General features: G+C 44.7%; 1 protein-coding gene across 4 annotated transcripts; it reads right to left on the minus strand.

Annotated features, from left to right (window-relative positions):
- Positions 1–18,433: 18,433 nt before the first annotated feature.
- Positions 18,434–87,342, minus strand: NFATC3 (nuclear factor of activated T cells 3). 4 transcript variants are annotated; one of them, XM_080351646.1, is made up of 12 exons: positions 86,997–87,342; positions 68,847–69,978; positions 60,126–60,288; positions 45,949–46,148; positions 44,495–44,667; positions 43,664–43,804; positions 41,338–41,393; positions 40,516–40,642; positions 39,258–39,460; positions 38,408–39,164; positions 31,699–31,800; positions 18,434–21,833 (listed from the first exon to the last, which is right to left on the minus strand). In XM_080351646.1, exons 1-12 carry the CDS (start codon positions 87,094–87,096, stop codon positions 21,709–21,711), a joined length of 3,279 nt encoding a protein of 1,092 aa, XP_080207772.1. In that variant the 5' UTR covers positions 87,097–87,342; the 3' UTR covers positions 18,434–21,708. The 4 variants fall into 4 exon arrangements, with proteins under 4 accessions (XP_080207772.1, XP_080207771.1, XP_080207773.1 ...); XM_080351645.1 differs by having other exon boundaries at positions 38,408–39,460; XM_080351648.1 differs by having other exon boundaries at positions 21,696–21,833; positions 31,699–31,796; positions 38,408–39,460.
- Positions 87,343–114,304: the final 26,962 nt, after the last annotated feature.

Below are 114,304 nucleotides of genomic sequence, written 5' to 3' on the forward strand. Positions count from 1 at the left end.
TGGGTTTTTCTTTTGTCTTCCTGTACCATTGCAGCTCCACGCAGATTCCATCCTCGTGCTTTACAACTTCAGTGGCCAGCCCAGCGGAGAGGCCTTGGTGACTTTTCCAAGCCTGGATCTAGCTAAGAAAGCAGTGGCTGAGAAAAACGGGCAGCTCCTGGGAAGCCGCTACGTACAACTGTACCTGGTCTAGCTAAACACTCTTTGGGGGACGGGGAAAGAGCGTCGCACTAAGCACCGTGCCTTGGCAAAATAAGGAGTCTTCCCTTGCCACCCAGGCAGCAACAAATGTGCCTTTGCAGCATAATATGTTGGAATGTAGAGTGGTCCTGTATTTAATTTGAAATATGGCGTATCCTATGCTGAAGATAAAGTGAACCCCAAAGTTATGCAGTTAATTTACATAATTTCTAATAGTTTGAAAATAAGCAACCCCCCTCCTAGCATTGAGTTAATTCTGAAGACAATCTAATAGCACTTCAGCTGTCACAGCTGGGGGAGAAACCTGTTCAGTAGCATTTGAAGTGGAAAGCGAAGCTTGAGTCATTCAGATTCTTTTGTCCTTAGTTTTTAAGAGTTTACACTTGACGAAGTGTCTGTTTTTTGTAGAGTTTAAATGTCTTTAGAAAGGTCTTTTGGAATGCATAGATTTCCCTGTTCAAAGCGTAGATCGTATTGATTTTTGTTTTGTTCCTGCCTGGAAAATAGCAGGATGCTGGACCCCCAAAGCAATTGAGCTTGCTCATGTTTTCATTATACATTGTTTTGCAAAAGCCATATTTGTCTGTTTTGTTTCCAATGTACTGCTGCCAACGTGTAAAGCAAAAAACCAGAAACAGCAGCAAAACCGGAGCAATCCTCCTGACCCCAGCCCCAAGCTTTTAATCTCTACAGGACAAAAATGGCACATAAACCTGAGTACTAATAAGTTATATTTTTTTATTTAAGCATAATAGCTTTCAGATACTGTATTAAAGATTTTGCTCTAGTTTATGTGCATGCAATTTGTTTACATCTTTGAACTACTTTATTTGTATATTATGAAACAACAAGATATGTTGAAATCTAAATCCTCTAGTGCATGCTTTTTCTTTTTCCCTGTGTGTATATACATAAGCTAGAAGTACTTTACGTCATGTAGCATGTGTTTTAAAAAGACATCTGCTGTAGAAGCACTAAATGACTTTGTTTTTACTGTGCCTTACTTCAAAACCATTCCAAGTGCAATACCAGCAGAGCAAAATGTAATGAATCCTGTTGTGACGTGTTCACGGATGTCTGAATTGATTTTTTTGTTAGTGTACCATTTGAGTTGTACCTAAAAGAACTGAATGATGTATGCTTCTTTATATACAACAAATAAAAGAGAATCTTACGATGTGTATTGGCTTTTGAAAGTAACTTCTGCTTTGTTTTAATGTGTTTTCATGAGGCATCATTCTCTGATAAATAATCTTTTACGCATGTTTCCCTTTCTCCTAGATGCGGGTAAGCATTTGTACCTGCTGAGTGTGTGTGTGCTTGCTTGTGGGCTGGTTTTTCCTTTTTGCATGTGCTGGTAAGCCAGAACTATGCAGGATACATCTCTTGTAGGGGAGCAATTTTAGGCAGTGTGGTGTAACTGTTTACCTAATGAAATAACCTAATGAAATTTAACAAGGAAAAGTGTAGAGTCCTGCATCTGGGCAGGAACAACCCCAGGTTCCAGTATCGGTTGGGAAATTACATATTAGAGAGCAGTGTAGGGGAAAGGGACCTGGGGATCCTGGTGGACAACAGGATGACCATGAGCCAGCACTGTGCCCTTGTGGCCAGGAAGGCCAATGGCATCCTGGGATGTATTAGAAGGGGGGTGGTTAGTAGATCAAGAGAGGTCCTCCTTCCCCTCTACTCTGCCCTGGTGAGACCCCATCTGGAATATTGTGTCCAGTTCTGGGCCCCTCAGTTCAAGAAGGACAAGGAACTGCTGGAGAGGGTCCAGCGTAGGGCAACCAAGATGATTAAGGGAGTGGAGCACCTCCCTTATGAGGAAAGGCTGAGGGAGCTGGGTCTCTTTAGTTTGGAGAAGAGGAGACTGAGGGGTGACCTTATTAATGTTTATAAATATATAAAGGGTGAGTGCCATGAGGATGGAGCCAGGCTCTTCTCGTTGGCAAACAATGATAGGACAAGAGGCAATGGGATCAAGCTGGAACACAAGAGGTTCCACTTAAATTTGAGAAAACACTTCTTCTCAGTAAGGGTGACAGAGCACTGGAACAGGCTGCCCAGGGGGGTTGTGGAGTCTCCTTCTCTGGAGACACTCAAGACCCACCTGGACATGTTCCTGTGCAACCTCACTTAGGCGTTCCTGCTCCAGCAGGGGGATTGGACTAGATGATCTTTTGAGGTCCCTTCCAATCCAGAACATACTGTGATACTGTGATACTGTGATACCTCCTTTACATCCTTTCTCATGCTGCTGCCAGAGGAAGTACTGAACTTGAAATTGTGGTCATGTTTGGATGTAATTGATCTAAGTGGTCACTTGCTTTTCTGTGCAACACAAGATGTTACATTTATGTCATGGAGTCAAACTTTCTGTAGTAAAAATGGGGGTGGGGGGCATCATATTAAGGTAATAATGTTTGTTTCTCTGGTCAGAAGCATCCCATGCCAGCTGCCATTTCATCATTAAAGCCTCCCAGCTGAGGTTTTGTAACAATCAGGTGCAATGGGATGGAAAGCTCTTTAATTCTCTTAAGGTGGGACCCTTCGCAATCATCTGTTTCCAAGATTTGTTCTGGTGAGGTCTACCAAAACTCTTACTTTTAAAGTAATTTGAATACGAGAGGACCTGCACCATTATAGTTAACGTTTTCATTGTGCCTTTGATGAGAATGCTTCTCCCTTTTAAAAACCTGGGGAGTCTCTCCTGAGCAATACAGTACCATGCCATGTAGCTACCAGTCCATTTATTACACTGGTAATAAGTAGCCACCTCATCAGTTCTTGGTTATGGCTTTACCATCATTTGAAATACCTTATTTTTCTCTTAAGAGCCTGTATTGCTACTTGTGGTTTTGTTAGCTACAATGATACTTAATCTATTAAAGGCATCTAGTCTTTTTACAGCTCCTGCTGTTTGTCCATGCTCCGCTCCCCTGGCAGGCTGGGCAGAGCCGGGCTGGAACGGGCGCTCGGTGCCGTGCCAGCCGCGCTGGAGACGGGCACCTTCCCCTGCTCCGTTAACACCTCCATGGCGTAGCCAACGACCACCGGTTTACCTTCCCAGTGCCGTCCCGTGTTTCATGGACCGAGAGCAGTGACAGGCGGCCGTGCGCGAGGTCTGCGCCCGTTAGCACAGAGGTACCCACCACCAACTGCTCTTCTCCCTGTGCACGATGCGATGGTGGAAACGTTGTAGAAACTGAACTTGGGATGTTTTGGGCTGTGTTTGTGTGTGTACAAAACCTAAGACGTGGGACTTTCGAGTAGCATGCTTACTGCTTACCTGTGCAGCATGAGTGCAAGAGCAGCGACAGCATTTTGGTAAGAGCGGAGCCCCCAGTGCAGGTCCAACAACAGGCCAGGCCCGGAAACACCCTGACCCTTCTTGCTTGTTGAAAACTCTGTGGTCTCACCTGGAATAAGCATGAGAGAGAATAACGGTGACCCCACGGCCCGTGGACTGCCCGCTCACCCGCGCCGTGCTTCGCTGATGAAAGACGCCCGTGCGGCCGCTGCCCCCTCGGGCCGGGCGGCTCGCGCTGCCCCCTCGGGCCGGGCGGCTCGCGCTGCCCCCTCGGGCCGGGCGGCTCGCGCTGCCCCCTCGGGCCGGGCGGCTCGCGCTGCCCCCTCGGGCCGGGCGGCTCGCGCTGCCCGAGCTGGCCCGCGCTGCCCGCTCAGGGCCGCGGCCTCCCCGGCTGAGGAGCGCAGCCGCGCTGCACCTGCCGCCTGCTGTTTCACGCTTTCCCGCGGTGAACACGAGGCGGGCCCGCGCCGGAGCGGTGTCCCTGAGGGCTCCGGGGCTGGGAGGGGCTCGCAGCCCGGGGGAGGCTCCGCGGGCCGCTGTGGCACCGGAGGGCCGCGTCCCCCCGTGTCAGAGGACACGCCGCCTCCCTCCACCGCGTCCCGGGATGTGGCACCTGGTTGCAAACCCTTCTTTCCTCAGCCACCTGCCCAACCAGACCGCGGCTGCAGCCCCAGGTGCGCGGGCCGGGCTGCGCTGGGAGGCGGCGGCCGTGGCGGGGCAGGGGCACCTGGAGCGCCGGAGGCCGCTGGCGGAGCAGGTGGCTCCTGGAGTTCAGGTGTGCGTGTGTCTGCGCCCGAGCCGCGCGTGTGCGAGCCGCGTGCACCACACGCGCTGCCGGTTTGGAGCTGCTCGCCTGCGGTTTGGTAGTGGAGACCGTCTCTCGTGAGCTGAGTCCAAACCCCAGAGCGCTGCACGGACACACGGCTGCACGGACAGAGCGCTGCACGGACAGACAGAGCGCTGCACGGACAAACAGAGCGCTGCACGGACACACGGCTGCACGGACAGACAGAGCGCTGCACGGACACACGGCTGCACGGACAGAGCGCTGCACGGACAGACAGAGCGCTGCACGGACAGAGCGCGGGCACGTGCGCGCCGGAGGGGCCGGCAGGGCGGTAAGGCCTGAGTGTTTTTCATTCTCTTTGATGTGTGCATTTATTTCTTGCAGTTGAGTCTTTCAGACCACACCGTGTTGTGAAAGACTCACCAAAGAGATTGCTGTCTTTATGTGCATGTGGTTTAATGGAATAAGAAAAATAAACGCAGAAAGTGTTAAGCTCTAAGTGTTTCACCAAAGAAGAACTGAAGTTTGGGAAAGAACTCTGATTTTATTGTTACTGCTGTTAAAGAGTCCTCACACTTCGTTGTCAGCCACAAAACTTGTTTTTCACAGCAAAAAGGAACTTACTCTGCACTCACAATCAGCAAGATACCTCACCTGAGCTTGTATTGCAATATTATAGAATTGAAGAACAGAATGAGCATTGCTTGCGTTTTGTCTCTTAGTTTTGTGCTTCTGATGGCGCTGGTTTGCACGTTACCTGTACTTACATACTTCTGCTCCCATTCTCTTGATACTGATCGTTTTACCTATAAACTATTTATATGTTGGTCCATCCCGTGTTGTGTTCCTCCCCAGTTTAGAGAGAAGATAGCTTGTTGTTATTACTTTTGTTTGAGTCTGCAATGGCCATTCTCTATTTCAGTAGTTTCAGCTGTGCCTCTAGATCAGCTGTTTCACGTTGGAATTTCTTCTACTGCAGAGCAGACCTGCACCAGACAGATTGAAAGTTTCGCTTGTTTCTGTGAACTAAGATATTGTCAACAAACTTTTATTAGTGAAACTCAGTTCCTGATTTTTAAAAAAGAAATAAAGCCTTTCAACATCTTCCTTTTTAACATGGGATTTGTTTCATTTCGGTCAGTTAAAATGAATCACACGGTTGCTGTTTAACCAGTTGCGTTCTGGTTTGTATAATTCTGTATTTGACAAAGTCTGCGGCAGTGAATTGGGGTGTACCGCTCCGGGTGCTCTCGGAAAGCTGTGTCCCAGGCAGCTCGAAAGCACTGGAGCAGCAGACGCTCCTGATATGTGCCAAGATTTGCCTGTAGTCAATGTGAAATTTTGCCTTTTTGGATCTACTTGTTATCCGGATTTTTAAAAGCAAAATAAACCAGAGGCCTGATTTTTTTTTTCTTTTTATATAAATGGGTGAGGGCCACTACATTATTTAGCTGGATATGCACTTGGAAGTGTATATATTGAAATAAAGGTGATGGCATGTTGATCTAGACTTGCCAATTGCTGTTTCTTATATTAGTGTGTTATTTCTTTTTCGTTTTACTTTATATGCTTGATGATTTTTTGAAAAAATCTAGCAGTTTGATGTTGCTTTCCGTGTATCTGCTGGTGATAAAAAGTCGAGTTTAAACAAAATGCCTTCCCTTCTGTAAATATTACCAGAGTACTGTTATGATTTTGTCTATTTAATGTTAATTGTGTCTTTGAGACAATCTATTTGGAATCATAGCATCACAGGATTTTGCTGTGCTGTGGGGTTTTATTTTGGTGGTTTTGTTGGTTTTTCCTCTCACTCAGTGGCGGGAGCGGGAGGTTTTAGATGTCTTGCGCAGCAGTGGATTTTTCATTTGGTATTGTGATTTTGTTAAACTGTTGGTTTGGTGTTCAGTGCCTACACTGATCTTTGGTACCAGCAGATGTCCCTTTGCGATCAGGATTTGCAGTCAGTGTACTTGAGATGCAAATGCCTGAGGGCCTGTGGGTTTAGTTGTTAGCGACTGCAGTGGAAGCTTCTGCGCACAAATGTCAGTAAATAATCTGGTGTCCATTAGCCGTAAGCTCAGAGGCATTATGTTTCCCATGAAACAATTGTGGGCTTTTGTTTCTTTTTTCTTGTTTTACTGTTCTAGAACTTTTCCATGTGGAACGGTGTGTTCATTGATATTTGATAGTGTTACTTTGAAATATACACATTTATTTTAAATGGGGAAAATTACAGCAGTATCTGGCTCTAGTTAGGAAAATAAACTTTTAAAAATCGCTCCGCAAAAAGAAATAATGAAAATAATAGAAACGCAGTGGTACAGGTTGGACAAAAGGAGTGCTTTAAGTGTGACCCAAATGTGAACATACTGTGCTAGACCATGAGAAACTAAGGGACCAAGAAATGAGAGCAAGATGACTCTTAAGTCTTCTGGCTTTAAGAAAGAAAAGAGAAGAAAAGAGAACAAATGAATAGCATAAAGTTAAGGGTTTATGACCAATTAAATTAGGTGGCAGAAGCCGTGGCTGCAGCCGAAGTTGGACAAGCGTTTGGTCGCGACGTCTGTGTGCTCGCAGCTGGTGGATCTGGCCGTGGTGTTTGCGCTTCGCTGAGCGCGTTACCTGCCCCGGCCCCGCGCCTGGTTCTCCGTGCCCTCGTGCGGTGCGATGGCCTCCGTACGGGCAGGGTCTGTCTGGGAGAGCTGCTGGCCTGCTGAAGCTGCTTGCTCAGCTTCTCGTTGCTGTTGGCAGAGAGCACATCTGCTGTTGTCGTTGTTTCGAATGCCGTTTCTGCCTCCCCGGAGCCGCGGCTGCCGGATGTGCTGGCGCAGCGGCACGCGGGCAGGGCCGGCCCTGGCTCCTCCGGGCGCTGCCTGTGCGGAGCAGGCCGTGCCCTTGGCTGAGGGAGCACCACCACACTTGACATTTGCTTTGCTCCTCCACCTTAAGGCCTGTGTCTGATGTTCTGGATCGCCCGGTGTGTGTTAATTTCCCCTTGTAAAGAAAAACCAGATCAGTGCTGTCGGCTTGTTTTCATTTTTGTCTCTCAGGTCACATCCTTTGGTTGTGTTGAGCACTATGAGCTGACACCGTTCAGAAATTCTTCATAGAGGATCTCGTGCATATTGATCATTCAGACTATAGCGTGTTCATAGTATACATTCTATATATAGATCTCTATACTACAGAAAGAGGTAACATAAAAATGGGAAGGGTTTTTTAAGTGTTCGGTATTACATCTTGTGTTGTTCTGCACTTGGCACATTTTGCGACTACCTCATTTGTTCAAGAGAGAATCCTGTGAAATTCGGGATGAGGAAGGTGGGGGAAGAGGAGTTAGATATCAATAGTTCCAGTATTTAAAAAAATTAACCAAACAAAAACTCCCATAACCCTTAACCTTCCAACACAGGAGTTGTCTTTGTAGGCTTTTGTTGCTTTGAAGCATTCCCTGTATTGAGTGTCGTGATGTTTCCCACACAGTTCAAGAATAAGTGAGGTATTTTTAACTCATTTAAAATGTGAATGTAGCAATAGAACTCTAAGGAAAAATATCATCAACTCTTGAAGTGAAAAGTTTCTAAAAGAAACTTGTGTTTCATTAAACAAAATACAATAGGCTCATTTGCAGGTTGTGTTTTTAGGTGAAAGCATATACATCCCTATTTTTTGACAACAGAAATTCTAGTTTTAAAATGTTGGGTTTTTTTCCTTTCTTTCTTTCCCTTCTTCCTGTAAGTGCAGTGAGTATTTATTTTACTCAGACTCCTGCGCTAGGAATGTTGAGGTAGCAGAAAGTACAAAGGAATGGTTAGAAACAAGGGCGAGTTTGGAGAAAAGTTAGCAAGGTTGAGCCAACACCAATAGAGTGAACCCCCTAGGCTTAGGAGAAGGCAGCCCACCTTGTGTGGAAGGCCTGCAATACAGAATGCCCTCTACTGCTCGTAGATCTTCCAGGACATTCTTCCCACATTGAGCAATAAGGAAAAATGTGAACAGCATGTTGTGTTGCTTTTGTTTTGGGAGAACAGCTTTTATAATAGACCCGATGAATGCGCAGTTGTCTGGTTTGTATCCATTTATTGTACGGGTCCCTACCTTCTGCCGTAGCTGTTAGAGCACTGTAACTTTTGAAAGTTGTTTTGTTGTTGTTGTTTGTTTGAATCATCACCTGTTATTAGCACTTAATTTTCTGCTTGCTCTAGGTGGGGCAAAAGCTAATGTGCTCCTGCCGTGTGTCACTTGTTTGTGTATATTCCCTTTTAAAGTAACTTAAGATACTTGAAATTCATGCAAAGGACGCTTTTAAAATACGTATTTATATGCAAAAGGCTTCAAAGTCTTTACTCGGGGTGCTTTTAGAAGAATAATATTAAAAAGTATGCAAGAGTGAAACAAAGGAACCATTGTTGCATTTCTTCTTACCACTATTCACAAGAACAGGACTAGAGGTGTAAGGAAAGAACATCAGAACAAGCGAGGAGATGAAGAGTGAAATGTACGACGGTATTTTGTGAGGGGATCAACTCACGGGAATTTTTTCCAGAAGCTGTGAAAAGCTGTTGTGGGTGTGTTGGAGGAATCCCTGACGTGCGCCCTGGAGCAGCAGCAGGACTGCGTTCTCTGCGGCACTGAGAGCTGTTGCTTGCGGGCTTGGCAGAAGAGTAGCATCTTCCCCGGTATTTTCTGTACTGTTTTGCTGTTAGTGGTCTGGCTTCCTAGTACCACAAACTACACGGAATATAACTTGTAATAATAATTAATTAATTAATTTAAAAGGTGCTTGAAAGGTCAGGACTACCTTTTTTGAAAAGCAACGCAAAAACGTAAAAATACAAATAAGTTTGCTGATTTTTAACTGACGCTGAGGTAAGCTGTGCCTGATGAAGAGAAGTTATAAGATCGCTTACAATGTTGTATGTTTGTGTGTGGTATTTACCTCTTAACTCTTAAAATGACTAATTGGATGTCAAGTGCGTCGTATTCCTGGTGGGATCTGGAGCACGGGTTAGATGATGCTCTGCAGGCCATATGTAGATGCATCCTAAACAAGCAGTAAAAAGTTGGAATGATACCTGTTAGTGTTGCTGTGAAAAATAGACCATTTCTCTTGCTCCTGAGGAGCAAAAGGCTTATGAGGATGGCAGCTTCCATGTTTTCAATGGAGTGTGACTTCTGCTTATCTCTACATTTAATCTTTTTGCTCAGCTAAAAGATATTGGCATCTGAGAGATAACAGCACGTCAGTGGTTTTATTAGAATAACCTGATCTTACTTTGTAAGAAGCACGCCCCAGAAAACAAAGAATTCTGAATTTTCAGGTTGCGGGAACAGTTGGTTTGGAAAAGAAAGTGAATTATAATGGCATGGCTTGGACACGGATGGTGGCCTCGCAGGGAGCCAGCGTGCCCGCAGCAGTGCCCAGGGCCGGGGTGTCTGCTTTGCGTTCGCTGTCCTGTTCGCTGGCACCAGGAGAGCACCCAGTTGTTCTTTGTAAAACGTGGCCACTCTGAGGAGACAGAGCTTAGTAACTCAGCTGAAGTGAGCCTGAACGCCTTCCAAACACAGGGCAAGTTCAGTTTTGGATATTGTGGCTTTTAGCGGGTTTGTGATTGCTATAGTATTTTGGCTGGTGGCATAGAGATTAACATCGTGCTTCTAAGAAGGTGGTATGATTTTCTGACTTGTTCTGAACAGGAAAAGCAGGTTGGAAATACGCTGAGGAGGCAGTTGCGGTATTAGCCAGTGCTAGGGGTGGGCTGGGATGCGCTGGAGACAAAGGACATTGCTGCTGGCAGACAGTTCTTGAGGTAATTCTGGATAAGCCAGAAATGAAGCAGTGAAGGTGAGGAGAAGAAGCAAAGCGCTTTGCGGATCTGACTAACCAGCTTTGAGCCGTGCGGCTCCGAACTGCCAGCAGCAGAGCCGCAGCAGCGCTGCGTGCGGTTACGGCAAAGAGCTGGGCCAGCAGGACGCCTGGGAGCCCAGGGGCCGTTCTGCTCGTGTTGCTGGTCTCGTGAGCTGCAGGCACAGCTGGTTATCGAATGATGGGCTCTAGATTTGTTGAGACAACTGAGATAAACCAAAGTGGGGGAAAGGCTGCTGGATGCAAATGCAGTTTGCTTGTTGCACATCTGTCATTCAGCATAAATGAAGTTTTAGCCTCTAGATGTAGAGTAGGAAATTGGACTTGAAATCCAAGGAACAGCTTTTCTTATGCCAGCACCTCAGTTTTAACCATGTAAATAGGAACATATAATATTTGTATTGATTTCATTGTAAAAAACATATAACTTTGTGTAAGGTATAATTATGGAGCTGATAATGAAGCAGACACCCCTGGATCATGGAATCCTTGCATTTGTAATTCTGGCATTTGAGTCAGAAATTGATCAGAAAAGCTATTACTGAATGAATGAGTAACTTTTGAATTCTATTTAGTAAGCACAGCACACCCCTTCAGAAATCTCTTCAGAAATCGTTCTCATTCCTATGTATTGTTACTGACTTCAGAAACACTCAGTTTCATATTAGCTAGAGATGTAAAATCTGTGAAGCATACTGGAAAAATATGATTGCTGTTCAACAGATTAGGCCACTAAAAACTGAACTCCACAAACTCCTGGTGTAAGAGGACTCACATTTTTTCCCAAATGCTCAAAACCACTGCCTTCCCTGCCCCCACTTGAATGTTTTTCTCTATTGTTCAGTGTACCCAGGAAAAATGAGACTCTGTGGTTTATCATTCATTTTTATTTTTTTACCCACATACACCATGGGGTGTTTTTTGAATTATCTTATTAAAACCACTCCACCCTTAGTCCCCCAAATCAACAGTGGAACACTGATACCTAAGAGATGAGTTTTTCAGTGCCTTTCCCGATGCAAGGAGCACACCGTGCTTTGCAGATCCAGCTGTTCAGGCAGTACTGCACAGCTGTGCTGTGCTGAGTGGGGACCAGTATGGTCGGCTTCACGGGAAAATACAGTGTTGACGGAGAGTACCATTTACCGCCTCTTCTCTCTCACATGATTCTGCTGGTGTGCTTTAGAAATGATATGAATAATGTGGAAAATAATCCAAAATACTCCCTGTCACTGTGGTGGTTTGCAGTGCTAGCAGCTGTAGAGCATGTTAGGTGGGGCTTTGGATTGTTTGGGTTTCGTGTGTGTTTGTGTGTTGTTCTTTGGTGGTATTTTGTTTTTATTTTGAAATGACAATGGAAGTGGCCGTTTATATCAGGGATGATATAATAAAATCAGTGTGAAAGGAAAGCTTCTGTCCTACCCTTTGATGCTCATGATGAGTAGCTCCCCAGATTGTGTTTCCGGAACACCTTTGTGGCATAGGTTTCAGGCCTAAAGGTCTCGCATTTCTCCGGCCTGTTCTTGGTGTGTTCCCTCTTGAGAATATGCTCTGCTTCTGTACGGCAGACACTGTGTAACTTCTGCATTGCAGAGATTTTATATCAGGTTATCTACGGTGTGATTTTCTTGAAGAGCAATCTGCCCAAAGCAACAGCCATCGCTGCCCAGGTTTCCTCTGGTACTCCTTAAATCAAGACTTGGTTTGTGCGAGGAGCTCATCTAGTTTTGGCTACATTTGGGTATATTTGAAGCATGATGTTAACATTTAGTTTAAAATTCTTTGGTTAGATGTTCTAGTTTCACATGTTATCTCAACGCTGAGGAAGATCGGTAACTTGTGATTTTTTTTTAGTCTCCTTCCCCTCACAATCAATTGTTCAGACTTTCATTTAGAAGCACGAAGTAATAACTTTTTTTAAAAAAGTTATTTTTCTAGGTGAATACAGTAAATGCAGTCCATTTCCGACCAGTGGTCATACCGCACATATAGCCTTTTGACTGGAATGTATTAAAGTATTGAATTTAGTGTTCTCCTGATAATGCTTCATGATGGGAAAGCATTCCTCCCTTTCAAAAAGTGCCTTTGCATCTATCTACTGCAGCGTTCCCTGAAAGATCGCTAATGTGGAGCTTTATAAATAATCCTTTATGCACTGCTGTAAGAGTAATTTAATGGATGTTCTGGGAGGGCGTGCTGATGGGAAGGTGTTTGTAGGCGGTATTGAGGGGTGTCTGCCGAACTGAGGTGCGTGGTTTGGCTGTGCAGCCAGAGCGGGCCGGCGCGGTGCCGGTGCCGGTGGATGCGCAGTGGGCGCTGGGCGCTGTGCCTGCTGTTCCCAGCCCACCCGCCGCGTTCTGCGGAGAGCTCAGCCCCCCAGCGGCTGTGAACTCGGCTCCGGCTGCGTGAAGCCACTGCAGCGGCTGCAGGAGTTGCTGGAACGCCAGCCAAGGCCAGTCCTAATTATGCAGACTTTCTGGAGAAAATAATTTAAATGTTCCCAACGTTGAGCAAAGATTTCCCCCTAACCCTGCTATAGCAGGAAGCCGTTTTCCTGAAGAGCGGGATTTTTCATGTCAGAATGGCCTCTCTCACTGAAAGCCCTCGCTGAATCATCAGTACTACCTGTCTGTGCCTCTGACCCAGCCCTTTGGTCAAGTATCTCCCTTCTTACAACGGGAGATTTTTTCCATGGACAATTCCACACTACTTTTTAGACAAATAGGCCTGTGGAGGGTTTGTTTGTTTTCTTTTTTTTGTTTATTTCTTTCTTCTCAATTTTTTTGAGACATATACCACAGTGTATGGTAAATTTTAGGATACCAGGAATCTGCTCTGTAAGATTTAATGCTGCCTTTCATAAATACACTGTCACGTGTCCTTTTCTTCAGCTGCGCAGTTGTTTTGTGGACACAGCCAGCTGTGCAATAGTGCCTTTCAGGTAGTGCCTTTTGCGGCAAGGGGAGACCGAAGACTTCCTGAGCAGCGGTTTAGCATGGCTGGTGTTTGCAGCAATTGTTTCATGTGGCTGGGATGGTTCTGTACTGCTGCAGGAACAAGAGAGGGACACTGAATTAATTGTTTATGTATAAATAATTGATTACTTTTAAATTAATGAAACTGAGAAGAGAAGCACATGTTAAAAATTTCTAGAGTTCATCAACCACCATCTGTTACTTAGGTGAATTTGATGTTGGGGCATAAATAAGGCATTAGGTGAATCTGAGTATCTTTCAGTAACAGGAGAATTTTGGAGCTAGAAAGGGGACCGCAAATATGAAATAATAGTGACAGAATGGAGTGAGATGATGCTCTCTAACCAAAGAGCTGACAGGAGGCATTGCTGCCATTGCAGATGTACGTTGCAGGTAATACAAGCACTGGACCAGCGCTGTCCTGCTCCCTCCCCACACGCTGCCGCTCAGCCAGAGCTGGGGACCCGCTGTCAGTGCCCCAGCTGAGCCCGCCTAGTCCTGGCTTTGAGTCAGGGGTGCTCCCATCTTTTGTGGGAGTCATACTGAGAATGAAGGGACTCCAAATATACAAATGGGCAGAAATAATTCAAGCTGTATGCGATCCTAAACCTCCCTCTCAGTTGCAAAGAGAAAGCTAACGCTGGTGTGCCATCCACTTCTCATTTTATGCCCAATGTCTGTGCCTTTGTCAAGACCATAAGCTGGATTCAGGTATGTGTTTTGTGAGCATTTGCACCTCATTTGCTAGACAGAGACTTCAGAGAAGTGTCCTAAAAAATCAGTGAAAAGATGCCTGACTTATCTTGGGGGGTTAGAACAGGAGGCATAAAGATGAGATCTGTAAGTTGGTTAAATGCGGTAGGAACACGGCCCTCATTCCCCAAGCTGCACTATGCCTTCTCTAGAAAACGTCTGTATGCTGTTGAGTAGAAAACCTGATAGTATCTGTTCCAAAGAGCTTAACAAGGTCAACAGGCACCCTCCACATATCTCAATAATGTGATTTCTTTTTTTCAACATCACCGCTGAGCATTTCTGTGTTGCATGGTATCCAGTTCTGACTCTGCTTGCTTGGGCCCATTGGCAGCAGATCTCTACTGTCCGCAAAGTGGCCTTCAGTGACACATAAGCTACCTGTGTGTATTTTGGATGAAAGAAACACAGTGTGGCTTAGGAACTGTTGCACAAACTGAATGGAAAGATAGAATTTAATTGCCTTTTTCATTTTCGCTTTGTTTATGAAAGAGTCACTGTAAATACCTAATGTCACTTAGTGTTGTACTGTAATTAGGCGGTGTCCTTCCAACCAAATGGGATTTTTTGTTACAATTGATAGAATTCTGTTTTACTCAGATAGTCCAAATGTTGTTTGAACTACTAAGAGTTTGTGTACTATTGGAACAAATCTTGAGCATAGTGTAATGTATATGCAAGTGATGGATGGCAATGAAAGCACCGTCCCTCCAGGGGGACCCAGCAAGGAGGGCGGGAATGGCCCAGAAAAATGGAACAATGCACAGTGGAACATGTCCTGTGTAGCCAGTGATGGGTTTAACTGCTGCTCATCTACGGGTGTTCTAGGCAGCTTAACTGCTCTCTGAAAAGTGTTGCTAAGAACTGTGTGAGGGATTTTTCTGCTGGCCGCTCTGCCGCAGGAGTTGGGGTTACGGGTCTGCAGGAGCGCAGGGCTGCCCTGCAGACGGACCTTCTCAGGAAGCAAAACTTCTTCTTCTTAATCTTTTTCTTCTGTGTGTTTTATATTCTTGCTAGCTAAGGAAACCTCATTTGTCTGCAGCGCCATTTAAGCAGCTGGATTCGTTCCAAAGGGTTTAGGCTCAGACAATCAGCATTTCAGACTCTGAGAGAAACTCTGCTGACAACCACAAAATGTACGTCTCCCTGTCTCTCCAAACCACGATGTCACTCAGCACGATACTTGGCCAGTGTTGGATTGCTTGTTTCCTTCATTGTTTGTGCAACTTTTCCATTATGACTTCTGTCAGTGGTGAGGTCAGATGGCAACCATGACATTCTTGGCATAGCTCCTTTTTTTTTCATATCCTTAGAAAAAATAATCCCATAGTAGCACTTAATTCAGTTTCAGTATTGCCTTATTTGTCCTACTGGCTTGACGACTTGTACTTCTCATCTAGCTGCTGTGACTACAGCCAGGCAAATGTCACGGGGTGGTATTTGCTGTTACTTGAATAAAGTTCTCCTTGACCTCTCATATTTGCTTTCCGTTGAAGATTTTTACAAGCAAATTTTTATTCCTGGTAAGGGAAGAAGTGGTGGGAAGATGGAATTGCACAAATGCATGTATCAGCAAAGCAGTAAGTGTGCCAGTGAGTGCAGCCAGGGACAGAAACATCTCTCTGATCAGAACCGCTTTATTATTTCCAGCCCTTTCAGCCCTTCGGCCCGTGCTCCCCCCTCTTACCTACAGAGTCAGCCTGTCCAGCCCTCAGGGGTCTTCTGTGCTGCGTATCCTTTTGTTTCTTCCAGACCCAACTTCTACTGTGCTCCTTGGTTCCCTTTTACCTTTATGGATAACACAGCTCCTACATGCAGAAGTGTTCATCATCGATGTATTTGTGTTTTAATTTGCTTTGGCACAGTGAATCTTTCTGTAAGAAAACTTGAATGGCAAGATTGTATTTTGAAATAAATAGGCAATGGCTGAGGCCCTTAGGCATCGAATTGCTGTTATAAGAACTACTTTCAGCAAGATTGAGTTGTTTAATTAATGACCTTGCACCAAAATATGGCCTTCCTGAAAAAACAGCGACTCTCGAAGAGTTTGTTCTTCTTTGCTTATTTGCCTATCCAGTTTTATTATTGTCCTCTTAAATGTTTGCATTTCATTATCACCATACGTATGTGATTTGGTTTCCGAGAGATGTTCCAAGTGTTTCCTTAGGGAAGGTTTAACTCATTCTGCAGTGTATTAAGAGGCCGGGACTAAATCACTGAACATGCGGAGAAGCGACGCACAGGTAGCTTGACGAGACTTCTGTTGGGCTGGTTTAGGCATGAGCTATTGAAGTTTCTTGTAGCTACAGCTGTGTGCCGTTCCCTGTGATATACGCGACTGCACCAGCACAGCGCGGTGTTCTTGTGAGTTACGTGTCACACCACAAGCGCCACGAGCGGGCGTTTCGGAGGGAGAGCCCTGCAGAGCCCTGCAGAGGGAGCACGCGCCGCCCGCAAACCTCTTCCAGCTCGTACCAGCAGGTGTCACAACGATGACAGCACGGAACAGGTGACTGTGTCAAGTGTGTCAACATAATCATAATAAAGCAACAAAATCTTCACTGTTAAGTTTGCGGAAACAGCTCGGAGGGCTTGTATAGCCTGACTTCTCTAGCAGATCAGCCTTTCCTAAAAAAACTTCACGGTACAGACGAGCCTTTGGAAAACAAGTGTCGTATTCTTATTGCTTCTTTATCTTAAAGTCTCGTTACCTTTTTCCTTCTGTTGTCTTTTACGTGTAGCTGATGTTTCTGGTAACAAAGGCAACAGTAGGTTATTGTAAAATGTTTCTTCGAGAATCCCTGCAAACAGCAATGCTTTTTGTGTGTTAAGAACGATGGATAAACATCACCCTTTTTAGTAGGCAGAATAAAGTTCAGTGAGAACTGCCATTACTAGAGAAATCTGTATGCAGAACCACACGTGGTTTAAATACATTAGAAATCCTTCTTGTTTTCCATGTTGGACTGAGTACGCTCCTAACGGCCTTTCACATACTTTAATACTCTAGTCACTACAGTAGCGTGGCTTGCTCCTGAGTGTTATTCTTGCCAATTAATTAAGGCAAGAGGGAAAAAAATAAGCGGGGGGACCATTTGGAAAAGATCTCCATCCTCAGCTGGTTCACTACAGCGGAGTGTGTGTTGGCTTCAAAACATACAGCGGTATTTTGAGTTAGACTTGGAGAGATGGCAGGAGAGGAGCCTGGGAGCAAGCGGAGGGAAGCAGGCAGCACAAATAACGCTGTGGGATCTTGTAAGGAATTACTGGCTACAGTGAGAGAATGAGAAGGCCTTGATTTCTGCCAGCACTTCCTGTGGGTTTGGGTCCTAAATGAAGAGGAACTTCCGATTACTCTTCTAAAGGAACTGACCTTAACAAGGCATTCCTTCTCTCTGATTGCCTAAAATGACAAAACGGGTGCTTTCACAATGCCTGGAGCACAGTCTCCTCCTGCAGCACCCCCGACACGGCTGGCTGCGTGAGCGCTCAGGGTCGGCTTCGCACACCCTTCAGCGGCCTCGAGTGATCTATCAGTACTGGTGAATCGGCCTTCAACCCATCTGCATCTGACGAAGGCTCAAACTGGCAGTCAGGTATATGCATGGATTGTTACTGCTGCTGGTATATGCTAATTATATACTGGGTAATCGTACTAGAAAGCACGTGGAACAGCTTTCAAACCGCTTGTGCTATTTTTAGTAAGAGATATAAATACTGTGCGTTCAGTGAGTGGCACTGCTGTTAGCCCTTTCTGCTGTATTTATAGATAAAAACAGTGGTGAAGGTAATTGGTCAGGACATGCCGTCTAAGTAAGAGCTGATCCCAAACCTGCCGAGCAGGAGCTGACTGCGGGATCGCCGTCCCTGGTCTCTCTCGGCAGGTGTGCGTTGCCAACCAGAGGCCAGAGCCGTTGCTTCAGTGCTGACTTTGGAACGTCTGCATACCTTGATGTGCCCAGGGATCCCACGGAGCAGTGAGAGACCCTGCAGCCAAACTGGGGAGATGAACTCCTCTCAGTAGCCCTGATACCACTGAGATGAAATACAGATTTGAATCCCTGAATCTACTGTACCATTCCTAAAGGAATTTTACGTCTATTTCTTAAACTGTTTAACTGTGTCTTGCCTACGGTAATATCCTTTTAGGAATAGAAATTACGGTTTATGACGCGCTCCCTGAATAATAATTTCTGGAATAATTTATCAAAATAATCTTGTGAGCATCTAATTGAAACAATGATACTTGCCAATAGGAAAGCCCTAGTTAGTGTGCAGACGCCCTGCCGGCGCTGCCGCTCGCCCGCCGGCAGGTACCGGCTCACCGGCGCTGCCGTGAACGTGCACCAGACTCGCACGGTGCTGCTGCGCCGTCTGCCACTCTCGCAGGGGAATGCTGAGTGTCATTTCATGTGACAACGCACACCTGTTCGCAAACGGAGCTTCTCCCACTCTGCGCTGGAGCCTGCGTTTTAAACAAATGACAACGTATTTGCATTCTTTTTATTTATTTGAACACTATGATTTAAGAGCCTAAATGCAAGTTTTTTCCCTTTATTTCTGCAAGTAGCACTGCAATCATAACTTACAAAAATGTTTAAAATACAAAATGTACATGAAATTACAATACAAGGCTCTGTAAACATCTAGAACTTAATCTTTATTGTCCCACATTTTTAAATATAAAACTTCAATTTGAACATTTTCCGAACCTCAAGGAATGACATCCATTATGAGTATCAAAAATAGAGTTTCAAAGCTTTGTATCAGGACAAAACCATCACGTTATTTTTAATTCTTTGGTTTAAAAAGGATGGCAGTTCCCCTGATAACATGAGAGAAATTCAGATCACTAGTTTATGGGAATTTCAGAAATCCCCCCCCCTCCTGCCCAGATTCATATACTACCCCTTAATAGCTTGTCTGAACATTGATCTCTGACCCTCCTCAAGCGGAGCGACCTCGTCGTTAGGGCGTTCCTTCAGGACAGTTACATCACTAAGAATGCTGGAGAGGTACTGGGGGAGAAGAAGGGACTTAAGGGCAAGGAAGTGGATGCCAACAAAACATCAACAGTTGCCGGGTTCTGCTGTTGTAATTAAATTTGCATAGTCCAATAGAGATTGTGTGCTTTTTATGTCACTAAAATTACATAAGATTAACAGTCTTTACCTACGTTATCACACAAGCTAAAATAAAATTAAGACCCTTGTATTGAAGCTTTTACAAGGCAAATACAAAACTGCTTTAGTATCCAAAGCTATACTTTTAAATTTGATTTTTAAATAGGAAAGCATCTCTATGTCTACAGGCATCAAGGTATTTAAAGGCATCAGAAAATTTAGTGCATAGCAACTCTGGATTGTTTGGGCTCCCATATTTTAGGTACAGTGTGAATTCCAGCTACTTGGAGAATTGCAAGGAGAGTCTGTACCAGCAGGATAAAGGAGCATAAATCCCGTACAGTATGAAAAGCTTTAGAGTTAGAATTCTCCTACAAACAATGGTTAATGCAAAAGACCCAATACATGAATGAAAACTGGAGCGTGCCACCAGCGCGGTCTGCAGTGACGTACTTTACAGTGTTGTGGGGGTTTCTTTTGTTAAGGTGTTACAGACGTAAGTAGATGTATTTCTGAGCATGTGAATCCTTTTCTAGCATCTTTATCGTAAATGAGTAGAGGACAGAGTAAAGCACCATTGCTGAGGGACAAATACAATATCACACTTTTCAGATTACAGTCCTGCCAATTTTTTTTCTGCAAATTTAGAAATTTGCACCTTTGAACAATACATTCACAAAAAGGATGCTAAAGATTCCCAGTACGCACACAGTGGCCTTGCATTAAGTTGTCTGAAATAACTATGAAACATCACGATAGTAGCCTTAGGCTTAAAAGGAAGTACGTGATAAGGAGTTACAGCTCCACCTGCCGAATGAGCGGTCTGCTAGGGGTTCCTGACGGAGCTGTCTCCAGGGTGCGGTTAGCGCTACCGCAGTGGTGTTGCCTGGCTGCTGTCTCAGGTCTACGTGTGATGTTCTGCCTGCAACGGGCTCGATGGAAAGTTTCCCCGTGACTGTCTGCTGACACGCAACATCAGTACAATCTCTGTTTACTCTTACAGGTATTATAATGTAGTAATCTTATCCACTTTAAGACCATTTTACTGTAATTTTGAGAGTCTAGAGTAATTTTCTACTGAAAGAGGCATGGGCTCCATGTTAAACCAATAAAACGGTCACAACTGTCTGAAGTAGTTGATACCCAAGTACACCTGTATGTTTCAAACATTTTGAGTGTACTTGCTGTCATTTCTCCCTGGAGCATCATGGCTCACCTGAATGAGGAACCGAAATGTTTTGAAGTTCCGCGTGTTTCTGACCGTACTTTGCTGTGACTGCTGTACCCTGCATGTTCCTATCAGAACGCTGCGTGAACAACAGTGTCTTCTGGGGGGAAATGTCTGTGGCCTAAGCAGGCAGTTTCAGATCCTCTCCTAGGTTTCTGATCATAGAGGCCTGATATTTTCAATAGCTATGTAAACAGATTGTTTCAAAGGTGTCAGGTATCGTGGGCAAGGGAAATGCATCCTTTGAGCACAGCACAAAGTTTGCTGCTGCTACAAATCTTGTGTATTTCTTTGGTAGCTTCTGCTTCACACATTTACAGTTAAACATGGGCAAATTATACTACCTAATCCCTAATTCACAGGAAATGACTATTTAGCAAACTGACGTTTATAAACAGCTTAAATTTAAGGAACTGTAACTGTCATCTCGTTAGGACTTCCAAGTGGCATGGTCAGGCATACAACATTCTTTCATATGCAGATGTGATCTACTGATTTATTGCATGGAAAACTTGAATGCCACTGAATTGGTGATCTCAAACCCATATTTTGTAGGGATAACAGGAACACTTAGATCCTCAGCAAGTATTAACATTTCTCCCATATCTAACATGGCTATGATGTTGCTGTTCTTTAATCTAAAATCCTACTGCTCAAATTTGATTACAAATGTAACTTTCTAAGAAAAGGCTATTTCAAGAAGGAGCCTGTGCTAATAAAGTACAGGAAGATTATCCACAAAGTTATAAAAGTTAAATTTTGGAATGTCATTTCTATCCCAACACTTCCATGATGGAATGGTCTTTTTGCAGCCTATCAAGTAACATTTTCAGTTTATAAACAAGTGCAGATCTACATTTGGCTTTGCTTCCTACGAGTCTAAGAAAGAGAACACTACAGTATCTGTATACACAGCGGCTTCCGTGGCACTGGCTTCAGATGGCAGGTGTGACTTGCCACTGGAAGACTGTATTAAAAAATAAGATTAACGATAGAAGCTTTAAAGGCTTTCCAAAAGGACCAAAAGGTGTCACAGACTCTACTGCCTCTAAGGGAAAGCAGCACACTGAAGATGTGTATTAAATATTTTTCCACATTCAGTACTGTGAATATTATAAGAGCAAACTAACATCTCCACACATCTGAAGCACTTACAATATAAAAGTATTCTACTTAAATGCAAAAAGCAAAGCTTGTTTGTAACTTTAAAACAGTTAAAGTATCTGGTGTGGATTCTGTGTGTCCATTTTAAGAAGTCTCTTTACAGCATCTGAGGAACTATAATTAAAATGCTCTGTCTCTACATCACAAATGTAACCCGCTAAAAGGGCTTCGCAAGGATCCACTGTTCCAGTTCATAAAGGCCACAGAGTTGGAAGCACAGTAAGTCTAAAGAGGAAGAGGACGAAGAAATATTCAGAGAAACCATGATTTCATGGATGTTTAGTTGTAAGCTTCTCCGTTACTGGATGCCATCAGATATTCTTGTCTCCAGAGATCCAGGACATGTACCTGCAGACTGGCTGGCCGCTGGCGTTCCATGCGACACTGAGATCTGTGACATGTCTCTTCCTATGATCTCATTCACTGAGGAAGAAAAAAGGTGACTGTTTGAATGCTTTCCAAAATGCAGAACTCATCAGCGTATCACTTTTAAAATGAAATGTTTAAGTGCTAAGCCTTGATGCAGTTACGTACCAGAGGATGAACGAGGAACGTAAACTTCAGTAACAGTTGAGCAAGGCGGAGGGGGGAAGGTTCTAGTTTTGTTACTGTTACACCACGTACTCACCGTAATTCATGGAGGAGAATTCCTAAGCACTTGATGAAAACGAGCACGTACGTGCTTAAGGCAAGCAGGTACAAAAAGGCACAGGGCAGTTTAGCGCAATTTCCAAACAGAGCTCGTTCTGGTCAAGGGGGTTACAGGCACAACAATTAACTCTAGTAACGCTCAGCTCTTCCAGGCTACTTACAGAACTTCCTCAGAACTTGGATTTGCGTTCGTACAATATTAATATTCTTTTTAATACTATAATGCCTATTTAATTGGCCAGTTTTCTGAATACTTGCATTTCTGAAACTGCAATAATAAAAACTTCCTTAGTGCTCAGTCAGCTTTTCTATAGTGACGACTGCAGACTGCCTGCACAGGTCACAGCACTTTGTGTGACGACTGCAGACTGCCTGCACAGGTCACAGCACTTTGTGTGACGACTGCAGCCTGCCTGCACAGGTCACAGCAGTTTGTGTGACGACTGCAGCCTGCCTGCACAGGTCACAGCACTTTGTGTGACGACTGCAGCCTGCCTGCACAGGTCACAGCACTTTGTGTGACGACTGCAGACTGCCTGCACAGGTCACAGCACTTTGTGTGACGACTGCAGACTGCCTGCACAGGTCACAGCACTTTGTGTGACGACTGCAGACTGCCTGCACAGGTCACAGCACTTTGTGTGACGACTGCAGACTGCCTGCACAGGTCACAGCAGTTTGTGTGACGACTGCAGACTGCCTGCACAGGTCACAGCAGTTTGTGTGTGTCAGATGCAGCCAAGGTCCCTCAGCCATCACTATACGGAGTGAGGGACACCGCTGGGAATGCGACAAAAAACCACGATAATTGACTGCAATGCAATTGAGTTGGGAAGGTGATAGAGAAAATGTATTTTAATTGATAAGTGTAAATGCAGTGATATGAATGTCCATTTTCCAAAATGGGCAATGGTAGGTTTAACTAAAAAACCTGAAAAAAAATCTTCTAAGTGGTGATGAAAAGTATCACATTAAATAGTAACAACAAATTTAGATAAGCATGAGATGATAACCAAAACGTAAATCATCACGTAATAGTCGGAGAGGCAGTCACCGCGCTGTCTTCCAGGGCTGAGTGGCAGCGGGTGCTCAGCATCTCTTACTCAGCAAGGCTTTGAACATGTAGAACTATAGTCATATAGGAAAAGCCTCTGACGTGGATTTGTTTGGACAGTCTCTAAACATGAATTGAATGGGATCCTTTTGTTGCGTAAGGACCATTCCTAGGAAAAATAACAACTTTTTGTTTTGCTAGTGAGCTGCTCCTATTGAAAATCACATCTGATCTGCTCTTTTGTTCTCTGTTATTGGGTAACTACAGAATGGTACTGGTGTACTTCAGCACCCTCTTAATGCTTCCTACCAGCCCTTCCTGCCTGGTAGCCCAGAACCGATCCGCAGGCAGTGGGAGCTGCTCCCCCGCTCGGCGCCCGGCGGCCCCAGCGCTGCCTTCCGCTGCCGCAGGGACACGCGTCGGTCTGAGAGAGAACGCAGTAAGCTCTCTGAAGTACGCATGTGTACGTGGAATCCAGCTCTGAAAGCAAGTTTTGTCTATATTCTTTGCATTTACTTAGGAAAGCTTTAAAATAACCTTATGGCACCTACCCAGCTGTAACCATGGAGGAGGTATTTGTTACCTAAAAGTTAATGGCAGCCCAAATGTTAAAGCAGTTCTGGTGAGCTACATAATAACCAATTCCCTCAAGCATTACCAGACTTGCAATTTATTTGGCTTCAAAAAAGTCTTTCATTCAATGAACTCAGCTATGACACTGAAAATTGTGTGACTGCAGGTAGGACACTTTCTCAAGCATTTTTATTATGCCAACACAATGCATGTTTAAATAACTGTTAAAAACCAAGATGTTTTTAAACAAAACGTAGGTGTTCGCTTGTAAGAACCACGCTCCCTCGGCTCCTGTCAGGCAGTCATCAGCTGCTCTAACCACACGCCCCTACCGTCTGTTATCCGCGTTGTGCTACTGACAGTTGCTTTGTGCAGATCAAACATTGCAGCTGTTCTGTACTACTAAAACTTTGATGAGCAGTACAATAACAAGCAACATAGCTAAATACCTTTTATATTTTGAAATTATTAGACGGTTACTTCCTTTGATATGTATCTGTACCAGCAACATTGGAACAAGCTGGTCTGTACTTTGCGAGGTTCTGTAGTTCCCCAGGCAAAGGCGTGTAACTGAACTGCATGTGGCCGCGTGGTATTGAATGTTCCTTAAATCGCATTGCACTGTGAATACAATAGCTGGTCAGGCGGTATTTTATTTGCCAAAGTTCTGCATAACTCATTATGTAGAATATTAAATTAAAGTTACAGGTTAGTTTGTGTTTTGCCTTTTTAAGAAAACAACAGCTTTGTTTACAAGAAGCTGGTTTAGAGCACAGTGGGAGAGCCCTGCTATGCTTTTCATTTTGCTGTTTGAGAACATCTTTGGCACCATTTTTATTAATAACATAGCTAGATTTATCTGGTTGATATGGATTTACATTAGAAACATCTGCTGTTTCCAAGGGAAAGGCAGCACCTTGTCTTCTTCCCAACAGAAAATTCTAGAAAATGTTACTTGCCGCAGTGATTCTGTTAGGATTGCTGGTTTTTAAGCCCAACTGGTATTCAAGTGTGCCCTTTTTTTGTGTTGGCTTTTGGATTTTTAGGAGGGAGCATCTAGACTGGCGTGTGGTCAGTGCCGCGCAGGCCGCGGGGAAGGGCAGCGCTCTCCCTGCGCTGTCCGGCAGAGGTGCCCTTCCAGGCGCAGCCCCCTGCCCAGCGCGGCCTCCTGCGCGCTCTGCGAGCGCCTGCGGCCGTCCGCACATCTGTGAGCAACGCACGGCTGGGGGCAGCCTGCAGGCTCCAGAGGGCCATGCAGTGATTCACGCTACGTACAGACGGTGGTGAAAGCTCTTCAAAGCAAGCCCAGGCTGCAGGAGCCCCGTGCGGCGCCACAGTCTGGCCGTGGCGCGGTGGGAGCGGTGCTGCGCGGCACGGTGGGAGCGGTGCTGCGTGGTGCTGCGCAGTGGTGGGAGCGGTGCTGCGCAGTGGTGGGAGCGGTGCTGCGCAGTGGTGGGAGCGGTGCTGCGCGGTGCGCTGGGAGCGGTGCTGCGCAGCGGTGGGAGCGGTGCTGTGCAGCAGTGGGAGCGGTGCTGCGCGGTGCGGTGGGAGCGGTGCTGCGCGGTGCGGTGGGAGCGGTGCTGCGCAGCGGTGGGAGCGGTGCTGCTCGGTGCGGTGGGAGCGGTGCTGTGCAGCGCGCACGGCGGCAGGAGCAGCGCCCGGCCGCGGAGCAGCGGCGCCAGGCCGGGACAGCAGCTTTGCTAGGGAAGGCTGCCCTTGCAGCTGGAAAACGCTGCACAGAGCCAGGCTGAATGGCTACCAGGATCGGGCAGCCTGGGGTCCTGTGGAACAGCTGGCTGGAGAGAGGTGCACCTCGGCTTTAAGGCAGCAAACAATGAGATGCCTGCGTGTATCTAACTCAGGAAGCTTTTGGCTTTATTTGAAGGACACTCTGTGTTTACCAGCATTCTCACAATTCACTGATGTTTCTGATGGTGTAGTGGTATGAATTACAGAAATTTAAAATGTAAATCATGTAGTCAGTACAAAGAGTCAAAATCCTACATAGAAATGTACAAGACTGAAGGTGAAATCCTGGCATTTGCCTTTTTGTATTAATTTGTGATGGAGAAAATCATGTTATTTCAAAGACTAGAATAGCAATCAAAGGGTTAGTATTTGAAGGTGTGACACATTACCTTCTCCAGCACAGGGTCTGTCACAGAACATTTAGTGGTCTGTGATAAAACTGAAAACTTAATTAATGAGCAGAAACATTGGTTTTCTGTAATGTTGTCTAGCAGAATCTAAGTTCTAGCTCGGGCTAAACTGATGGTGCTTTACGAACTAAAGAAAACTGATTTTCTGTGCTTCCAGAAGAACACTTTCCTGGTTTTGACTATGGGCTGCATGGGCTATGCTGTCCTAGAAATGTAGCTAGAAGGACTTCAGATGCCCTTCTGCTTAACCTTAAAAGCCATCCAGTTAGCAACTAGATCCTGAGAAGTGTATGTATTAAAAAAAGCCATGCACCTTGGTATTTTTTTAATACATATACTTATTTTTTATAACCTTTCCTTTCTTGAGCACAAGTTTCTAGGGGAAGGCTGCAGAGCTTTTTCAGGATTCAGTAATACAGATCTTGAACATGTTATTAAGGTCCTCTGGCCTGTCTGCCAGGTTCATTTGTGTTGTGGAGTTTATACCTGTTGCCTCTTTGAAAAGAGCAAATCTCATGAGACTTAAGATGGAGGTGAACAGTTATGTGAGTGGGACCTTGACTCTTCTGTCTAATACCTGCCCCCGGTTCAACCACTGCGTGTTTGTTGCCAGCTCTTCTGGCTGCTAATTCGATATCCTGGACCTCCACTGCCAAGAAATGAGGAGCCAGAAATACTTTACACACTAAATAATTACAGATGTCTAGTTAATATGTGGTACTCATTTAGTACCTACTGACCACCTGGAATTGTTCTGGATGGCCAATGTCAACTGAGTGGACAACATCAGAAGTGTTCCCACGTGTTTTCTGCACTACCCATCCAGGCTGCTGATCTCAAAACACCGTCCGAACGGGATCGAAGGCGAGAGGGGTGCCACACGCTGCCTGTGCAGAAATGCAGGAGCTTCTTCCAGCACACAAGCGATAACTGCATTTGGAAAACCTGTTTGTCAGCTCTGGCATGGGCTACATGCAACACAGCTTTTTTTGTTTTTAAATAAGGCTATGAAATGGAAATGATGTTAACAACTTTCTTGTATCTATTTAATTGAGCTCTTTGGCAATTATCCCAGATTTCAGAATTTCAGCCATTACTTTATTTGCAAGCGTTTCACCTTTTACTTCCCGGGTATTTATACACAGTGTAAGCTGGCTGGTAGATTTACACTAATAGTTAAAAATAGGTTGTGCAGAACAGAATTTAACGTGGTGGGGAGAATCTGCTGCAAACAGATTAGGCTTGACTTGTCAGTAGTTGTGCTACTGTACTATTGTATTGCAAAGCTGTTGGTGTGGCTTTTGTTTTGTTCTTCCTGCTCTGCTGCATCAAAAAGGCATAAACATGCTGCACTGAAAAAGCACGAACGTCACCCAGAGGCTCAAGCCCCTTTCAAAAACAGTGAGCAGCATACTGACATCAATACCAGCGGAACAGAGTAGAACACAGCTAGCTCTGACCTTTGGATCTGCTGTCAAGCCGGTAAAATGAGAGCAACCACATACTCGGTTTTACTGGGTTGTTCCCCCCGGTTTGATTTCAGTGCTCTGCTGCTCAGCCCCTGGGGCTGGCACAAAACGGGGCCGCAGCTCCTGGGAGCTCTTCCCCCTTCCCCTGCCCTTGTCTTTGAGCTGAGGGCTTTGGCTCTTGGTCACTGAAGACCTGCACGGGGACAGCTGGTACAGTTGCTGCTCCAGCTGTTCACTGCATGAGCCACCAGACTGTCGGTGAAGATCTCTTAAAACTGTTGCAGTTTGCAATCCAGAGTTTTAAGATGAACTAAAATTAGGTTGAACAGCTCAGCCATTTGTGCAGTGAGTGACACACAGAGCTGGGCAGTAACCTCAGCAGCTGTTCCGCTCGCGGTGCAGCCTGTGGTCAGTACTGACCAACCTCTCGGGAGAAACTCACCTACCAGGAGCTGTCCGTGTTAGCTGATCTGAACAAAGCTCCTGCATTATGAAGCATGACAGCATCATGAAAGCTGCTGCTTTTAATAGTAAGATGCTGAGTGGTTTGGTGTAAAAAAAATTACAAACTTAGAGAAACAAGTTCTTAAAAGAGGAACTGGTGCTTTGATAGAGATATATATATATATATATGTGTATGTTTGTAAGATCTGTGCCTTTTTCCCACTGGTTTGTTTAATCAGTTCTACAATGTCACCATAATTTATTCTCTCAGTGTGAGACCAGTCCCTAATTTGTTAGTCAACTTGTATACCTGTACCACTTTACTGAATATTTTATGTTACAGTAAAAACACATTTAGATGTAGCATGAGCTCCAAGACAAGTGTTTGAATTTCTAACGTGAGAAGTAAAGGCATTACCTCTTTAAAACAAATGCCAACCAAGTACTAACATGCTTCTAAATTGCTCTGTACTTAATTCTCCATATCTCTGAATGCTAAGAGACAAATATTTTGTACTGGAACATAAAGGAATGTATAAGCAATTCCTGAACATACAGGTCTTTTTGGGAATAGTGCAAGTGACCTCTTGTCTTGCAGGAAGCTGGTGATCTATAATCAGCATCTATACATTCTACAGGTCGAGAGAATCCCTCTAACAGGCACTTATCAAGCATTTTACGTATTTGTAGGTCGAAAATAGTGACTGAAAACCACCATGGAGAACCACAAACAAACTGGTCCAGATTACAAACCATTAGGCTTGTAATGGGCAGTACTAGGGACCTGGGGGAAACACATCGTAATGCTTCTCCAGGATGTGCCAGCAGCCTCCGCATGCTGTTTGCCCCAGGGGATCTCGGAGCCCGATGCTGCATCTTTTGTGCTGAATCGTCCCATTTGGGGTCTTGAAGGTCTTTGCAAAATCCTGTCATCTGCAACATTCTGAAACGGTAATTTCTAACAGTTCACTACAGCAGCTGTAGCAGTGCTTATGTCTTGAACTTGCTGTATCATTACTTGGTGGACGCTTTTATTCTTTTCTCTCCCGACAAGTATTTTCAATTACCTTTTCTGTGCCACCCATTCATCTTATTATACTTTGCATGTTCTCCTAATTAATTTAGGCTGGTGAGTCCTAGCTGATTCAGCATAACTTCTGTTCCTAATCTTTGGTCATGCTAGTTGTCCTTAACCAAAACACCCCACAAAACGACATGTGTGCATCCAGTTCTTTTGTGACCTCGGGGACACGATGTGGGCACATAACAGATCTATAGAAGTAGCGTTTGTTCATTCTCTGCTGGTTTCCTAGATATTCCTAGTATTTATTCACACTGTTATTTAACACTACTGAGCAAGTTTGCATGGAATTGTCCATTTTTAATTCAAAATAGCTTTAAATGAGCATAGTTTGGAGAGCTTGTCTTCATAGGTGTGGCATTAAGCCAGGTGTTTTGTCCTTCCCTTACCCTAGTTTCCACTCCTTTCACTGATTTGCTTTGATCACCAGGTCTTCCTGCAGAGCTTTCTGAACAGTTTTTGGTTTCTCACTGTTCTGAACAGCTGAGCAGCAGTGTCACATTTACCAGCTTCCAGTCCCCTGGCTGCAACCAGATGGAAGCAAGAGGTTATACATCACAGTTACTGCTGCAGCTGTTGCGTGCTGTGCCAGAGCTGTTGTCTGGCCTGTCACCTAGTTGAGGTGAATTGTCAATGTCTGCTTATCTGTTTGTTCTAAAACCTTTTTACTGATGCTTCAACTTGGGACAGGTCATGAGACATGTCCCTTTCTCAAAGGACTTTGGCATGAGAATCTCTAGTTCAACTGTGAACATCAGTCAAAAAACTTTCTAAGTTAATTTATCTGCTTTTTACCTGAATCTGTGATTTGTCATCTTGTGGCCAGGTCTCACATTTAACCTACTGGTTTTCTGTTTTCTGCATTTGAAAGCAGCTTGTCGTCTCTCACACCAGAGCAGCTGTACGCTTCATCGGAGCCTTTGCAAGCAGTTCGCAGATGGCCTGCAACTCTTTTACTCTTTTGACTACCTGTTTTTTCTGAAGTGAGTTTTATTGCTTACCTCTTCCCTCTCGAAGTTCGTCACAGCCCGCAGTGCTGAGACTGCCACGAAACAAGGAAAGGTTTTAAAATGTTTTTTAAGTAGTTCCTGTACGCTCCTTTGGACCAAATAAAGAGATGTTTACCCTTGTGGGTTCCTCTCATGATCTAGTGCTCCATGAAGCAGTTATCGCACTACCCATTTGATAAAGGATGACTCAAGTATTCCATTAGTGTGTTTCCTGCCTTTGCAGATTGTCTGTCCCTGCAGCAGCCTATAGCTATGGCTGCTCTTCTGCTCAGCAGTATAATTAAGCAGCTGTGCTCTTCCTAACTTAAGCCTGAAAGCTAAATCTGTAAGCATTCTGTATTACTAGCTGATCAAGTTAGTGGATTTGACACTAAGCATTCTTCAAGGTACAGAACTATTCCACTAACTTTCCTGTGTAAACATATCTCTTGCATGAGTACCATGTGGACTATCTTACACCAAATACCTAAAATACTCGTTACTTTAATTTTCAAAAATGACATGTTTCTCAGATGCCAGCATTTGTGTGTAAGCCTATTTCTCTCTGGGTTTGGTTTCCTGTGTGTGCCCTTTATAAAAGGGACCTGTCAACAGATGCTTCAGAATTCCAACTCTGGGGCTTGCCAATGCGTGTCTCTCTTTAGTTGATGTTACTGGTATTTGGGGTTATTTTATTATTCAGTTGATTTTTCATTTATCAAGAACTGCTTTTTGACAATTACTCTGTACCTACCAGATTGTGAGTTGCACAGGATACAGTCTAGAACACAGAGGTAATGTAAGCCCTAACTGGTATTTTACTAACCCATTTACTGTTTCGAGATATAGAAATGTCAATGTAGTGTACAGTCCTTTTTCTAGATTTCCTGTTCTGAATAGCAGCTACTTACCTTACCAATAACATTTTGATATGTAAGGAAAGCAGAACTAAGTCAGTTTTTTGAAAGATGGTAAAAGACCAACATTGTGATTTATTTTAGTTTCATGGGCAAACAAGATCAGTCTACACACTAATTGTGTGCGAGCTTTATTAAATGCTATACACAGAGCCTGGTTACTTTAGTGTTAACAATCCCAAATCTACTGTATGCTTACTGGTATTCCCCTTTAAAAAAATATATGGGTAAAATGTGCTATATGTGGTTCTATATAGAGAGAGAAGAGAGGAAAAAAGGGGCAGTGTAGTTCTTTGACTTTGTAGGCATGTTTGTGAAAAACACTTCAGAGCAATGAGTATAAACACAAACACGACCAAGGTACCATGCATCAATTGCTAATATTGTTACTATTTAAAAGTCATAGTGCATAATCATCTTGTTTCTATGTGAAATAAAGAAGCCAAAAGCATCTTGAAATAAATCCAGATGATCCTTCCCGATTACAGTGCACATTCAACTGGAAATCTATTTATGAACCTGTATTTCTCGTACTTAGATGGGTACTGCACGCCACTGTATTGCATCTATTTAAATTGACATCGTTTCATCTTTTTTCAAAAGGAGAAACACTGTACGCTTCTGATAGTTAACTGGTCTGGCCGCTCTACAGCCCTGCTCATACTTAGGATTGTCACGTCCTCTCGTGCCGTTTTACCAGATCCTGCAGCACTCAGGAAGTTCTGTGGCAGCTACATATACTTTACGTGGTGGCTTTTACTGAACGACTGTACACCTGGTTCCCATTTTCTGAATTTCCAACTAGTTCAGAATACACAGGTGTCCAGTTAGAGCAATACTTAAGTACTACATAGCGCTTTTCACCTGTAGATGTTACGACTATTACAACACTTTCCCCTTTCCTTCGTGCTCCAATTTCAAACATTGAAGCATGTCAGTAAGCAGACTCACCCTCTAGATTTTCCACATAGGAGTTGGACATGAGTGCTGAATGTTGAGTCCATTTCTCTGTTGAACCTGCTGGCTGGTATTCCAGGTCAGAGAGAAAACTGTCTGTGTCAGAGAAGAAGACAGACGTAACTACTGACTGCACTCGACCAAGACGTTACCGTTCGCTCAACCAGGAAGTGACTTTCCGTGTTCTCTTAACAGCACTGACTGTAAGTACCCAGTTTCATTCACAACTACTACATATGTTGACAGAAGTAACTGTTTATAAATTATCAGAGTGCCTACTGAAACAATATCACTTATCTTGTAGATTTAGTTATTTTCAGTCAGCAGCCAGTGCCATGAAGTGTGTAACAGTTAATATGTTTGGATGTCTGCCCACTTGTATCATAATGAATGTTATACTACATACATTTCATAGTATTTGTGTTAGTTTAGAACATTCCTCCTGCAATCTTCTCAATCCGCTTTGCTTACTGTGGTCAAATTAAAAGTGTTTCTGCCCCTTGACAGCACCTGCACTGAACAAGGTAGGCAAAAGAGCGCTAGGAAAGAAAGCCTTTAGTTCAGTTTTTCCCATCCTTTAGAGGAAACGGCCGCTGTGGCAGCGGATCGCTGCCCGCTCGCTGCCCGCGCTCAGGCCGCTCGCAGGTTGAGGTGCCGGGAAATGGACTATTATCTCACATCTGGCAATGTGAGAAACCAAGGCGGAAGTGGAGAACTGTGTTCCACTGAACTGTCTTCCCTGGGGGAAAACTGTAAGCAGAATAGTGTATTTGTTACTTCAACCAACAGGTGTGTTGATTCGATTGCGATCAGTGACCCCGCAGAGCTTACAGCAGTATACTGGGGTTTGTGTTGGTTCTCTTCCTTTTTTTTTTCTGCCCGAGCCAGAGCTGCCAGTTTAATAAATGAGGCTTTAATACAATTAACAAATGTACTCTGGAGCTGGCTGATTTGCGCCTTCTGGATAGAGCCACACGTTTGCTTTGCCAGTGTGATTTCTGAGCCCGGCTTAGAGATGACTCCCGGGAGAATGAGAGAGTCTGTTCTTATTTCCTCCTGGAATTCAAGCACTTCTTATGCTTAATTGTTTAAAGCATGAAGTTATATGTATTTAAACAGGAAGTGGAAAGCATTATCTGGGTTTCAATGAATTCTTGTCAAATAATAGGAGATTAAGAAAACAACATTTTCCCCACCAACTACGGTAGAACCAGCAAGAAGGTAACATTTAAATAAAGATCTAATGAACCCAGGGAGATGGGCAGAAAACTACTGTGGGATGAAACGTTTACTGATAATCTTCTTTAAAGCTCAGGCTTTTGAAGGGGCAGACAACGGGCACACTGACAAAAGGCCTCCTGAGAACAGTGGAGTTAATTAGCTCTTTTAAGCAACAGTTTCCACACCATAACGTCTGCATAGCTTATGCAGTAAGGATTATCTGTCACTTTAGCAGTGAAATACGATTCCGAGCAGTTTTTCTAACTAATTTTATGCACAGAGGGGTTCTCTAACCAAGCCGCGGACAGCCTGCCCTGACGGCCCGTGTCCGCGCCGCACGTGCTGCTGGTGGAGCAAACGTGGTAAGGGAAGCGACGGCCTTTAACGTGTGTCATATAGCTCAAGGATCTGTTCAACGGACACTGGAGTTAGATAGAACTTGTGCTACTAGCTAGATATACATTAAAAATACCTTTCTACCTCATCATTTCTTAAACATTTGAGAAAGATTTTTACTTCCTTAAGCAATACTAAACTCTGTTTTGTACCCAAAGAATGTAATGCTAAAATTAAAACTATTAAATTGAAACAGAAAGCAAGAAAACTGATATCCTGTACATCCTATCTATTTAACTGATCAAAAATTCATACTTTTACGAACCACCTCTTTGTCATGGCTCTTCCCTCAAGTAAAGACAAGTTAAGAAAACCTTTAAACCATCAATTATCTGCACCAGATTTGGTGGGCTGGACAGATGTATAGATGAGGCTCTTAGGGACACGGGGTAGTGCTAGAGTTAGGTTCTGGTTGGACTTGATCTTAAGGGTTTCTTCCAACTGAAATGATTCTGATTGTTTGCAGTATCACTGGAGTACCACGGGGTGAGGGAGAGGGGCTAAATATGCATTGCAAAAAGAAGTTTGACATAATTGTGGGCAGGTTTTATCAGCTGTCTAGGTTTGGTCGTACTGCTGCATCCACCAGAGAATTAATGTGTTTTAGAGGACAGATGAGTGAGTTGCTCTATTTACAGAGGAAATGAGGTCAGTAAGCTTCAAAGACCATGATGGATAGACTGCAGCACGCACTTCTTCAGATACAGGCCTTCCCTTGTCAACTCCAGATAGACCTCCATCAGCTGCATTTCTGTGCAGAGCCCCCGCGGCTGTGTCACACTGCTTAGTGCAGTATATTTAGCGCGGGTTTGACTCCATGTGACCAGCAAGCAGCACAGTGTCAGCTTTCCCTGAAAAAAACCAAACACCCGGCCTGCCGGGCTATAATTAACCTCAGTCTGGGCCGTGGAGCGGCCAGCTGATGCTGTTGTCTGTGATCAAGTCCAGCCATGCAGCAGGCCGTGTTCGCAACGGCAAACTACCAAGGACATGGGGGGTTGCCTTGCAAGTTACCATTTCAAGCAATAAGACAGGCTTACTTTTAGTACTTTCAGGTTTAATGCCAACTTTACTAAGTACTTTTTTTTTTTTTAAATTAACTGGTAAAATGAGGCTGTATGACATGTTAGGACTCGTATAGTTCTCCTGTGCGCGTTACGTTTATAGCTATGTAGATAGAGTGAATGTGCTCTGCAGTTACTTGGTACAATAACAAATATCCCCGCTCATGTCATGGTTACCGTCGCACTCTGCATGTAGGTATCACAGTGAAACCAGCTCCTGTGAATCAGATGTTTACCCCCTTCTCTCAGGCGAGACGGACGAGTCTAACACCGTACGTAAGCGTGAGCCTCAGCGCTAGAGGATACGTGCTGCCCAGTGAAAGCGGCGTGGAAGTGTCTAAGCGTGTTTTTGCAGGGTCACAAGGCATGCCTGACTCCGTCCCGTTCTACTGGGCCAGCACCTGCACCACGACATAGACCTGTCGCTTGTGTTTCTAACCTCTTCTAATTCTTAAATGGGAATATTTTCTGGTGGTTCAAGTAGCTGAGCTTACTTTGAATTAGTTACAAGGTGTTCTGTGGCTCTCAGAGGCGAATAGGAAGTTTCATACATTAGCTGGTTATAGACACCTGAGGTCTCTTTGCACACAGCCCCCTGTCACGGCTCTTCTCAGCAGGTGCCTTGCTGGCACGGATTTTATGAACACCTTCTTATTAGTTACTTCTGTGATTCTGCAGAAGTTAAGCTGAAGCTCCACTAAAAAGCTACCTGTAAAGATGTATGTATTTCCAGCAAAGAGCAGAATAATCTCTGAGCTTTCCAGCAAGAGAATTGATCAACTAGGGAGTTATCACAGAACTATTAAAATGAATGAGTGTAAATGGCTTAGAATTCTACACGGAATGTGTCTGTCAAAGCAAACTTATTGCTTTATGTACACAAGACAGAGGATTTCTAGTTGTGATTTATAGGAAATCCACATACTGGGTTTTCTAATCTCCAGCTTTACGTAATGGAGATGCAACGAGTAACGAAATGTAAGAGGATTAGTGGAAGGTCATCTTGATTTGCTGAATACAGCCCATCATATTACCTTAAAAATGGTTAACTACAGTTGTACATTAGAAATCTCACCACTGTAGAAAGCCATGAAATACAAAGTAAACTTGTTCCTAAACTGCAAACCACAAAATTTTAGATCAAGAGTATTAGAATAGATTTAAATCTGAAACTCAACAGGAGGAAAGGTAAACCACCACACTAGGAACGCTAAGAGTGGGGAAAAATTAATGAGGCCTCATTAAGACTAGTCCGAGTCTGACTCTGACTAGCGTTTTTCAAGTGGGAAAGCCACGGGGCCTTTGTTGTCTGAGTGTACAATGGAGCGCAGTACGGATGAGGGATACGCAACAGGACAGAAATTACCAGCCGCCTGTTTCCTGTCATTTCAGCTGCCCTGTTGACACCTCTTTGCAGCTCTAAATATTCTGCTGTCTGCACAGGGCAACGTTAACCCTGACGCGGGTGTCCTGGCCTGAGCGCGGGCTGGAGCAGCTCTGCGGGGCTGTTCGGTGCCGTGGATTTGGGATTCGGGTGCTGTTCTGCAGACGAAGCTGACTGTTGGCTGAAGAGGCAGTGAGGCTGGCTCTTCAGAACGAGTGTCCCTGCTGCCACTGCTGTAGGCCAGGCAGGGTTTGGGTGGTCTGGGGGGGTTTGTGTGTGGTTTTTATTTTTCGTTGTTGTGGTTTTTGCTTGTGTTTGTTTGTTTGTTAAGAATCTTAAATCATACTCTGTCATGATAAACAGTTTAGGAATTCCAGGGCTAATCTGGTTATGAGGCAGCACTCCCATACTACAGTCAAATCCTGGTAAGATTTCTTAAAATATTTCATATTCTTGGCAAAGAAAATTTCTGCTGTGCTACTTTTAAAGCACCACGTGTTGCTTGACAACTGCTGATGCAGTCAGGGGTCTGAGTTGGTTCCTTCTCTGAAGACCGCTGTCTCACACTGGAGGTCAGTGATCCAGACACCGTTTATAACGTTTTTAGTTGGCTTTGCCTCAGTGTTTTATTTTGAGTGGTTTATTCGCCTTAGCTGGTAACCCTTAAAAACCTATTTTCCCACTAAATATAGCTCTCAGCTTTGATATATTAGCGAGGAGATCACATGGTAGCAACATTCGTTATTTAGGCTTGGATTTTTTTTTCCTTAATTGTTATAACATTAATGTATAATAGCCAATTTGCTATTTGTGGTTAGCTCTATTTGTATGGAAACTAAAATTAAATTGTACAGAAAAAAAATGAAGGAATATTTTAAATCACAGTTATATGTTGGATACATTATATTAAAAAAGTGTTCTTGTCTGAACTGTTTTTTTAACGTAAAGCTGACTGAGCAGAGGCCGCGGGGAGGGACGCGTGTCCTGTCCCCGTGCCGGCCGGGACGGTGGAACAGCAGGTCCGGCCACCGTCTCACCTGCAGCTGCGGGTTGGGACCGAGGACACAAACCCCACCGAGCTGGACGGGGCTCTGCGCTTGCAAACGTGGGCTGCTGCCAAGCGCTGGTTCAGCGTTTCGAACCGTGCACCTTCACTGTGCTAAGCAATGGAAACAGGTTCTAAAAGCAACTAATATTTGTGATGTGGGGAAAAAAATATGGCTTTCTTTTTGCTGTGCATTCATTTTAATTTCTGAACAAGTATAAACAAACTGGCAAGATGCTCACAAGTGCTAAGCACTTCTGCTTATATTGTGAAAAGTTTAACTGCAGTATTTAGTTGTATTTTATTTATGTCTACATTTTTTTGTGGGTGTGGAGGCAAGATAAAAGTAAAGTTGTATCATGACACTTCTTGAAACATCAGATTTCTTTCTCACTCATCTAGTACAGATCCTTGTTGCATTCTGTTCATAAAGCCTTGCCCTGTTCCCCTCAGCACATCCTTGACAGAATCAGCTCCCTTCCTTTCTAAATAAATTAGATTGATAAACAGTGTTTCTAAAAAGAGAGCTTTGTTTAAATAAGGTGGCTATTTAACCAAAATCCTAACTGCATAATCAATTGCTCTCGTTTTCTTCCTGGTATGCTGTCTTTCCAGGCATTTCTTACTGCATTTCTCCCTGCTGACTGGAGGTGCCAATAGCAGAGCTGCAAGGAACTGGGACTGACGATACTTAGCAGGTGGCCCACACTTAAGTCTTTACGTTACTGCTGATGCAATTAAGTCATTATTAGGGACAGTCAAAAAAACCCCTAACATAACAATTAAGGCTATTGTAGAGAAAAGATACCAGTAAGACTCTCCTCCTCAGTACCAAGCACCTTTTATACAACTTTCAAGGCCAGGATTTGTGTTCTTCCAGTTTTATTAACATGACATGTTCTTTAAATTGCTCTGCATCTATGCCTCAGGTTGTCTGATGTTTAGGATCTGACATCCCTTTTCACTGGGTTGGACAACTTTTGCAATCCACCACTCTGCAGGTATTTAAAATACAGAACTCTAGAGCCTGGCCTTTTGCATTAGAATGTCCCTGGTTACGTTAAACAAGGTGGTACGGAGAAAGCAAACAAACAGCCCCTGTGAGCGGAGGTGCTGGACGATGACAGCGTACAGACAGAACGGCCGCGAGTGCCACAATGCATGGGATATATTTTGAAAACTCTAGCCTGCCCTTTAAACCTGGGATGACTCCAAGAAACAAGACTCTGAACTACATTTATACTTACATTATTGACTTAATACTGAAAATGTACCAAAAAGAAATTTGAAAAGGCTTCAAATACCTTGTCTTTAAGGTGTCAAGATGTAGGAGTTAATCCTCAAGCTCCATTTTATGACAAAGTTCATGTGCAAATTAGACTAAAGTACATGACCTGTGTAACTACAGATTTACAGCTGGTATCATTACTTTTAAGTAATTGCTTTGGACACAAAAATATTATTTCATTTTGATGATACAAATTTGCTTCTGTGAAGAGGAGTGTGTTCTAAACAAAAAAAGCAACCCTCCCACACCCACTTTGTAGCTTAATGTAGATTATATCCCAATATTAAAATATTGTAACCACTTACCATCATCTAGTGTGATGTCCTGTAGCCCTATTGTTTGAAAATTCAATTCTCGATCTTCAGGTTCTGGTTTAATGGTAATAGCTGCCCCGTCTGGTGAAAATGGAGATGAATCGCATACGGGATGGTGTACGAGGGATGCTGCTGCGTTGAGGCCTCCCAGCGCCGGGCTGTGTGCTTGCGGGGAGTGCTGTCCCGAGTGACTTACAGTGCTCGGTGGGGGAGACGAGGCAGGTCCTGAGCTAGGAGACTGATAAGGCATAGGCTGTAGCTGGGGTGAAGAAGGTCCAGACAGCGGTGAATGGACCAAAGGGTGGGAAGCTGTTGGGGAGGAGGATGAAGCAGATGCTGCATTTGTAGAATGGTACGGGACTTGCTGCAGCTGGGGAGAAGACTGCCCAAGGGACCGGCTCATTGCAGAGGGGATGGAGCCCTGCCCAGCGCTTGGGCAGTGGTATCCCATCGACGGGAGGTGAGAGGATGACTGTCCTGAATGAGCTGGGTGTGCTAGCGGGTGCCCTGCTGTACTTGATGTTGACACGGAACCTGGATTTGAAGAGTGAAACTGCATTGGTGGTAGAGCTTGGCAGCCAAGACTTATCAAATGAGGTACAGCCGTGTCCTGCTGAAATGCCAGAGCATCAAATCCTTGGCTGGAGGCAGAGTTCATAGGAAGACCAGACTGTCCATTGTATACATCGCTGGACTGCATAGGCTGGTAAGAAGGCCTCACAGGAGGTGCTGATGTTACCTGAAAAGACTGAACCACAGCAGGCGGCAAAACGTGACACTCTTCACTTGGACTAAGGTTTCTACCTTGCATATGTGGCAGGTGGGATACTGCTGAGGTCACCATTGCTGTGTACGGTGCTTGGACTGGACACACAAGGCTCCTGGGTGATGTGGACAGTAAACTGTCATGTGGATTCCCTTGCTCTGGTGAAGGCAATTGAGTTCGGATGGAATGCAGGCCCTGGACATTGCTTGTGTGAGGCAGGGCCAAGGACGGAACAGCAGACAAATCCACCTCATCTCTGTGCTCTTGCTTCATAATAACTAGAAAAAGTAAAACACTGTATTACAATTCCAACCCGTTGGTCTCCTGTGATAAACACCCAGTAACTGCTGTTTAACAGCCACAACAGTATTGTTTGTGTCCTTGCTCTAACTCTAATTTCACTTCTTCTGCTCTATTTTTTTGGTTTTTTTTAAACTTTATGCCTTCTTTATTAACCCCTAAAAGCAGGAAGAACTCTCCTAGCACTTTTTCCCTTCTGAAGTACCCTCCTACGCAATGTGTGTTTTTAAAGACAGTTACGTTTGCAAGGCAGGCAGAGCAGGCCCAGCACACTGAGGACAGAGCTGCTGCTGGCCCTCCGACCCCAGCTGGACAGGAGCTCGGTACCGGCCACCAGGACAAGGGCAATGAAACACTTAGCTGGCTTCAAGCTTTCCTTGGTAGAAAGATGCTAACACTTTTAACTGCTCAATTACTACTTTATACAATACACTCTTAAACTGTTATTTATTAGTAAAATGGATTTTAAAACTTTTGTGCAATAACAGCTGTAGTTATAATTAAACTTGCTTGTATACTTAATGTACCAAATGCCGAGGTAACATTACTGAAGTGTCTCGTGAAGGTTTTGCTGCGTGTACAATTAGCATGCACAGTTTCTGCTTCTGGCTCAGGGACAAACTGTTTCTTCTCAACATGCTGCAGTGTGTCCAGAGCAGGGACAGATCCTTGATCCTCCTTGTATCCAAACCTGGCCGGGGGCTGACAGCTGAAGGGGGGAAAATGCGTAAAACCTGTTCTTCCGCGCTCCTGCTACCCTCCGTGTCATCACTGGGCTTAGTTAGAAGTGCAGCTTCTGGGATTCACTAACAAATTATTCTGTACAAAGTGTAATGAAATACCTTGCTGTAATCACAGCACAGGAGCTGCTTACTCTAAATTGCAGCTTTTTGATTAGACGAACTTAAGTAAGTTGTTTTACCAACGATTCAAAGCTAGTCTTGTCTCCCTGTCCATGGCAGAAGAATGTCTCAATTACTTTCCAATGTCTACTTTACAAAACAAAATCAAATTCAGCTTTTTTATTTCATACCTGGTGTATAAGTAAAACGTTGGGACTGGCTTTTCTTCCTCTTGCCATTGCAGAGATAAAACTGCACCTGAACTGCAGCTGTGATGGCTTTGTTATGGTATGGAGGAACTTCAAGTACGATGTTTGCCTATGTGAAAGTTGAAACAAAATGTCTGACATATCAAATGCAAATGAACCTGCTCTTAATTACACAGCAGTTAAAACACTTACTGCAAAACTAAGCAAACTGATATTTTGAAACTGGCAAACTTCAGGTTTATGCATGTTACACAGTAAAAGAGTACGATAAGCAAACTTTTACTTGGAGACACTGCTTGTAGACACAAGCGTTCCGAAGGTGCCGCTTTTAGTGAACGCGGCACGCGCTCTCAGGATGCTCTGCCAGAGCACTGGAAACCTCCAGCAGGCAAAGCATTGCATTTTGCATCACTGCGCTTTAATGAAAAATTTTAATGCACTGGAAACTATTTGTCATCTTAGCAAAATTATCTCCAGGTTTTCTTTCTCTATTTTTTTTTTCATTGCTTTCACAAGCAGCACACTGCTTCAGTTCCTTCAAAGCACCGCCTTAATGGCTGCTTTATAGTATTAAGCCAATTCGGAAGTCTCCAGTTGTCTGTCTGAATCACCAATGATCTGCTTTACTAAATGAATCTGAATTTCACAGCAATAATCATAGAATCATAGAATGCTAGGGACTGGAAGGGACCTCGAAAGATCAGCTAGTCCAGTCCCCCTGCCGGAGCAGGAACAATAATGAAGATGGCTAGTTTCTTGTGTTAAGACAGAAAGCTTTCTAAAGTAAGAAAAATGGTTTCTCACCCCTTGACACTTTTCCCTAATTATTTTCCCTTCTACCTCCCACTGAGGTCGTCCATCTGTTGAGAGAAATTTACAAATAATTCAAGCAAAAAGCATGTTCTAAAACACTTAAATACATGATCTTAAAAATACTTCAATACTTCATATAAAACTGCATTTTTTCAGTCATAAAGAGGTCATCCAACTGCCAGAGACATATTATGAACAAAGCATAAACAGAGAGACGCTTCAGGAGTTTAACACCGCAGACGTTGACCGTAAGTTCCCTGCTGTGCAGGATTCCTGCTGATTACATACACCTGGATTCAGCTCCAAGGGAGGCAGCACGTGCTATAAGTGTACAGAGGGATTCCCCCCCCTTTAATAAAAGCTTTTTTGAAAGGTAATTAAATTACTACTAACAATTGTGACTATTTAAACAAACATGCTGATGACTGAACCTGTAGGTCACCAAGCGAGAGATAACATACGCCGTACCGTCACACACATACCCACAGGTTATGTGTGTAAAACACACGCAGTCCCTGCAGCGAAAGACCCTGCAGCTGCAGCGCCAGGTCCGCTGTTGGTGTGGGAAGGGAAGCGGGTCCCCTGGGCGAACTGCGCTCTGCTCTGACCCCGTGACACAGCGTCCTTCAGCTCGCGCTGGGCTCTATTGGTTCTGTACAGTTCTCTAACAGCAGCACTTCTTTACAAGGCCTTCAAGTTCTGTGTCAAAATACACTATTTTCCATGCATTTTTGTCTAAGAAAGAAATATTAAGATCAAGGTGTGCATGCAGAAGAACTACAGAACCAGGAAGCAATGCTGAGTAACTGCACATCTTTGAGTAGTATGTAGGTATGTACCTGAGTGTGTACCTGCACACCTGTGTATGATACAAAACAAAAAGCAAACTTGCAAAACATTAATTATATCCGGTTGTAGTAAACTACAGATGGAAAGTATTTGACGGGGTTCTTCGGGTGTTAGATTCTCTAGTTCATGGAGTTGCATTGTTACGAAAGTGATAGAAGAGAGGAAGAACATCATAGGTTTAGAGAAAACAAAAGCTTTGAAACCTGTGCTTACACAAAGACAGATGTTTTCAACATATTTATCCAAAATCTGCAAGTTTCTTGCTTTGAGGTTGTATTTCCTACATATTAGACTGAAAAATTTAGTCTACTACCCTATCAAAGAACAATTTATTTAATGTCATGAGATCAGTAGAACGCAGTAAAATTTTTCTCCAGATGACACAGCATGACGGAAATGCTGTATCTCTAGTGTGGCCTCGCTGTCTCTAGCACACCTTAATGGAAGTGCATCCCTGCACTCTCGTTTTGAACTCTGCTTTCCTAAGACACAAGGGTATGCCCGCTGCAGCTCTCACCCATGACTACGTGCTGCTTAGAAGGCTGACCGTGGATTCTAGAGAATGAGAATTATGTAATACAGCTGACTATAACGTTTCTGATCTCTCGGCAGTGAAATCTCGGCTGGCTCGTCAAGCACGCGGATATTTAATGGGCGTGGGGCGGGCAGCGGTGGCTGCTGCTCACAGCGCTCCGGCAGGACCGCTCCCCGGCACAGCCCGCGGCGCCTGCTGCTCACAGCGCTCCGGCAGGACCGCTCCCCGGCAGGACCGCTCCCCGGCACAGCCCGCGGCGCCTGCTGCTCACAGCGCTCCGGCAGGACCGCTCCCCGGCAGGACCGCTCCCCGGCACAGCCCGCGGCGCCTGCTGCTCACAGCGCTCCGGCAGGACCGCTCCCCGGCAGGACCGCTCCCCGGCACAGCCCGCGGCGCCTGCTGCTCACAGCGCTCCGGCAGGACCGCTCCCCGGCACGGCCCGCGGCGCAGCTGCCGCCGACACGCAGCCAGAGCTGCGGCACACCTGGGAAACGCGTCCCTTCAGGGGAGCTGCTCTAGGAAACCTTACGCAAACATATGGAAAGAAAGCAGTAGCGTTTTCTAATTAATATTTATGTCACAATAAGTCAGTTCCTATGCAATGATAAATCATACTAACATGACATGAATGTGAAATCGTAATTTCCGTTAGTTCCCATTTTCTTTTTTTTTATTCTAGTTATTATTTTATTTTCTAATAATAAGGAACAAATACATGGTATGATCTGTCAACAGCATCTTCCAAAACCCACACAATTCAGAGTGAGTTAGCCTGGAATTCTCTACCTGAACCAGAAGTGCTCTCGTGCTCATAGATGAGGAGTGCCCGAGTGAAAACTACAGATTACACTTGTGACATCCTTACTTCCTAAAATCAAGCTCATGGAGTGGTTTTAGTTTTGTTTTCAAGGAGAAAAGTAGGATAGTATTTACCTTGTCCCTTTTCAAAAAATATAATCTTGGATTCTGGAAGGAAATTGGATCCTGTCAGCACCATCTCCTGCCCGCCACTCACCGCGCAGCTGCTGATGCTGTACTTCTCAATCTGAGGGAGCTCCTGAGCAGATCGCTGAGCTTCAAAACAAATAAAGGCAGGAGTTATCATTCGCAGTTTTAACCGGAGTGACATTTCTTGTATGATCCTAACGTGAAGAATCGGGCACGAAACTAGAATGACCATATGTTCACACAGATAAATTATATCTGTGTATGATTTATCTTTGTTTATAAAATTATATTGAAATGATGTAATTATAGAAAAGAAACCTCAAGAAGCCATGAATTCCAGCAGTCTGTACTGTTACAGCAAATTACATTTTTAGCTTAGGAATAGTGTTTTAAAAATGACTTTACTAATTTTTCATGGCAAAATGAATTCCAGGAGACATTCAGATTGCTGATCTCTCCAGCAGCTCGGCGGTTCACCAGGTAACACTGCACAAAGCCGGCAATGGCACGGGCTCCCCGAGGGCCACGGCCTTGCTGCTCCCTGCGGTGAGTGTCTCAGGAGCCGAGGCCGCTCGCTGTGTGACTGCGGTGTCAGCGCTGCAGCCCAACACAGCGTGCCTCCTCCGGACCTTCACTTGGCAGGTAACATCTTCAAATAAAGATACATTAACTTTCGGTAATGTAGCGCTTTCCACACAATGCTTTTACACACACTTGTTATATATAATTCTGACACTAAATATTGTTAGAATGACAGTACTACTGACACATACAGAAAACATAAGTATAAATGACATGTAGTTAAAGCAATCTTACAGCATTCAACAGGTATGGAAGCAGTCTGCAGAGATAAGACCTTTCCACTAGGTTGTGGGATGTGAACACGAAACACGAGTCGCACTCTGGTGTTCTTTCTTCCGATATCTGTCTCTCCTTTACGGAGCTCTATATCTGAATTGCGAAGTTTCAAAATACCGGCGCAATCGATACTGGACATCGGTGAGGACGGATGGATCAAGAAAGAAATGGAAGAAAATTAATCAAGCTGTTGCCAAAGTATACCCTGTAAGCCTTGCTTTTATCTAAGAACGTGTTCTAATTTTTCCCCATGTTACACTATTTTAATGTTATTTTCAATGCCTGAGATTAAAAGATCTGTTAGCATCAAAAATAGCAGCAAGCTCTCTGCTGAAACAGTTTGTCTTGTAAATGTCTAGCTGCAGCTTTTCTAAACCTTTAAAAGATTATGTGCTATTGCACACCGCTTAACCTTCCAAGTTGTTTAACACAGTAAACATCACTTGCAAGGCACAAGAGACCTGTATTTAATTCTGCCTTAGGAAGAACTAGAGAATGACAACAGTGTAGCCATCAAATCCCAGCTGCCGTTCCACACAGATACCCAGCGGTGCCATGAGACACACAGACTTTAATCAGGTAACACGTCCGCGTAAACTGCGAGGAGTGTTCTCTGCAGGCGGAGGTGGCCCACGCCGCGGGGCGCGGCAGGCGGTGAGCCAGCGTAGGCTGCGACCAGGGACAGCTAAGCTGGCTTCGGAAGTCTGCTTAAGAAATAAATGGTCACTGACCCTCCAGCTACCACAGAGCAGTTTAATTGTTGCTATAGCTAACTGTTAAACTATTATTTAGCACATTCTATCTGGTGAGACCTGAAAGGTCGGAATAACGCAACTGCTAAAAATAAAAAATAATCAAAACAAGGAAAAGGCCTTCCAGGATAGCTTCAGGCAAACCACCACATTCAGTCAGGAAACAAACTACTACACTGCGTAACTGTATTTTCGTAGGAAAAAAGTCTTACGTCTTTGTAAAATCAAGCAAAAATTCTACAAGCCAGTAACCCACATGCAGTTCTACATATGTGGAGTTATATGTATGTATGCATTGCATTGGAAGGTATAATCCCAGAATCGTAGACTGTCCTGAGCGGGAAGGACCCACAGGATCACTGAGTCAACTGCTGTCCCTGCAGTGACACCCCACAGGTCACCCCGTGTGCCTGAGGGCGCCGTCCCGTCTCTTGAACCGCTGCCTCTCTCCCCATTAGTCGTACCGGCTTCCCTGTCTCTGTGCATCTTTACTTCTGCCTGCCCAAACACTGGCATGTTTAAAGAGAGGTGTCTATCTTCATCATTAGCCATATTTGTGGAAAATATGCTATTCTACAAAATCTTTCTTTCACCTTTGAGCAAATGAGGAAACAAACCCCACGCATAGCAAACAAACAGCTGACTGATGCTGCGATATACCTGGCTGACATATTATTTTCAGGAAGAAGTGGTATTTCCAAAACTTTCGTGCTGGCAATTATTATCTCTTGACTAGCTGTCGCAACTGTTTTTCCGGTGATCCGGTGCACCTGGTAGAAGGCGTGAGGCCTCAGGTAGCGATCATCTGCTGTTCCGATGAACATCTGTAGGTTGACCGGCTTTTCGCTGTAGCCCAGGAGCTGATGAAAAAGGGAATGTAACATCAAAGTATTAGTTGACTTTTACTGCATCTGTGCGTACATAACATAATACAAGACTAGTACAAAGACTTGCGGGTCAAAGAGCAGTATTTAATTACAAGCTTCTTCAGCCTCTTCAGAAATGAGAAAAGCGAGTACAGCTCTCCGTCCCCCGACACAAGTATCAGCAACTTCCACCAGAACAAATGGATGTCAAAGTATCTTTCTGACTTGGAATCTCTCAAAGAGAGAGATTTTATCTACAGAATTTCCGTGTCAAAGCTATGCTATGTTATAGGTGTGTTTCAAAGCCACATCAATTTTACTAAGATACACCTAGTTTCTAGAAATACTAAAAACACCTTAAAGTATAGTTTTTCTACTATGGAATGAAACAGTTTTATTAAGTCTTAGATGTTTTGTGAATGCAAAGGTATTATGTTAGGACAAAGAAAATTTAATTCATAACTAGAAAATCAAGTATGGTTTATTTTTGGCAAAGAAAATATTTTACAAAACCCAAATTTGGTAAGTGTTGTTAATGCATCTTTCCTTTTCTTATCTATAAGACTGACCACCAATGCTCTCGGTTGTCATAAAACCACCTGCTGTTTGAGATAATACTGGTAATTAGAGGCACAAAGGCAGTTGAAACATGAGGAAAAGAGTACGTGACCTCTCTGAATTGAAAAAGGTAGGTTGCCGTACCATCAGTAGCAGATTATCCAGAAGAAAGATTTAAGGAAACAAATTTAACCAACAATTATATGCAAGTTTCCTTTAGCCATTGCAATTTTCAATCTAAAGCCTATAAGATCTCTTATACAGGCAGTTTAGTTCACCCTCCTGCAGACTGATGCATGTCCCGTCCTTTCTAAAAAGCAATGCAGCAAATTCCTATTTCACCGACTTTGACATCAACTGATGTCCAAACTGGGGGGAGGGCCAGACAGTCATTCTTTAAATGTGGTTTTGTCATGTCAATACTTTTGTCTCTAGGAATAGTTATTTGTTCACACAACAATATTATCCAAGCTCTGTACAGATCTAACACTTAAAACCCACACAAGACCATGTCAATTTAACCTGCTTAAGAGAGTAATTTAACAGCGGTGGGCGGCCGCACGAGCCATCGAGGCACCGCTGCAGACTGCGTGTATCCTGATGCCCGGCTGGGGCAGTAGGTTTTATGGACACCAAATGGGCACCTGGTTTCTGTACCGAAGTTACAGCTTGGACAGCACCTACCCGTCTTGGCACTTTTGTTAGAGCTTTCTCAATCAGGAACTGAAATTTGTTTTCTGACAGAAGTCTGGAACTTTAAAGAGTCATTCTCAAGGCTTTCAGCCTTACATGAATGCTTTTGTCCAAGATGTAATATTCATTAATTAATCAATCCAGATACAACAGCATCATCATATCTCCTTGCCATTAAATTTAGTTCTTCCCATTTGCCCAGTGAGGTTAAATGTGATCAACAAGCACAGCAGCCAAAATCTAGAACACCTAAGACAAATAAAACTGAGCTTTCTCAAATAAGCCCAACACAACACCTGAGGCACGTTCTTCATCTCTTCATACCCAGCACATATGTGCGATCTTAAATAACTCCCGAGACATACTACGATAAATAAAGATGTAGAGACAAGCTACAGCATCCCCTCCTGGGTTAGCAATGCTTATCCCTCCAGACCCTCACTATAATGACGGAAAAATCTCTCACAAAAAAGCCAAGCAATCGTTACCAGTCAGCACAGCTTTTATCAGATACGATGTCCTGCCCTATAATTGACGTATTTCCAACTGATTTCTTACATGATGTCATTTATTTCTGTCTGTCTGTTATTTGTAGGCTTTTATTCTGTCAAATACGTAAAATCTTTTTGTTGTCCCTGGAGTCCTCAGTACAAACAGAGCTAAATCCACCCAAAAACCCCCAACAACCCAAACGAGCAACCCCTCAGCCACTGAGCGGAGACCGTCTGGATGATCAGAGCTGCTTCCCATGGAGACAAATGCGAGGGTCGCGCATTGACAGATGTTACAACAGAGACAGAGACCCTCCTGTGAGCATCAGTGAACCGACAGGCTTCTCTTCAGCTGTTGGAACCAACCTGTAAACCGCTGGAACACAGCTGGAACACAGCAACATTTACTCTTGGCTATCGTCGTGTTGCCACTGGAGCACAGGGACTCTGACACCAACCAAATACATAAATGCACAAGTTCCTTTTTATACCTGATGCAGGCCCCCATTGTTTTAAATACCAAATGAATATTTTTTAATATTTTCTGTGACTCTGAACTATTTTAGGAGTTTCAAGAGAATTTAAGGACACAGTTTAGCATTTAGAGCAGCCATCTTGTCCCACGTTCTCAACACTGGGACTCTACCATCCATTTTCCTCAGGGTTATAGTTAAATCTTAACACAATGGAATACAGCCTAAATGTGACGTTCGTTAAATGTGTTTACTCTAATACTGGGAATTACATAAATTACAAGCCAGACCTATTCAAGAATTTGAGTAACTTCCCAATGGGGTCACTGTGGGAAAGCGGATTTCCAAATACAGCTATCGTCCCCTTTCAGAACCTTCACACAGCAGTCCTGCAGACAGCGGCGGCGGGAGAGCCGGGGCGGGCGCGGCGCGCTGGAGCTGAGCCGCTCGGGCTGCTGCGGGAGACGCGGAGCAGGAGCGGAGTTAGTGAAGCAAAGGAAAGCCCATGGCACCAGTCGCAGTGCTATTGCCTGTGAGATTCTATGGCCATACGTCACGTTTGAATTGCTCAAAGGCAGGTCTAGCACTATTTTGCTTCCTGAGCAGAGTTTACCCTCTGTGCTCACCCAGATATGCTATTACGAAAGACATACAGAGCCTGGTTTCTGCAAAGCATGGTATGGGAGGGGAAGTGGTAGGAAAGTCCGACAAAAAGTGCCACGGCAGCAGGGCAGCAGCTCAGAATCAGCGGCTATCACGAGCACGTTCCGTGGGCGCTGCTGTGCCCGAGCGCGTGCTGGCCGGGGTCCCGCGCCGCTGCCGGCCCTTGGCTGTACCTGCGCACACCTCAAACAACGTTACCAGCAGCTCCGGAGGGACTAACACAGGTCCCACAACAAAGCCCAGCCCAGCAGTGCTACCCTTCGTCACCTTCCTTCTGGTTTATGTGTTAAATGAAAACAAACAAGAAATCCAATGCCTCGAGGAAACAACAAGGAAAAGTATTATAATGCAACAGAATACACTTTTATAGTAATTTAGAAGAAATCTATTCATGTTACCTTATGTATATGTGTCTCATAATTAAAAATGATCTGTAATAACATCAGGACAAAACCCTGCAAATATCATACATATTTCAAAGTCACGCTAGTGTAAACCAGTCTGAAAGCAAACAAACAAACCAACGAGGTCCACCTCCAACCACGTCAATCAGCTGCTCACACTACGGCTTCGCCTCAGATTAATTGCTGTAAAGGATCTGCAATGAAGTCCTGTTAAAGGTACGGGAATGTATGGCAAGGCAGAGCAGTAACGTATTGGCAAGCTAGCAGAGACTTCATAAATTTATGCTTTGTATTACAGATGATTTATTGCATTTATTCGAGGTTTAAAATAAAAAGAGAACAGCATAAAAGAAAAACAGTGCAAAGCCATAAATATAACCAGCGTGTGCAAGTAAGTGTGACAACGAAGCTGGGCAGGTGGGGAAGAAAAGAATAACCCTGTCTCCCACATGACAGGACCATCCAGGGCCTGATCACAGTTACTGGGGCCATGCAAAGGGAAACGTCACAGTCCTGACAAGCAACAGGCAGGTCGCACGGGGTCCTCATGTTTCCACCAGCTGTCCCTACAGCAATAGACAGTAAGCTTGGTATGCTGTAGATGCTAAGAGACAGCCCCATGTGCCAGCTAAAACTGAGTCAGCTGGACAGACTGTCAAAAACGTGCTGATAAAAAACCAAAAAGAAACAAAACCAAAAGCCCAAGCACCGCATAATTAAAGACAGCCCGTATCATACCATTCCTGAGACCAGGGGACACCACCTTGTTCATTCACCTGAGAATACTCCTGCCTTATTTAACTGCTGGTGCATTCAGGAGTTTACTGAAGAGGATCAAGGCATTCTGAAGTCCATTATATGACTAATCCTAGTGAAATGCAGCCTTGGATGTCTCTCCCCACACAAAATCTTTACAGAGCAGGCAAAGCAGAACTTCCAGCACACCACGCGTGGTCCCCGGAGACTGACATCACAGAACCCGAAGGACCTTCCATCTCCCTCCCCAAACGAAATACGACATTTGGAGCCTAAATTGCTATTATTGGTACAATCATAACTTAATAACAATGTCTTGTAACGAAGGAGACTTACGATCCCAGCTCAACTTAATATCTGGAAAAATAGCATATTTTGGAATTCAAAATGCTTTCCTTTTAAATACAGTTTTGGTGTCATTCAAAAAAATGTTGCTTGTTCTTAGTTTCACTGATGGCAGGGTGATCCTTTCTTATTACCTCCTCTGCTTTATGCACAAGTCTGTATGTTGAACAGTCCGAACACTCAAGTTGTTCTGCAATGAAAATACCTACATAATTAACTGGAAAGAACAGATACTACATTTTGGTCAAATACCTCATATAAAGCCACAGTATCTGCACCTTTAGTTTAACTTAGTAAAGTATAAACAATATATACAAATAACAACACAGTCTCCCTATACATACCATAAGTGCTTAAATTAACAGCGTTTTACATCCTACTGGTGCATGCTGTAGAATCACCACCGTGCCGGTGCGTTACAGTGACGCGCTACACTGTCAGCCTGCCCAAGATCAGTCCTGGTCGGGAACGCAGCCCGAACTCCTGGTTGAGCACGAGGAGCATTTCAGCTCTGCCCTCCAGGATTTACCCTACTCGTGCAGTCCCGGAGCTGCAAACCTTCACACCGAGGTGCACCCGCCTGCGGGAGGAGCAGACGGTGCCGCAGCTGCCCCCGCTGACCTCCGAAACCCGCCCTGAAACACAACGCTGACACACCACCCGCTGCTTTGCCAAGGAAACTCAGCCAAGTTGTTTTTGTGTTTCTATATCGTTTCCATAGCAAAGGTCAGTGCATGCGTAAGTTAAACTAAAGCTGGAAGGCTAAGGACTGAAGGTCACTACAGGACAAGCCAGCAGGGCTTCGTGCCAGAGCGCTTCCAGCCCTGTTACTACAGTGCCGACAGTAAACTCACGCGTGCACCTCAATTCTTAGTGTACAATTTCTACCAAGTGACTACAAAGATGGTAAGGTAAGGAGAGAATTTGGGGATCATCAAGAAGTTGTATTCCATATTACAAAAGCATTCATGAATTCTTAATGGACATTTGGAAAATCCTTAAAAAAGAAAAAGTGTGACACCGATTCACACAGATTGAGTTGATGGCTGAAGACAGCAGCCTGACACGCGGGTTCCACTGGGGCCGTATCTGGCTCGCGGCACCAGTTCCACACTGATCTACAGGGAACCTTGCACCACTCAAAGCTTCTGAGAAGAGTTTGTTTAGTCCCTAATATTTACAAGTTTTACCTCCCCCCCCTGCCTTTTTTTTGAATTAAAAGAAGGGTTTGTGTTTTCAATTTATTGTTGCAGGCCAAGCACTACCCATCTCTATTCAAATGCAAATGTTATTTATCCACAAGATGTGATTTCTTAAGACTTGTAACAAGACTGAAAAAAAAAATCCAACAGAACATACATAATTCACAGTAAACAGGCACTTGGCAGGCAATACTGGTATAGTTTGAATAGTCTGTTTTTCTAAAAGAAGCCCGCCTTTGTTTATGAACAAAAACCCCAGTACATAACAGTCGGTGAGCCCACACGGGATGGCGGGGCTGCACGTTCCTGCTCTTCCAGAGTAAAAACTGAATTAAAACAAAGAAAGAAAGAACTAAAACTCGGGAGGGAGGAGTCAGAAAGGTCACGTCATTAGTCGAGTTACATGCTCAGCCATCGGGCAATACTGTGATACTAACGACACTCAGTGCCAAAACCTGCTTAATTGTACTTTTAAAGCAATTTTCCTGCAAAACTTTCAAGCATTTACTAGAAAATTGCCATGTTTAACCAAACATATTAAACTGAGGTTTAATACTCACTTTATTATGTGGCTTTTCTTTGATTGCTATTGGAAGATGAAGATTCTATCAACACTTTAGTGTTCCTTTGCACAATTAATTCACTAGGTATGGCATTACTAGATTGGTAAAGTAGGCTGATGAGAAAGCAAGCTTTTACATACAAACTGACCTCCCTAAAAAGAGGGCAAAGTCTCATAACACAGGATGTGTCCGGGGAAACATCTGGGATAACTTCAGTGAACAGAAGACTCCATTAACACCTCTGGCTCCCCCAAACGCACTCGTGTCCGTGTAAAAGGCCTCAGTTCAAACACGAAGAACGGGGAAGGAAATACAGCCGTGTAATAACTACAAGCACTTACTAAGCATTTGCTTCAGATGGAGATTTCCTAGGCTTTCCAACACCTTGATGTGAAAAGTACGGGGTCACTATTAATCTCCTCCTCGATAGTTTCATGGCCGCTGGGTGCACTTCAGTGAGTTCTGTATTCTGTAAAACACCCCCAAAAGTGGAAGGTGTAAGGTCAGGAGGGCGGAAGAGGAGAATGAAGGCCTCATTATATGGAGGTGAAAGAAACGATAAAGCTGCTCTTTTGAATTCAGTGTTTTTACTTTTATGCCTTTGAAATGTTCTGCCCTCTGAGACAATGGAGCTGCGGCCCACGAGCTTGGAATCTTCCAGACAACAATACCGAAGGGGCACGGGTGCGTGGCTCCGAAGGACCGAACTGCAGAGTTCAGACATTTCTCCACAGGAATTTCTCCTTCAAATGGTGTGCAGCTGCTTTCCCAAAGAACTGAGAAGGCTGCGGGTTGAAGAGCTGCAGGGCTGCTCGGCCAGGTGAACGGCACACGCTGACCTCGGCCTGGGAACGAGAGCAGGGGTGCGCGCACAGCCGAAGCCATGAAGATGAACACAACTGGAAACACACAGTGACTAACAGCACTGGTACAATTTATCATGAATTTACCAGCAGCTGCATTTTGAAAAGCTTGAAACGAGCTATATATATATATGTATATAAAACCACAAGATTTGACTCCAGGGACGTTACTGAAAGGCAGAGGTGACGAGTGCTGACCTATCATCTGCAATACACTGGGTTAAAAGAAACCGCATCAATTCATGGAGGAAAACTCCATTCGGATCTATTAGGCGACAGCCCAGCCACTGGCTCAGAAAATCGTAACAACACATGGGATATTTTATTTTTTATATTTAATTCTGATTCTGAAAAGGTTATAATGTTACAAAATGTTACACATCTGATTTTAAAATTAACTATGTTAAACCAAACCAATATCCACTTCCCCCGCAGTGCAGTACTATTTGCTGTCACTTGATTATGTGCGGTACGCACACCAAGCAGCACCCTCCTTCCTCGTGTGCCAAATACACTTACTGAGTACACCGACCTGAAGACTTTAAAATAGCACAGACTTTTGAAAAAAACACTGAGACATAAGAGGAACAAGCCTTAATAAACTATTAGATAGTGGCACAAGTCTCATTTTAAAACATTTTAAAGGTCGTTACGAAGACCAGCGGGTCGTGCAGAGGTCTGAAGCAAACAAGCCATCGCACTGGTCACTGTGTCACGTTCACATACTGAACACAACATCCTTCGAGGTTTAAAAACTTGGATTTCTGTTTCTCTTATGCTTGCTGCTTGCAGACAGGACTGAAAGTGCTTGAAATACTCATTTCAGGCATAATTTGCAGAGTTTTATCTAGAGTCCTGTCCCACTCCACACTTCCCAAAACGATCGATTCATAGCTAAACCAATGTTTAATAGTACGACTTGACACAGTGCAGAATTGCCAGAGACATCTAAATAGCCATGGCAAGGCACTACCCATCTGCGGTTTCCTCTGCGCTCTCGAAAAAACAGGCTATTCCTGAAATGCCAGCTGCCGATGCCACATCGTGCTAGGGACAGGTTTGGGACAAGCACTTCCAGACAAAAACACGTAATTCCCACATAACCTAGAGAGAAAACAAACAAACAAACCCACCAAAACCACCAGACATCACTTGGTTTTACCCTGGAAAAAAAAAATCACTACTATTCCACATTTTAGTCAACATAGGATACCAACAGCAGACAACTGTGTCATCCAGTGTGCCTTTTTTAATGGTTTTCACATTAATTACTCCAATTTCCAGATTGTATATTCAAACAAAGTAGATGCATCCATATGGCTTTTACTGTCTATTTGGAGGATTTTGGAGCAGAAGATGCCTACCTATATAGCCATCACACTGCTCTTGAAAAATACCTAGTTTTAGAACCTCATCCGAAGGTCAGTGTTTTTCCCCATACAGCTCACTACAGGGTTCACAAAGGCTAAGGCTTACCTTCTGCCTCCTACATCTGTTTGTGGCTTGTCGAGCAGCACTAGGCAGCTCGGGCTGGGCACAGCCTGCCTCTGGTGGGGCACACAACAGGGAGCAATTCGGGACAAACGAAAACTGAAGAGTGAAAGGCAGGGACAGAGGAATGGGTCGTGCAGTTGATTTGGCTTCGGGAATGGGGAGAACTCTGATATTACAGCTGTTGTTCGTGCAGTCACAGAACGGCCACGCTGCCTGTCGCAGAACTGCAGCCGGGGAACGCGCGCTCACGTAGGCAGCCCTTCACTAGTTCATTTGTACTGGCTCATCTCCGACACTGCTCGGTCAGGTCCTCTCTTGTAGGTTACAGTTCTTACAGAGCTCAGGCAGACTTTGACAGGCTTTTTGAGAGCACAGCCTTGTTTCGGATCTTTCAGGGTAGTTCACAACTGGTTTACTTCAGCTGAATTACTTCACCTTTTCTTCCACCGCCGCTCCTCAGCCGCGGCTCCGAGCTCTGCAGTCACCCCAAGCGCACCCGACGCTCCGGCTCTTTCGCGGCTCTCCAGTCGACCTCGCACGGCGGTTGCCGTTTGCTTGTCAGTTACTAGAAGTGCAGAACTATCTAAATAAACTAGTTCTTATTTAAAATGTCTTTATTTTTTTATATGACAGCTTTCTTCAGCTGTAATACTGCTGAGTTATCCATATGGATTACACAATACTTCCCCTCTGTTACTGCAGCATCAACTACAGTAAGAATTCTGTTTGCGGCAGAGGAATTGATAAATGATTCTACCCTTAAACCCTTTGCTGTATGGCAAAGAGACACGTCTGGTACAGGCAAATCCTTAATAGCTACTGCTGCTGCAAATCTGTGTTGCATACACGAGGCACAAGTGGCCTCTGTACAGTGGCTCTTGCAGATAGATCATCGATTTTAGAAGAAATTACCCGTATGATAGTTCACATCTAGAACCGATTCCCAGTGTGGTAAATGGCCACAGGACAGATACTCCTTGTGTACACAATGGTGCTGTCACGCAGCTGTTCCTCAGCCCCCAGGCCATCCCACTGTGCGGTTATCAAGAACATCATGTACATCACCTTCTTCAACAGTGAGAGGACAAAAGATAAAAAGGAAATAATCCTTGTTGTGCACAACACAGATTATGGAATTTACTACCAAAATAATTAAAGCACTTAAGAACACTCAGAAAATTGCAGAAGTCCACATGAATAGCAGGAACACAGTATAAAAAGTTTGTTTTACAAAGAAAACAGTCATTTTAGATCAGAAAGCTAAAATGCGAGAGCAGACAAGACCAGCAGCTATCCCTGAAAGATCCTCATCATGCGCCTGCCTGCTCCAAAACGCTTGTATGTTTCTGATCACAAGCGTTACCCAAGAGAAGTCTTGTGAAGAACCCTAACCATTTTAGGTAACAGAAGATCTCATTCTACCACCTCCTCGAGTGTAAACATAATTTTATTATGTACAATCTGACCTGCAGGAAGGGTGGGAAATTCAAGCAATGATCGTGCATTTAGAGTCAGGTGAAACGCGGCAGCTCTTTGTGTGAAAGGCTTCCCAGCCGGGCACGGCGAGCGCTCCCGCTGTGGAGTGGGAAGGCGAGGGCGACCGCGCTCCGCGGCTGCGCCTCCCGACAGCGCAGCGCACGCTGTCCACACGACCCGGATGCCCAGAGTCCAGCCTGCCATCTCTCTCCTTGCTGTCCCTTCTGCCCGTTCTTTATTCTTTCCCGTCAGCGATATCTTACAGATTCTCTACCAAGGTGAAATCAATTTTTCCAGGTGACAGAGATTTGCTGGAACATACTCCCAAGAAATCGGAGATTAAAATGACAGGTATCTGCTATTTAGAACTCTTTGCCTCAAAAAAGCTGAACACAAGAGAATTTCATTACAGAATTTGCTTCCTTAAAGTCAATGGATGTACAAGCATGATGCTACACTCCTTTCATTTCCTCACATTTGGAAATAAGCTGATTAAATGGACTCACAACAGATGATGCCAAATTTGTCAAAAGCTTAGTCTCCTAGCAACAGGTATGGGACAGTATTAGTAACAGATTAATGACATGTACTAACAGATTAATGGCTTGAAGCTATGTACTATCTTAGTCTTTTTTTTAAGTAATACATCAACCGCACATGCGAAACTACAGAGGTTTCACAGCTCAGAAACTCAATCCTCTAGCTTTGTATAAAGTAACGTTCAGGAGCAAAGCAAGCTGTGCAGCAAGCACAGCTCACAGGCTTCGGGCACCCAGAGAGGTGGCGGCTGGACCTGGCGATCACTGCGGGTCCCTTCCAACCAACTCCTCTGTTCTGTTCACCACAGCCTCTCTCGGCTCTAGCACTGGTTTACATGGAGTTCCTTCACACCAGAAAATGCTGAGTACTTCACTGCCATGGCCACACACATGGAAGTGGCTGCCATGAAGCTAGGAGCACCAAAAAGAAAAACGACGTCAGAAACAAGTAGCAAAGCATATCATTGACTGGTTTGTGTAATAAGGTTCCGGAAATGCTGAAAAATATTTCACTTTTATATGTAAACATATAATTTTCGTCTGCTCACACCTATTTAGTATTCACCTTCACCAAACTTGGCCCTTAGCATACTGTTCTTCCCAGCAGTAAGAAGAAAGTTAATACAAATCAATGTTTTGTTTCATAACAACTTCCTCTCTCCCATCAAGCACAATTAATTCCTAATCCAGCTGGAAGAAACCAAATTGCAAACCAGAATACTGATTTACATTTGTATTCATTTTAATTTAGAGAGGCATAGCACAATCCATGTGTTTGAGCATGAGACTGTCAGACATGTAAGTACTATCTCTACTTCTAAAGCAGCATTCTTGTCATAGCAAATAAATAGCTTTTAAAATCATCGGTGTAAGTCACGGATTCCAGATCTGTTTTTCCTAGCTTGCATCTAGCACTTCAGCTTAGTTCATCTAGTTCTGTGAGCAAAAGGAAGCCTACATATATTTGTCACATCTTATAAACATCAGCAAAACAAATTCCTTTAATGCAAGTATTAGTGCAAGATACAAGCACCCAGGGGCATAAAAACCCCTAAGCTGAATGCAGTTCATGAAGGCTCAGGAGAGACTTAGCGAAAACCCCCACAGGTTCTCGTCATGGCGAATGTGTTTAATTCCGGTGCCAGCACCTTGGCAGGTGCCAGTCGTGTGTGCTGCTCCACTGACTACAGCGACACACGAGGAAACGTGCGCGGCGCCCTTTCGGGTTCCAGAAATCCTCGGTTTTCTCCAGTTTGCAGCATAAACTGCCCTGATAAGCACTTGACCCTTGCCCCTATTGTGCTAAGAAATCTAGTAGGTCTGGCTATAGAATGGTGAGCAGGTTAGGCCGTGGTGTTGTGATGGGAAGGAAAACATTGAACAACTTGGTAGGGAACACGGAAGATGGGTGAAGAGCTCAGATTAAGAATGGAAATGGCAGGATTAGGAAAAACATCCAAGAAAGAAAACGGGTTGCAGATAACCAGCCCTTATTGGCAGGAGTCTAGGAGGAAAAAGGAAAGGAATGAAAAAGTTCAAGGGTGAGCTATCAGAGAAGCAGCAGAGTTTGATGAGTAGCCCGAAGAATACAAGTAGGAGCCAGGCTGACAGAATACATTCATCAGATGAATAACTTGGAGAGAGGAGATTGCTTAGGCAAGGAAAAAAGAGCAGATGATAGCCCAAGACATTTCAATTCTGCCGGTACATTTTTATTTGTACAGGTATAACATTAGAGCTGTTCCAAAACTGCTGTAATTACAAAGCATGACAGAATTTGCTTGTCAGAAAGGAGGAATAAACTATAAGGAGAAAGAGCAGTAACATGTTTATACTACAATAGGAGTAGGAGAAAGAATGGGGACTGATTATGCCAGTCCTACGAACACTTGCATCTCAAATTGTAATAAGTTACTTCCAAGCATTGGAATAAGATAAATGCATCAAATACATAGTGAAAGATGAAGAACTGAAACCATGACTGCCATTTTGCTGGAAAAGAACAAGAAATATCCTGCATTTGGGGGAAAAGACAAACCCTGCTGTAACCTTAATGTAATCAGATTTTTTTTCCCTGTTTGTCTTATGAAGATTGTATAATTGTTGTCTGATTTGACTTATAAATGGACAGTTAAATTTTATCTTAGCCTGGTTTGGGATTACCATAAAGACCATTAAGCAAGACTGAAGTAAATAAAAGCCATTGCTTTCACTCAAGGGCGTGTGAACCGGTACATCAAGACATCCTCAGGAGTCCCTCAGCACAGCCCCCCAGCCGGGCGGGCGGAGACAGGGCAGGAGGCACGGGGGCCTCTCCTGCTAACCAGGGCTGCTCCAGAGCCCTCCCAGCGCAGAGCGCGTGTCTGCGGACACGCCTGTGCGCAGAGCTGGAGAGAAGCACGACACAGCTTGTGCACGCGGTTACACCCGCAACACCAAACCCGCACATCTTTCCCTTCAAAAGAAACACAAGCTTTCATAAGAAATCCAAGTCCAATTTACCAGGACCTTACATTTAATTCTGAGCTCAACAGTAATTGGCTGGTGTTTGCAAAGTAGTTAAATAATACACTTTAGATGCCACCAGCGTTTGGAATGTTTAGAATTAGCTAAAGGAGCCAGCTGTTATGGGCCGGTACCAGTTATCAAATCAGACCCTGTATCACTCCCCGTTAGCCTGACAAGGACTGCTGCCTGTACTACTGCATTTTCTTGACTCATCACATGGTTCTAAGAGACAGTAAAGCCTGCATGACTCTGCCAAGACAATGAAAATGATGTCAGAAATAAGAAAGCAAGAAACAAGTCTTACTTGCTCTTACAGATAACCAGTTCTATTCTAATGAAACTAGGTGATGCCTTACTTTTAAAGGTGATAGCTACCATTAAACTTTTAGTAATAACATTTGGTTCTTGCTGAAGAAAGAGAAGAGGCAAGTTTAATTTACTCCAGACATTTAAGTGAAAGTTAACAGAATTTCTGAGTACCATTTTCACAGAAATAACCTAATAAATCCACAAACAAGAAACATTTATAGTGTTCAGAAGCTGTCTCAACACCACAATAAAGATAATCTCTGATTCCAATGAAGCTATATCATATTTCAGTATAGCTCCAGCTAATCTATTGTTTCGACTTCTCCTACCTGCCCCCATGCACACAAATTCCTCCTTGAACTTCATGTTGAATACATTAAGTAATACGCTATTGCATCGTGAACCCGTTCACAAGCGTAAAAGTGCGTATGGCATCATATTGTGACAAGCATTGCAACTGTAGCAAACTGTACATTTTTAACCATCTGAAACTAATTTTTGTATAGAACAGGATATATTTAAGGGAGAAAATCCTACCCAGGAAGGACAGTAAGATTCACACAAGGTACAGCATTGTAAATAGCATTAATTGTTAATAAAATTATCTTCTATTCCAGAAATCCAGGCTTCCTACCTTCACTACAGGGTGTCCTCCAGTAGATGCTTTTACTGCTCCTCTGCTTCCTTCTGTTTCGTAGTGAGCTCTGTGATGAGTTTTAGGCTGCACTTCTATTTTCAGTTCGCACTGCCCGTAATGGCTCGGAAGAGGCCAGTCCAGCGGCGGCAATGAGGATGTGCTGCAAGCGGGAGGAGCACACGGCGGTTAAGTGACCCGTGTCATTTGGACACACACATAGGAATTTCACTGTAACCTACAGACAGACAAACGCTGACCAAATAAGAATAGTGATGAGCCTAAACACTGTTACTTGAAAATTTCAAAATTTTCCTGGTGCATTAAAATCTTCAACTAAGTATTTATTTCGGGGGTTGTTACGGTGGAATTTCTTCCTTCAAACACTTGATTAAAAGAAATGTACAGTATGACCTCCCTGTCCCATGCTAACAGTGCTGTTCTATACTGCCTTTGTATATTTTTTATCCTCAAGTATATCAGCAAGCAAATTCAAATGTTGTTTAGAGGGAACAGTCCAAATTCAATCTGTAAGTCTTTAAGTTTTAACTTTTAACTTGCTGCATTATTACCTTCCAGCTTGTTGTCTTTGTGTAAGATCAGGAAGCAGGGCAGTTTGTCAGCTATCATTAAAGTGAACACTGTATGAGGATCCAGAATTTTAAAACTAGTAATCGTATTAAGCATAAAGACGTACTGCAACAGATAAAAAGTACATGCTTAGCTTGTTCACAGGTCATATATGCCCTTACACACACTATCAAAGTCACTCCAGGAAAGACAGAACAAAATGCAATTAAGAGAAGAAAAGAATTAATATGAAAGAACCGCAAAGGGAAATAAACCACATGATATCACCAGTGTTTCCATACCTGCCCTTTCACCTGCATAATTTATAGACTTATCATTCTAATACTATAAACAGTCAGATTCAAGTCAGTAATTACCTGGTAGAGCAAATTAATTTATGAACATTCAAAAGTGAACGTTTATAGCACTGTGCACCAAACAAGAACATTTCCAATAACAATAAGCTTCTATTAAAATAGTTTTGTACTGCCTTGCTCTACAGGAAGTCAGGAAAACCCCACCACCATTCCAAAGCCACGCAGCTTTCCCAAACATGAACAGCCACAGGTCCAAGAAAGATAAATTATACCTGCTGGAGAATGTAGCTAAGACCTATAGGACATATCCACAGTTGAGAGGAAGATAATGTTTGGCCTGAACAAAGAAGAAAAGAAAACTCTGTCTTTGGCAAGTATCTGGACGGCCCTGGGCTCAGCCTGCAGTACCACGCGTCTGCCGTTCACTGCACAAACCACTGCCACTAGAGCCTGGAAAGAGGAGGAGGAACGACACTGCTCGCCGGCCTCCCGCAGAACAACGGCCCGCGCGCCTGCTGGCCTGCTGGTTCATGGAGAGCCTCTACTGCGCGCTGCAGGAGACAGCCGGCGTCGTAACCGACCTCCTGAGGCACCTTTCTGAGAGCAACGGTGGAACAAGAGTACTTCCCTTTCTTCTTACTGAAAGGAAGAAATGCGAGCAATCAATCATCCGCACAAGCATTCAGTGTACAACAGAGACTCTTTCCCCCAGTAAGGTCTGACGGCTGGTCCTTCCACAGCAGCAGCATTTACTGGACAGCAGAGGACTGGTGCTGTCGGCAGTAAAACTGCCAGGAACGCAGCATAAGCCCAGTCTTTCCAGATACTTCCGCGGGCCAAGCCGTACTGCCTGGTGCTACTATGGGCGATCAACTAGACCCTGCCATTCACTTCTATAGCTACTGAAGGAGGACTCAAGTCTTCAGTCTGAAAAAGGAAAGAAAATGTCAGGATTAGAAGATACTAGAGAGAGTTTAAAAAGAAATGTAGCATACAAGAAATTTTTCTTTAGTATTTCTGGAAACCTCTTCCCCCTCCATATAACCAAATATTCTATGTCAAAATAGGTGTTCTACACAGTGAACAGACACAGTTCCTCAGAGAACTTGATATGACACACAGTCCACAGACGATATGCCATTTTCTGCAAGGCATTACTGAAAGTTTAATAACAAACTCAGTCAAGAAAAGCTATTTGCTGCTTGTGACCGCTCTCCATACAGTGTGTGCCTCAAGAGAGGTTTACTCCTGCAATGAATAACAAAAACGTGGCACCAGCTGCATCAGACTCCCATTATCTCTTAAAAAATATTTGGAATACTAGAACAAACATGGAGTCAGGAAAATAACCAAGTTTCAAGGTTTTGTCATTCTTTGAAAACAAATAGAAAATAGCAGCATGAGAGAGCAAGCAAACACACGGCGCATGTGCAGATGCCTAAAACAACCAAAAAATTGGAAAACTTTCCAAATGCCGTTCTCCACATAAATGCCATAGCCTTTGAGGCTGTGCTGCAGCAAACTGGTGTCTTCTAGAAGGAGCGGGCTAGAGAGTTACAGTGGCTCCCCTCTGCAGCTTGGTGCTTGGCACCAACACCACTTGTTTCTCTCTTAGTACTGTTCCTGCTGCCTCCGCCGCCCTCGACTTCCCAGCTGCAGTGGCACCTCGAGCCGTAGTGCACGCTGCCGCGCACCTTTCTGCCGGGAGGACAGCAGTTGCATCTGCTCCTGCTTCCGCATCGCCCTTCACTGCTTTTTGAGGGAGATGCTGTAGAGCTACACATTGAACCGGATCATTGATCTAACTTTATTTCATTCCAAAAGGTAAATGTTTGAATCCTTTTAATTTACCAGAGCCCCAGTTGTCTATACAGCTTCTCAAAAAGAACTAGCGGGAGGGTTGCGGAGCAGCAACTTCCCAGCAGCACCGTCACCCTCCCAAGGGCACGCGAACCCACAGGCCTGCATACTACATACATGTTTAAAATAGCAGAATGCAGTCCACAAACTCTTGGGGTTTTTTATACTATGCAGAAAAAAAAAAATCAAATGAGAAGAATCATGTCAGCATTTGGGAGGGCAAGAGGTAACAAGTTTACATATATTTTTAACACTTTAAATATGAAGCAATGCTATTTTTGTACCAGATGCTGGATATGGGAACTAAGCCTGAAGCTGCTCGCTTCACTGCAGCTAAGGATATGTTCTCCAGAAGATACTGTTCAGCGTAGACTGCGAGGTGAGGACCAGCAGTACAACAGCTAGACTTTGAACCCACCAGTTCTTTTATTACTTGTAAACTACACTGAACTGCAATGATCTCTGATGGTTTGGAACGTACACAAGTTCAAACTTTAGAGCTGCATTACTGTTAAAATAACTGGAACATGTTTAAGAATAAGCAGCTCAGCATTCAGAAATGAGCAAAAATTTGGTGTTAGGAAAAGACTCTCGTCTCCCCAGCCTCCAGAGCACGGCAGCACTGGTGTCACTGGTAGAGCCGTCTGAGCGCGCACTCGGCGCCCGCAGCAGCCGCCGGCTCTGTCGGTCTGCTTGGTTTGTTGGTTTGCTTTTTCCCAAGTAATTTTAGATCGAAAGATTAAAAGAAATAAGAACCTCTGTTATTTAAACCCCCTCACTTTTCAGACTTGATGGGGAGGAAAACCTTTGTAGACACTTCTGCATGTTTCATTACAAAATTCTAACCAAATTCATCACCAAATTATTGTTGCAATAGCTCGTGACTTAGTCTTTTACACAAGTTTCTCTAATTTTTTGGTTTTTTACATGAGTAGAAACCTTATTACCAATGCAGTAACCTACTAGTAAAGCACCAAATCACATCAGGAAATAGAAATCATGTCTGACAGTCTTTCTAAAACTTTCATTAAATCAAATATTAGCATGCTGTTGAAACAGCATCAATCTGTAAACCTACAAAAGTTCTTCCAGTAATACCAAGACAGTTTTATAAGCTGATTAATGCAAGCTTCCAAAAGCTCATATTCCTATCACATCAAGATTAAAGGCTTTAGAGAACAGCAGCTATTAAAGGAAACTCAGAAGTAAAGAAGGAAACCCTCAGTGGCATTCTCAGCAGAAGCCACTGCATTTAAAATTATTCTGTCAGTGATAATATTATCAATATCAATAACAGATACCTTCTTCCTCTGCAACCGTTATTTCTAAAAACCAAAATGCTCCAGGCTGCACAAACTGATGAGAAAAATACGTAATGTCCAAGCGTAAGCACAGCCAAGTATATGCACATAGGGGCCGCAGAGCTGCGAGCGGCAGCAGTCGGGCGGGCTGCGGGCTGACCGCCCCTCGCACAGGCAGGAACGATGCCCGTTTGCATCGACCGTGGCCCCGCTGCAGTGCCTACGGGACAGAAGGGAGAGCGAAGCCCACGAGTAAATCCAGTAGAAAACTTAAACCGGTGACCTTCCATTTGTAGCATTCTTCTGGGTAATCCATTGGACAAATTCCTGGGGCTCTGTGCAGACAAACTGCCAACTGGTGCCCCAGCTGAAGCACACGTGCAATTAGCTCCGTTTCAGCCTAATGATCCCCTGGATCCCTTGCTTAGAACACAGGTGGAACTGATACAAGAACTCATTTTAGGCACTCTGTATGAACGTGTTCCTGCCTCTTTGTGGACACCAATTCTGACAGTAACCTTTCAGAGATACCCACTAGGATCTCAAGATGCTTGTGAGAGTTTTTACTTCTTTTCATTGGTTGAGACTCACAGATATCCTAGAGATATTTTTTTATTCTTTCCTAGTCGCAGTAAAAATCACATTTTCCACTTACAACTCCTCCCAACACATCAAAAGGGAAAGCTCACTGACCACGCAATGGATATCCCACATCTTCTCCTAATCCCTGGTTTCTGCAGAGATGAACCAACAGTATATCCTATGACAAGTCAGTGTTGCAACACAGCAGACCCCTGAGAATCTCCAACAGTAACCAGGATCCAGTACTACAGCTCTTTGCAAGAACTGTGTAGAGCCAGGATACTGCTGTGGTTGCCCTTCGCCACCCAGAACAAAGCAACATCTTCCCCGGTGGAGTAATTTTGGAGTAAAGAACTGTGAGGCCATTCCGGTTGCCACAATGACTTATCAATAGACTTTTCAAATACTGTTTCTATTCAAAGTATCACTGTTCTACTACTGCAGAGCCACACCGAACTGTGCTTTCAGAGCACATGCAGCACACTGCCGAGTCAAATCTCTATTGTCATTTCAGAACAAAGCAGAGAGCCGAATCACACGTACAGCACAAAGGTCCCACATTAAACACTACCTGAGCTTCTCGGGCTTCATTAATGGGGTGTGTGTAAACACTACAGCATAGCCCAGCTTATTAAAAAGCTAAGCGGTTCAAAGTTCTCTTGCTTGTCTCACTTAAGTGGGTCCTTATCTTCAAAGTAGGAATTTGCAAATATTTTCACTTCAAAGTTTTGCTAACATAGCATAGCTGGTATTATTTCTGTTTCTCAAAATAAGATAAGTACTTAGCAGACTAAGTTTGCCTATAGTCCACTCTATTGGAAAATGTATTCTTAATTTTAAGACCAAAGTCCCAATAGTTACGTTAAAAATAGAACATAATTCTGTTCCTCTCCTCAGACTTCTAAGAGAGACACCTTTTCCAAGTATTTGACCATCTACCAATATATTTAAACTATTTTTCCTGAGAGTGAGCAACAGTGTCAGCAATCCCAGTTTCCTACAGTAACAGCCAGATAACAGAAACTGGAGAGTGTTTTACCTGCAACTAGGTGTCCATCACTGGAGAGATTCCTGAGCTGCAAATATATCTGTCAAAGCCTGTTTGTTCATTACCCCTGGAACAAAGAAACCACTTGGTATGCCGTCACTTCCCAGAGCTCTAGATTAAACGTGTGACACAGCAGTCGGAAGACAAGCATCAGTTTATGCAGTAGTTTTCAGATCAATGCATAAGTCTCTAAGAATTCCATGAGGGAAGACACAGTGAAAGAAACCAGGTTTTATTTCAAGACTTTGACCATGAATGAATGCTGCTTGGTTATCTACCAAACATGAAAGCACCATTTGTTCCCATCACATACTTCAGGGGTTAAAGAGAGAAAAAAGGAATGATGAGTGACTCATTTAGTTTACTACTCTGCAGAGTGCTTACTTGCTTGAGACACACATTACGTTATCAAGATCTGCTTTCCAGAAACTACCTAAAACTTACTGTTCCACCAGCCATTTATGCTAAAGGTTGTAAAGAAAACAAACCAACACACATAAAAGCAAAAATAACAGAACCCCCATCATTTTCAATTGCATCATCACTGAGCACTCGAACAGAATGCCCCGTGCTACCTAAATCAGTGCTGGCCGGGTCTGTGATGGCTGCTAACTCCACAACACTGCGAGCACTGCTCTGCCAGCACCGCACAAACGGTATCGTATCTTCAGTGACAAGTCCTCACCAAAGGTATGGTATGGTATGGTATGGTATGGTATGGTATGGTATGGTATGGTATGGTATGGTATGGTATGGTATGGTATGGTATTAATTACTCTTTTTATTCTCCTTGATCAAGTTTATAAAAAGTATTTTCAAACAGACATTTTTTAAAGCACTTTAATAGAAATCTTACAACTGTCAAACTGTTTCAGAGGAGAGGGATTTGACACAGAAAAGCTATAGACACTGTAACTGAGAACATCCATTTCTATAAAATAAGGATAGATATCACTTCAAAATACGACTTGCTACTCATCTTCCTAATACAGCAGCTTTGTACTTGAGGAGTCTGACTGGAACTTAAACCAGAAAATCTTAATGGAATACATCAGTCTTGAAGAGCTTCCCCATATTACATAGTTTCATAAGTACCTACTAAAGGTAAATTCCACAAAGTTTCAAGGACGTGGGGTGCACTGAGGAGATTCCCGGAGCACACTAACCCTGCCAGACGGTGCCTCACTGTGAGCAAGCGGATCGAATTTAGATCTCTGAATATGAATGGAATCTAGGGAGAAGCATCTTCTCTGGTATTCTTCTAGGCTATTTATAACCTAGGCTGATATAGGCTATCTAAATAAGAAAGTGAACTTGAAGCATCTATGTTTCCCTTCCAACAGCCTATACAGAATGTGGAAAAAGAGTGAGAGAATCCAGTTAGTAAAAGGATCTGAAATAACTTTATGCAAAAGCCTGGAAACAGGTGTTTTAAAGAGACTTAGTGAAAGAAAACTTGAACTTTTTCTGAGAGTAAAAGTCAAGCTCTAACAGTAAATGTACAAGAAAGTCACAAAATCAGCCTCTTCATAAAATGCTGGGGTAATAAGCAAATGGCGATGTCAGATGTACTATCACTACCTTAAGATCCCCAAAGGAAAGGAATTTCCCAGTGGAGGGCAGGGAAACCTGAGACACAGGGACAGCCATTTCTCATGTGCCATCCTGGGGAGGCTGAGGGCAGAAGAAGGAGGTCTCCTACATCACAATAACTTCACTGCTGAATATTCTGTCAAATGACCGATTTATTCTGCCATTGGAAGAGTGCTCATCTGCCGAGGCACCTGGGTACTGACGTCAGACACCTTCACTACCTCGTTCCTCTGCGCCTGTGTGACAGCAAGACTGCATTGGTTCTGCCCACTGTCACCTGGCTGGGCTTGTCCTTGACAAGGAAGCAGAAACCTGACTGGGGCACATGGCAAATATACAGTTTTCATATGCTACACACTGGTAGATTATGGGTTTCCGTGACCAAAAAACAAGCTACCGTCTAACAAAATGGTTTGGATAGCATCTGAAATATGACTGAAATGCTCAAAAGCATGTTACCTGTTTTTAAGTTTTGTTAAGTATTGCACATTTGCTGAACTCAAAAAGAAGAGGGAAAACATGGTCAGGACTTGGCAGATAAACTAGATTACAGGTTTACCCAACTCTAGATAGCATTCAGGGAAGAAGGTGCTGTCTGCACGTTTCTCGCCATGTCACATGCTCAAACGGACGACTGCAGCTGAGGAACCCCAGTGTCTGCCGTTCAGCAGCACTGCTGCAGACCGGGTTGTCCCTTCTACTCCAGCTGCTGCACTGCGCTGGCAAAGTGACTCCAGCAGCTCTGCCCTTGGAGAGATCACAGCACCGCTCCATCAAAAAGTAACAGAGTGGGAAGGAGGGCGAATTTTTCCCCCAACTGAACTAGTTCCCTCTCCTGAGCCTCCACTAATCATCCTGCTAGTGCATGACAGGACTACAAAGGAAAAGAGTTAACTCAGCACCACAATGGTGAAAATATCCTTGGAGCTACTGCCCAGAAATTAACTCTTTCTGGGTGATTTTCAGTATAGCATGCACATTTATTTTCTTTATTCTATTTCTAGAACTCTAACAGACAAAAGAAGCAAAGTAAAACCAAGTAAAAGCAAATAAATTCCCCACCTCTTTTATAGTCTCACAGCTTTATAAAATCAGGTAACTCAGGTTCCTTTAGGTATACCAAAAAGTTAACTGCTCAGATTAGATGGAACTGCAGAGCACGCACAAAATCTGCAGCCATTTGATTCGGCTAGGCTTTGTGAACGTATGCAAACAAAACTTTTAAACACAACTCATCGTATGCTACATCTACTGTACTTTTTTAAAGAAGAAAAAGGTGGGCATTTGGTGTCACAGCCTTTTTCCTGATGATATCATCTACTTGCCTACAAGAAGTTTTCTTGAAGAAGTCTAAATGCAGCACTAAAAGATAAAAACATTTATATGTGTAAGAGGCACAGGAGGGGAAAAATGGGCAAGAAGCCTTCTGAAGGACTTTCTAGTCACTTACCGGAATATTGGAGTATGACCAGGCTTTGGTTTGTTCCAGGTAAAGTGCGAAGGAACAGAAAGAAATTGGTCTCCAGGCAGATCTTTCTTCAAGGTGTGCTGAGATCCAGAGCAGTCATCTGCTGCAGTTTCGAGGGATGACGATAAGTTACCCTGCTCTTCAGGACAGATATCGATTTTTCCAGATAAAGTGGCAGTCTGATCCTCTGAGGTCTTTCTTGTTTTTAGAGGAATATCAGTCTCTGTACAACACTGAAACGGTGAAAGGCCGGAATTTAGGCCTTGTACATTATGGATGGAAGTGTTTAGCCACGTGTCTTCTGTTATGCTTCCTCTGGGAGAATGGCCAGGGGACGGAGTTGGAGAATGGTGAGGAGACAGAGAACCAGCATAGCAAATCTCAGCACTGGAGTGTCGTCGTTTCCCACAGGGGGATGTAGGTCTTGATGAGGGCCTTGATGTTGGTCTAGGGCTTAGCCAATTTTCATCTGTAATACTAGTTCTAGGAGAATGACAGGGAGACTGTCTAGGTGACAAGGCATGCCCAAATCCGTAAGGCTGCTGCCATGACTCCTCACCGGGACCTCTCGGAGAACCACCAGGAGATGCCAAAGGAGAGCCAAGGGTAAATCGAGCAGCTGCTTCGTTTAGCTCTGAGTCTACATCATCATAAACATGGGAAATGGATTCACAAGAAGATGCATCTGAAAACCAACTTCGGGATGAAATGCTGCTGGCAGGGCTTGGACTAAGGGATGATTCCCTGTATGATGGCTCAAGAGGAAGATAGAGATGGTCCCGTGAAGGCCTTTCCATATACTCATTTTCTGTGCCATTTGTGTGCAATTCGTCTTCATTGGCTTCAATTCCTTGGTGACAGTTGGGTGAAATGGACGTGATTTGAATACTGGGGCACTCGAAGGGTTTGGGTCCACCTAGTGGGCTGTACTTGGATTCTGGTACCTCACAAGTTCCTTCATAGTTCTTATGGCTCTGAAGTCTTGAAGGTGGTGACAGAGGAGAGGAGTGAGGCTGCAGTCCATGGCGAGGAATACAAATTGGCTGATTTACGGAGGATGATGGTTGGTCTACATTAAAGATGTATATGGACGCACAGTCATCTGACTCAAGATCTGAAAACAAAACAAAACGAAAAAGGAGAGTCAGAACGCAATACTTGGAAAATACCATAAAGAAAACCCTTTGTTTCCCAGGTATGGCCCGTTTTCAACATCCTACACATCTCGCCTTACACCAGTCACACACACAAAAGCTCATTCTTCATTTTACATTTTCCCCAGCTGTATTTACAGCTAAATATGACTACAGCACGGTTTTATGTCACCAGTCTTGTTTTCAGCTATATTCCACAGTTCATACACATCTTCAGTGGCTGAAAATATAATACACGTAGAAAATGGGTTTAAAAACTTCAGAGTATCTAAACTGGAACACTCAATTCAAGCTTCATCTTTCATAACTACATTCCATTCATAATTAAACATTTTTAATCATAAGCCATTAAAAATCATGAACAGGACTACGGTATTTTCTGCAAGCCCACTAGTCAATACTTAAAAGCACCAGAAGATTGAATACATAATATTCATCTCCTTTAACACTAGAAAGCATCTTACGGTGACTCAAACGTCAATGAAGATTATAAACAACTAAAAACATGCAATCAAAAGAGACCTACCAAAGAATATTATTAAAGATATTATAAAGAATCTTATTTTAAATATATTTTTGGCTGCTTAGAAAACTCTCAAGTGCCCATCCAACAGAATGGCATTTTTCAAGTGCAGTCTCATGAAGTTTGAGCACGACTTGTTCACCATAAAAAAGACAAAGTATTCTCAGATCTCACTAACTTATCCAAAACACAAGAAATATTCCAAAGAAAAACATGCAATTGAGAGAAGTGCAACTGATTTAAGTGCCAGTATGAGACATTTGTCTCAAACGAGAGTAGAAAATGGTTTTATTGTTTTATAACCACTATGCTTCCACTCCCTTTTCCTTCCCCTTGTAAAATAGATCCTCCCTGTATAACCATGTAAAGTAAGTATGCAGGAGACCTGGGGTCTGTCCTCTCCTAGCAGATGAAATCAAATGGACTTGGACCATCCCCGCTAGTCACTGAAACTAGTCTCCAAGCCTGTTAACAATATTGTCTCCACAACCTGAGTCATTTGTTTTAATGCTGAATCACTTCGAAAGCTTTTGACCCATCACTAATACTTAAAATAATCATTGAAATGATACAGTTTCTAGTGCTTTGAGATATAACATCCAGGCAGGAGGCCAAGTACTTTGGGTCTTTCTATGACAAAAAAATTTATCGGTTAATGAAGTAACTCTATTATCATTTTCACTAATCGCAATCAGCTTAAAACGAACTAAACCAGAAACAAAGCAAACCAGCATCTCCTCAGAGCAAGAGGGAAGCGTTTCGGCTGGGGAGAAAGCATGCTGATGCCAAGGAACGGACTGCGCTCATCGGACTGGAAAACCACAGAGGCCGAAGGCTGATGGGCAAGGAGCAGCTCTCGTAGTAAACTACCTATGAAAGGAGGCGCAAAAGTACATCTAACACTAGTACTATGTAGTTTTACAAGCAGTGTGATTTTATGTATATTACATATAGTCATATATAACAATTATACACATTATGTAATAATATAATTGACTTCAATTACATGTGTTAAGACCACAAACAATTAACAGAAAATACATTAAACCCCATCAAAACTGCATTTCCCTATCCGTTCACTAGGACAACACACTCCCAACTGAAGTTTTACACAGTGGTTTTCTTTTTGCCGTTTCCCACCACAAGACATGAAATGCAGACAGCAGCTAGTTACAGGTTTTCCATAGCTATCCGTATATTCACGTGCAAGATCACAGACGTCCTCGTTTCCTAACTCAGTATTGGAACCACAGGTCAAGGGAGGAAAAAACAATTCTAATAAAAGTACTTGTCCAGCTACTCACAACTCAGAAGTAAAACACTGATAGGTACAGAAATTGGGAAATAATAATAAAAACATTATAAGAAAACAACATTTAGAAGCATTCAAGTCCTATGTGCAACCATTTAACGTCATTAATGGCTTTAGGAACAGCAGCAGCACCGTGTGCTAAAACTCTCAATGTTGCAAAGAGCCTTATTTCTCTTGCAACAATAATCAAGAAAGCTTAAAATATTTAAGACAATTTGTCCACTTCCAATGCCCCTGGGATTTACAAGAAGCAGAGGTACATTCAGAATTGAAGCTGAGTGGAGCTGAGGTGCAGCGGTCAGCGTGGCACAGGACCGGGCAGGCAGAGCGCCGCTCCACAGCGCACAGCGAGCCGGCACCGCTCTCCCGTCACCCTGCCCAGCAGCGCACAGCTCGCCGGCACCGCTCTCCCGTCACCCTGCCCAGCAGCGCACAGCGAGCCGGCACCGCTCTCCCGTCACCCTGCCCAGCAGCGCACAGCTCGCTGGCACCGCTCTCCCGTCACCCTGCCCAGCAGCGCACAGCTCGCTGGCACCGCTCTCCCGTCACCCTGCCCAGCAGCGCACAGCTCGCTGGCACCGCTCTCCCGTCACCCTGCCCAGCAGCGCACAGCGAGCAGGCACCGCTCTCCCGTCACCCTGCCCAGCAGCGCACAGCGAGCCGGCACCGCTCTCCCGTCACCCTGCCCAGCAGCGCACAGCGAGCCGGCACCGCTCTCCCGTCACCCTGCCCAGCAGCGCACAGCTCGCTGGCACCGCTCTCCCGTCACCCTGCCCAGCAGCGCACAGCTCGCTGGCACCGCTCTCCCGTCACCCTGCCCAGCAGCGCACAGCTCGCTGGCACCGCTCTCCCGTCACCCTGCCCAGCAGCGCACAGCGAGCAGGCACCGCTCTCCCGTCACCCTGCCCAGCAGCGCACAGCGAGCCGGCACCGCTCTCCCGTCACCCTGCCCAGCAGCGCACAGCTCGCTGGCACCGCTCTCCCGTCACCCTGCCCAGCAGCGCACAGCTCGCTGGCACCGCTCTCCCGTCACCCTGCCCAGCAGCGCACAGCTCGCTGGCACCGCTCTCCCGTCACCCTGCCCAGCAGCGCACAGCGAGCCGGCACCGCTCTCCCGTCACCCTGCCCAGCAGCACGCACGCACGCTCAGAGGACAGGAAGCTAGAACCTAGAGCAAGAGCTATGTGTGTCATGAACACCAAATCCCCAGAGCATGCTTAAGACCACAGAAACAATGTATCTGTAAGTCTAAATCACCCAAACCATTTCCAGACATGATCAATGAACAGGTAGATTTTAGTCTGCAAATGCAAACTCTCTCCCTTATAGCCATGTGTTAAATAAACTATATAAAAAGGACAACACTAACTACCAAGGTCTTTACAAATCATGTAATTAATTCTACTGGACTATTTACTAAAAATTAGTTTTGTCCTATTAAGGACATTAAGAGAAAATCCAGTCTGGAAGAGCCCTCTAATCAATTTGAAGGAACTAGTGAACATACCAAGATGAATATAATTTGTGTGAAATAAAAGGAAAGCGGGACAGCCAGCTGACAGCCCTTAAGATGGGCCCAACACGGGGCTTCGAGAAAGCACGGTGAACAAAGGCAGGCAAGCCTTACGGCAGGCAGGTGCCAGGGAAAAGGCTACGGAGAAGCTCGAGGCAAAAAATGGACTTAAGGAAATCTGGTTACTTATTAGGAGAGATATTACACCCAAACAACCCTATTGGCGGAGAAAAGACAGTAAATAAGTGAAACTGGCCAACTCATGAGGCATTCTCTGTCCAGAAACAGAAAGCAGCATTCACGAAACATAAACTAGGTCAGATTACTAAGGTAGAGCACAAAAACTACCACAGGCACATGGGGGCAAGATGCTAGACAGGATAAACACAGCAAAATACAAAGACCAAGAGAACCAGTGGCATTCACATCAAAAGCTGCCATGACCCTGAAAAGGCAGGTGTGTTGAATGCCCTTCTTCAGTAAAGTCAACGGAGTGAACCGCTAACAAGGTTAACAGCAATGCAGAGTAAAGAAAACTGGACTAAATAAAAGGTTAAAAAGCACTGAAGAATTATGGTCCAAGAAGTTTAACTTCAGTTTTAGAACTAGTAGTAATAGTTTATTTGTTTCAGTAAGCTTTACAAGGAGACAGGAAAACAAAACAAGAAGTCCATGTTAGCTAAGAACAAAACCACGTCAAACACGTTTTGTTCCCTGCTCCATGAAGGAGGTCTTCTGGACAGCTAGCACAGAAGGAAACTCCGCTCTCACTCCCAGGGCTTTTAACACTACCATGCATGGAGAAGCCACCAAGTCTTTAGAAATATAGTGAAGCCTTCTTCCCCACCCTGCTCTGAGATCAGGTTTACTGCTGAGGGATCACAGAAGTTACCAGATGCCCTATATTCACATAGTGTATATAAGCTATATAAAGCTACAGACTTCCACTGCAATCTTACATCGGGTGTCTGTGTCACCCTTTATCAAACAGAACCAGAAGATCTGTTGTGTTGAATGTACATTGGCTACTGCTGGAAACAGGCCGGTTTACAGAAGCTCCTGTTCAGTATTAAGACAACGCTGGCTCATCCCTTACTAAGCTGCTAACTACACTTCAACATAAGCTAACTGGAAAATATAATTAAATAATATCCACAACTGCTCCTAGAGCACACTTTGCTTGCTATTTGCCGTATCAGACTGCTTGCCCAGCAGCTGTTCGCTCTCGGTGGTGCACCGGCACGCGCTCACGCAGCTGTGCAGCAAGCCAGGTTTCTCCGCAGAAGGAAGGTCAATTAATATCAAATGTCTGCACATAAGCCCTGTGCCAAAATTATTCAAATCTCATTATTACTCTAGGTTTGTAAGCCCATAAACAAACAGGTCCAGATAAGAGCAGTTGTTACAAGGTACTAAGATAGTGCAACGGGACCTAGGTCTTATAAAAATACTACTGCGAAAACAGGATCAGTAATCAAGTCCTTTAAATAGCCTGAGGAAAGACTTGAGCGTTGCCACAGCCACCGTGTGTGTTCTAAGGCGAGTCATGTAACCTGTCTCCACTCCCAGAGCTTAAAAAGAATGACAACCTCTTCTGTTTGTCAGTGCTGTTACCATCACCTCTTTCTGAACACGATGGTATTATAAAGAATGTCACAGAAATACCTGCAAATGAGAACAAAAAGCATATGCAGCTCCATTTTAAAATTTTAATATTCTTCTTATTTGCAGCATTTCATATACCTCTTGGGATGAAAGAAGAGACTTAATCTTCACAAAGAACCCCAAAATAACAAACAGTCATAATTTTCCTTTAGTACACTTAAAAAAACCCAGAGTTCTTGTTGGTACACTAACACTAAAGTTCTGTTATTGGATATTTTAACTTTGGTTTTCCATTGCAAGCTGTAAGTTCTCCAGAGACATTTCCTACAAGCTTAAACATCAGTTGTAGTGGACAACTTAAAAACACAATTAAAAAAAACCCAGAAAAACCACAGAAATGCTTTAGTTTATAAGGAGTATAACGTATTAGTAAGCCACCAAATATGGTAACAAAATCATATACATTGTGAAAACAATTAAGATAGCAAGGTGGAGCAGGAGGAAGACACATCCTTGTAGACCAAGTTTAGCAACATGCAAAACAGTAGTGCAGGTTTAAGTTTTCAGAAGAGGATGATTTATAACAATTGTCGTTCTAGGAAGGAGCTCTCCCTGTTCAGTGATTCTGTGCTCTGCTTCGTGGTCTATGAGGCGACTCAAGCCGGATAGATTTTACTGTCATCAATCGTGTACGCTCGGGGCAGCCCTGTCGAGCCCTCGCAATTTCACTCATTTCCTCATGGTAAGCAAGAGCACTGGAAATGTGCAAGGAAAACACCAATCTTCTTAATAGTGGGAGCTCATCAATGAGTCTCTTCCAAATTCTAGTCTGGACAAGAATTAATTATCCTCAGTAGAAATGCAGACAAATATTGAAGCTGTACTAGCTTAAGAGTGAGAATAACACAGCACATCAGATGTTTACAACGGATACTGAATAAAATAAGAACATACTGGTTCTCAGGGCGTAACTACACGTTGTTTTTTTCAGCAGCCACTACCCTCCCACACACATTCGCACACAAAGGGGGAGGGGAAATGAGGAGGGAGGTATTTTTAACCCGGACGATTTTGGCAATCAGATCTGCAGAGCGCTAACATAAACACCTGCATATCTACAACTGACAGGAGAGCAGGTTTTAGCACATGGGGAGAAGGGAGCACCCAGGACAGGAACTGCAGGCGTTTTCACCGCCAAATGAAAACCTAACATGCAATGAAACCGTTAGGCCATAGCCTGTTTAAACTAGAATAGCATACCTTGACCCTCACCCTGAAGTAACAGAATTAAGTTCCAAATAGGCAAATAACAGTCACGAAATTTTATTTGATGTGTAAGAAAAAACAGACTAAATAAACATGAAAATCAAACGCATCTGCTTAAGCCATAAGTACTTTTCAGAAAATCATGTACTTCTGCTGCAGCAAATGGAGTTAATCTTGGTTGAGGAGGCTTTCTTCTTCTTTTTTTTTTTTTTTTTAATACAAAACACAAGTTTTTCTGATCTTTCATAGCCGAGTGCAGTGAGATACGTTGATAAAAAGTGATGCATGAGGCAGTAAAGAATCCAGCTGGTAACTGTAAGGTTCAACAAGAATTAGTCATTCTACGTTCAGTTACAGGAGCAGAAAATAGCAGCCGGAAGTGCTGGGTAGTGCTTACACCTGTGCCCTCTCCAGCCCTCCTGGTATTTTTGGTTGTTTATGAAGCATGACCTTAAATGAAAACTTTGTAGAGCTTGTGGTTTAGTATTTAAGAATTATTCATTAATACTCATAACAAGTTAAAAAATATATTTACTTGTGCTTTAAAAGAAAAAAAATAAATAAAACTCAGAGTTTTCTGGGCCCCTCTGTGCTGCCTGTTGTCCTCTGTGGCATGGCATTCAAGACCACTCTACTGCATAATACCCCTGTAGACAAAACGGAAGCTCTTGCCCTCCAGTTTGATGAAGCCGCATTTGCCATTCGGTGTTTGATGGAAAGTCAGCTTAACGCGACCCAGTAGCTCAGAGATATAAAGAAATACACTATGGCCTTTGGAGAGATTCTTAAAATGACAAAATACATCTGTGCAGTAGTTACTAACACATAGTATTAACAGCCTAGTTGCCACTGCTGCTCTGAAGATGAGATACATCATTATTCGCTGTGATCGGCTGTTAGGATCTGTGACATGACGGCAGCCCTGCAATCCCGGAGCAGCTGCTGCGTGCAGGCATGGAGCTGAGCGCAGAGCGAGCGCTCCAGAACCGCACTGCTGCGCCTGACCCGCAGGAAGAGGACTGGTCTTACCGATAAGTGAGGACATCAGGCAAACACTGATTGAAGAGAACAAGGGGATTGTGTGCTGTAGGCGCCAGCTGAAGGTTGTCCAGATTCTTGGTACTGCAGGCCAGTTTATCCTCCACAAGGTAACTCTTTTTCTGTTGGTGCAAAACTAACAGGCTCCATATAAGACTCTCCAGTCATTTAAAGTTCTGGTTTATGCCATACCCCTAAACTGATATCCTCACCTAACTACCTACATGGATGCCTCTACCATGAGGTATCAACTTCTAACACCAATGAGCTTGCTGACAGCAACCTGCTACTTTATAGCCTCCGGGTTTACAGTCCGCTCCAGTCCCGAACCAAGCACTGAGCACAAGGCAAGTTTCCAAGATCAGAATGTGTAAGTAGGGCCATTGCAAACAAATAAGACAGACAAGAAACGAGGAAATTTAGTTTATGGGAGAGTATGATGACATAGGCTAGGGTCTTTGTGAGAACTGGTAGAAAAGGAATGCAGTAAGCCAAGGCAAGAAGTTTGAGTGGGGAGAGGTTACCCGGTGAGAAGAGGGGAGACTGAAATGGGGCATGCCTCTTTGTTCATCAACCAGCGTGACACGGAGGCTGAGAACCGGCACTGACAGCACCTGAACAAACCAGTTGGGGAACTCCTCACACTTCAGAAAAATTACACTGTACTTTGCAGCTGTCCTACACCACGACAGGCAGCAAACCGTTCCACAGCAGGCGATCCAAACCATTAATAGTACAGCTTTTCACCAACAGATTTTAGAATACAGCTTTAATATGCTGGTGCACAAACTCACAGGCTCTGTACATCAAAGGACTAAAAAGAGCCAGAATGATAATCTGAAACTTCCCTGTTCTCCCAGCTGCTCACATGAATGTAGGACGAGAAACACCTTAAATTCACTTTGCTAAGATTGGCACAGTAAGCCTAACAGGCAGAGAGAAGAATTAAACAGCCAAATGAGAATGGGGAGGCTGAAGCTGAGCACAAACACCATTTTTTCAGCAACCTTCAGAATGATCCCCAAATACAAAGGAGACCACATGAGCACGCCTCATGACTGTGCCACATGCAGGCCCTGAAGCTCTGCCCCCATTCGGAGTCCTCAACAGCCTGCGTTTATCCCCGCAGCAGCGCGGGTTTCACCGCACTCTGCGCCTGGGCAGCCTAACCGCCTGCCCCAACCGAAAAAGATAAGCAATTTGAAACCCTGCGTTTGACAAATTACAATAATGACATGCAGAGACTCTGACCTAATCTAAAAGAAGCTACGCAAAACACAAAATGTTGACAAATCTTCTTATTGGTTATTTGGATTAAACCACACATTCTCTTGTGGCCTTGTCACTTGAGTACAGTTATCCCAAATGACACCATTAAAGTCTTTTGTAATCATACAGTTACTCCATCTCCTTTGTGGTCTTTATTTAGGGAACAACTACTAGAAAGCATCTAAGATACACAGGAGTAGCCATAAATCATTGTAGATGCTATTACAGCCCATTATGCAGCCATCAAAAGCAGTGAATCATTGTCACTAATGGTTAATAAATGCACCCTGAATGTGTTATCAGCTCCTCATTCCTTTTTTAGAGTATGTTTTCATTTTGCGTATGAAGATACAAAGGGTTACTCAGTAAAACACATTTACTTGGAGCGTAACAGTTTGTGCCCTGTCCCTGCTACAATGAACCATACTCCCATTGCCTCCGCAGCAGAGTACAAATGCTGCGTATAGCTGAATTTATGTTTAAGTGGTCTTCCTATCTTTTCTGTTTACAAAAACCATGGGGAAAAAATAGAAAAAAAAAAACCCACAAAAAAACATTTTTCACAGCATTTGTTGTACAAAAAAAAAAAAAAGTTGGCCAGTAAAAGATGAAGATTGTCACTAAGCACTGAAGTCAAAGGTATTCGCCTCCTGCAATCTTGAATAACCTCATACATAAGAAATGGAAAGATCTCAGTTTGAAAGGACCTAAGAGTGAGTCCAAAGAGGAACAGCTACAATATTTAAAAAATAACTCTCTCCATCAACCTGTTAAAAAACCAACAGAAAACCCAAACTCCATCCAGCAATTTTGCTATATTAAAAATATTTCTCATTGTTAGAAGTGATGACTAATATTCAAAATGCATTCTCAGAAGCTATTTTTTAAAGGAGCAACTGCTATTAATTGAAATATTAATATGAATAATATGAGTCTACATTTCTGGGAGTAAGAAATTAGCTCCAAGGACCTGTTCATGTTTCTACCTACAAATGCCTTTTATGCAGCCTCAAATGAAGTTTAAAAGGAGCCCAAAACCACGCCACAACACAACCCCAAACCAAACTCAGAGGTCTATTTTCATGAATTTATTGCTGAAAGAGTGTTTGTTTGTAGTCAGATCCCCAGAAAATTGATTTTTCTCTCCCTCCCCCAGGTACACAAAACTGAGGACTAGGCCTCCCAAACAAAACTAACAAAAGCATCTTCTCTTCTTCACACCTATCGTCCTTTGTCTGAAAAGCAACCATAAGCATCCAGCGCCACCGAGACATTTAATCAGAAGCGTCACCTACCTGAGTCAGCGCGGCTGCCCAGCGCACCCCGAGCCGTGCCGGCGGGCACCGAGGCGGGGCTGACCCCGTGCTGCGCACCTCAGGCTGGAACTCGCCTCCCCTGCGGGACTTTGAACAGCTCCACGACTATGTTTTTAATGCTCTGTTTTGCCAGTATTTTACAAGAATGCTCACAGATGGACGTACTAAAGGTAGACAAAAATGTTGGCTTGTGAATAAGCTTACTGCTGCCTTGCAATTTTACTTAGCCTTACCGATCATTTCACTCATCTTAAATTCCACTGTCATTCGAACCCCACATGGCATGCCTGGACAAATGCAAGGACTTGGATGGTGGTTTACAGGCTGGGCTTACTGCCAAGCCTGCTCCACGTACTTCCCTGGCCCGCTGGGGCAGCTTTAGGCAACAACTCCCATATTTACGTTATTGCTGTGAACAGCCAAACCACTGCTTACTATTGACCCAGGCCCAATTTACTCTCCTTTCTCACTCATTCACAGCAACGTTACTTATTTGGCTACTCTTCAGGTGGGATGTGACAAGCTGCCTGCAGTTGTACAACACAAACAAAAGCAAAGAGACCATCGTGCTTTAAGCACTTTGAAGAAAGAGCTTATTTCTGATTTTCAGAAATATGTAAGATAAAAGCATTAGCACAAATGCTTTTGTACCATGCCCGTCTCCCAGATCTCAGCTCACAGGATTTGTTTTCATTTGCACTGGACCCATAACTCAGATGGAAGGGGGCAGAGGGTGAGATGGGACTATGAATTCACACACAAAATAAGGGACATTCTGTCAAGGGATCTTTTTCAAAACCTTGCACTACATAGTGACTCACTACATAATGATCCTCAATGCACTATGAGGATCCAAAAAACATACGTCAAACCACACAAGTTATTAAATTAGATCAGGTGCAACTACAATTGCCTCGCAACAGCACACAACAGAGTATGCTGTTTTCCCAAATGGTCTTGTCCTGGTCAAGCTTTATCCAAATAGGCAAGCCTTCACTTTGCCAGCAGAGTGGGAAAAAACCCAAGACATTCAAATGTCTCAGCTTCCCAGGATTACCATCTGAATCTGTTACTCTTAACGGCCCGGCAACTCTAACTCCACTGATCGCAGATTTGACTTTAGTAGACATTTTCCTTAGGGTCTTCCTCAGAATCTCTCGAAGTTATCTTGAAGTCACAAGGCTCTTGTCACAGACCCTCTATTTTCGATCAGATGCAGCTGTTTGGTTTTCCCTCCTCCCGTCCCTCCATCAGCAGATTATATAACCACAGCCTATGACTGACTTGCATTGTGTCCTTGCGTGTCAATCCTATACATGCACAGATACCAGCATCCACTAGCTTGTAAAATACAATTACAGTAACTAAATTTCCCTCAACTGGTGGTTCTTATCACAATACATTTAATGCTCAATATCTAATAAATAAATAAACAGTTCTGTTAAAAAGTACCATTTATGTCTAGGGGATAACAAAAGAAACTGACTCAAGCAACTTGTCCATTCATTCCTTTCTTGAAGTTGCACCAGTTGATCCCAGTCTTAATCCACATGAACACTGTTGTTTAGCAAACGTTTACAGACCAGTACAGACAGCTGGATTTACATGGATGACTCAAATTGTACATGTTAACCACAGAATTACCATCCTGTGCAAAGACTTTCTCTCCTAACAATTTATATAGGCAACCAAATCTAAACAGAATAAAATGACTTTAAAAAGGAGTAAAACTTCAGGTGAACCACAAAAGTGAGCAAGATGGTCTCTTAAAAAGACTTCAGAAGATCACATCTTGCAAGCTTCTTGTAATCAGCTAAGGAAAGCATTATTCGTAGCAGTTCTGGATCACAGGTATGTGATCACAAAAAGGAATTTCACCAAGAACAACCCTCAGTCAGCTCACACATCAAGTTCATGATTTTTGCCAGCATCCAGCCCTTGGTTTTTCCATTCAGTCTAATTATGACACTACTCTCTTTCCTACAATAACTTGAATTTCTTAGTATTGTTTACCTTAATTACCATTTTAGGGAAAAGAACAAAAAGTTCAAGCACACTGCAAACTTCTGTAAGGAGCTTAGGCTGTTTTCTACTCTCTACCAGCAATCCCTGACAGCAACGCCTGTCACGAATACACATCTAAGAAGTGAAGAATACTTTACATATGAATTATCAAGGCAAAGGTATAAAGTCTAGTATTGTGATGGTGTTTCACTACAAATCATTGGGTTGACGAATTTTACTACATAGCTAAATTAAATGACGCATACATGGTGCCAGTTTTTGCTCCGGAGAACTGTGTAGCTGCTGAGGAAGAGCTCAGCACCTGCCATCGCTCCAGAGCGCTCGCCAGCCAGCAGGAGGTACCTGCCACGGCAGGCGGCTCGCAAACACGCACGCACCGAAACGGAACACGGAAACCTGCGACGGAGAAGAGGAGGTAGCGCTCTGACAGTCACAACGGTGAAACGTCTATTTCACTCTTCATATTCAGTAACAGCCTCAAACCAATAAGCTAATAGCTCTAAACTAGACGCAAAAACCTCAAAGGAGAACAAGAGTACAGAAGTTTTTGAATATAGTAAAGATCCAAATCCAGATACACTGTCCTTATCCAGAGTGAGGCCCCAGCTCCCAAAGATGTTTTGAATTGTCACTAAATTCATCACAGAGCTGGGATATTTTTCCTAGTTTTTATTCTGTACTTTTCAAGAGAAAAGTATGAGAGGTTGTGAGATTAGTCTGTAACAAGGTTACTAAATAGTGTTACTTAACCAAATATTAAGTCACAGGAAATACAGAGATCCTCTTTTCAGTTTGTTTCATGTTATCATTTCCAAGAAAATAAAACAGATATTTTGAACCAAAAGTCCAAGGAGGGTACTTTTATTGGTGCTTTTAAAACACTCATAATCTGGAAAAACAGATAAAATCAACTAGAGATGATCTGCTTATATTGAAAGACCTACAGCTTCCTCACAAGGGGAGGAGGAAGGGTGGGCGCCGAACTCTTGGGTGACCGATGACACAGCCCAGGGAACGGCAGCAGATGTGCCGGGGCAGTGGGACATGAGGAAAAGGTTCTCCCCGGAGGCGCTGGACACCGAACAGGCTCCCAGGGAGGGGTCACGGCCCCACTGACAGTGTTCAAGGAGAGACTGGACACCGTCCTCGGGCACACGGGGTGACCTGTGGGGTGTCACTGCAGGGACAGCAGTTGGGCTCCATGATCTGTGGGTCCTTCCAGCTCAGGACATTCTATGATTCTATGTAAGAATTCCTCCTCCTGTGTTTCATAACCCAGGAACAAAAGGTGGATATTAGGGTGAAATTCAACACTTTAGTCTGTTTTACTGGGTAATAAAACCTTTGCCTGTCTTTCATTCTTAGAAGAGCTCATCAGAAATAAGCGGTATATTTCAGACAGGATTCTAAACAGCAGGACCAGTAACTCATCTATCAGAATTTCCTAATTAATTAACTAATAAATTTTCTGGATATGGAACAGTTTGCAGCCTAATTTTAGGTCACTCCCCATTTCACATACCAATAGGAAACAATTTTGGATGTTACAGAACCTTACAGGATCCTGAATACTCAGCTTAGTACTACAAACCCCAAGTTCTTTAAAGGTCCCTACCTTGTAAAAACTCGCTCTTTAAAACAGAAGATGAACCTTTAAAATAAAAATTTGCGTAAAAAAATAATCATAGCAACTTGTATTTGCTCCTCTTTCACAAAGTTTGCCATTAAAACAGTATACCACATCCTCAGCCATTTTTAACAGTAGTACAAAGACCTTAATAAAGTTTATTTTCTTAATGCTTAATAGATTCTAGGCAAACTTCCCAAAATTACACTGGGGGTATCATTAGGAAAGTATTGTAGTTAAAGTATTGTAGTTAAATTCAATTATTTGTCACATATGACATCTCCAAAATCTCCTCATTGAAAAGACCAAACATGGTGGCACCTCAAGCACATTAACGGACAGCCAGTTCCACCCCAGCCTGCTTCAGCAGACCGCACAGGACCCAGGTGGCGCTGGAATTCAGATGCCTACTTAGGCATTTCAAATGCAACAGATATAAGGTGGCAAGATGCAACCAGATGCTACTGCAAATAACCAATCCAGTTTGCAAGAAGGAGTATACCAAAGAGATTTGGTTCACCTCGGAGTGCTCTATAGCATTACCTTTGGTCACTGGAAGCCGGAATTATTTTGTCAGAAAATACAAAGCTCACTGGTACCTAAAACTGCAACACCTATTTTCAGTGTTGAACACTACAAATGGAAGTGGTAATTTCTTTCTTTGGGACATGGACACTAAACTAACAGAGAAAAGGAGAGCAAGATTTTGCAGAAGGTTCTTAATACCTAATTTCCACTTAAAAGTCCCCAAAGAGCTTTTGACAACCTCTTATTTAGCAACCACCTGAGTAAATTTTTATTTCAGTTCACAAGCTATATGAAGTGGGCTACCCCTTCAATTTCAAGTGAAGTACACTGCAAACAGTGCAGTATTAGACTACAGACTTCCGAGCATCTTTAAACCATCTTCCGTACATTCCCCTCTCCAGCAGGAACGACCATGTTCAGATCAAGCACACAAGCACTACTGCAGAAAATCAGTCTCAATTCCTGCCCCTTAGCACAAAACCAGGGATGCTAGTTGTACTATTCTGCAAACCTCTGAAATTGTTCTGTATAACAACTCGGAATCCCGGTTGCTTTAATTTCTCTTATTGTCCCTTTCGTGCCATTAAAGGGGTAATCTACTGCCTAGGACTAGCACTTTTGCAGTGGTTCAGAAATCAAAAGTATATTAAATGAAATTGAAGAATAGCTCACCTTTTCTTGCTTTTGATTAAAAATAGAGTTAAAAAGAAAATATATACCCATATAAAATAATAAAAAACTCACAACACTACAGTAGTCACAGCATAAAAGAAAGCATTACCGTAGTTTTCTGTTATTTACACAAGAACTTAGTACTAAGCACTTCTTTCACAAGTATGCCAACCCGAACTTCTAGAGACATACAGCATGAAGCTTGAGAACACGCTTTCAAGTGTTCTCCATGATCACGGAAGACTTAGTAACTTCAAAACTATTTATTTCAAATTAAGGAACTTGTCCCGTGATCTACAAATTTTACTGTTAGTGTATATTAGAAAAAACAAAATGAAAAAAACCCACAACCTTATGTTTGGGGCACAACTGACACTTTCATTGAAGCAAGTGATAGGGGATTATTAAATATATGCTTTAGGGAGATCTAAGGACTTTTGTTCACTAATTAATGTACCTGGAAGAGGGAGGAGGGAAAAATGCATGAAATCTAGTTCTTTGTATGTAAAATACACGAGCAGAATCAAGGGCTAAACTCTGGCAATCCTTTTAAAACAATACTTGGAGGCAGAGACCTGTTCTAACCCCTGAAGGCCACACCTGCGCCTGGGGGGCGAGATCAGCTCCAGGGCTCCACACAACAGGGACGCCCCTGAGCTACGGACGCAGGTTACAGTTCCTGACAGTCACAGCAAACCCATCAGTCCACGCTCTGAATACCACATTGTCAAATCTACCTTAAAAACAGCTTCAACTTATCAAGCATGGAAAATCCTCTATAGTCAGAGTTAAGGAACGCTACCAAAATACAGATATTATAAAAGTTAACTGAGTACCACTAATATTTCCAGTTTTCTGAGCAACTTCATTTCTCATCTATCATTGACAAAGAAGCATATGTGGAAAGAATTGAAATAGGGACGTCATGATTATTTTTGTTGTAATTTATTAACATTCCCCATTGTTTTCATATGGTAATGCATTTATTTGGCTAGAAGAACTCAGGCTCCCTCCCCAAAAGCACCATCTGCTATTCCACTAAGTTGGAAAACAAGCAAGAAAATATCCCCTTATCTGAAGGAATTTGTAAACTAGATCTCAGCATCAAGAAAGTTGGAGATTTTGTAGAGAATGAACCCCAAGTGTTGGCACTGGATTATATACAAATAGTATCTAACTTTGTTTTTCTAATCAATTTATGTAGACAGCCGAGTCAGAGAACAAACAACATGGCTGCATCGTTTACCCTGGATACAACCACGTTCAGAGCTATCTTATCGTCTAACCAATTAGACTTAAAACAGTGCATTGCCAATTAAAACTTATTTCAAATAGGTCAGGAAAAAAGCAGGCAGCCATCGAACTCTGGTAAAGCCACACACGGCACAGCTGGCTCTTATCGATTCCTCACATCACAATTTACAGGCAGCACTTTATTTTCTGCAGTTTAAAGAAACACGAGGTTTTTTTAAAATAGGATTTTCAGGCTCCAGTACTATAAAACGTGATAAAATGGAAGGGCTCTGAAATGCGGGTATATATGTACATTTGGACCCAAACAGCCATCAATCACATCTCAACACGCAGCGCTTGGTCCATCCACACACACACAGGCACGTACACAAAGTTTGTAAGAACAGACCGGTGTAACTGACGCGTTACAGAGCGAGGCTCAAACTTTCCTTCGCAGAGCCCCAAACGCGGTCCAGCCCCATTAATGCTTTGTTGCCCAACTCCGCGACCCGCTGGACCCCGGCGCCCCGCTGGCCGCCCCCCCCGGCCGGGGCAGCGCCGCGGGCCGCTCAGCGCTGAGAAGCGGATGGCAGGACGCGGGGCCGCCCCCGGTCCGGGGGGGTCAGGCCCACCCGATGCACACCGCTCCCTGCCCCCCGGAGCCGGGGCCTCCCCCCGCCAAGCCGCAGCGCCCCCGGGGAGGCTCCTCCCGCGCGACGCCACTTCTCGGGTTCTTTTTCCCAAAGAAAGTTGGAACGGCGGCGGGAGGCCCGAGAGCCCCGGCCCGGTCCCGCGGCGGCATCGCGCCCGCCGGCCCCGGGGCGCCCCGCAGCCCCCGCGTCCCGCCAGCGAGGGGAGCGGCGCCGTGAAGCGGCCGCGGGCTGAGGGACGGGGAGGCGCCGCTCCCCCGCCCGGTCCCGGTCCCAGTCTGCAGTCTCCCGCCTCCCGGGGCAGCGGCAGCCCCCCCCGCCCTACTCCGAGGAAAACAGGAAGCCGACCCCCCCGGCCCGCGGGAGCGGAACGGCCGCGACCCGGCTGCGGAGGAGCGCACCTGCAGGCCCCGGCGGCGGCCCGGGGCCGGGCTGCCCGTCCTCCCCGAAGATCAGCCTGAAGTCGAACTCGTCGGTGGCGCCGCAGTTTGCCGTAGTCATGGGTTTGGCCGGCGAGGCGATGCGAGACCCCGTCGCCCTGCCGGGCCGCGCCGGGCTCCTGCCGGGCTCCCGCCGGCTGCGCTGCCCGCCGCCGCCCCTCAGGGCCGCCTCATAACAGCGGACGGCGCCGCGGGCCAAGGGGAGGGGGCGCGCGGGAGGCGGCAGCGCGAGCGGCAGCTCCAGCCCGAGCGTGCGCTCCCGAGCGCGGCCGCCTCTGTCACTCAGAGCGGAGCGCGGCCGCTCCGGGCCGCGGCTGCCCCGCCCCCGGCCGCCGAGCCCCCGGCAGCGCCCCCCCCCGGCAGCGCCCCCGCCGCCCGCCCGCCCCGCCCCGCCCCGCGCGGCCCCGCCCCGCCCCGCCCCGCGCCGCCCGCCGTTGGTCCCTGGCGGTGACGTCGGCGACACCAGCGGCGCCTCGTGACCCGCGCGGACGCCGCCGAGGGAGGAGGGACGCCTCGCGGCACATCACGTGGCACCGAGAGCTGGCCTCGCGCCAGCCGCTCCCCCCAACCGCGCGGCCTGCCGGGGGTTGTAGTTGGTTGGTCGGCCGGGAGCTGACGGCCAATCCGGTGCGGCCAGCTGAGCACAAAGGGGCGGGGCCGCCGCGCGGGCTGGGGTGCCACGTGTCGTCCCGCCGGCGGGCCGGGCCGCTCCGCCCCCTCCCGCGCGGCCAGCGGGGAACGCGCTCGGGGCGTGGGACCCGCCCGGAGACCCGCCCAGAAACCCGCCCGGAAACCCGCGGTGACGGCGCCGTTCGTTCCTGCCGCCGTTCCTGCCGCTCGTTCCTGCCGCTCGTTCCTGCCGCCGTTCCTGCCGCTCGTTCCTGCCGCTCGTTCCTGCCGCCGTTCCTGCCGCTCGTTGGCGACTCGGGCAGCGGGCAGGCTGGCGTGAACCTGGGAATGCGGCCTGGGTAGCAGGTGCTGGCTGAAGGAGCCTCAGCTGTCAGCCACTCACCTTCCGGGCTCCTTGGAAACACTGGAGATGAAGCAACTATGAGGAGACTAATTAAAATCCTGTTTAGCAACGTATTCCATCAGCAGAGTGAGCCAAGCGGTCATTCGGAACAGCACAGGCACCTCGGAGCGCTCTGCCTTCCCGGCAACGTACCCTCACTGCTTGTTTTGCCTTGCATTAAGTTGAAAGGCAAATAAAAGGACAAAAGAAAATGCAGAATTTAAGTCACTCTTAGAGCAGGAACGTCTGTTCCCAGCACTGTGGGAGCCACAGCTGGCCCGGCCTGTTTGGAATTTGCAGTCTGAGAAATCCTAGAGCACCTTAATGTACCGTCACTGGGTGCCGTGGAGTTAGCAAAAGATTGATCCTCAGCCTGTGTGACACAGGAGGATGTTTGTGTTGAAACCTGGGCGTTGATGGGAATTAAACTCCTACTTTCAGCCAGTCACATTTGCTTATAGATCTTTATGTGAGTCTTAGTTTTTCTTAGTTATGGACTATGAAACTCATGTTAACCAGAAATACCATTGCTGTATCTTTTAGACATTAAAGGACTAGGTTTAATTACTTAGTTGAAAAATTAACTGAGCTAGAGTTAGTGTGTCATGACTCTATGGTCACATGGAAATTATAGGCTTACCTGCTAATACCTTATTATTCATATTGTTTAATTCATATATGACTAATTCAAACTGATTCTGTGCACAGGGTTTTTTGTGTTTGTTGCTGCGCAGATGGATCCAAACAGGCATATCATAACCCCACGGGTGCATTCGTATCTAGGTGTTCTCCTTGCAGCCCGTGAATGAAAGCGAGGAAAGAATGCTAAATTGAGGAGAAATTGGCTGCGGTGCCAAATCCTCGGTCCAGCAGGGTTTTAAGAGAGCTCAGTTAATTCCACCTGTCTGTGCAGGCCTAAGGATGAGCACGGATTTGTGCTGAAGAAAACAGGCTGACACGAAAAGCTCCATTGTGACCTTGCGATTCTAGGAGAACATTTTAAAAAAAACACTATGTAGAATTTGGGAGAGGAGAAGTTTCCCCAAGTGAAAACGGGAAGCTGCTTCTAGTGCCCAGAACACAAAGTTGCCATATGTTTATCTTGCTCTTCTAACGCACGCTCATTCTTGCTGTCAGTTCCCACACACCGCTGGCTGTTTCTTTACCGAAAGTACGCCAGCGGTTACAGCTGCTGCTCCCACGGCACTGACAGGTCGCTGCCCCCCGGGCCGCCAGCTCCCGCTCCTGAAGAGCCCAAACCTTTACGAGGAGCTCACACCCAGCTGGCCTGTAGCCTCTTTTTACCTCTCAATCCAAGGTCACATAGCAAGACGAGCCGGGAAAGAACGTGTAATTGGATTAACCACGGTGAAGAAAAACCCTCATGCATTCTTCAATGAAAGCAGGTCTGTGATGAACACTTCAGTAAATATACTATATATAAAATGGCTCTTAGCAGCTAATTTTTGTATAAAAGCTTTTGAGTAGTCTTTCACAATTTTAAACCAGATACGTTAGAATTTGTCTTATTGTTAAATAACGGTTGTGTCAGATTACAGCCCATGGAGTAACCACAGCAGTTTCCCGTTCTGCTGTACCAGTACATTATCCATTATGCATGTCCCTGGAGACAAATACAACCAAACTTGTTCTCTCCACCGGGGAAATTTGAACACAAGTATTTGATCCACGGTATCTGATAAGATGCTCAGAGTATATTTCTAATGAGTATGCTAAATTGAAAATCATAGAACCATTTAGGTTTGAAAAGACCTTTAAGCTCAAGTCCAACATAAACCTCGCGCTGCCAGGTCCACCATTCCGTTACTGCCGGAGGTAACGGCAGCGGCCACCTCATCCATTTCAAGAGAAAAACAGTCTTTCAACACTTCAGTCGTCTTTTTCAGAAGCTCCACGCCGCCCCCGCGAGCGCGCCCTGCGGGCCGGCGTCTTCCCTCTGCCCCTGTCAGGGTATTATCGTCTTGTTCCTTTCTCTTAAAACAACATTTTCTGCGCTGTTTGAGACAGCTCCATTCAGGACGCTACGGCACGGCCATGCAGCAGCGTTCCAGACCTGCCTGCGGCGGCCCCTGCACAGGGAAACGGACTGTACGCCCCAAAAGAGAGTGAGGGGCTATGTGATGACCGTCTGTGCAGCAAGGCCAGAAGTTACAGAATATGTACAAGGTAAGGTGGCACTGTAAGCAATTAATAGTTATTTACACTCATCTTTATAAACCTTTTTACATCAAAATCAGACGTATCTGTTTTTGAGTTCAGAACGTCCATTTCTTGCCAGGAATATCCTTTTTGTCTCGTTTTCACCACATTTTTCATTTTGCTGTCTCCCTCCTACTGCACGAAAATGTGCATCTTTCTGCACTTGAATTTGTAAGAAGAAAACCACCTTTGAACGCTTTCTATACAGTTAAAGAGTAATTGGGGCATGACTGAGAGTGAGTTGGCAGAAGCCCTAAAACGACTGACGTGGGTTTACATCAATTTCCAGGGACTTATGTCAACCTCTGCGCCTGAGGTCCACGCCATGGATGGCTGATTTGGCTCTTGCTTGCGGTTGAAAGACAGAGCAGTGGCAGCACCAAGGGCAACTTCATTTCACTTGAGGATACTTTTATTTATTCCTTTATTTAATATGCAAAGGTGGTTTCTGTCCTTGCGGCGTTTAGGCTGCGTTATTGCATCCAGCTGGGGATACACCTTGGTCTGGGCAGAAGCCGGAGTTACTGCACGCGCCTTGAGGAGGAAGGAACACGCTTCCTGTGGTGTCTGAATCCTTTCCAAACTGGGGCTGCTTCCTAGGTGTGCTGTGACTTTCAGCTCCAAAACCCTACATCGGGCTGTGTTTTGTTTTCCACACATCGCCCTGTGCTGGGCAGCGAGGAATTCTGGATCTGCAGCCACATCCCCGGTTGTATTTGTCTTGGAGTAACAGGGATTCCTCCCCCTTCCTACGGCAGCAAATCAAACCCAGCTGTGCGGCCGCAGCCAGAACAGGCTTTAGAAGCAGCGTGGTCAGGCATTCGTTCTGCGAGATTCAATAAACCAAACAGTCTCAAATTAAGAATACAAAGCATAAAGTTGTATTTCATGTGCTTGATCCTGTTCCCATTTGTGGTTGAACCTGGGCCTGTTTGGAAGCCGCACACACCAGTGCGGCACAGCAGGGGCAGATGCAGAAGCACAGAGGCTCCTGGAATCAGCGGACAGCGTTCCTTGGCTGCAGCCGTTGTTTTGTCTTTGCAGCTACTATTGAAAAAAGCACAAGTACAACGAGAGAAAAATTCTGACCAGTGCGAATGTATCTTTACACACTTAAACTCATTTGCAAATGGCGCACAAACAAAAACCGTCACAGCCTTTATGTCTCTCACAGCTAACAAGGCACGTCCGTATTTTAAGCATGCAGAATGGTGTTACGTAGGAGAACAATACTATTTCCCTATAGAGACTATGTTCAAGTTAAATTCAGCAGTCATATAGGAAAGGGGCTTGCATTCTGCACACAAGGTCATAGGTTATTTATATTTAATACGTGACATCTGGCATTTTAAATAATTTCCTTGGCTAATTACCAATGCCTGGGTGAAATGTGAAACTTCTGCCGTTGGGGAATTAAAAGGAAAACAAAAACAAAAGCAGATTGCATAGCACTGGAAAGTTTTGCAGGAAAATGAGGAGTTGTCCTAATTCAGGTGTTGGAATACGAGGCAACAGGAGATGATAGAATACAAGGGAGTCATTTGACTGGACTTGGATACATTTTAAGTCATCCATTAAGACTCCTTAGGCCGTGACTGTTAATTACAGCACTCCTGTCTAGATCTTGTGCTCAGCATCTGATCAATGGGGCATTTGTAAGAGCAAGACTACCAAGCTTAACAAACACAGGATTGCCTGCGAGGCGTGTGTTGACAACAACAGGCCTGCATACAAGCTTAACGAGGTCACGGTCTCACGGAACCAGTTTACAGTTTTCCCCAAGAAGTTCCATCGCTCCCCTAGACTCACTGCAGCCATATTAGTACACTTTAATATATTTTTCTTCAATATATTCTTACATTAAAACAATCATTGCCTTGCTTCATTGTTTGTTTAACATTCTGCCATGTAAAGCAGACGTTACTTCATAAAGTTCGCTGCTGCTTTACACTTCTGCAGTTTTCCAGAGCAGGCGGGAACCCTCCCATTTGGAGGTCACCATCACACGTGTTAGAGAGACCGGAGGGTCTGGAAATCCGGCACGTCACTGCTCGGCTCTTTCACAGACACTATATTCATAGTATCCAGGGAAAGCAAAGTAAAATTACCAGCTGCATTATTGCTGATATCAATACATAAGGATGCTGCGGGCACACACACAGGCTTTGAAATGATTGCTTTTACAGATACCTCAGAGTCCTGTTACAAAGCCTAAAGTGGTTCTGAGTGAAATCAGATGACAACCGCGATTGCTACCGGAACAAGAACAAACTCCTTCAACGCACAGTGATGTTTGCGTAAGAGAAATATTTGTGGAAACTCAAAGGAGGTCTCATAAAAGCTCTTAGGCTTGATACAAAGACTAAGGCAGCATTTTACTTACTTTTCCATATTTTAACTTTGATTTTTGACTGTAGCAGCCAGCAGACTGGCACATGACCGGGATATAGAAAATACAGGTTCTGTTCTAAGCTTCCCATTTCTTTTCGTCTAGTTTTCAGACTTTCTCAAAGTGGCACAAGTAATCTCCTATCTATACAGACACTTGAAACACTGCCTTTGGAATCCCCCTGCGGTGGGGATGACACAACTTCTGCTGTCCCTCCTTTGTCTGAGATTGCAGATGCCCGTAAGGCCTCTCGAGTCTGGAATATCCCTCACACGGTGTTTGAACAGTCAGGCAGCCTGGCTGCATGATTTGGGCTGGTAGTTTATTTGCACTGAAAAAGAAGCATCATATAACTGTTAGAGCAAAACAGAACCCCAGTCTCTGAGCCTTCAGCTATTCTGTTCTAGGATCTATACATACTATGATACTCCTATGATGTGGTTCTGTTCTGTTCAAGTGTAATGCATGTGCAGTTTAAGGTGCACCAGTTTTTCTGTATTACATATATATATTTGATGTCCTTTGATTAGCTTAGGTGTAACCACAACCTCATGTGTTTAAGTCATTCCTTCTCATGTATTGTAATTTAATAAATGATTCATAGCCTTTGCTTATCAGTAAATTAAGGTTTCTTCATCAGTGTATTAATTGTTTTCAAGGGCAGCAGAAGAATAATTTCCCTCATTACAGCTTTTCACCGTAATTCTTAACAAACAACCTGAATAACTGTATTAGTAGTTGTTTCTTGATACGCACATTGCCAGGCTCCTGGCCGAGGCGCGACGGGCTGGCTCCGCAGTGAGAACCGCTTGTGCAAGTCTCTCTTTGTCCTCGCCTGAGGTCAAAGCCAACAGGAAACAATAGGTTCTAATGCTGCGGAAAACTTTAAAGGCTCCCTGGTAGTTTAGATCTTGGACTTCAACCTTTCCTGTTTGTGGAACTGGATCTGTTTTGCACTCGTTAGATCACACATGCTTACACCACTGGCTTAGTCGGTGCCCAATGGGCTTTGTGGCCCAACATCGTAACGCGGACACAAAGGTTTCAGGTGTGGTGACCATGCTTGCCCTGTCCCAGCTGCGCAGGTGCTTGTGTGTGTTTCGTGTTGTGATCCACTCCGGCGTGAGTCCCAGGCCAGGTGGCGCGCGTGGCATCGCGTCCTGCGCCGGGACGGACCGCAGCGCCCGCCGCAGCGCTCGCCGGAGCCCCCGCCGCAGCGCTCACCGGAGCCCCCGCCGCAGCGCTCGCCGGAGCCCCCGCCGCAGCGCTCACCGGAGCCCCCACCGCAGCGCTCGCCGGAGCCCCCGCCGGAGCCCCCGCCGGGCCTGCTGCCCCGGCTGCGCCCCAGAGGGGAGGTTCTGCTCCGGCAGGGCAGGGGCCAGAGGCGGAGCTGTGTGATTCAGCCTCACTACAGTCAATCATCTGATGCTCCCCTGATGGTCCCAGCTCTCACCTCGCTACCCCAGCCCCTTCCCAGGAATAGGCTGAGCTGCACCCTCTGGCTCCTTTTGTGTCAGACTGGATTGGGATTAAGGTACTGCTGTGTATTAAACATCTATGGAAAGCGGAAGAGACAAAATACAGCAAGGAACAGCTGATTAATCTCAGTATTCGTCCGAGCTGGAGATCTAGCTATTCAGTTAATGAAGTGACTCCAGTCAGCTCTGGAAGAATATTGCTCAGTAAAGGTTCACCCATCTCAAATTAATGTACTTGTGCTGTATTTGCAGATCCTATGTATTAATTCATTGGATATGTATAAAGAATGGTTTAGCTGTCAATTTACATTGAACAAAACAACAAGAGTTTGAATGAATACTCATATAAAATGGATTTTTAACATGTATTCAAACTAGAAATCTTATCCCAAGGATTCACGTTGTCCAGCTGGCGAGCAAAACCAAATCGTATGATTGGTCCTTTTGCTTTCCTAATCAAAAAGGCCACAGGTACCTGAATATGCACAAATCAGGTGTCTGCAAATGCAAAATAAAGTGTTTGACCTGCTGCTTACTCCCTTGGAGACCCAGGCCTAGTGCTCCCATACATTATTTACCAATAAACCACAAGGAGGTAACTAATAAGCTACAGAACAAATATTTTCAGATTAAGAAAAGCAGTAAGAGAAAAGGCTGAACTTGTTAAATTCAACATTATGACATTATTTGATCAGTCAATAGTTCTATGAGGTCCTTACCGAATTTAAATAGATTATCTTCCCATTAAAAGGAAATTTGTCTGAAACAATTGTAAAACCATGACGTGAACAGTGACTCATATCAAAATAACGAATACATCCATTGTAAAGCACGATGCGTACTTCCCAGTTGTCAGAATCTTTTTTTTCTCATTTATTTCAGTTCGTAATGTCCCTTCGAGGGGTTAAAATTGCTTGGGTTTGACAGACTGGATACTGATTATATGTACAATATATTACGTGCCTTTATCACTTAAAATGTTACCTAGTTTACACTTCAGATGTTCAAGACTGCACTGGTTGCTGGTAAGAAAAGTTAACTATTTGTTTGCATTCTTACTCATTTTGATTTTTATAAAGCATGTGCTGGTACCAAGGTTCACAATCTGTCGATTGACCAAGAGCAGCCAGCAGCTGCCAAAGGGATCATTAGGGAGCTGCTCACTGTGCAGGCCACTTGGACCCTTGGCAGCGCAGCTGGTCCGTCACCGCTGGCACAAGTGCCACCGCGGTGACATCCAGAATGGGAGCAACAATGGCGAAGCAAAGAATATAAAGTAATGGAAACCGGTCACCTCCTTGATAAGGGTAAATGGTTTGTAACACGTAGTTTAATATCCCCGAATGAAAGGCACTACTATATCAAAGGTAAGAACTATTTATGGAGAAAGTAGAATGGAAGACAAAAATATACGAAAAAGCTTCTATACACTGTATATATAACATCCATGAGGTTGCAGAAACAGAGCAAAAGGGAGTTTTGTCCTTAAACAAACCCCAGAGGGAGACAAGCTTTGTAAAAGATGCTGGGTTGACAACACCAAAGAAAACTCATTTGCACAACCCCACAGCCTGGGCAGCCAGCTCTACAGGAACCCGTGTCCCGCGCTGCGGTGCGAGCGGCGCTCGCTCTGTGCGGGAACAGCGGCACCCGCGGCCGCAGCGGCGCAGGCGACTGCTGTGCGGAACAGGCCCTGCTCACAACCGACTCGGGACGGCTTCAGCCGTAGACCAGGGATTACAAGACACCACAGATTCCTGCAGATGCTCTTCAAAGCCTTTTCCACAGATGGAAGACTAAAACAAACCAGAGTTTTAGCAGCCACTGCTATGAAACAAACATCTGAATGAAAAGGAATGCAAGCACCCTGAAGATCTAAAAGAAGCTGAAACTGTTGCATGGCACAGAGCAAAGTGTTCTTTCACAGGCACACAGCAAGGGTTTAAAGGTGTGTTCTGATAAAGATAATAGAATAGGGGGGAAGGTCAGATAAAGACAGAGTTCAGTGACCGTTTGAGAAAGGAAACAAACAAACGAACAAAAAACACCCCCCAAAAACCAAGCAAACAAAAAAAGAGAAGAGCAAGAAAGATGTTCCAGCTGGGGGTGAATCTAATTACAAGGAAAAAAGCTTGAAGACTGTTGTTTTGCCTATTCTGTCTCCCTTCGCTCTTTCTATTTTTATAGACTGAAAGCCAAGCAAAAAGTTAACACAAAGATGGATAATTTTTCTAGGTAAAATATCTACTGCTGATATGGCATCTAACTTTTGTCCTATTTTAAACAAACAGGCGGACTATAGATAGAAGGGGTTTAATGTAAACATCTACAAGAGGAAGATGGCATAAGAGGAGACTATCGTGAGGAGATGAGTAACTACGCCCGCACGTCGGCACCGCGGGCAGTGCCCTCCGCAGAACCGCAGCGGGGAGCCCAGGGACAGCGGTGCCGTGTAGCCAGACCCTGACCTGGCCAGCCACGGACACCGCGGGAACAGAGGGTACCAGTACAGACTGGAATCCACAGCAGGACAACAAAGGACACACTTTCAAACGGTTACCGTGGTGTGACCGCACACTGTCACTGTAACTGATGCTCATGGCACGCTAGCTAGTGATCAGAGGTACCAGGATGACATCAGCCTGTTTCTTATTGCAATAAAGCCAAACATGCCTCTTTTCCAAGTCTTGTTCAGTCTGCAACTGAACAGTTCAAAATGTTTTTTGAAACATACGAAATTAAAATATTTTAATCGAGGGGGAGATCCTAAGAAAAAACACGTTTTAGCAATAGTGCGCCCAGTCGCAACAGGCGTTGGTTGAGCGCCGCTTACGGCAGGAAGTTACGGGTTGAAGCAGTTAAAGTGAAAATACCTCATAAATACAGCTGAAAAAGGGAACGGATTAACCCATTAACCCACCAAAATTACAGGTTTCTAAACACAAGGATGGAACTAAGGTGTGTGTGTGTGTGTGTATGTGTGGGCGTTTAATAAATTCACCTAAAACTACAAAATATAGAGGAGCACTAGTACTTTCATGAAAATTTCTTCATTACCTTAATAAACCCTTTTGCTGAACTCAATACGCTCACAGACAAGAAAAGGCGAAGTCTCTGGAATGTGCAACTTGGTTTCCATTCGAATGACAACATACGCGTCCCTGGTTCCGCTCCGCTCGGGCAGCGCAGCCGGAACGGCGGCCGGGCCGGGAGCCGCCGCGGAGCCGCCGGCGGGGCCGCGCGCGCCCACGGTCACCGCACCGCGCGGCGCTCCCGGCGGCCCGGACGAGCGGCCGCGCAGCAGGAGACGCTGAGCAGCGCAGAGCGGCCTCCCTGGCGCCCCGGCCGCGGTGCTCCGGCCCGCACGGCTGCTCAGGAAACCCCGCAGGAGAAGCCCCGGAGGCGCTGGGTGGCAGACCGGCAGCTCAGAGCTTTTCCTATAGTGAGAAAAAGTGTATCTTATGCTTTTAAAATGTTTACAATAGCACCTTCCAAACCCAGTAAATACATTAAGGATCGATGTAACAGAATACTCTTTCGTATTATTATCACAAAGGGAGGGTGTGTCTGCTACAGTGTGACCATAAACTGGAAATGAATCTTTTCCAGTCAAGACGGTACATGAAAGTTATTCATCTGGCAGCTCCAAACTCGTAAACCCTGTTCAACTGGCTACCAGGCTCTGCCTGCGCTTAGCACAAAACAACCGGTGCGTACCCGTGAATCAGACAGAAGATCCAACCAAAAATAGTTTCAACATCAGTATTTATGTACCTTCAGAGTATTAAAAGCAGCTTTCCTGGGTTTCTTGGGCTTTTTCTCATTGGCAATGCCATAGCAATTGTACCGGGGCTGTTATAAAATTGGTTGTAGAAATTTAAAATTAAGCTTTAAAATTAGAGCAGAAAACAACTGTTAGCCAAGAAATGTTACTGCTAGAGTAAGACTTGAAAGAAATCCAAACGTGTTAAGGCATGGAACCTCATATGGTATAGCCAAGCAATGTTAACTCTTTCTTATAGCAGTCCTTCAGTTGGAAAATAAATTTGATCCATCTTTTAATATGATTTTAATCTGGGATTACAGTCCCATTACAGTAAATTATGTCAAACATTATGTATTAATGTACAGTGCTCCTGGTGTCAAAAACCCTGTGAAATATCTAACACTCTTCTGTTGATTAAATATAATGTCAATTCATTGCGTGAGACTCGTGTCAAGAAACAGTAGCTATATGTGGTTTATATTGCTAAGAGAATCACAAATAAGAAAGATCCTAAAAGGAAAGGAATGGTTGCCAGTAAACTGTGCAAGAGCAAAGGTTAAGTAACTCCCAGAACACAAGGTTATGGGCCAAAGCAGTTAAAGGGAAAATGTTCCAGAAATACGTATCAGAAAATGAACTAATTAACCCATAAAATTACCAGAATGGCAAGTATTTAAACAAAAGGGTGGGAATAATTCCTTTTGGGAAATCCGCTTCAATATTTATAATATTACTGGCCCAAACATGACTCAAAATGTAATTAGAATTGTGTAGGATTTAAATTCCTTTGTGCTTAATATTTCTGCATTTCTCAGTAGTGGCTCACATACTCGAGATGAACAGCATCCTTAAAGGGAAGCTTTAGCATGTTTTATGCTTCAGTTGAGGGCGTGTGTCTGTGACACCTGGAGACAGCCCGCCCGCAGCCGGCCCCGCGCCCTGCCGCCGCTGCCCCGCGCCCTGCCGCCGCTGCCCCCCGCCCTGCCGCCGCTGCCCCGCGCCCTGCCGCCGCCGCCGCTGCCCCGCGCCCTGCCGCCGCTGCCCCCCGCCCTGCCGCCGCTGCCCCCCGCCCTGCCGCCGCTGCCGGAGCCGGCCCCGCGCCCTGCCCCCCGCCCTGCCGCCGCTGCCCCCCGCCCTGCCGCCGCTGCCGGAGCCGGCCCCGCGCCCTGCCCCCCGCGGCCGCTGCTCTGCGCCGACGTGAGCGCCGCGCGGCCCGCCGGCCCAGGACCTGAGCCAGCGAGCAACCCGCTCTCCAAAGAAAGCGGCTGCTGTCTGGGCTCCCTGCACCGGCTCATTATACGGTCCCGCGAGCGGCACCAGGGAGGGACCTCGGCTCGCCCGGTTTCGTGCGTGTTTGATATAAGGTCCTGGAGAACCCCTGGGACCACCGGCTGTCCAGCAGGCAGTGCCTAACCGTCTTTATATGAGCCCCATGGTTCACAGTCTAAATAGAACTTAAACTATAATTAGATTTCAGTTCCACTAATATGGCACCTAGTAAAATAAACCAATGAAACTTCACTAAATGCGATACCTCTGACAACGGAATAGTAACATCTTTCAGCAGAAAGCCACAAATCACCCAGCAGAATTTGTTATAAATCGTTTGTTAGAACCAAGAGTAAGGTGCAGCGAGATACTTGCACCAGTCTAGTCCGTCCCTGTTTCAGAAAGGAGGGTTCTGTATGTTGGCCCTCACAGAACTGACTTCGCTCACTAAGCCAGATGGAAATGTCTCACTGGCTTTTGCTGTGTCCATTTTCTGCCCAAGGCGGTACAAGGTGGGAATGGAATCATTTTCTTCCGGAAGCAGCAGGTTTGTTGAGCTCAGCCCAGCTCAGCCCAGCTCAGCTCAGCTCAGCCCAGCCCAGCTCAGCCTGCTGTCTTTGCAGCTGAGGCTACAGGCATGCGTGTCCTGGTTTGGTGAACAGGGCCCCTCTCCCAGCCACCAACGCGACTCACACGCTTCCCTGAGCCACCGTAGGGGTGTGTAACACCGCCCTCTCATCATGCACCTATTTTGCAATTAGGCCACAACAGACACGTGAAAGACAGGGCTTGGCATGCAGCCCCTTCCTGTTCTTCCGGTGTTGTGCCTTCTACACACCTTCTCTGAAGAAAAGAAAAAGTCACTTGTACCAACTGAACATACCTGCTCTAAAAAAATATAAGGTAATGATAAGGATGAAACTGCAGCCTCAACATAAATTGTTGATTGCTTGCCTTGCACCAAGGTGTAGAGAGCGGGGAGAAAAGCTTTTAAAACATAGGATATCTGCAGGTTGGATCAAAGAACAATCTATGGAGAATGAACGCAGGGCAGCAGATGCACCGAGGCCCCGACCCAGGACTGCGGCAGGAAAGGCCAGCCCAGGCGGCGCACGCAGCGCTCCGGGCGGCTCAGCTGACCGCGTGCCAGAGCACACTCTGCTCTGGGGAACGGAGCCAGACCTGATCCCATGTGCAGGACCTTTGCTGCTGCTGTAAACACGTATCTTTACTGTGCCAGATAACAAATCAAAGATGATATTAACTTCGCAATTAAGGAGTAATTAGAAAAAGACCAATGCTTTGATCTGCACCAGTCAGACTGCCATTAATGCCAACTGGGTATATTAAGCATAGATCTTTCTCTAACAATATTTTAATCAATTTGAATAAATAAATTAATTTAGGCTACATGCTAAATTATAACAGCTAGGTCTCAAAACTCCCTCCTTTGCTCATTTATACTTAAAATCAGCAACCTAGCCAATAAGGTAAATTGTACTTATAACAACATGCACTAGGAAATAAATGGAATATTCACACGTTTGTACTTTGAGCCCAACAAGAACACAGCGTGAGGCACCACCCGAGGGCTGCTCCTCCCGCCCCGCGGCGCCGCCGCGCTGCCCCGGCACAGCGCGCGCCCGGGAGCCGCGGGACCCGGCAGCTCCGCTGCGTGCGCGGGGAGCGCGAGGCCCGCTCGGGCCAGGCAGGCTGCCCGGTCCGGTCAGCGCGGCCCCACCAGGAGCCGCGTCACACAACTGCAATAAGCGGCGGGGACCCAGGATACCTTAAGGTAGTCAGCAGTGCTGCCAAAGGCTTTGTGCCAGGAGACACAAGTGCAGGAGCAGCACCAGCCCCTGTGCAGGGCTGCGGGCGGCAACAGCTCGAGAGAAACACTGCAATACACTGCTGTTGTGTCAACGTGCTCTGCAAATGTCACTAAAGAAACTGTGAACAAGTCTATAAATGAACAGATGGTATCTCAAGGATAAACGCTGTGAATACGTTGCCGTACAGTGACTTTAGAAGGAAGCCTGTGCTGAGGCTGATCAACAGTGAAACTTGGAGAAAGTAACCCTGAAAAGTAAATAATGAGGTTCCTTGCAAGTGATAAAGACAAGGCAATTGAATTACTTGCTATGGGATTTTATCTTGTTAACATTTTTAGAGATACATTTTGCGCTTGGTAAAAGGAAGACGCATCGCTTCAAAGGATCACTGTCAGAAATGAGTGATATGCAATAGTAAATCATCAGCAAAACCAGACTGAAACTTACTTGAAGACAGAATCTTTAAAGCAGTCAGACAACAATTAATCAATTTATCCTCTCCCCACAATTCACACCAGTAACTCTGAAAACAATCTACCTGCTAGGGATGATTCCTCTTCTAAGCCATGGCCCTAATAAATACATTTTTTAGTCTCAGATATAAGTAAGAGCTACAAAAGGTTAAAAAATGTGGGTATAGTTTAGATAAACATCTAAGAGTTTGGAAATTCATCTGAACGCTTTCTGTCAGAAAAAAATGTGCTGCAAGTCTCATGAGAAAAGGGCTGATTTGTGATGTTGCTGGCACTTGTATTTCTGTTCTCAGCTGGAATACGATGAGAGCAGTCGACCGCTCACATGGTGTTTTGTCTTCAAGAGTTGTGGGGAAAAAGTTCAGTTCTAAAAATCATGGTGGGACTCCTACTCTATATAAACTGATTTGCCTCTTGTTACTAAAACAGACAATGGGATGGAAGAGAAAATTTTAGTGAAAACTAAAAAGTTGAAAAGAAGAAAACATTGATTTATAAGTTAAAAATTCCCTACATGTTCAGCTTGAAAAAGAACTTCTGATTTTTGCTTAGATTGCACTAAATCAAAACCGCCTCTCAACGCAGCTGTGGCTGCGCAGCGCCCGCGGGGCCGGCAGCGCCGGGGCTCCGCTGTGGGCAGAGCGGGTCACGTACTCTCAAGACCTGAATTTAACTTCCGAAACGCCTTAGAAATTTATCAGTCTTCCACTCCAAGTCAGTGGGGTCTGGTCTCCAATACTAGTTCTGAAAATTGAACCTGAATTTTTAAATTACTTGTTGAAGTTTTTTTACCAACAGTTTTCTGTGGCAAACGCACGTATGTGCAGGGACAGGCTGTGGCGCACACGCGTTTTCACACTGTAGCTCCAGCAGGCTGCTCTGCCTCACCACCGGCACATCCCACCCACAGCAACGAGTCTCCCTTTCAACAGCCCCGGTACGTTCCTGCAGAAACAAACGGGTACAGCTTTATACTCCCTTGGACCAGCTCTACCGGGAAGTCTTTAACAGATATTTGATGTCACTGAATCCAGGTCAACCAGGTAGTCGCCATCCACAGGACACAGCATGATAAACACTGCTTTCGTCAGCAGTGCTCACTGAAATCACCCTTGTTCCCCTCCTGTTCTTTCTCTCTTGCTGCCCACAAACAACCGTTTGGAGGGCTGGTGGAAGGGGGATGGAGAAGAGGTTGGTTTTAATGAATCTGTTTCAATTCCCTAATCTGTCTTACAAAACCGCCACGAGCAGCCGTAATGCCACAAGTGACACGGTGACAAAGGTGTGGGGAGCGAGCAGCGGAGGATGGCGATGCGCTGACACAAGGTGCCCATCAAACACAGCCAGTTAAAGGAGAATTCTTGGAAAGCAGCAAGGTGTCAGTTAAAGACTGCCCTTTAAATAATAACTTTTTCAAAAAAGTTAAACCATAGGGGTGCCATTTAAATAGTCTGAGTAGAACTCAGGGACTCCCTTGCAATTATGCATTTTGGCTGCTTCTTTGCAAATCCACATAGTAGCACATTTACTAAATGTGCAAAACTGGGCTTGTTTACACAGGGCTAGTATGGTAGAGACAGTTCATCCGAAAATTTTTAAAGGGTCCTATTTCTCAATGTCATGTGTTCAGAACTCGTAGCTCGGCTGGCATTTTGTCCCTGCACAACCACACCACATTGTCCTTTTCTTCCAAAAACGAGCGTTCACCAGTAATTCAGACCTGTGTTCTGAGGACCAATGAGGCATCCGCTTAGAAAGCGTCACACAGTTAAGGTCACGTACCAAACTCACTCCGCTCAGTCCGCAAGGAGGTCTCCGACACTGCCGCGGTTGTACACAGCTTTTGTATGAACGAGCTCGTTGTTACTGACTGCTGCAGTTTATTGGAAAATTAAAGATTAAAATATGCAGACTATTTTACAACCACGCATAAATTTACAAACTTCTGAGATCCAATGTTTGCCTGCCCCCAAACCAGATTACACAATACAGGCATTTGTAGGGAAAAAATCACAGACAGATTTTTAAAGGCTCTATAACACTCACAAAAGAACTGTTAAGCAGCTGCTCATTCCCCATTTTTATGAATACAGGGCTGAGTTATTGCTCCATATAATATAGCACTTGTGTTGGCATAAGGTAGGAGGTAATCCCTAAAGCTCAGTCCGTTTACAGGTCGTATCTGCCCCTCCAGTGGCACGGAGCCTGGTAAATTCTCTGAAGGGCGGTGGGACTAATCTGAGTACTGTTCACGCGCTGACCGATATACATGCTCCCTATATAGAATCTCTATAAAAAAGATTCCAAAGAATATGCTTTTGTTTCAGGGAACAGAAGGACTATTTTGTTTTGCTCCTCCCCTCCCAAATCTCTCCCACCAGAAATGACTCTTGGTAATCCTGCATGTTTGGGGTTTTTAATCTATAGACAAAAATATGGAGCCAGGAGTCAGATGAAAACTAAACCACATAAATCCTTTTAAAGGGATTTATATCTTATCTAGGCCTACTTAGATGTGGTAGGAACAGGGAGACTGGAGCCAACGGTGTTATTTCCACCAATGTGCCTCGAAATTCAAGAATTAATAATGTCAAAAAGCTCCTATGCTTTCGCAAATACATGTTATATGGTTCACAAATAGCAAGGTCTGGTTTGTCTGCCACCTCTCTCAGCAGCTGTAAGAAGCACCTGGATTCATCAGGAAGACACACTGTAGAAGATGTCATCACCTCATTCGTTTGAGGACTAGCGGGTTCTCGGGAGCGGCCTCAAAGAGCATTGACACAAGGCTGTGTGGGTCCTGGGACGCCTTTTCTTTCAGCTCTTTCCCCCGAACCCTTGTCTTCTCCGTACATTTTTCCGTCCCTGGTGCTCTTTGGGAGCAGTTCAGACGGAGGATCTCTCTGCAAACCTCGGCATCCCTCACAGCCAAGAAAAGCAAAGGATCAAGCTCACATTTGCCTGTCTAAAGCAATCAGAACTTCAAGTTTATCATTCGGAAATCATATGGACCATAAACCGAGCGTTTATTTGGCCTCTTTTTTAACGAAAGAAGAACTGGTATTACAAATCACCTTAAGAATGAAGTTTCCATCTTCCCTGCTTTAATCTGAGAGAGAGAAGTACTGAATTTGAGGACTTGTGCCGCTAATGGAGGTGCACTGTTCACACCGCCTGTCCTCTTTACAGTCTGACTACACATGGAGCCGCTCCCTAACGCGGTTCTGTCAAAATAATCTGCTTTCTGTGGCAAATGATCAGAGAACCATAGGAAAGGAATGAAAGAAAAACTTCCCTGTTTGTCAGGTCCGGTTGCTCTAGGGACTGGACACGGTTCTCAGTGACAGCTGCTACCATGGCCATTAACACCCTGAAACAAAGCGAATGAAAACCTTGATTTAGAGGAAAGGAGCGAAATCTCACTAGGAATATCATAGGAGTAGGCAACTGCATAGCAGTTTCTTTAAAGAGAGAAACAGATGAACGTTTGGAGAAAAGTCTGTCTATTTTAATGATCTGTGAAGATTAGCCTCTGGGAGTTCTATTTTTAAAATATTCTTCTGCAATTAAAACCAGTTAACTCAGAAACTGCTGCAAGATGAAGTATATTTGATCTCTTGTCCACGTTTTGAACTGCCACTTTTGTTTGCTGCAGAATAACCCTCCTCCAAATCGTAAATGCTGATGATCTGATGTGCGCACAGAAGAGGCGCAGCATCTGTTACACACTCTAGAAACAACTCTGACTGCCTTATGGCCAGGAAGACAACTCGCTGCGTACAAGAATGCTGTTTGTCTCTTAGCCATGCAAGAATTCACTTAGCTTCCATTTCAGCTCATTTGTAGTTGCCAATATCTACCCTTTAAATACTTACAGCTGCCACTTCTGTGTTGAAAAAGTATCTGTTTTCATCTTTCATTTAGGAGTGAGACGCTGTCCAAAGCATCTGGTAATGTCAAGTGTGGGGCCCTGGATAGCCCAGGAACTGGATAGCCTGGTTCAAAGTCATCCTAGACGAGAGCAAGAGTGTTTCATGAGCAGTTCTTCTGGCAGTAGTGGCCCCTGGCTATAAGAAATTCCACCCAACAATAACACTCTATTCTGCTGGCTTGTTTTTACCCTGCATCCGTTCCCCCGTCTGGTGACCCAGCTGTACACACGCAGTCCCACTTGCAGAGCTGAGGGGGCAGGAAAGGATGTCCAGGGTTACTTTTCTAGAACTGACTTCACAAGACATACTTGTAAAACTGACTTGAGCCTCCTGTATCCGTATCACAGGCAGAGGATTTCAGCCTATAAAGACATTAACCCAAACCGCTTTCAAAGCCCTAATTCCCTGGATAAACACTTAGAAGTATGCTGTGGATTCTAGAATTACTTCAAAATATTCTTCCTTTTCAGAAAACAACAGCAGAAGGGCAAAAGGTAAACTAAGGAATTTAATTTTAGATTTTACACTTGACTGAATTGTTCATCAACTGCCTATTGCAGGTGACCAAGAGGAAATAAAATCTCTCTGGCTTAAAAGACAGTCTTCCCTAAAAAAAATAATCACAATCACTGCAAAATTGACATCCCCACCACAACCTTGCATTGCTGCCATATGCATCAAATCAGCAGGTGGGCCATCAGAATTACAACTATTTTACCATCAAATAATGCAGATACTGGCCCACCCACCTCTCCCCCGTGACTGCGTGCACGTACGCTGCAGGTGCTGTCGGAGCCGCAGCTCGCGGGGCGCAGCCAGCCCGGCTCTGCAGCAGCTGTATTAGCTGTTGCTAGCAGAAGCCCTGCAGCACAGATTGCCTGCAGGGGTGCATGACATTCCACAAACCTCAATAAATACTTGAGAAGTGTAGCCAGCTCTGAGATCTGCTCTGGCATGGCTGTTCTGCCAGTAGCCAGCCATTGTGACTGGTGTTTCAACAACACAACTTCCATTACATGGAAATAACATTTGTCTTAGCGGCTCTCGGGAATCACACAACTCACAAAGGAAACTGTTTCCCAACAGAAAGTGTTCTTATTCAGGAGAACTCTATTCATGATTCTCACCATTTGCAGGGATAATGTGACGCAAAAAATTACAGCTCTGGTTTGACTAATATGAACCCTGCCCATAAACAAGACCTACAAATGCAAAGGTTAGGCTGTCAAGAGGTACCTCTCTGGACCTGAAGCTAATGAGGCTGTGGCTGTCCTGGCCTTTCCGAGGCGAAGAACCCTGCCTTCAGCAGCCCTGCTTTCCCCTCCATTGGCCGGTCCCTGCCCTGCCAAGGTGCCATCCTTGCTGTTCTGCCACCGCTAATACCGGTGTGGTCCCAGAGTGAATCAGATCAGGGAACTGATTCGCCTGAAAAACAAAAGCAACCATAAGCAAGTGGTTGTGCTGGCACAATGGAGTAGATAATAAGCAATGGAGGGTGCGACAAGAAGCAGGAGGCAAGGACTCGATCACTTTGTTTGAACCACAGCCTATTATGTGAGCCCTGACAACATACAATGTCTCTATGATAACAGAGAAACTGGAGCTGTAAAGGGATGGAATTACTGGTAAGTCTGAATAGCTCAATGAAAGAGTTCAGAATAAATGTCAAGTCAGCTTTTGTAGCCCCTTGCCTTAGTTGTATCTCCACACCTCTCATGAAACAAAGTGTTTGATACGTTTGAATTGAATTCTGTGGTAGCTTATTTAGTAGTTTTGAGTGTCTCTGAGAATTGTGTGTTATTTGTTTTAGGAATAATTAGACCCAAATATACACTGGCAACACAGTTCAAACAGTGTCATCCTAATACACCTACGAGACACGAGGCCAGGCAGCACCTTCCTGATCTGATGAGTGTTCAGTACCCCTTTTTGGCATTCTTCAGTTCGCCGCCCACGTCAGTAGGATACAATGCCTTTCACAGAAAGCCCGACGCAGTCCCCATGAAGTGCTGGACACCAGTCCCTTCTGTTTAAGCACACAATTTTAAAATTTCAAACAGCCAAAGAGCTTGAGGCAAAATTCCAAAGTCCAAATAGCTTTTAAGTTTGTGAGAATCCAAAATGTTACTTTAATCCATCTAATTTACCCAGCATTTCATCCTTTGTAAGTGATTCGGTATAAAGCTTCATAGTCAACTAGTGAAAACTTTGAGCAATGCTGATCTCCATTTTAAATAATCTCCTGTCAAGAATCCTATATAAGAACACCACTACTTCCTATACTTGTAGCGGGTAGATCTGAATTCAGGATATTATCCAGCATCTCAGAACCATATCTAAATCACCAATAAAAGCTGTCAGGGAGATGGTAAACCATTTTCCTTTGTGACATTGATAGGGTTTCATGTCGCCTCAATTCCAGATCCCTGACTACCTTAACTTTCTTCTCACCCATTCATCCCACAACACATTCTTTAACCTGCTGTACACGAAGCTTTTCTTTCTCCCGTGTCTTGGTTATGACACGAGTCCACCCCAAGTCCCCCGGCTTCCTCCTCCTCCTCCACCTCATCCACTGTTGTCTGTCGGAGAGCAAAAAGAGACGTGCTACAGCATCTCCTTCGCTCTTGTGGAAAACAGGTCAGTGACCGCGCTCCCCCCTGCCTTCCATCCTTTGTGCAGCTATATCCTGTCTGCCCTGGCTTTCAAACTTGTTCTCTTAGACAGTAAAACCTTTATAGCGGATGCTCCACACGCTCTTAACACTTGGCCTGTTTTGGGTCTTGCTATAATACAGATGATGAAACTGTATTCCACACAGACCTGAACTTCATCTCACAACAACAACAAAATAAACCAAATCCTGTGCATAATTGCAATGTTTTTAAGTCATAAAAGTAATGTTGGAATCTATTTTTAGACATTGCGTTGTTTAGCTCACTTCTGATAACCTGCATTTTCCTCTTGTGAAGTTATGTTTTGTTTATAGTTTAGAAACCGTGTGTTAGATCTCACATGATGACCTTTAAAATAAACCGAGCTTAACATCTTGATATCCACAATGGCGTGGGAGTTAAAAGATGTGGTTGAAGATACTTGTTTCTTGTGAGGAGGAAACTAATGACAGATCATGCCACTTCCTCATTTACCAAGGAAGAGCCTCTCAGTGCTAGCTTTATGTTAAAGTATAGCAGTTCATGATGTGCTGTGGATGTATTTATAATATCTATGCACATAGGTTGTTGACAGAGCTCGATACTGCATATTGTTCATTGACTAATCCATGCAAATTAGCAGAAGAAATTAGATAGCTTTTATCTGCCATGCAAAGGTTATGAACTTGTCCCCAAACTACTGAGCAGTAAAGAGATGCGAAGTATACCGCATGGAAATAGGCCAGACATCCCACGGTTCCACTTCTTCAGTCACAAGGAATCGGACCGGACAGCTGCACGTCCAGTTGGTCTGTACCTTCATCTCGCTGACGCCTGTGCTAATTTGCTTATTTGTGTCAAAGAATGACAATTATTACATACTTTTAGGAGATCAGCTGCATCATAGACAGTAACAGTCCAAACTCCACAGAAGTCCGTATCACTGACCCCGAGGTCCTGATCCAGAGGTACTGTACCTGAAAGGACAAAAAACTATTTTAATAGCTCTCTTCTGCCACTGATGTTGGTGCTGAGGCGTTTCACGCCGAGAACTGCGCTGTAACCAGCAGCTCGCTCCACTTGTCTGACCTTCCCTACTGCCTGCATCGGCGTCACTGTGAGTGCGGGCGCCAGAGCAAACGGCTCCCGGTTCCGTTGTGTTTTCCGCCTTCACAATTCACCCGAGATACTCCTGCCACGCAGCTCCAGCCGGCCGACGCTCCTCAAGCGAGGCGCTTCGGGCGCCGACTGGCAGCTGCCAGCAGGTTTTGTCTGGGCCACCAAAGGCGGTGGCCGCTCGGGGCTGCCCGCTCCGCCCCCCGCGCCAGCTGCCCTGGGGACCCAACAGACACCGCCCGAATGCCACCAGCTGTGCACCAGGGAGGAAACATCTGTCTGTTCAGTGATCTCTGCCTACAGAAGCCATCATTGCCAAGCAGAGACGGCAAAACAACAGATGCATTTCTCATCATCCCAGCTAAATGCCTTCTTGAATGGAAGTCAACATCTGCACAATACTGGCCTAGTAACTCGGGTGTTCTTGCATCCAGGGATGCAAGAAAAGCTTGCAATGGAAATTCATGGATTAACAAGGTGAATATTTATGTTCAGATAAAAAGATTGGTCGGGTTGACATGCCTACTCTAAATATTGATGTGGAAGAAAAGAACGGAATTTACAAAAGCTAACTGTATCTTAGTGAGGCTAAGAACTGAGCGGAAACTACCCTGAGTTATCATTTGAAAACCCTCTTCCTCGCCCACGCTGACCTGAGTGAAGTGTAGCCTCAATAAGCTAAGCTTAGTTTTTGTCAGTAACCCAAAGCCTGCTAGAGAGCTACACACAACTACTAAAGGCCAAGCTGTAGTGAAAATCAGCTGAAGTCAGAGTTACAGAAAAACCAACCAAACTTAATAATTCCAGAAGGAATAGAGTTAGCGGCTTCCTGTGAGTCCAGGGCCCTGGAACTGCAAAACTGCTAAAAAGTATCCCTGCGTACCCCACTGGGGCATATCCCCCCGGTTGGCTCACAGGCACTTGTATCTCTGCCTGGGTGAGAATTTTGGCCTTGGAACAGAAACGTTTTCCATTGGCAGCAGGTACCCAGTTTGAAAGAACATAATTAGCGGATTAGAATGTCCTAACAAGACAGCTGCTATGTTACCTCTCTCATTTTCCCAGAGGGGAAGTTTTCAGGGCTTGAGGATCAGGCTTGGCTCCCATAAACTCTGTAAAGTTCGTAAAGGAGAGTGTTCACTTTTCATACACGCATTCATGCAGAAATATCACTACACATCAACAAAACACCTTCGGAGAGGTGAAATATTTGTACAGCTTGTAAACAGGTTTAAAAGTGTGGATTGAAGATCGGTACTCAAATCCTTTTCTATCAGCTTTATGCAACAGAATACTAATAAAAAATCCACATTCACAACTGTAGATTATAACCATTTCAGTTACAATCATCAAGCAACAATTTTTAAAGGCCTCTAAACAGGAAGCTCATTTTTCCTAACGAACACAATGACATGCTGAAGCATTAACAAATGTCTGGAGACTATCTAAGAACTTCAAGTTAAAATGAGTGTCAGATTTGTATCAGTGTTTTGTAAACAAGAGGGTATCTCTCAGACAATAATTTTCTAAAAATGGAAAACAGAGACTCTCCCACTGTGCCAGGGCAAAAGTATTTATATATCTAACAGACGTTTAACAGGCAGATTCGCATTAACTCCTACAATGCAGTTTCACTTGGGAGCAAAGTGAACACCACAAATGTTGTCTATTTTTTAAGCCCGTCCTAGACACACTGAGGTTAATTCTCCTCTGAGCAGGGTGACGGGACTGGACCCCCTCTGGAGCTCGTCAGTTCTCCTCAGCTGACCCAGGGAGCTGCTGTTCAACAGTGCACGAGGCACTCCCTCCTCCCCCAAAGCTTTGCACCTTGCTTCTAATGTTTGTCATCAGCTTTGTCATCAGAAACTCTCAATAAAGCCTCAAACATTGGCCTTAGCACGGTGGTACAGAGGGCCTTGCAGGCCATCTCATCAACATAGCTTCTTGACTTGCAGTCCAAATATAAGCACACTCCTGTTTAATAAGGCACCAGCTCTCAAGCATGTCGAGCTTGTGGGTTTGATTAAAGAAGTGGTGATAAAATGCTTTTGCGGATGAAGACCTCTTTCTTTCCCACCTGTTTGGGACCTCTTGCAATCTTGCCAGTTAATGTCTTTGAAAAGCATGCATGCCCTTCTGCAGGTCATAACGGGTAAGCAAAAACCAAACCAAAACACATCCTCCCTCCCCCTCCTCCCCCAGCAACCCGAGGCACACGCACCCGTTGAATCGCAGCAGCTGAGCTGACGTGCAGCACTTGCCAGCCTTCTGAAATCGCAGCACTGGGAACTCTAGGATTTTGATATTCAAACTCTGTGTTTGTACCGCCAACATGTAACCTCACATTCCAGGGTGGGGTTGGGCTCACAGCCCGGGACATTCCAAAAAGCATTCCACCCAGCAAGGCCCGGAGGTAGCCTGAGCGCATCCACGCTAGGAGGCTGGCGAGAATACCTTGGCATGCCCATTTCTAACAAGCGGAGTACACGTAGGCTGCAGGGAGGACAGGTTACGGCTCTCCCCACACCCACGGTCGCACTCTGGCAGGTATCGGTACGAATAGTTTCTGCAGCATCCGTATAAAGAAACAAAACACAACTGCCTTTTTTTTTGCTTGCTGTAGTCTTGTGACAGAAAACAAACAAGTACAAAAACCCCAACAAACAGTTGCTTCGCTGAATTCCACAGGATTAATAGGGAATACTCAAAATAGAACACAGCTTTGGTTAGTACTCACCAAGTATCACATTCACATCACGTTAAAAGTAAAAAAAAATTCTGAAGAGCGAGGCCAAATGTCCCCCAAGTCAAGTGTGGTCTCACTCGCCACCCTACACGAGGGCGCGGGAGCGCCACGGCTGGCTCCTCAAACACCGGGGAAGTCGGCACGTTTATCCTGGAAAAAGTTCAAAATCTGCCACCTTCAGCCTAGGAAAGGTCCAGCGGGAGGGGGCGCAGGACACCCGCCAGGCCAGCCCCGCCGCCCCTGCTCTGCACGGGCACAGCCACCTCGGGACGGGAAGCACCGGGCACTGCAGTGATTGGTGTAAAAGCAGTACGGAGAAGGGAACATACACAGTCAATACAGTTATCCTGTCCGAAGAACTGCCGAGGATGAATGAATGATCAGAGTAGGATAAGTTGTCACACATTAGTTGTAATTAAGGAATGAAAACACGTAACAGCCAGTAAACCAAACATTCTGACATGCACACATACAAGTATACCACTGCAACCTTCCTTCAGTTCTTTTTGAAACTGAGCAAGGGTGTTAACCATGTTATACTTTCCAGCCATTTGCCAGAATTTACAGCCCCTCTATATTTAGCACTGAAGGCTCATTCCAGCTGAGTGACTCCTCACCCTCATTTTCACATGCTCTGTTTGGCCTCGCTGTGGCCATCCATAATTACGGCACAGACAACCTCATTAACGTACACAACTCTTACAATGAATTAAGAGGAGTAAGCGTAAGCATCGGGGACCACATAATTTAAGTGAGGATTTGAAAAACTTTTAGCACCCATTTGATTTAATATAAATATAATACATTTACTTTGCAGACTGGTGTTAACATAGTATTTGTTTCAGCTCACAGAGAACTGTATATCCAGCGTTATCCAATTCTCTCCATCCACCAAACCAAGGCACGTTCTGTAACACAAGATGATCAGTAAAGCACCTCCATGCCAGGGTATTCATACAACCTCTGCTTAGGTATCCATCTTCAACTATTGTTCCACGCGGATTTCTGGCTGCGTGCTGCAGAAATCTGCTCAGCTGTTCAACATGAACCAAACCTAACCCATCCTCCACTGGCACAGGAGTCAGCTGTCTCCGTAAAGCTGGGCTCTGAACTGCGCTTTAAGTGAGTTTATGGAAGGGAACGGTGAAAAGCCTACACCTCACTACGGCGGGAAGGATGCAAGTTCACATCATGTGACAAACTGTGGGGGGAAACAAAGAAAAGGTACGAATCCCACGATGAAGGCCTTGGCTCCCACACTGAATGAGAGAGGGCCAAATCGGCAGTGGCAGAATTTCTCCCAAGTGATTTTTGGGGGCCTTTTCTATGAGCCAAGACAGAAATTACATGCTCCTCATGGTTAGCATATCTATTAATTGGTCACAACCCACTGCAATTTCCACTAACCCATAGTAATTGCTGCCATACAAGTCTGCATTGTATTTAGGCACCACCACCTTTAATATTGGGAGTTTATCTAATGATTCAACTTTAGTTTTAGATAGACTATGATGACAATAGAGGAAGCCAGATTCTTCTAAGTGACAGGACAAGGTACAATGGGCACAAATTAAAATACAGGATATTCCAACGTAGACACACAAGACGATGAAGCACTGGAACAGGTTGCCTGGGTTGCCTGAAAGGTCATGAGGGAAGTCTCGGTCCTCAGAGATGTGCAACCCCAGCCAGACGCGGCCCTGGGTCACCTGCTCGGGCTGACCCTGTTTGAGCGGGGGGCTGGACCAGATGATTCCCAGAGGTCCCTTCCAAGCTCAAACATCCTTTGATTCTATGGTATTAGGCTTTGCAAGCCACATGGGCAGCAGGATCTAGGAATGACTTCTCTGTCATTCTAGGATTGCTCCGAATAGTCCTGACACAGCCGAGATACTCAGGTAGCACTCACAATAGTAAAATGGCTACTTCTGAATTTCTGATCAATACTGCAAATTCTTTTGCTGCTTCAGAGTAAAATTCTAGCACTAAAATGATACAAAATCTAAGTGTATTTAGCTGCATCTACTGCAATGTGCAAAATGAGCAAGAAAAACTTCCTTCTTAGACCATATAGATTTACTATAGATTACTCTGATCTAAACAGCAGACGTTTTATATCTGAATACCCATCTATTTAATTTTGCAAGTCTGAATATTACCTGGCAAGATATTGTTCTTCCATTTTGAAAGAATGGTTTAATGCTGGCACTATCACTTGAGGAAAAAGATTCCAAGTTCTAAAGAGGAAGACTATTTATGAACTACATCCAAATTAATTATGTACATGTAGATATTTGCCAGAACTTCCAAGTTCAAAAGAACAAAACAGCTCCTCGAGCAAATTCCTGGCCACCAGGCTTCCTCGCCAGGAAGGCACAGCTG

This window comes from Nesoenas mayeri (genome assembly GCF_963082525.1).
Source record: "Nesoenas mayeri genome assembly, chromosome: 12".
Taxonomy (NCBI): Eukaryota; Metazoa; Chordata; class Aves; order Columbiformes; family Columbidae; genus Nesoenas; species Nesoenas mayeri.

What these genes read in the sequence shown, in the direction of transcription:
- NFATC3 (XM_080351645.1), bottom strand. Translation starts at nt 87,096, where the DNA reads ATGACTACGGCAAACTGCGGCGCCACCGACGAGTTCGACTTCAGGCTG. An exon ending in ATTTTTTGAAAAGGGACAAG is followed by an intron (nt 41,394 to 43,663) that starts GTAAATACTATC and finishes TTCTCTCAACAG; the next exon opens with ATGGACGACCTCAGTGGGAG. An exon ending in ACGTTTTACTTATACACCAG is followed by an intron (nt 39,461 to 40,515) that starts GTATGAAATAAA and finishes TACTTTTTCTAG; the next exon opens with TTATTATGAAGCAAGAGCAC.